At 40.9% G+C, this 144,179-nt stretch overlaps 1 pseudogene; it reads left to right on the top strand.

Annotated features, from left to right (window-relative positions):
- The first annotated feature begins 12,303 nt into the window (after window positions 1-12,303).
- Window positions 12,304-14,339, top strand: LOC148015827 (elongation factor 2 pseudogene; annotated as a pseudogene).
- Window positions 14,340-144,179: the final 129,840 nt, after the last annotated feature.

Raw genomic sequence — 144,179 nt, forward strand, 5'->3', positions numbered from 1 at the left:
CATGGAAGTGGGTATATGTGTATGCAATGAAATGGAATGCGCACGTCTCAATTCCAAGATGCAAGTCAGTAGTCCAAAAAGGAAAAAAAACCACAAACTGAAAATGATATGACACGTCAAGGCAAGGTTAGTGGAAGTATATTTGTTTGGTGTGCATGTTTTTAAGTATATTTGTTTGGTGTGCATGTTTTTTTTTTCTTTTTTGTTAATTGTGTTGTTAGGTGATTTTTTATTTTTATTTTTTATTTTTATTTATTTATTTATTTAGTATGATTAAAATGGAATAAATAAGATACATAAATATATTGTAAATTTTGATAGTGAGATGTCAGTAATCCACCATGAATAAAAACTAGACCATCAAGTTTCAACAATGTTTTTGGATTTATCTAGTATTTTTCAGCTTATTTTCGGAATTGAAAATGATTTTTCCATGAATTTAGGTATTGAATTTAGCATTTTTGTCTTAAAATAAAAGTTGGACCATTTGGCAAAGCATTTTCAGCATATGAAACATTCTATTTCTATTTTTTATTGATTTTTAATGAATTTTGTTCAATTTTCAAGGGATTTTGAAGGATTTTTAATATTTGTAATTTATCTGCAAATTATTTTTTGTATTTCAAATAGGAAAATAAACAAAAAAAAAATCAATTTGGCAAAGAAATTTACAGTTATTTTTTTATTTTTTTTATTGAAATTTTTATGATTTTTTAAGGAAGTTTTAGGTTTTTAGGTGTGTTTGCGGGGTTTTAAGCGGGTTTTGAAATTTAAAACAGGTACTCGGACTGCGTGTGAACAACTGCATGGAAACGGCTGAGCATGCACCACTTCATGGACAAGTCGATATGCGCGTCGTCGCGCCGCGTGAACACGTGTGGGCAGCTCACGAACACTCGATCACGAACCACCAACATGCGGCTGCGTGCGAACACCCTCACGAACATATGCAAGAAATGTGGCTGGTCAAGGTGGTGGCAGGACAACGAGAGCGGAAGGTACTGCGGGTTTTGCGACGAGGAACGGTGGTTCGGTGGGGTCAACGGGGGCTACGAGGGAGGGGGGTTCTGCGGGGGGTGGGAAGAGGGGCTTAGGAAGGGGAGGGGGCAAGTTGAGTGGATGGGGGCCAAAATGGGGGATGGGAGGTCAATTGTGGCAAGGGGTCCAAAGTTGGAGGGTAGGTAAATTTGGGGAAGAGGGGTGAAATTTGGTGGATGGCCAAATTTGGGGGAGGGGGCCAATTTGGGGGGTCAGGGTGTAAATTGAAGGGGGGGGTACAAAATGGGGGGGTGGGCAAGGTGGATGGGCAATGGGGAAGGAGGGGATGGTGGAGTGGGAGGAGTAGGTGGGGAAGGAGGAGGCGGGTGGTGGAGGAGGAGGGGGAGGTGTTGGAGGCGGGAGAGGAAGGAGGCGATGGAAGGCACAGAGGGCAACGGGAAGCGCAAAAGATGGCGGGGAAGAGGGGGAGGAGGATGATGGCGGTGGGGAGGGAAGAGAGAGAAGAAGGGAATAGGAGATGGAAGAAGGTGGGGGGAGGGAAGGAAGGTTGCAGAGAGAGAGAGGGTGGGGATAGAGGGAGATAGGGAGAGGGAGAGGTAGGGGAGAGAGAAAGAGAGAAAGAAAAGAAATAAAGAGAGAGAACATGGAAAGGGGAAATGGGGGGACGCGGGTGGTTGGGGAGGGAATTGTTTTCGTGTTGTTTTGTAATAAAAAATAAAAAATTAAAGGTTAATTTTATTTAAACAAAAATCCATTAAAAGGTTGGCTCTCTCCCGTCTCGTGCGTGTGCACGGGGCAGGGGCAAAAAAAATTTGCGTCGGGGGGATTGAATGGGGACGGGACTGCAACACGAGAGTCGCAGACACCATGGGGGCGTCTCGAGATGTGTAAAACTAAAAATGCGAGCGTTCACGCGTGAAGCAAGGCACCAAGAACAAGACGAAACAAAGAAAAATGAATAGCTCGCAAACCATGCGTCGGAACGCAATGCGGTAAAAAGGAAAACGAGGCCAGAAGGGGAGGGAGAGACTACGAAAAAGTACAACAGGGTGTACGGGATCAAAGCAAGGTGTTCACATGAGAAAAAGGCAAAAAATAGACTGGAAAACCCATATGACCATTAATATCAAAGAATCCATTCGTCGAAATGAAACACGGGAAAAAAGAAAATTGTGAGAAAAGTTATGCCGAACACACCTATCATGTTAGAACACAATTTCAATGGAGATAAGACTCGTTCACATGGAAAAACCCCAAAAATCAACCTTGATACGGGAGACAGAAATTAATAGAAAAAGATTTGGTCATCGGAACAAACGACAGTAAAAATGAAAAATGTCTGGGGGAAGGGGATTGAGAGGTTTGGTACATTAAAACACATATCCAAGGGAATGAGGAGGGGTTCGCATGCGAAAAGGCAAAAATCGACCCCGAAAACACATATGGAAATTAATATCGAAAAATCCATTAGCCGAAACAAAGTAAGGGAAGAAGGAAAAATGTGCAAAAAAAATTTCTTGACAAGCCTATCTCATCAGAACAAAAGGTCGAGCAAAAGAAACCCCATTCGCATGGAAAAAAACCCAAAAATCGTTTCCAAAACGGGATTCAGAAATAAATACGAAATGATTCGTGCACTGGAAGGGAGGGCGGAAAAAGGAAAAAATATTAGGACATATAGAATCCCCACGTCTTTCACATCAAAGTTCAGTTCGGATGGGGTTAGGAGGGGTTCACATGGAAAAAACAATAAAATGGAGCTCAAAAACACAAAAAAAAATTAATAACAAAAAATTGAGAGGTTGAACCAGGGCAAAGGAAAAGGAGAAGTGTGTAGAAAGGGTGGCTAGACAAGGCTATCTAGTCAAACCTGAATTCGGAGGAGAATAGGGCAGGTTCACATGGAAAAATGTCAAAAACATACGCGAAAAAGATACAAAACCGTACAAAAATTAATTACGGACAAACCAGTTCCTACGCCTAGGAGAGGACATATCCAAAGGGAGGCGTAGGAGAGGACTGGTATGTCAGATCACTGTTCCGAAGTGATAAGGGCACGTTCGCATGAAAATACATCCAATTGGGCAGGAAAAGCTTAAAAAATTAATAATGCAAAAATGGTAAACTGGAACAGGGGGATGCAAAAAGGAAAAGTGTGTCAGTCGAGGGGACGAACGTGGCTATAAGGTTGGACCAGGAGTGTGGTAAACGTAGGGGATGTTCTCATAAAAAATGGAAAAAAGTGGCGCAATAAAAGCAACCACAAGGGAAACGGCCTCGACGATAGGGGAGACCAGGGTGGGTGGGTAAGGAAGGGATCCTGTCAAGGTAGAACTAGTACGGGGTAGACTCCATGATTGGGTAATGACATATGCAAGGGGTATGCACATCAGACGCGTAGGGACATGTCCCAACACTTAAGACCTTACCGATTAGAATAGATTGATCGACACAGTCACGAACTTGTCAACCGATTGGACGTTGGCATCCCCACACTTAAGACATAACATACACTAGCAAACAGAAAAAGTAGGGTTAGGAATACTTGGCCCATTTTGTAGATGGTTGAAGGGAACCACCGTTGTTGATGCAGAAAGATTGAAGCCATCGTCAGGTAGTAAGAGGAACTAGGGCACACCACAGAACATGTCCAACATGGCATGGAACATGCAACAACACCCAAGGAGGTAGTTTTGTCGATAAAGTCCGTCGAGTCAAGTATCGATAACGAAGAATAGAACTCTCAGCTCATAGGCACTCGAGAGGATGATAGAATAGTCACTCACCCCATGACACACATCGCTCAATAAATAAGCATGAAATCCCATAACTCACGCTCGGTTTAGAATTGAATAGGGGAAAACTCATTTGGAGGGAGTATGCCAATGTCCGCAATTGATGGTGCATTCATGCGTTCCACCCATCTGGCATAGGTGCCAATATGAAGGCTAGGGAGCCTTGTAGCGTAGTGCACAGAACAAGGCGACATGTCATGTGTTGATGGTAGCCTCGTCCCGTGTGTGCATAGGGAAATAAAAATGTACCTAACTCCAATGGTCGTAACGACCCTCAATCTCACCTCTCGGAATTGATTGAGGAGAAACACCAGTCATACTCAACCCTGTAATATCCCCCGTGCTCCCCCCCGTGCCTTCCCCCATAAGAACCCCCCCCTTAATGAAAAATATACATATTATTAGTGCAAACTTTTTTTATCCCTCTCTCTCTCCCCGCCGACAGCACGTCAAGGAGAGAGAGAGGGAGTGAAGTGGAAGTCATAGGGGGGCATGCAGCCACCCAGGTGGGAGGGGTGGCAGCCATGCCACCCTCCTCCCCCTCCTATAAAAGAGAGGCTCCCCCTCCTCCCTCGATGGTATAGTGCCCCCCCTGGATGTCCACAAGTAGGTGTCCCCCCCCCCCCTCTCGTTCGTCAGGCGGCAACAGCGCCCCCCTGGGGCTTCCATCAGAGATCCTCTCCCCTCCCCCCCCCCCCCCCCCCCTTGTGTTCAGTGAAGGAAGAAGAGGGAGAGAGAAGAAGAAGAAGAAGAAGAAGAAGAAGAAGAAGAAGAAGAAGAAGAAGAAGAAGAGAAGAAGAGAGAAGAAGACAAGGAGAGGGAGAGAGGGAAGGAGAAGAAGAGAAAAAGAAGAAGAAGAGGAAGAAGAGAGAGAGAGAGAAGAAGAGAAGGAGAGGGAGAGAGAGAAGAAGAAGAAGAAGTGAAGAAGAGGGAGAGAGAGAGTAGGAGAAGGAGAAGAAGAGAAGAAGAAGAAGAAGAGGGAGAGAGAGAGAGTAGGAGAAGGAGAGAAGAAAAGAAGAAGAAGGGGGAGAGAGAGAGAGAAGGAGAAGAGAAGAAGGAGAAGAAGAGAGAGAGAGAGAGGAGAAGAAGAAGAAGAAGAAGAAGAAGAGGGAGAGAGAGAAGGGGAAGAAGAGGGAGAGAGGAGAAGAAGAAAAAGAAGAGAGGGAAGGAGAAGAAGAGAAAGAAGAGAGGGAGAGAAGAAGAAGAAGGAGAGGGAGAGAGAGAGAGGAGAAGAAAAAGAAGAAGAAGAAGAAGAAGAAGAAGAAGAGAGAGAGAGAGAAGGAGAAGAAGAGGGAGAAGAAGAAGAAGAAGAAGAAGAAGAAGAAGAAGAAGAAGAGGAAGGGAGAGAAAGAAGGAGAAGAAGAGAGAGAGAGAAGGAGAAGAAGAAGAAGAAGAAGAAGAGAGGGAAGGAGAAGAAGAGAAAAAGAGGAAGAAGAGGAAGAAGAGAGGGAGAGAAGAAGAAGGAGGAGAGGGAGAGAGAGAGAGGAGAAGAAGAAGAAGAAGAAGAAGAGGGAGAGAGAGAAGGAGAAGAAGAGGGAGAGATGAGAAGAAGAAGAAGAAGAAGAGGGAGAGAGAGAAGAAGAAGAAGAAGAAGAAGAAGAGGAAGGGCGAGAAAGAAGGAGAAGAAGAGAGAGAGAGAAGGAGAAGAAGAAGAAGAAGAAGAAGAAGAAGAAGGGAGAGAAAGAAGGAGAAGAAGAGGGAGAGAGAAGGAGAAGAAGAAGGAGAAGAAGATGGAGAGAGAGGAGAAGAAGAAGAGAGAGAATGAGAGAGAAAAAGAAGGTTCTAGAACCTTCTAAGGTCTCCCCCTCGTTAAGCCTTGTTCCTACTCATCCTTCCCACTCACTTAAACTGCGAGAACATTGCCACTATTCCCTTCAAATTGAGGGCTGCCGAATTCCTAACAAAGCTATGGAGTTCCTTGCAAGGTTTGCACTTTGAGGAAGGAGGACGAGAGCTCGTCCGATGCGATCGAAGTACGAGAGTGGGAGCTGCAAAAGGGGAAAAGAAGCAGACCGAATCAAGTGGAACTGTTAATGTCTCAACACTTGCGGATCAAAATCAAGTTTTTCTAAGACCCGATATTTATGGTAAATTATAAGCTCGTAAATCTAGTTTAAATGCATTAGAACTTGGGACGGAAAAATTCTATTGTTCTTCCAGGAAGGGGAGACTTATATACTAGGGTAAGGACGTCCTAGTGGACTCAATGCACAACAACATTTAGGAGTTAGATAGGTAAATTGTCTAGGGAAAATTTCCTATGAAGACCTAGTCGGTGCTAAGGTCGTTGGAAAGGGTGGATCACCAGTCCATAACTCGAAAAGCACGAGTTGAATTGGCATTCGACTATGTAGATTCTCGTTCCTTACAAGCAAAGACGAACTTAGGGAAAACCCCAATTCCCAAGGTATCGGATCTTGCGGGTTGCAATCGACCTAAGGAAGAATGCTGAGGGTATTCAGGAAAGGAACTTCACCTTAACAGGAATGTTGAACAAACCACCAAACTTGTCTATGTTTGAAACAATAGGGCAATGTTAGCCTTGATCAAATCAGGGTCAAGGGGAAGACCACTTAGATCATTTAAAGGATCTAGAAGGATTTCTACCTTAGAAAAGGTTGTAAATTCCTTGAGCAAGTATTTTGATACATCCAAGTTAAATTCTGGTTGTGCATGCAATGGGATTGCGATGCCTTGAAGCAAGTGGTTGTGCATTCAACTGTCTGTTAATGTGGATTTGGATGTTAATCCAAGTGGGGTGTGATTGATGATTTCATGGCTGGGTCCGTGATGATTGATTGCCATGGGAACAAAAAGGATGTTTTCCTAGTTAAAGGATGTTAGGCTGGTTGTTTCAAAAAGGATACTTAAGGATTGGCTGTGGTTTTGGATGAATATCCAAGTGATTATATTTTCATGGCGGGAACTGTAAGGATAAATTGCCATGGGAACGAAAGGAATGTTTTCCCTAGTAAATGTTATTAGGCTGGTTGCTTCAGATGTGGATGATTTCCTAAAGGGATAATGCTAGCTACCTCCACGAACCGCCAAACCCTAACCAAGGGGGTTATGAATCTGCGCCGTGAATGTGGACCGAACCCGCAGCGAGAGGTTTCTACGTGGAAATTACTTGGCATAGGAGGACGCTTGGGTGCCAGGGGGGCTCTAGCCGTAAATCCCAATGCCTTCGGACCCTACACAAGTGTCCTATGTGACTCGAGATGGGATCTCGAGGCCTTGATACTAGTTACAAGGCAGAATCTTGGTATGATAAACCTTCAGGTTTTTATTGCCGAGAGACGGAAGGATTTTTCTGCGGAGGCAGAAAGGGACACTTAATTCTCTTGTATGGGCGGGAGACAAACATTAATCTGAAGATAAGTTAAGGAAGTGTTTGATCTTGTTATCTTGTCTTCATGTCTGTGCCCTAAATTACGTAAAGGAACCTGTGATTAACAAGTTAATTAAGGAAGCTGCTTTTATGTGTCAAACATAATGTGGTAGGTAATTAGATAACTAAAACAACCCCCGAGGGAAGCGTGGTGGATATGACCAATGGGTCTATCCTACGGAAGGGTGGTCTCGGTTAGCTGAGAGCTTTCCTCAAAGGAATGTTAACGAGAAATGTTAGGAAAAGTCAGACAATGACCTTAGACAATGTTGGTTAGAATCCTGATTCATACCATTTTAGGGGACCAGAATGGGACTATGCCCTGCGGGCAGAGAGGTCGAGCGATGCATCCCTCTCATGTCCCATTCTCTTTGAACCAAGTGCGGTATGAGTCTGATTTGGTCCAGTTGTATCCACGCAAAGTGGAGCGGCTGTTGACCGACGCTAGAAGGCTGTTAGGTGAATCCGATTGCTAGGAACCCGAACTTCAGGTCAATCCTAGTGGAAATGGCTGGACACTTGCACTCGGGGTAGACTCAAGAAGACCTAGATTGCAAACCCTATGACATTTCTTGCAAGTGCTAGGCGAAGCTTTCTAGACCCTCTTCCCGATGGGCTGCTAAGACGTGTTCCGCCATTTGAGGGGCAGGCACATTACACAACCCACCCTCTGTCTCACACTCTATTGAAAGATATAGGAGGGCAACCCATTCCTGAAACCCCTTGATGTAATCCTCACATTCACTTGTGCAGAGGTTGTATGCCTTGTGCACATTTGATGGTGCAACAATGCATCTTGCCTTGTGCCGGCATACAGTGCAAGAAGGAAGGCCATGGAGCCTTATGGTGCAGTGCACATGAACATATCGTGCATTGTGCATTGAGAGGCCCAAACTGTGCATGCAACACTCCATTCACACATCTCGTCTCTCATTTGATTTGAAGGGACAGACTGGTCACTCACCCCACCCTCTATCTCACACTCTTTTGATAGATACAGAGGGAAGCCCATACTCACGTCCCCAGAATAGACTCTTAAGCTGTAGAAACTATTATTAGAAGGAATAAGATAAAGAATAGACTCCCAAAGTGAAGTGATACTATTACTTATATTTTTGGGCACAAAACTTTAGTCTTTCTACAAATCCATAACAATGAGCACATAAAAGTCACTTGCACGTGTAGGAAAATTTATGGAGATCAAAACTTTGAGTCTACATATGATTTGCAACCTCTTCAATGAAAAACATTTGTACATACACAATATACCAATAGATGTAGCAATCCCTCGATTTTAAGCTAAAGAAGAGTTTCATATAATTAAAAAATTTTGAGAAATTTGGATATTTTTATACTTTACCTTGAATCTAAAGCAAATTCCAACCTAAAATATATAAATATAATATCATTTATAATAAAAATAATGATAGTCAATTTTGGATCACTAATTAAATGAGAACAACATTCATTAATACACCATAAAAAGTAAGGAACCACCACAAAAAGGTGTTATGGTGCAACCATTAAGTAGTTTAGCACTCCAAGAGAGTGATATGGCAACACTTAATGGTATTGTAGTATTTGATAGTAATGTTGGCAATAAAAACATATGGGAGACACTAAGAAAAGATGGAGAAATGATAAGGGGGATATTCAAAGACAAGGGTCTACAAGCACCTGAGAGTGGTAGGGCCCTTAAGGGTTAGTACATTTCAATGCTAAGTACCATTTTTTAGTATTTACAAATTAGGTAAATAGCTTGATGGCCACTTGAGAGTACTATTAAACACTCATAGAAAAAGGGTACTAAACCATCATTTCCATGTCTACAGTACTAGGAGTTGAGCTAATCCGTTCAAAACAATACTTCTATCTAGCAAAAACTATTAGTGACATCCTAACAAATAGTACTCATATCGAATTGCACTTTGAACCAATGGCCACTTAATAATGGCTTGATATGAAACTTTTGTGATACCACTTCACGATGTTCAAATACTTCAAAGTGTCAATAAAGAGTTCATATTTTTAAAAAAATTAGTGATTTGTCCATATGAAAGTGGTAATTGATCCCTACAAAGAGGTGACAAATAAGTAGAATAATATGAGATAGAAATTGCAAATGGTGCCAAGCCACTTTGTAAGTGAACTTGGAAGTAATGAACAATGAATTGCTAGGAAGAGCTAAATGTTCACTAGAAAAATGTGATAAATGACTTACGAGAGGTGATAAATCACTCCTAAATGAAAAGAAACTCCTTACAAGTGGTTTGCCACCACTTTGATCATCACTTGGAAGCATTAAATTACCACATCTAACTTGTAATCTGCCAATTGTCTATGGTTGCTTATTGGTGGAAGCTAGGTGGAAGTAGAAAAAGTAGAAGTGCTATGCACGAACAAGTGATCTACCTCCACAAATAATGAGTGGGCATGAGCAAGAGATCTCTAGCCACATGAGTTTAGCTAGAAAATATTTATAAGTGGTCTATATTGGTTAATGGTAGAGCTCTTAGAAGGAGGCAAACCACTTGGGAACAATAGTGCATTGCCTGTGAATGGTAGGTCTCTAGTTTGAAGTGGTAGGGGACCACTTTCAAAATGGTAGCATACCACATGTAATTGGTAAAGACACTAGTATGATGGGCATAAATATTTTTAAAGTAGTAATAGACCACTTGAAAGTGGTGATTAACCTTTTGGAATGGTAGTAGGCCACTTAAAAGTGGCATGTACTACTTTTAAGTATTAGTATACCGATTGTAAGATGTAGTTGACCACTTGGGAATGGTAGCACACCACCAATGGGTGGTAATAGTACTCTAATTCTAAGTTTTAGGGTACCACCTATGAATGATAGTGTACCACCTGTAAGTGTTATGGGTTCACTTGCAAGCTATAGGGCACCACTTTGAAAATATGGATACCACTTATAAATGTTAAGAGACTATTTGTAAGTGGTAAGGGACTACTTTGAGATGGTTGTGAAGGAAAAATTTACTAGTATATACTACACAGTGGTATTGGACCTTTAGTAAGTGGTAGTAGATCACTTGAAAGTTTTATACATCACTTTTGAGTGTGGGTTGGCATACCACTTGTAAATGGCAATGTCCCGCTTATAAGGGGTAGCATTCAAATTGCAAATTGTAAAGGGGACCACTTAAAAGTGGTAATGCACCATGTATAAGTCATAATAGTATACCTTTTGCAATGGAAGTGCATTACTTGTAAGTGGTAGCACATGGCAGTTAGTACTCATAAGTGATTATAAGTAAAGGCATAAAACCTATTATTGGTGGTGCCTCACTTGTTAGTGATGGTGTATCACTTATAATTGGTTGTACACCTCCTGTTAGTGGTAATGTGATAGTATACCAATAAAATGAAAAATTGGTTCTAAGACATAGAAAACTAGTTTATAAAATGAAATATTGGTTCAAAGATAGAAAAAAATTGTAGCGCACGACTTGTAATCAACTCTAATAAAATGAAAAAGTGGATCAAACAAAAAGAAAAGCAACATATAAGCGTACGAATAAATTACTTTAGAAGATGCAAGAATTGAAAGTTGAATGAAATGAAGAGGGTTGAGAAAGTTTACCTTTAGTAATTAGTGACTCACTAATCTACTAAACTCACCTCCCAAGAAACAAGTGTAGCATTTTGTGTAAAGTAGTCTACAAATCTAAAGTTTAAGATTACTTTTAGAGTAAATTGGGTGAATGCTTGCTTTCTTTAACCAAATAAAGTGTCAAAATCATACTCAAATCATGATAATATTGCCATTGGTATTGGCCAACAACTATTGACTTTTTTTTAGCACAATTGCACCATATGGTAAATAACAAATACATATTTGAAGAAGGATTTTCTTGCATTAAATTCAAGTTAAATTCGCATTAACTTTTTTAGCTCATGTATGTTCTCTTGAATCAACAAGAAGTAAGATTTGCAAGATCATTCTTGACATGCAAGAACTATATCTCTTGTGCTTTGGAGATTGTATCATAGAAATTTATAACAAGTAGTGAAAGTGTAAAAACAATTTAGATGTTTGAGTAAAATATTAGATTTAGATGCATTGTTTTGGATCATTTTGATTAATGTATTAAAAACAAAAGAACAATTGAATAATTATAAAAAAAGTTAGTAGTATGATGTTAGCAAAAGATAACTTGTTACCATATCATACCTTTAAAAAATTCAAGAACATGCTTTAACGTATAGATGAATATGTTAACTTTAAATCATGGTTTATTAAACTAAATACTATTTTTAAGATACGTAAGTAATTGAATAGAGATGGAAATCTGTTTTTAAAATGATTTACATGTAGCTCTATTCTATTTCAATATTCTTGGTCAATGTGTCCAAAACAAAACAACACTATGTAAATATACTATCTTTAAGATAGATGAGTAACAATCTAAAACAAGAAATATGTTATAAGAATGGATTACATATGACTATAACTTTTTTCAATGTTATCAATCATTATATAAAAAATGAAACACTCAATAAATAGTAATCAAAAGACTTAGGGAATATGTTAGTTGCATATGCCTTTAATTTATTCTATTATTTTTAGTGGTCCTCACCTTAGAATATGTAGCAACATACATCATACATAATACAGTTTCTAAAATTAGCAATACTTGATTTATTAGCTATTGGAAATATGTTACCAAATAGTGTTTCAAATTTGATTTGAATGTTAAAATTTCTAACAACATAGAACATATCTAATAGAGGTTCTAAAATTAATTGCTCAATATAAATCAATTTTTGAAATATGTTAGCTAATACCTTTTCAAAGCCTATTTACAAAATTTGCATATCTAGCGAGAGAGAGAGAGAGAGAGAGAGAGAGAGAGAGAGAGAGAGAGAGAGAGAGAGAGAGAGAGAGAGAGAGAGAGAGAGAGAGAGAGAGAGAGAGAGAGAGAGAGAGAGAGAGAGAGAGAGAGAGAGAGAGAGAGAGGGAGAGAGAGGGAGAGAGAGGGAGAGAGAGGGAGAGAGAGGGAGAGAGAGAGAGAGGGAGAGAGAGAGAGAGAGAGAGAGCAAATTTCACAACTTAGTAATAATGAAAAGCATGTAGATGCTTATCCTATTAGAGCCATGAAGTTTTTTGTGGCACCTGTCGCACATGTTCTAGTACAATGCAAGGCTACATTTGATGTTCCTAAATTGGTGAAAGGGTTGAAATGTATGGCCAAGTTTGATGCCATGGTTGTCTATACCATTGAAGAGTCTAGTGAACATATTATTGCAAGGGGGGCTGGGGAGTTGCACTTGGAAATATGTTTGAAAGACTTGCGAGAGGATTTGATGGGTGGTGCTGAAATTGTTGTTTCTGATCCTATAATTTCTTTTAGAGAAATTGTTTTGTAGAAGCCCAATCACATTGTAATAAGCAAGTCTCCAAATAAACACAACAGACTTTATTTTGAAGCAAGACCTTTAGAAGAGGTTCTGCTTGAGGCCATAGATGAAGGGAGGATTGGGGACCAAGGGATGACCTCAAAGTTCATAGCAAGATATTAGTTGAGGAGTTTGGTTGCAACAAAGATTTAACAAATAAGATACAATGCTTGTATATGGTTGTTGACATGTGTAAGGGAGTCCACTTTCTGAATTAGATCAAAGATTCTATGGTTGCATCATTTCAATGGGATACAAAGGAGGATGCTCTTGCAAAAGAAAAGATGAGGGGGATAGCTTTTGAAATCTATAATGTACTATTTTATGCTGATGTTATTCATAGAGCTGGTGGTCAAATTATTCCTACCATGTCCGGTCAGCAAATTTCACAATTTACTAATGAAAAGTAGGTTGATGCTCATCCTATCAAAACCGTGAAGTTTTCTATGTTACTTTTTGTACATGTTGCAGCGCTTTGCAAGGTTGCACCTAATCTTCCTAAACTAGTGGAAGGACTGAAATGTCTGGCCACATCTAATCCCATGGTTGTTTTGTACCATTGAAGAGTCTGGTCAACATAGTATTGTAGGAGCTTGGGGGTTGCACTTGGAGATATGTTTGACACACTTGCAAGAGGATTTCATGGGGAGTGGCAAAGTCTTTGTTTTTTATCATGTAGTTTCTTTTAGAGAATCTATTTTGAAGAAGTCCAATCATGATGTAATGAGAAAGTCCCCAAATAAACACAATAGAATTTATTTTGAAGTAAGACCTTTAGAAGAGGGTGTGCTTGAGGCCATAAATGAATGGAGGATTGGACCAATGGATAACTCCAAAGTTTGCAACAGGATATTAGCTAAGGCATTTGGTTAGGGCAGAAGAAAATTTTTATTGATTGTGTGCCTAATGTTGTTGTCCAAGATATGCATGTGGCTGCAATGATTGGGAAAACCCTAGGTGATGCAAATGATAGCAAGCAGCCTGCTCCAAATTGTGAAAAATATGGCGATTATCTATGGCAATAGACTCCTACAATCTTACTCAAGGTGATGATAATGAGTGGGGAAAGATATAGTTGTAGGCCTTCAGTTGGCTAGCAAACAAGTTGGGCAATCTTACTGAAGGTTGCGAGTTTTCTCATCCAACAAGGGTTGTATTTTGAGTCAGATTCAATGGGATATTTGGTGATCCAAAATAAGGACTAGGAGCTTGCACATCTTGACTTTGAACAACCTACATAGACCAATGTATATTTCGCAAATTGATGTACACATAGGAGCCTATGCATCACAAGATTGATGATGGTGTTTGATAAGTGCCTTTGAGTTATCACATTGTGGGGAAAGCACTTATGCTTGTTTGAACTACAAATCCTTTAGCTTAGCAGTAGCTTTGAATGAGGCCACCATGCTCAAGGTCTATTTTTTGTAGTCCGATTAGCTCTTGCAAAAAAAAAACATTAATTGATTGTGCCTGATGTTGGTGTCCAAGATGTGCATGTTGCTACTTATGTTGCAGGTCCTGATGATAGAGCTTGGGATGATGGAGATGCTACCTATGATGATGATGCTAATGGTGCAAAGGCAGGCTAGCAATGATCGAGCAGGCCCTAGATGATCCCAATGATAGCAAGCAACATGCTCCAGATCTTGAAAATGATGGTGATTATGTTGTGGGCACCAGGCTCCTATAATCTTACTCAAGGTGGTGATGATGATAATGATGATGAGTAGGGAAAGATATAGCTCTCTGATAAGACAAAGGACAATATTCCATTGATCGAAGTATGTGATGTAGTGTTGCACGGTGATGCTATTCATAGAGGTGATCATTTGATTATCTAGGCAATGCAAATGATAGTAGGCAGCCTCTCTATCACTCTTTAAACAATGGCACTGCTCCCTCTCTATCACTCTCTCTTGCTTACTACAATCTCTCACTACTCCCTCTCTATCACTCTCTCTTGCTTACTACAATCTCTCACTACTCCCTCTCTCTCATCTTTCTCCTTTTCCCCCTTATTTGAAACCCTCACTTTAAAGCATTGGCAACAAAGGGGAAAATTTTACCTTCAACAAAGGCTAAGTTACCATGACAACACAAGCATGAATTAACTTCAATTAGGCTTTCATAAGATAGCCAAAACAATGTACATATAAGAGAGTGTAAAGGCATGATGTAATGCATGACATAATAGCGAAAAAGAAATGGTTTACAATAAGCATTGAGCTTGCAAGTGAGCTACATGGTACTCTAGTACAATACCTTTTAACTGATGAATCTCTAGAGGCATTGAATGTCCCCATTGTTCAACAATGCCTATATGGCATCGAAGATGTTGCTTATTATCTGAGGTACATATCTAATCTAGCAAATGGCTAATGAGTTGGCAACAAAAAGGAAGATGCCCAAACATTATTGGATCTAAGTCATTTTATAAGGGCATCTAAAACATCATTAGAAATTTGCATGGCCTTTTTAGAATGACTTAAAGGTTTTCAAAGTCTACTCTTGAGCATATATCTACCATCTACAAGTTCCACATCTACATTGTTGCATTATAATGCTTTAAATTTCAAAGGCCCCTTGTGAGCATATATCTATCATTTGCAAGTCCCACATCCAGCAGCTTCATTTTAATTAGATCTTTATTTTGAAGATTAACATTCGTAATCCAATTGTTAGTATGTATGGAAAATTATGAGGGCAATGCACGTTGATACCAATAAAAAGGGCTTATTGCAAATGTATTTGTCAATAATACCCTTGTGACTCTATATGGCAATAGGTAAACATTGTTGGAAGTAGAAAATGTTTTTAATGGCATATCCCAACTCAAGACTGTGTTATGGAATGCAATACTAATAGCATAGTTAGAGTAGAGATGATGGACTTCAAGTATGTCTGCTACAAAGATTGAAAGGGTTCTCCATTGTAGTCTCAGTGTTTAGATCCATTAGAGGTCGTAGAGGCTGCACTAATGCTATTTGATTGAATAGATTGTGGATCAGGGTGATTTGCATTCAAGAATCTTTGGACAATTCCAACTATCACATTAGTGGGAAATCTTGCTGAAAATTGTGAGTTTTCTGATCTAGCAAGGGTTGTACTTTGATGCAAATTTAGTGGGACATTTGGTGATCCAAAAGAAGGACTGGCAGCTTGCACAACTTGTTGGCTGTGAATAGCCTACATAGACTGTTCTATCTTTCACAAATTGGTGTATACACAAGAGACTATACATCACAAGATTGATAATGATGTTTGATAAGCGCTTTGAAGGCTTGAGAGTGTGGGTAAAGCTCTTTTGCTTCTCTTAACTACGAAGCCTTTAGCTCAGTAGCAACTTAAACAAGAGAAGGTCACTCGTTTCTTGATAGTAACTTGTTTTAGAGTTATACTGGATTCAATACAAGTACATTGGGCAACTACTCTTATATCTAGATGACAAAGTCAGGTAGGTCACCCTCCTTGAAGCAACAATATGGGGAGACTGGTCTCTTTGAATAGTTTCAGCAGTTTACAGACTATGAACATGTCGCAAGATACATTATAAATGCGACCTTTGATTTGAATTAGATTGAGGATTTGCAATCAATAGAAGGGATGTCCATAGATAAAGCATTAGATGTTGATGTCATGAATCAAAATTTTGTTCTAAAGATCAAGGTTTGTAATCCACTTGTCACTATGTATGAAAAATTGTCAGACCAGTACACAAAAAGGGCTTATTTTAAATGCATTTGCTAGCAGTATCCTTGTGACTCTTTATGGCACTAGGCAAGAATTGTTGGAAATAGAAAATGTTTTTGATGGTGTATCCCAAGTCAAAAGTTTGTTATGGAATGCAATGCTCACAACATATTTAGAGTAGGGACAAGGGACAATGAATATTGATATCTTGTAACTAACGAGGTTTGCAACTGCAAGTGGCTACAACATTGTATGTGACTATAAGATATGTAACCCTAATGTAGTTGTGCAATGATCATGGATCTATGAAGCTTTCCCAAGGTCACACACACACACACACACACACACACACACACACACACACACACACACACACACACACACACACACACACACACACACACACACACACACACACACACACACACACACACACACACACACACACACACACACACACACACACACACACACACACACACACACACACACACACACACACACACACACACACACACACACACACACACACACACACACACACACACACACACACACACACACACACACACACACACACACACACACACACACACACACACACACACACACACACACACACACACACACACACACACACACACACACACACACACACATAACGAGAGAGAGAGAGAGAGAGAGAGAGAGAGAGAGAGAGAGAGAGAGAGAGAGAGAGATTGCATACCTCTAGTCAGGGAAGTGAAGTGCCTCCAATACATACAAGCATGTGCATATCTCTTTAAATATTATTATTGGTTAAAAGTAAGATCCCCTTTTTCCTATATTAAGGTATCACATACTCAAAAAAGAGAATCATAGCTCTTAGCTCAAAAAGTGGACCACTCAACATAAGAGAAAGAATCACTCAACTGGACTAAACTATAGGTAATTTTTTTGGAGTCAACCACCACCTTGCCACTGCACCATTCTATAAGGATATGCCTTAAAAGGGAAATGCTAATAAAACGAATAGATGTTGCTAGTTCTTGCAAGGCCTCATTTTTGTCCTTCTAGTTCTGCTTGTGAGCCTTATCATTCTCTATCTGATGATTGAGTCTTTCTCTTTGTATTTCTAGCAGCTTTTGTCTCTAACAAGCAACCCATCATTTGCCTTGTGGTTTCCTCTAGGTCCCATCCTAATGTTGCTCAGTTTGGTTTGTGATGCTCATGGCCACCTATCATGGAATCGTCCATGGTAGGCTCATCTTCTATGTCATGCTATTGCTCCTTCGGGTTCTTCTGTTGTCACATTGGGGGCATTCCCCACATTTTTTTGCTTCTCATATCATTTGTTTGGGACTAATCATGCAAAGACATGCTAATCCCAATGCAAGGCATCCCAAATGGAAGAATAATCAAGTACAAGTAAACATGACACATGCCTTACATAAAGAAGATGAGAACAATGTAGCACAATATTATGATCAAACTAAAAAGAAGCTTGCAAAGGCAAACCCATCTAGTATCACATCCAATCATCCAACACAGAGACCAAATACCAAAATATAGTGCCCAAGTAGAGAATTGCGAATGTTGCCTACACAACAGCATGCACAATAGAAGCAATAAAATCATCGCACTGCAATGGAAGCCATCTTTGCATGCTCTATCAGCTAAATAGAATGATTACACAGTTCATGAATATCAACCCTCTCTCAATCCCATAGTGAAAGTGAGAAGAAACATCAGCCTTCAATCTATAATGGATATTGCAAATTTAGCGTAGCAAGGCTACTGTGCATGGTAGCCCACAGTGGGGATGTGCTTTTCAGTCGAAGCACATGGTAGTAGAAACTTCAAAATTAGCCATTTGTAGCTATTGTAGGGTGGATTTTGAGTTGCTGTAGACATTGAAGGCATAATGTAGACATGTTAGTTATATTCCCTTTACTTTGCAATTTATGCAGGAAAAATTTAAAGTCCATACTATGGCATTAAGACAAACTTAAATCTAATCATGCTTAAGGGCAATGAGTTAGAGTAGGACATCCAAACAAAAGGGATGCAAAGATTGACAAAAAAAGATAGATATTGAACACCAAAAAACAAAATCAAACATTTGCTACAAGTACATCTCAAAATATATTGATAAACAAATCTATGAAGCTTTGCATCAACGAGTGTCCTCATTGGTTTTGCACGAACTGTGTAAGCTTATTCTTAGTAGTCTAATAGGAATGTCAAAATATTTCCTCCTCATAGAAACATCTACCTAAAATTTATCGCAAGGGTGAAGTAAGACATGATAAATGCTTTCTTCTCTCCACATTCAATCCAAAAAGTGAAGTTCAAATAATTTGTCTCATAGCCATCATTAATACTTATGGCTTCTACTACAAATTTAGGTAGTTACTCACATTGATGCAATGCTTCAAATCAATCATTGCACACACTTCACTTAAGATGATGATTGGTATAGATATGTTGCTTGAGGCAATGGTTGGAGAGAGAGAGAGAGAGAGAGAGAGAGAGAGAGAGAGAGAGAGAGAGAGAGAGAGAGAGAGAGAGAGAGAGAGAGAGAGAGAGAGAGAGAGAGAGAGGCTTGGCTTGAAGTTGCCACAAAACGTCAATTTTCACACCAATCAGATTGTGGTGTATGAGTCGCCATGCTCCAATCAATTGATACATCCAGTCTAATTATCTGCAAGCACATGCATAGATTTTGGACCAATAAACGATTCTTCTCCCCTTATTCACTCTAAAAAGTGAAATTGAATTTAATTTTCCTCCTAGTCTTGGCTATTAGTGATGGATGCTGCTAATAGTTGTAGTTACTGGCATTGATGCAATGCTTCAATCAAATCATCACACACATTTGACTTTGGATGACAATCAATATTACAAATATGTTGATCGAGGGAATGGTTGGAGAGAGAGAGAGAGAGAGAGAGAGAGAGAGAGAGAGAGAGAGAGAGAGAGAGAGAGAGAGAGAGAGAGAGAGAGAGAGAGAGAGAGAGAGAGAGAGAGAGAGAGAGAGAGAGAGAGAGTTGCCTTGGCTTGGAGTTGTTGTTATGTGAATGTGTGCATCGATTAGCTTGTGATGAATGAACCACCATACTCCATCAACTGATACCTATAGCTCGATGACCTGCAAGCACATGCATAGGATTTGATGGACCAAGAAATGAAGCATGTCAAGAGGGACAAAGAAATAGAAATGCCAATTGCAATGAAGTTGTTATTTAGTGTAGCATTCAATAGAGGTGAGTGAGGAGCTGAGACTAGAGAATGGGTGAAATAGAACGTTGAAAATCACTCCAAAATTGGGAAGTCTATGAAGTGGGCCTTATGCCTTTAACCCAATTAGAAATGGTTTCACGATGGGAAAACCCATTGAAAGGGTTTCTTATTGCAGGCATGGGGTATAAGGGTATGGGCTTTGTATTTATACCATGGCATTGTAGCTAGAAACACCTATATAGGGAGTAGTAGTGACTCTGATCTCTACTTAGTTTCCATTCTATGTGTGATTCCCTATACTTAGTGGTGAACCCTCACATGTGTGGTGTCATGAGGGTGTAGTCCTAAGATGTGCCTCAATGTTGTATCTTTCGATATCATGAATATAAAGATTCCTTATTGATATATCTTGTGTACTATTCCATTGTGCCTTTTGTGCCTCATGACATGTTATGACTTGAAGTCTTGTGAAGGTCTGTAACACTTGGTATCAGAGAAACTCTAGCGTGGAGCATACCAGCTCGAGAGGGGAGCATGCTCATGGATATGGAGGAGATCCTACCATAACGCTTTGTGCAATACAACACGATGTCCCTAACATGACATGATGTGACATGCCATGACACGACGTGACATGATATGGCATGACGCTCCACGTCGGGATGCCTCCCGGGCATGTTACTTGTTGCTAAAAATTGAAAGAGAACCTGATGTGCCAATAAAGTTGAGAGGGATCCGTGGCGTGATAGGGAGATGCGACATACCATTCAGAAATGTCTTGGAGAGAGCCAAGTCTGTGGGAGGACACTTTCTTTGTGAAGAGAAAGACAAGCTATGTCAGCTCAAAATCACATACAAGAAGAAAGAGATGCAGCTGAAACTAATCAAGCAGACGAAGAAGACCATCAAAGTGCTAAGGAAGACCCAACAAGGAACATAAATGTTGCATAATCTTGAAGAGAGGGCTGAAAGACTGAATGGAGACCTAGAGGAGGTTGACTACCAGTTGATCATGGTGCAAGAGAGAGCCAAGCTATGGCAAACAAAGATGGCTCGAGACCTCGACACGGAGTTGCAATAGAAAATCACGCTGAGGTGAGACTAGGAGACTACCTTTGGATCTGAAGGAGCCAAAGAGAGGGCCAAACCATACTTGAAGCAGATGCGAGCTGAAAGAGTCCAAGAGTTGAAGAATGGAGTGAAGCCAACCAAAGAAGAAACAAGGGGCTAAGAAAAGAAAAAATGGGTGAAAGAAGAAGAAGAATTATGGTTAAATGGAGATGAAGATGAGGACCATGGAGAGGATAAGCTCAACCCAAATCTTGGAACACCTCGTCCCCAATAAGAAGGAGCCGACGGCTACTACCCTAAAGACTACTACCAAGGAGGCTACCCTGAAGACCAATACCTCTACAACGAACACCCTCTTGAGGAAGATGGATACTGCTACCCTGAAGATGTACCCATTGACTACCACCTAGAAGGAGAATACCTCAACATCGACTATCCCTATCTTGGATATTGCCAACCTAAAGAAGTTCCAAAAAATGAAGAAATGATGGAATATTATGTGAAGGGAGAAGGATGAAGAATGGATGTGGAGTCAAAGGTAGAAAATATTATGATGGAATTAGGATACAGAAAAGAAGATGAAGCTAGGTGGACATGTTAGAAAGATGAACCATTGCACCCATAGGTTGTAGCATAGATAAAAGAAGAACCAGTGTTAGAAGAAGAGAAAGGGGAGGATGAGCTTGGTCCTAATCTTGGAACACCTCCACCCATTGAGATTGAGGGTGAGGCCAAGTTGACGCCCTCTTGTAAGGCATGGTATGCCTTTGATAAAGAGGAAGATGACAAAGTGGATGAGGAGATAGAGTTAGAGGATGAGAATGGAAGGGCGAAAGCACCCAGGGCAGGGCATCCGCTACATGGAGCCAACACTTCTACCTTAGATAATAATGTAGGTGAAGGAAAAGAAAGAAGAAAAGGGGGAGGATGAGCTCAGCCCAAATCTTGGAACAACTTTACCCCAACAACCCAAAGAAGAAAGCGTAGGGCAAGGAGGCACTCAACTTGGATCTTGGAATACCCCGACCCCGACCTTGACAACCCCAACCCCAACAACCAACCAAACCTTCAAAGTTCCATGATGATAGACTAGGCAAGGAGTTAAAGTAGAGAATCATGCAAATATGGGATGTGATAGAATAAGATGATAGGAAAGTAGAAGAAAAAGACTTATTAGACGGAGCCATGGAGAAGATCAAAGAAAAGATGAGACAAGAAAAGAGATAGAAGAGCAAGTAGCATTAGCTAGGAAGAAGCTAGAAGAAGAAGAAAAGATGGAGCAAGATGTGTGAAAACAAGTAGAAGAGAACAAGAAGAAGAAAGTTAGGAAAATGAGTGAGTAAGTAAAAGGAGGTGGAGGAAGCAAGTTAGAAGAACGAGCATGGAGAGCTAGAAAGCCAAATGAAGAAGCTAGAACTAGGAGAGCAAGAAAAGATAGATCAAGGCAGGAAGGCCAAAGAAGAAAAGATTGAAGACAAGAAGGAAGAAGAAGAGCAAAAGATAGAGAATGAGAATGAGACGAAGCAGAAGGTGAAACCAAACACCAAGAAATGGAGGCACGTCGCTAGAGCCAAGGTGAGAGATGAGAATGAAGATGCCTCCAAAACCCCCCAAGCTAAACTTGTGGCTAAGGACAAAGCAAACCAAGCTTTTGAACCAAGGCCACATCCCATCCGAGCTAACTTAGATCAAAGTAGGAACCCAATGCACTTCAGTAATGGAGTTGTTGGCTACACCTTTGAGCCCGAAGAGGAAAACCCTTCCAAGCTTGGACATAATGAGTCAGAGGACAAGCCTCAAACAAGGGAGAGCATGAGGGAGTGCTCACAATATGGTCCAATCAAGGTAACTTAGTGCCATGGAAGGGAACCTTGCTAGTTGAGTCTTGGAGAACTCTCCAACTCACTCTTAAGGTGAATGTCTTTGGATTGTGGAACTCATTGGGACTATACTCAATGCTGGTAAAGATTGTGATCTCAGTATGCATGCCGCAAGCAGTGCAAGGAGTTGTCATCCCGATCCTATGGATTTGTGACACACCGAGCACCACACATATGGGCATCATCCCAAGAGCTTCAAAGATACCTCTATTTCTACAAATCGAAATTCGATCTAAGTGTGACGACTAAGTGTCTATTTTCCTATAGGAACTTCCACTCCAAATGAGCCTAGGAAGAGCCAGAGAGGTGCCATGCACCAAGACCACACCTTTTGTGCGAGAAGACAAGCTGAACCAACTTATTTGTCTAAGTTCAAGGCAAGTAAGCAAGTTGGGAAGGAGGCTAAGGAAAACAACCTAGGTTCTTGACTTGGCGATGAGGGCAAAGCATCTTGGTAAATGAACCAAGAGACCCAAGTTCCCAAGGCCCAAAGCGACGGCACAAAGAAAGGGAGGAATAGCGTAAGGAGCAATGCAATGGACTGCCTTCCTTAAGGTGTGACATAACATTGCGACAACCGCGCCACCATGCCTTGCCTCCAATAGCGTGATAACTTGGGATTGTGCCTAAAAAGCTTGGCATGTAAAACCATAAGCGCCAAGCCACCTCAACTTAGGACTATGAAGCCTCCACTCCTCAAATGTAATTGAGTCGAGGGTGGATTGGAATGCAAAAGAATAAAGGAACTAAGTCTAGATAGGTAGACCCTAGCCAGTTTGATAGAATAAGCTGTGTTAAGATCCCCAAGGCGTAGTGCAGCAGACATTGACCAACTTGATAGAAAAGGCTGTGTTAGGACCTCGCTAAGGAGTTCGGTAGTCATCACTGACCAGCTTGATATCATAAGCTATGTTAAGTTCTCGGAATGAGTCAAGAAACCACCCTTAGATTGCTGAGGACAACAATCCATTAAGCGGGGGTGAGTGTAAAGGTATGGGCTTTGTAACTATACCATGGCATTAGAGCCAAAAACATATATATAGGGAGTAGTAGTGACTTTGAGCTTTGCTTGGTTTCCACTCTATGTGTGATTTCCTATACTTAGTGTGTGGCGTCACGAGGGTATAGTCTTGAGATGTGCCTCAATGTTGTATCTTTGAATATCACGAATACAAAGATTCCTTGTTGATATATATTGTGTATCATTCTGCTGTGTCTTTTTGTGCCTCATGACAAGTTATGACTTGAAGTCTTGTGAAGGTCCGTAAGAGGGGAGGTTTTTCGATATTCTTAAAAAAACCACCCAAAACCCCCCTCGAAACTCCATTGTGAGAATTGCTCCTATATGTGTGACTTCGACAAGGAAAGTTTTTCCCTACTTTACACGTGTTTGCACTGGATGATGCATTGGAGGGTCCATGTGGGGAGGGCTCAGGGCAGCCTAGAGAACGATGGAGGAGAGAAAAGGACTGAATTAAAAATGCTGGAGTCAAAATGATAGGCGCTAGAGAGGGGATCCATATGATCAAGACAATAGTGGGGCCAGGATAGAAGGAACTTTAGAGGAGAGAAGAAACACAGCCAGGACAATAGCAGAGAATGATGGAGGAGAGAAGGATAGCAGGGCCTATGAATAACGGCAGGAGGCAATGGAGTGCAAGTTGAAGAAGGTCTTAGTCTGTCACTGTTACTGTGCAACTGCACTAGGCGGGAGTGGCCGAGCTGGTTCTGCTCGCTGCAGGTTTAGCAATATTACAGTGTTACTTTCCGCTTGCCTCTCCCTCCCAAAAACCATTAAAACCATGGGCAGTTAACAGACAAGCATGTGCGGAGGACGGTGAGTGGCTTTTGCCCTACCTGGGGGACAGGTTCCAGAGCTTGTGGAACTAGAGGGCACCTGCTCTAGGAATTAGCAACTGGCAGCGGGAAAGGCCTCGGCTTGCCGCAGCTCATAACATCAAAGGATGGACGACTATGAAGCATTATGTAGCTCTCCAATTGAGGCCTGGATTCGAGGAGGGTGGACAACTCAGAGAAGAATAGAATGGAGAGGGAGCTACAGGCTTGGATTTTTGTGAATCGCGGGCAGTGCCACCATATAACTGAGGGATGGCGGGCTACATAAGCCTTTCCTGAGGGGCTGCTTTGCGGCCATATGCGTTATCAAGAGAAGGGCCAAGCAGTGCTTTCTGTTACCCGGGCTGTTGCCATAAAAGAAGAGTGATCGGGCCTGTTGTATGCAAGCTTTGGGTACTCTAGTGTTTAGTGGTGCCGCCTGACGACCATACCGATCTTGGTTGCTACCCTTGTTGATCAGTGACATGAAGAAGGACATTTGTTTCAAGATTAGGCAAGTGGCAAGAGGCTACGTCCACCTCCACTTATTTCGAAAGGAAGGTCGGCTGTTTTCAAAGCAGTGAGCCTCGAGGGACTGGGGGTGGTTGTTCAGCCGGTGTGTGCTTGCCTGTGGCTGAAACGGTAATGAATGCTAGCCATATGCTGCTACGAGAGAATAACGAGGAGCTTATTGTTTGGACAGCAGGGTCGCTGTGCTGAGTAAAGGGCTGCAAGCATGCAAGCTCTTTGAAGCAATAATTGGAGCCTTTCTGGAAGGGGACTAGTGAAAAATTCCAGGCCACCTATTAAGGAGGAAGCCATGAGTGATCAGCAGCTATTGCAAACAAGGCAAAAGCATTTTTGAACTACAAATACTAACATTTCTGCTTTTCCTTTGCAGCAGCTAGCTGAACAGTATTTTTTAACGAGCCTTGTCTGACATATCTGAAACAAACACTGGTTTTTTGGAGACATCCAGGATTTGGGTCAATGTATATCCTTGAAGTCTTAGAGAGTTCAGATAGGTTTTCTACAGCTAAAATAATCAATCAAATATGGAAATGGACTATCTCATTTAGTCTCAACTGGGATAGAGGTTTGACAAGCCGCTTTAGCGGAAAGCATTATGAGATATCCTTGGCTTCCAATGTATGGTATGAGATTGAAATTATTAGAGGCCGCTCTCCAATTTCATGTACCACCAGTTTATTGAATCTTTCCCAATGATCTACAGCACAGGAGGACCCCCCAGTGTCCTTACGATGCTCCATTACCTTCTCAACCTCTCCTTCCTCCACATCTCCCCTCTCAATATCCTATTCCACCCCCCATCCCCACCCCCTATCCCAGGATTGGATGTTGCAAAGCTTGATTATGTTTGTGGAGACACAAAAAGAGAACACGCCTCTAAATCATGCGAGGAAGATCATAAGATATTTCTCGCACATGTGTTCAATAATAGGTTTCAATTCTAGATGCCTGCTTTCTAACGGAGTGCATGTGTTGATCACTCTTAAAATCTTTGTCATCATCATTTGTTTGCCTTTTGCAGGGATCATTGTGACATGCCATTCAAAAAGTACAGGCATGACAAGTGTTTACCTTGGATGCTTAAATTTGTAAACCATGCAGTGTATAAACCTCTTCTCGAGAACAGGTCAAAGTTCAAACCCTAGAAGCAGATTCATCTTGTGCTTATTTGACATAGGAAAATGTATTTTTGGAGTGACATGTGAGTTTGAAGGGGTCCAATGAAGGGTAAGGTTATTCATAAACATGCCATTTTTATAATTTTAAATTTAGAAATGCACTTTTCAATGATTTAAAAAATCATTTAGAACAAAAAGGGCCTTCCAAGTTCCAATCCGGCACATAGAAGGAGGAGTTGAACTCCAAGTCAACACTAGATACGTGGCAAAGAGGTCCCGGTACATCAAATCCACCAAGCTTACACACTGACACTCCAAGACTAGTTGGAGTACACACACACACACTCTCTCTCTCTCTCTTTCATGTGCCATGCCTGTGTGGAAGCGCCATGTCTTTGTCCCTCTCCAAAGTGTTGCACCCGTTTGAGCTCTCTCTCTCTCTCTCTCTCTCTCTCTCTCATGCTCTCCTGTACTGCTGCACTCTATTGTGCTTGCATTCCTGGGTTTTGCACGAAAATTCTTGGATTTCCTGGAGAACTTGTCCTTGCTAATAGATTTATTGTGTTGTGAGTAGAAATGGGCACCGGCTTGTTTAGGTGAATCATGTGGGCGGTTGTTGGAGTCACAAGGAGTTATCAAGCAGTTCATGGGTTGCATATGGTCTTCCAGAGATGAAGAGGTTAACAGGGCAGGGAGCAGGCTGCATAGCGCATTATCTGCATTTAAGCTAGCAGATGGGGATCGGTTTCTGTTTGTTTGGCCAACTATTGTGTTGGTGATTTGTTAGTAATTCTCTACTATATGCCTTGCATCCTTCATCGGTGGAATTACTTTCATCCTGATACTAAATCCTAATGCTGGGGTCAAAGCGTAATGAGATACAAGAATGTGTCTATAAGGGCCATTGCTATGGAGGTCTGCATGGGAGAAAGGTGTTTGCTGTGGATTTGGCATCTTCAATTATAACTGCTGCATGCACTTATCGAGGACCTCAAAAAATCAAATGGACATGTTCTTTTATTCATGTAAATAATCTAGGATTACTTGCATTACCGGGCTGCCTTACTTTCAAAGATGGGAACTTCTATGACAAGCTTTGGAAGCAAGGGAATAGAGCACACTCTGGTTCCTTTTATTATGCTAATGGTGCTGGTTTCCAGGGCTACTCACGTGATCATCAAATCCATGGCAAGGTAAACCCTTGAGCTGCTTATCTTGGTGGTTAGGAATATCAACCATTTTTTACTGCCTACCTTGAGCTGCTTATCTTTGTGGTTTGTTCTTTAAGGCCATTCTAGGCACCTTTGGTTGATGTGCATACCAAAGTGTTGCATTTTATGATAGTTATTCAAGCTATGACAGATCCATTTGGAGACTACCTGATTTAGAAGCTTTGGTGCTTCTCTAATACTCGTATTGGAAGGTACATGTTTCTGTCATTGCTCAAATTTGAAAATAGGTGCTAGATAACTCTGATTAGCTCACTTCTCGAGTTGATCTCCTTATTTTTGTCGGATATTCCTTTGAAGTGAAAGCCTATCGTTTGTTCGATTCTCAGACAAACAAGGCGATTGTTAGAAGAGATGTCATTTTTTATGAGAGGGATATCGTGCAATCCTCTGCACCGGATTCCGATTCTATTCCTCTTTCCACATCATCGGAAATCGCTCCTGACATTCCTGTAGATTCTTCATCTCCTAGGCTCCCTCCGCGAGACTCGTTACCTCGCTGATACCAACAGACCATGCGGGATTTGGAGATCCTACCACTGGATTCCACTCCGGAGGGACCTAGAAGATCTGCCCAGTTTGCTTCTCAAGCTTCATTTGCATCGTTGTTTACAGCCGATGGAGATCCTACCACCGGATTCCATTTTGGAGGGACCTAGAAGATCTGCCCGGTTTGCTTCTCAGGCTTCATTTGCATCGTTGTTTACAGCCAATTACATAGTGCATTTTGAGCCGGATACATGGCAGGAGGCAACTGAAGTGATATAACTGCTGAATATACAATGCTCATGCAACAAAGACACACTATGCAGTGAATGAATATTGAACCTCGAACTCTTGTATCTCAAGGATTAGGGCAGGGATAATGAGTTGGAGAGTGTGTCGTACTTCGAATGGATTGCGAATCGTAGCAAGGCAGTCTCTGGATGTCGAACACCAGCAAATGCAGCAGTGAGATGCTGAATCTGATGCAGACAGCAATGAGGGGAGAGAGAGAGACTAAAAACGCAAGCAAGACAACCTACAGGAGAGAAAGACTAAAAACGCAGGTAGAACAGCTTGCAAAAGGTGGGTGACAGTTGGAGGAGAGAGAAAACTGCCAAACGGAGGCTAGAGATGATATGGCAGGCAGTACGGTAGCAGGCCTATGCAAGAATAGCAGTTGCCTAGCTGGGATCAGCTCCAAACTGCGAGAAGAGGGTTGGAAATCAAGCGCCAACTGATGTAGATAGCAATGGATAGCTTCGGCTGAGATGTCCTCTTCGAACGGGTTGTGGGCAGTAAGCTAAAATACATGAAATCCGCAAAAATGAGATTGTAGACTAAATGGAGGGTAGCATATGTATTTATAGAAAGTTTGGGCCCTCCTAAGTGGGTTTGTGCTGTTGGGAGGTGGTTTGAGATGGTTACTTCATTTTTTGTTATTGTAGGAGTTCGAAGTGTCACTGATGAGGAGGAATTCAAGGTGTCATTGATGAAGAGGCAGTAATCATTACTGAATGAACAAGGTTAAGTATAAACAAAGTACTAATAAAAAATGGTTGAGTACCTATTGTTGTAATCTGGTTTCCACTTTAGAGCATCAGGTAGGCATACTCTTTCACAGAAAACCTCTTCTTTGCTATGGTTGGGATTTGATATGAGATGGGTACTTCATTTTTTGTTGCTGTAGAAATTCCAGGTGTCACTGATGAAGAGGTAGTAGGAATTCCAAGTGTCACTGATGAAGAAACAACAGTCACTGTTGAATGATAGTCAATAGATTGATTAAAAGTTGGGATTCTGGGAACTAGTGCTCTAGACTTTAAGCAATTCTTTTGTGCTTTGATTGTTGATTGACATAAATAAGAGGGCTTAACATGGATGCGTCCACAATGGGAGGCTTGATACCCAGTCTTGTTCAAAAGATTATTGGTGCAGAGCAAGTTGGCAACGATAGGAAATCTCTCAACCAGACATCTTTTGCACTCATAACGTAGTTTCATGGACAACATTGGGAGAGTTGATGCTGTCGACCATGGAAAAAAACTCTTGGATAAGAATGAAACCACACCACATGGAGATGGTTAGGGACAGCTACGAGGCAAGCTGATAAAAACACACAAGATGGTTAGGGACAACTACAAGAGAAGCTCACAACACAAGATGGTAGGGACAACCATAGGAAAAGTATTAGCTCAAATTTGAAATTGCCTCATTCAAATAGAGATCAATCTAGGAGGACTTCTTTAATTGGTGGAAAAGGAGAATTACAAGCGTTCAATCAGATATCAATCCAAAAAGACTTCTTTGATTGGTGGGAATGGAGGATTACAGGCTGGAATGTGATGTTCAAGAAGTTTAAAAAGTATTGATTTTATTTTAGTTATTACTATTATTTGGGCAGCAAATGTTGGAAATTGATAGGGTGTTGTTTCATTCATGTGTAGGTGAATCTTTAATGGAGGATGAGTGCAGCTCAAGAGGCGAGATAGGGGATGCTAGATAGTAGAAAGAAAGAGGACCAGAAGTGGCATAGGTATGCAAGAAAGAGATTTCAGAGATATGTGTAGTTGTCTACTCAAATAGAAGTGTGGTCCAGCTCCCTTTATTGATTTTCAAAATAGTCTCTTTCTTAGAGCATGGGGCTCTCATTCTTTAATTGCCCTCTACCCTACTCTTTCTTATTTATCGAAAGTGGCTTGGTATAAATGTCCCACGTCTTATAGAATCACCTATGTGATACCAAGTTAGTCATAATGAGTCAACGATTTAGGATCCAATAAAAGTATCCAAGTTAACATGCTTTAAGATTAGTGTTTATGTTCCAAGTTTATCCTAGAATAAAAGAAAGCTCAATTTTAATGCAAGTTTCTAACTCTTTTACTAAGTCTCGTATATATATGTTGTATATCTTGAATACTTATCACAAAATGATACATAAAATCTAATAGTATATTTAGCAAAAATTGATACATGAATCTAATCATCTATTGAATGCTTACATGAATGCAACAACACAGTATTAGAACATAATGCAATAAAAATATGGTTAATTTGAGTATAATATTGTATATTCTACTAGTGAGAGTGCTCATGAAGAACCTTACTATCCAACCAATCAAAATACTTACTACAAAATTTTCTAGCTGAGATTTTAAAATGTCAACTGGTTTTGAAAGGCCTTGAATGTTTTTTCTTAGTTTTTAAATGGAAAAGAAATATGGATGCCATTTTTATAAATGCTAAACTTAAAAACAAGAAATGTATCCAAAATACGACCAAAATTATGTTAATTAATTAAAAAATATAAAATATAGGTAAAATATCACTTTATGTACCAAATACATCTCTTCTTGAATAGAATTTCTTGTCTTGAGCATAACCAAGGAGTACAAAGCATTGGAAAGTTTTCTATATTTCATTCATGCTTAGAAATAAGGCATGATTAAAAATAGCAATAAAGCTTGATCATAAATGTAGCATATTATTCAAGGTAATCTTAGTATACCTCATACTTTCTCCATAAATGTGATGAGTTTTGCCTCCATTTTTTCAAAGTTGTACAGCATCATTAAATGCAAACTCCTCAAGTGGTAGACCCTTAATGTGTATGCTCATCAATGCATCAACATTTTTTGTGTTATGTGAATATTTGATTATAAATGGTCGGGCAAACATTTTTTTTCATCAACTACTTCTAAGTAATCATAGGAACTATTCGATAGTTGCTAAGTATATGTATTCCCTCCTAACAAAAGAGATATGAAAGCAACATGAGCTCAAATGGATGCCAATGTTCTTTTGGTAAAAAAAAGATGTGAGCTCCCTGCCGTTGTGTGCATTGCGCTCTACCCTTGCCATCGTATAAGATCTCCCTTTCACCTAGTGCCTTGTGGCGCATTGTTTCCTTCGCCTTCCCCCCCATCTAGTTCCTCGTGCCACACTGTTTCCTCCGCCTTTTCTCTTGCCTTCTGCTCTGCCTTTTGCCCTACCTTCTGCCCTGCCTTCTGCCTCGCCTTTTGCTTCGCTACTCTCCCCCTATGGAGTGCTACTCCCTAGTGTTGCCACCCCCAATGCTGCCTCCACCTCACCCACCCTTGCACACTAGCTCTCCCCTGCCTGATTCCCCTCACCTTGTTTGCTTTTCTGTTGTCCTACGCCAGCTTTCTCCCCACCCTGATTCCTTGTCTCTTTCGTCTTGTGGCCCTGACCTTGTCCCGCCAAGACCAACACCCATGCTGTGCCCGTTGTGAGCCAGCTTTCAGTGGTGTCCAACACCTCCCCCACCATCTGAAAAAAACATTTGCCCTCTCCTCGCCATGTAGCAACTTCCCCTCCCTTCCCCTCTGGTAGCACAGTAGCGTGATTGGTAGGTTCTTAGCATGGACACGCAATGGAAACCTCTGGTCACGGACACTGGTGCATTTTGTGAGTGCTCCCAGTCAAACACCTTGTGTATTGTCCTCTCTGAGGAACATCTCTTAGTCGTCTGTGCCACAAAGCTGGAGCTGAAAGAAACAATGATCCTTGGTCAGGTCGTAGGACACTCCCCATCTAGGGCCTAGCTTCGAGATTGGCTTCACTCCACGTTGCGTATTGGCACAACGCAGATCGTGGAGGCAATTCTCATGGGTTAAGGGATTTTCATGGTTCGACTCACCTCTACAAACCCAGCTCCTGAGCTAGTGGATAGCTCACCCTATACTTCCATGAATGGGGTCATTTACATGGTCCCTTGGTATAGTGGCTTCATAGTGGAGGCACTCCCACTCCATAACAGGTTTCTTAAGACATTCGATCACCTTACTCTTCCTTGGACTGGTGGTAGAGTATCGTCAGATATAAAGAATATACCAAAGTTTTTGGAGATTGAGGCAAGTGGACAATCTTTCAGGCAGTAGGTTGTTGTGATTGGGTAGCCAAGGCAGTGCCTGTGTTGCCATGACTTTGGGCATTAGGTAGTAGATTGCATGCGCTTCGGAGCTAAGGCAGCTTCGTCGATAGGCCTGTAGGTGGATACTGACATTTTTACATGGGTCTAGAGATGACAGAGAGGGAGACAACAAGGGGGCCACATCTAGGCCCCTTAGACATAGCCACGACAGTAGGGAGTAGGAGGGTGAGCGTTGGTTCCCTGGCGGCAGAGCACCCAACAGTCCCCCTTGCTTGTCCCACTTGGTAGACCATAGGCCTCCACATCCACCACCCATGAAGGCGTCACATGCTACCTCTCTCGAGATCCCATAGCCCCCACACCCACCTGCCTCTCCCCACGACTCCCCCCACAACCCTAGCCCAAAGCCCCCCTCTCTAGAGCCATCGTCTCCCCTCCCCCCCCCCTCCCCCAACACTTGCCTTGTACCTTAGACCACCCCATCATCCCTCGATCTTCCTCCTCCTCGCTATCTCCCTCGCCGATCAGCCCTCTTGATTCCTATCCAGTACAAGTGACTCCCGCCCCTCAGTTCATCCCTCCCCTTCCCACAAGAGGTGAGGAGTCCCATTTACCGACATCCTCTACTCACTAGTAGCCTAGCTCGCTCCCTCCCCTCCTCATATAGCCATCCCCACATAGCCATTAGCTCATCTGTCGTCCCTGCCATGCCCGTCACACATTCCCAAGATAGGTGCAATTGCTATCATAGGAGTTCTTTCGCAATGGTCTACGGTCCTATATGACACTTGTGGAGCATGGAGAGTTTCCACTATCTTTGGAGGTGGGGATCTTCGTAATAAGCAAGTCAAGGAGTGGCAAGGTTCATTTACTAGCACCACTGGATGGACCAAACTATGCTTTCTTCCTTCAACCTCACACAGGATATTGGATGATGACATAGATAGAGGAGGAGGTGAAGAGTCAGACGGTAGACCACATCTTCCAGTGGATGGGAGGAAGAGGACTAGCACTCTTTTCCTAGTAGTGGCCAGGTTGCATGATGGACATTAACTAGTGGGTTGGTGCTGAGCTCCCACATCTGAGCATCATATTTCGAGCCCCTTCACAGTGGAGAGCATTGATGGATGTGATCGAGTGGCCCTTGGCATAGGTGGCCCGTTTCTACCAATGTATAGAGCCATGCATGTCAGTCTGGTTGATAGATGCCCTGGTGGTACCACTTGGAGCATCTATCACCCCCATGGTCCCCGAGGGCCACCATGGGGGATTGGAGTTCATGATCTAGGCGATTGGGTGAAGTTCTGCTGGAGCGGTTGGACATGTTTTATGTGGGAGAGTGGGGATGCTCTCGTGGAGGCCAGGTAGGGTAGTTGGCCGGCATCACTTTGTCTGCGGTTCTCTTGACACTTGATGTGGGATGCTCTCGTGGAGGCCAGGTAGGGCAGTTGGCCGACATCACTTTGTCTGCGGTTCTCTTGACACTTGATGTGGGAGAGTGGGGATGCTCTCACGGAGGCCAGGTAGGGCAGTTGGCTAGCATCACTTTGTCTTGTTTGGTTCTCCTAACACTTGATGCCCCAACTTTAGTCCTAGACACACGATCCTGTTAGATCTTTGACTCGGTCTACAGGAGGAAGGATGTGAAGAGGCAGATTGAGCAGCTCTGGACTAGAGAGTGGGACAGGAGGGATCGGATGACAGAGGAGGTTGTAGAGGTCCTAGCCGAGTTGAGCAGAATTTGCCATAGGAGGCAACCCTACAGGCTAGGCAGTAGAGCTAGGAGGAGGAGAGAGCACTCCGGCGAGACCTAGCAGCCACGCAGAGACTACTTTAGGAGGCACCAGGGGATCCCACTCCACACAGGAGGTGCGCACACGCGTAGCCCTTGTTGGCCTCGAGGATAGGTGCTCGGTGTTTTACTTCCACACCTTAGCAGCCTTTTGGGCGTGGAAGGGGGATACGATGTGCATGGAATTTTTCCAGTTGCATTAGCCCCGTACCTCAAGAGAGTAGATACGCAGTCTCTCGGATAAGTATGGGAGGATTCGCTCTAGCCTAGATGAGGTGATGAAGATTGCCATTGACTACTGCACAAAAGATAGCCTTAGCTAGATGACAACACTATAGACAACAAGTTTGGGACCACATCCCATCCCTCATCACACAGAGGAGATGGGATGCTCCCTCCTAGACCCCTTCACAAAGAAGGAATTAGAGGAGTCTTTCCATGCATAGGATGGGCAAAAATGCTGTCTTTCTCAGGCCTTCTCCTTCACTACCTACTGGGAGGTGGTGAAGGACTCCCTACTGTTGGCCTTTCAGGATATTTTCATCTTAGGATGGATGCCAGGGAGTCTATTAGTAGGTCTTGTCAGTTTCCTCCCCAAAGGGGGAAATTGGTTGGAGCTATCCCAGTGGAGAGATTGATCACCTTGTTGTCAGCGGCGTATAAGGCACTGGCCAAGATGATTGATAGGCGACTCTGCCTCATGTGTCTAGACATCATTCATGACACAGAAGTTTTGTCTAGGATAGGAGCATCCTAGATAATGCCTTCACCTTCTTTGAGGTGACTACGTAGGCCCAACACAATGGTCAGGGATTGGCTGCACTTCTCTTGGACTTCGAGAAAGCCTATGACAGGGTTGATTGGGACTTCTTAGAGGGCACCATGGTGAGGTTGGGCTTCCCCCAGGCATGGATCCGCGGGGTCTCTACACTTTATAGATCAACTACCAACATGGTTCTCATAGGTGGTAGGAAGGGGGAGGAGTTTCGGTTGGAGAAATCGGTTTGACAGGGCTATCCTGTGGCCTCATATCTATTCCTACTCTTTGTAGAGGTGATGTCTTACTTCCTAGGTCACGTGTGAGCGGGCTATGTGGCCTTTGACTTCCTGTGAGAGAGGAGACGGAGCTGTTAGATTCAGAGTATGCAGATGATAACACACTTTGTATAGAGGACGATGAGCTGATGTTGGAGAGAGTGAGACTAGCTTTGGAGGTGTTTTACATTGCAACGGGAGCGAAAATCAACTGGCAAAATTCAATTGGTTTCCTTACGGACCCAGAATTTAGCACGGAGTAGGGTGTCCACTTGGGATTCAAATGGGTTTTGAGCAGAGGGCAGACCATCCGATACCTAGGGTTCCAGGTGGGACTCAACATCACTCCTGCCCAGCAATTTCTTCTAGTCCTCGACTCTATCAGGTGGAAGTTGACATGCTAGAGTACTACCCGCCTCTCCTTAGCGGGCCAAGCCTTGGTGATCAACCAGGTCCTCCTAGTGACGGCTTGGTACATTGCCTCATATTAGTGCTTTCCCTCATCTTGTGTGGTTCAGCTTCGTCACCTACTAGTGCGGAATTTCCTCTAGGCCAGTCGGGTTACACGATTCCAAGGATTCTCGGGCCAAGGTGGCATGGGCAACCATTATTCAACATCGGTTTGAGGGAGGGCTTGGGATCATAGACCTATAGTTCTAGAGCCTGGTCCTTTTGCGCAAGCTAGTAGTACATGGGCTCACACTAGGAGGGCAGACCTGGAAGGTCCTACTGTAGGAGGGTCTCTAGGAGTGCCGACCGAGGGTTGGTGGTGACTCGAGGCCGTCCTTGAGATGGATCTTCACGACCGCCCAGATCATGCCCCCCAGATCTTCATTCCTTCGCAGCCTACTTCGTGTGTGGTAGGGTCTCCGGAAGGCCCTAATTCAAAGTCCCCTAGGTTACCAGGAGGAGATAGACCAACAGTTGGTGATTTGGAACCCCTAGGTCAAAGATCTGGATGGGATATAGATTGGCGAGTGTCCTCACATCCAATGGGCTGGTTGGGAGGCCAGCCCTGCTCATACCATTAGGACATGGCGGGAGGTGTACATGATGGTGTACCAGGAGGTGTTGCAATAGGCATTAGGTTGTCAGAGAGGAGTTGAGCTGAGGAGAAGGGAGATTGATGCAATGATTCCTCAGGAGTGGATTGACCCACCAATATGAGAGCTAGTAGAGCTTGATGAGGTATGGGCTGCTGGATTTTCACCAACATGTATCCCCTTACAGGTAGAGTGGGCGGCACCCCCTACGAGACTTTCTTCATCGTGTAGGAGGGGGGGCGTTTGGTCCTTGATAGAGGGTAGTAGGATGAGTAGATCTTTGTCCTTCCTTGGAGGAGGAGGATTCATGTGGTTGGCTAGAACTTCAGGGGAAGACTTGGTGTCTAGACCCTTATGTGTTCTGGGAGGAGTTTTGGGAGTGGTGACTCTGGATATAGAAGAGCATGCCACTTGATGAGTGGGAGTGGGATCTTGGAGAGGTTATGGCTGGCCACTGCAGTTGTTAAGAAGCCACCGAGGTTCTTGAAGTATATAGCTAGGATTGGCAGACATGTACTGATGCAGGAAGACATGGATTGGGCGCCTTTGTGTAGCAATACTAGACATAGCACAACATCACAGATGCCTTCTGTCGGACTTTCTGGCGCCGCCTATGGGACAGTTGGAGGCCGAGGAGGATATCATATTTCTTATGGATTTTGGCATATGGATGTCTGGCAATGGGGAGTTGGATAGCCCAGATGTAGCAGGATGGAGGGTGTAAATGCTGCACACATTAGCTTTTGGAAACTCCAAGGCACTGCCTTTGGTCGTGCGAGGCGGCACAACTTGTGTGGAGAGGAGCATGCCACATTCTCTGCCGTATGTCACCGAGCCTTGGATGCATCTCGTGGGGAGCTTTCTGCTGGTAGGTAGTCAACCAAGGCCGTTACCTTTTGTATGAGGTCGAGATGTATGACACGATTTTCATCATTGAGGTTGGGTCTTGCGTAGTGGCAAGCTTGGAGGCTCTACCCAACTGCCAGGTACTGGAGCCCACAGTAGACCGCTCTGAGGTATGGGAGATCGTAGGGAGTCTTACTGGATGGCACATCTGGAAGGTGTGCTGCCAAGAGGTTTTTGGTGGGGTGAGCCTTTCAGTATAAGCGACTTTGGCAGAGCTCTGGACCTCCATTATCTACTCCCTCTGCGGCTGGTGGAACCAAGTACAGGGTGAGTCTCAAGCTTGTCAGGAGCTCCATTTTCACTTCCTGCGCACTTGGGGAGGCCAGTACTTGTTCTTCATGATGTAGGTAGGCAGCTGCAGATGGCGATACAACCCCCCCCCCCCCCCCCCAAAGGCTTCTTGTCCCCATCCCCCCTAGACCGCCTTGAGAGGCTTGTATACATGATGTATTTGTGACTTCGCATCAGCTCCAGCTAGTCTGTTGAGCATGAACACTCCATTGTAATAAGTTTTTTGGGTAATATAATCAGCCACATTTTACTTGCAAAAAAAAAAACATGAGCTCAAACACCTTTGATTTGTCATATAAGAGTTTGAATCATAGAAGTATACTTTCCATAAGTATGAGCACACTCATATATATACTTAAAGCACAATGACAAAAGAGTGAGATAGCCCAACCCCTACCATAGGCCCTTAATCTAAGTTTTCTAGATTTGCTTGCCAACTTTCATGGAACAAGTCCTATCTTTGAGACGATTACACCTTTCTCTACATTGGATGTAGAAGATTTTGCACTTTAAGGATCTAGGAAGCATGGAAAGTAAGTGCTAGACAATTCATATATCACAAGCTCATGAAGCAAAGTAAAACATATGAACTCATGTAGGATGAGAGCATACAATGCATATTCTCAATGCAAGTATGTGAGGGTAAGGAAACCTAAAACATAGAATTAAAGTAGTAGGGCATCCCTATTAAGAGCCAATTTTGATAAGTAGTCACAATGGACATAGGATATAGAAAACTAAATAGATTTGGGTGAGAATTTAACTTGTTTCACACATGGGTTTATCGTCATTATTGACACACTCCAAACATGCAAGCCAACTAACTCACCAAATCGAATGTTGCATATACTTGCACAAAAGCCTATTGGATCCATTCAAACATTTAAGTTTATCTTCCCCATACAAGAAATTTGCCCTTATGAAAACCATGTAGAAAGCAAGGTCCACAAAGCCATCAAAGTAACTTTCCTAAATTCACATTGCTTAGGCGGGAACATTTCAAGGTTCATATAAATATAAATTACACGAGCATTAAAACAAAAGCTTCCCCTATTTTGATACAAGCCATTATGTAAACTTCTTAGAGTTTCTAAGTATGATTTCATATTATTGATGATTGTATGGTACTTGGGAGCTAAGTCAAGATCCAAGGAATGGGAGGCTGCAACACCCTACCGCTACGTTGGGTTCAGACTTCCCTATGCAAATGAACATCAAGACTTGAGTGTTGTGTTGATGTATTAAAAAACTCCGAGTAAAAGTCTCAAGACTTGAGTGCTTATTGTTGATGTATTAAAGAACTCCAAGTAAAAGCCTCAAGCCTAATGTAATGTTGGCAGTTGCAACCTACCAAGTTCCAACCACTCCAATGACTAGTCTCAATTCTCCACAAGTGACACCACTGTAGTCTGGTACTAGCCTCAGGAGTCGCCTCTCTAGTGTTCTGCATGGACTTTGGACTCTAGACTCCTAGAGTTGTGTGGGTGACGAATGTTAGACACTATTGGACCAGTGGACACTAGACAATGGGACACTTCCAAGGTCTAGACTCCAGACCGGTGTGGTTACTACCAAGTTCCACTTGGGAATTGATGAAAGGTCTATGGGTGCTCGACTCTTGAGAATCGACGCTGGATAGGGTGTAGCATGGCGGACTAGCCTCTAGATGTCGTGGGCAACTAGCACTTGAGCCTTGAGGAGCCGACACTTCTCATGAGCATTGAGTCGTCACTCGACATTGCTACTGTTGGCTGGAGGTTGGCATTGTTGCAGGCTGGAGCTTGGCACTATTGGCTGGAGGTTGGAACTCGGTATTCTTGTAGGCTGCCATGTTGGTTCTTGGACACTGGCCACTAGTACGACGACGCCTTACAGGAAAGCTTCAAAGTAGGATAGCAACCAGTTGCACGGCTATTGCATTGAGGCTAATGTAACGTGTTGAGTCATAGTGACACATCGTTACACGTTCATAGCTTGTTGCCCACTCAGTCCAATGCAGTAGCTCCTGTCATGCTCAATGCTTTGCTCATCGTCCATTAAGCAATGCGCATTGCATAATGGTTGGCTCAAGAAACTTATTGCATACGATTGGGATAATCTAGATTCGGATGATGGATATTGGGGTCCAACTTCAAAAGTCAAATATCTTATAAGTCATATATATCATGTATACCATATGGCATAATATATGTATCCATTGTGCAATGTGTATTATACATATATATCTCACCTATATATACTTATATGAAATTTTTTCTCAAAGGTACATGCTAGAGTTGGCCCTTTTTCTAAGGGTATCTAAGAGTGAAGACCTTTTAAAAAAGGAATGACCCAAATTCTCACAGGGTTGAAAATAACCTTAGAATTTTTTTTAAAGCTTAACATTTTCTTTAAAGATCTTAAATGGACATCAGAATTCCCCACCCTTTGGTCTTCATCGTCAATGTCATCCTCGTAGTCATCATCATCATCATATTCATCCCCAAAGAAATTAGCCACAAATCACGTTACAAAAGAGTGATCCAAATCATACAAAGCTCATCAAAGCTTGTGGGCATCAATGAAAAGAGCAGTGAGGGGGGGATTGTCCCATAGACCACAAGCTATATAAGCCTTAGAAGCTTAGATGATTGAGATTTCTTTTCTTGCATTTTCACTCTTAGAGATTGAGAGGGAGAGATAGTAAAAAGACAAGGAGAGAGAGAGAGAGAGAGAGAGAGAGAGAGAGAGAGAGAGAGAGAGAGAGAGAGAGAGAGAGAGAGAGAGAGAGAGAGAGAGAGAGAGAGAGAGAGAGAGAGAGAAAATATAGAGGGAGAGAGTGAATAAGTGTGATAAGATATAGAAAAGGAGAGTGAGTGGAAAACCGAGGGTTGTGTGTTTGGATTGTGCTTGTGGTTCGAAAGCTTTCCTTGCACCAAATCCCCTTGCCACATCTCAGAATTTGCCTCCTCCAGGTCAATCCATCAATTTATCCATCTTCTCCACAAAAACCCTGTATGCCTTCTATAAATTGCTACTAAGCCTACTCTAAAGCCAAAATTCCTCTTTCTTAAACATGCCAGATTTATACTTCTTTCAAGCTTTCCCATTTTAATAAAAACTCACCATATTTTCTCACATCACCACTAAACCTATTTTTCTTAATTCAATCTATACTCTTTGAACTTGTTCTCATACCTCAATGAACCTTGGTTTAAGACTACAAATCCCATGAAGGTCGAAAAAGAAGGAAGCAAGAAATGTACCAACAAGATGGCCCCAAAGTGGAGAAATGTTGGAGCTAGACAAGAGGTGGCATGCGCAAGCAAGGTCCCCATTATGCGATCCCAAGTCCAAGTTGTTTCTTCATAATTTAAAGAAAACTTCCTAAAAATAAATTTAAACAAAAAATGATGATAATCTAGATTGCATTTACTAGACAATTTGAGATTCTAGTGGACACCCTAGACATAGAGTAGAAGGACAATAAATTATACATCTAGGAGAGAAATTTAAATAGGAATTACCCTCTTATGATAGTAGCTAGTCCTTGCTTAAAAAAGTTAAATAATTACATGTTTTTCTCACTAGTGATAAAATGATACTGATGTAAGGGATTTGTCACCAGAAATTTTAACTTAGCTATTTCATTAGAAAATGTATTAGCCCAATTTATAAGAGATTTACTTAATAATTTATTTCATTAAAGAAAAAAATAAAAATAATTTAGCTGACCACTTTGGAATAAACCTTTGATGGTTGAATAGATGCACCGTTTTTGCCTAAAACAAGATAATAGGAGACCCAAAATCATGACTTAAACCAATGGAACTTATGTTTGTAAGCCTAGGGCTTAGATGGTACCCATGCATAATTATATTTTGGTCATATTACTTGTTATATTAAAATTATGTTTGTATTTTTTGTGGATCCTAAGGGATAATATATTTCTTATTGCATTAAAAGAATTATTTGTACTATTTGTGGAAGCTTACCCCTTGCGAGCTTGTGTGCATCTCATGGAAGGCCCCGATGTGCTAGTGCTGAGGATTGACTTGATGGATTTATTTTGGCCTTTTGACTAGGTCCAATATGGACTGAAACAATTATCAGAATAAAAATAAAGACAATAAGATTTAGATAAATATTTATTTTTTCATGACGATTATTTTTCTTGTATTCGTGTTCGTGCCTAATTTATGTCATGAAAAAACATTGTTTAACAGGTTAATTAATGAAGCTATTTTTTATATGTTAACCTAAATCATGTTAGAATAATTAGATAACTAAAAATACTCCTATAAGAAAGTAGGTGGTTAGATCCTCAATAGATTGTTTCAATGGCAGGGTGGTCTTGATTAGCCAAAAGTCTTGCATAAAAGCTTGGACCTTAGAATAGGACAACTAGGCAAGGTCCACCGTTGATTGTCCTAGTGTATCATGCTAGATCCTAACCAATGTTTGTCTAGGGGGTTGGAGTTGAGACTATGCCTTATGGATAGAGGGATCAATGTGCATCACTCCCCATCATTTCTCACTTACTTTGAACCAAGTGTGGTAATGGTTTTCTTTGGCTTGAGGGATGATAGCAATGTAGTCATGTCACAAGCTAATGCTAGATGACTAATAGGAGACTATAGTATTTAAATTAGATCCATGTTTTCATGTGTTGGTTCTTATGGAGTTGAGAGGGAGCTTCCCTTATGAGGTAGACCCAAGTAGTTCAAGGTTAAATTAGATCCCCGTTTTCAAGTTGGTACTTATGGGATTACTTCCCTTGTGCATTAGACTCAAGTAGTTTGAATGTTTGGTTATTCTAAGGAGTTTCGGACTACAATTACTGTGATTACTTCTTAATGGACTACAAAAAGCACGTGCTATCGAGATTCGTTAGGTAGGCACATTATACCTAGTATCAGAGTGAAGAAAAATTTATGTATTTATCTAGATATTATTTGTAACTTACTAAAATTTGATAAGAGTAAATTAAGAAGAAGTTTTTTGTACCATTTATGCTTAATGAACTTGGATGAGAGTAATGAAGCTTGGTAGAGATTCTTAGTATTTTGGGCTATGCTTATGTCAACCATGCACTCTTCAAAATTTGACAAGAGAGATAAAATTTACTTGAATTTTTAATCAATACACAAGTATGATTTAATTAAATGCATTATTATACACCAATTATTGTTAAAAATTTCTTGTTTTTTGATTGTTCACATTGCCTTCAAAATGTTATCTATGTCTATCCCTAGGTTATGATAATATTTTGTGATGAATTAGTGTATTTTTATGATATATTGTTAATTTCTAGTATTAATAAGTCGACATTCAGTGAATATGAGCATTATCATATACCCAAGAAATCAATAAAGCTATTGCTATTTGATTATTCTTAGTCAAAATGTGTCCTAAAATTGCATAATAATTGACAGGATTAATTTACAAGAATTAAATTGGTAAAAATTACCTTGAAATTTGCAAGAAACCTAAGTTTATTTTTGTTAATATTAAACCCTATTTGATGGATATAATGTACATGCTACAATTGCAAATCATGGTTTATTATTGTTCAAGTTATAATATTAGTGCAATGAAAAAGAACTTGCTTTCAAAGGACTATTTGGACACTACATTTAAAAAAAATAAAGGATAGAATACTTGTAGTTATTGGTTGATTTGATTGTGGTTTACAAAGTAACTATTGATAAAAGACATCCATATAGATGGTATGGGATTTCGAGAGCGAAGATGACTATCACCAAGTATCGTGCTAGCTCTCCCATTAGAGCGATGCCATCGTGGGTGCTTGAACCAACCTCATTAATAAGAGGTCTCTCTACCATGGTGTTTGACTTTTGAAGGCACATAATGACTAGCAAGGCTCTAGCAAAACCCCTATAAGGACTAGAGAGGAGCCATCACATTCTGAGCCCATATGCATTCTAGAAGATTCCCATCCTACTAGTCGGGGAATTAATGGTGGCAACCTAAGCTAATAGGTAGGTTCTTGGCTCAGTTGATTGGAAAATTTTGTTTGGATTTAGAGAAAGATTGTATATCTTGGAGTGGACAAACCTATGGCCATCAATGGAATAAATTGTATTCACTTGCTTTTAATAAAGACTTATATCGAAAAGATTGTTTGCTATAGTTCCCATATATGTGCACTAACGTAGTCATGTATTGTGCGACAAAAGTGGTTGTAAGCCACTTAAAGTGGTTCCAGACATATTTGACTATATTTGAAACAAATGTACATATGATATCAAAATTTGATTACACTTTACCAATATCTTTAGAAATAAAAGGTTTGTAGCATCATCTCACTTGAGAGCTTTGGCTTCACACCACTTTTCCACATAATTTGTAGAGACTAGAATCTATTTGTTTTACTTCCTTTTGGTTGGAGGGTCAATTAGTCCCACAAAACCAACGCTCCATTTCTTAAACATCTTTAGGGGGAGGATCAGTTATAGTGGCATGGCACTATATTTGGTGGGCTTTCCCATTTGTTGATTTATATGCATCACAACACTTATAGTAATCATAAGCATCTTTATGGAGGGTTGGCTACTAGATCTTTATGGAGGGTTGGCTACTAGTATCCTACAAGTAGAGCTTTCTTGGCTATGGCTTCTCTCGCAAAGTGTCCACCACATGGCTTATCATGGCAAGATTTTAGGATGATTCTAATTTCTTCTCTTGTAACACATTTTCGCAACACAGTATCTTTGTCTTTCTTATGCAGTGCGCCACCTAGCAAGGTGTACCAGGTTGATTCCAATAAAAGCTTCTTCTTCTCTATGCTAGAGATGCCACAAGAGGGTGCTATTATGTGGCCAAAAGGTTGTCAATGTCCACATACCATGGGGTTACAAATTCCACTAGAAATAGGGAAGTATTGGGAAGATCTAGATCATCCCCCTCACCTTTTTCACTCTGAGTGATTTGTGATAGATGATTAGCTAGGACATGGGAACGTTCAAGTTTTGTGACCATTTCAAAATAAATGTATTGGAATGGAAGGAACCACCTCATCATTCTGCCTTTCACATTTGCCTTATTCATCAAGAGAAGGATAGAGCATCATGGTCCACATAGAACTTGAAATGCATTGATAGAAAGTAATGTCAAAACTTATTTAAGGAAAACACCATTGCCAAGCACTCAAGCTTTGTCATTGTATAGTTCCTCTCCTTATCAGTGATTTTTCAGTGTGCATAATAAATTGGCTAGACTAGCTTTGAGAAACCTTTTTGGTAGAGAACTGTACCTAGTCCTTCAACTGATGCATTAGTGTGCACATGAAACTCCTTCCTCCTATCAGGACGTTGCAAGATGTGTGCTTTGATTAGGCACTAATTCAGGGTATTGAGAGCTTCTTCACAAATTTTGTCCAAATGAACATTGTATCTTTCTCGAGGAGCTTATGCAAGGGGGCTACCTTAGTTGCAAAATATACAATGAACTGCTTATAGTGACATGCATGGCCAATAAATCATCTAAGTTGTTTAAGATTCGTTGGTATTATTAGAGCTACAATCTTCTCAATCTTTGTTGGCTCTATTTTTATTCCTTGTGCACAGATGATGTGGCCCAATAGAACTCTCGAGAAGACTCTAAAGATACATTTATCAGGGTTGAGGGAGATCCCATACTCTTGACATTGATCAAAGCACCACTCCAAGTGTCTCCAATGCTTATAGAGGAAACTAAAGACACATAAATAATCTAGATTTATCTCAATAAAATAATGCATGTGGTTTTGGAATGCATCCATCATCACTTTTTTGAAGGTGGTTGGGAGCATTGCAAAGTTCAAATGGCATCATTCTATAAGTGTAGGTATCCCATTCTATTGTGAAGGTTGTCTTGAACTAGTCTTCTTCTACGATTTGTACTTGATTGTATCCACTGAATCCATCTAGTAGAGAATGTAGATCATGTCCTACCACTATGCCTAACAGTTGGTCAATGAAAAGAGGATAGAAAAATGATCTTTCTTCCTTTTAGAATTTAGCTTATGGAAATCCATACATATCCACATTTTTCCATTCTTTTTAGGTACAAGCACAATGGGTGAAACCTATTTACTATTGGCCACTGGATAGATAAACTTAGCTTGTAAGAGCTTTAGTAACTCCATCTTGACTAGGGTTGAGTAATTCAGATCCATTTTTCATTGAAATTGCCTTACTTGCTTATAACATCTAGCTCCAAATCAATGCGATGCTGACACACAGTGGGTTCAATCCCTTTTAGTTCCTTATAAGACCATACAAACACATCCAAGTTCTCCTTTAGCAGATCACAAAGGACCTTTAGGTTCTCGTTAGGCAAACTACTATCCACCTTCAAATGACATTCACTGCCTTCTACATTAATATAGGCTAACTGCTTTTCACCTTCCACTTCTTGGATAAAGGTCACACAAACAAGTTTTGGGTATAGATTTGACTCCACGAGAGTAGCATCCTCTCTTGATGATCCACTAGAGCTAGCTTTTTTTTCTTAGGCTTAACTCTTTAGATCCTTCTTGATGCTCAAATGGTATGAGGTTTATTTCTGATTTGGGTTGCGAGATACTCACTTCTTGACTTGAGGATGCATCCAAGAAGGTCACATAATAAGGGCCCATTTGATTGCTCTTCCATTGTGACAATGGAATTTGTTGTTAGGGTGCATCATCATCATCCTCCCTTGGATAGGGTGGATAAGTGTGACAATGTCCACTGGTAAAGAAAATCTTCTTTTGCTTGATCCCTTTTTTATACATCTTTTGCATGCTTCATGGACCATTGATCAACCTAAAGGGTTCCATCATCATTCCATCAAACAACATGGGATCTTCAACTTCTGAGGTCTCTAGTAGTACTTCTTAATTTGTATCCTCTTCTGATTGGACATATTCTTCCTCTTCACAATCAAAATCTTAATCTTCACTTTCATCATCTTCCTTTTCTAATTTTGTCTTTTGCTACTGTAGGGGCTCTATAATGAGGAACATGCTCTCTTTTACCTCTTTTGCTTCTAACTCTAGCTTTGTTGTGGTCATATAACAAGAAGAACATACATGCATGCCCCTATCTCATTGTCAGAATTAATTTCAAAAGTCGTTTCTATTTCGTATTCACCCATCAACAACTTTACTCCTTTTGGGAGGCTTATAGTGCCTAGTGTTGGGACTATGCCTTAGGTTTCTTTGGAAAGATTTTATTGTCGACATCTTCTTTAGCTAATGTTCCATCTATAGATTCATTGGAAGAGTCACGTGAGACTACTATGGAGGTGGATTCATGTCCTCTCAATGAATCATTGAGCTTTAGCACCACTTTCTTGGGTCTCCTACCTAGGGTTAGGGTTCCTTTGAAGCATTCAATTCTTGCTTATGCTCGAAACAACCATGTCATTCTTAGCAATAGGGGGTAAGATGTCCCAAAAGAGTTTGGCTTTATCACTAACTATGTTAGCCAATAATCTCATCCAACAACAACTATGGTTTGAACAAAAGGAAGGATGCCTAAGAGCTTGATTCTAATTTGATCCATCAATCTAATGAGATAGTGAGTCAGCTGCATGCCTTGTAGACCCAAATCTTTCATTGTCACATCCACCATGATGTTCATTGAAAAGCCTTTCTCTATCAAGGCACTTGTGATGAAGCATTCTTCTATCCATATGCTAGTCTTTGGAGTGCCAAGTTCTAAGAAGGCATTGGCCATGTCTATTTCTCTCACAAGCTTTGGGACCTTATTGGTTTTGATAGAAATTATAGGGTGGGGAATCCTTACGCCATGTCTTTACATCATAATGCTTTTGAATCTCTTTCTGTGGGAGACAACATTAGTACTTGTCGGGATATCAAATAAGGGTGGAATGTATCTAGGCCTTTCACCAAGTCATACTCTTTTATGGGATCGATTGGCTTCTTCTACCACATTAGGGCCAAAAATGCTTCAAAAACGGCACTTGTAAGAAAGTGATTAAGTTACTAATTAGTTGAGGTTTAGGAAGAATAAAACCTCTAAATTTGGTTGTCCAGATGTGATTAATGAGAGAATATTTGGTTCATTGAAGAGGTTAGCCATTAATTGCCCTCATCTTTTAATCCAGGTCAGGGTTACCTTTTCGGCCATTTTTGTCTTGGAACTCGAGAGATTTTATATTTTTGATATTTTTGTACGAAATTTGCATTTGTTTGCTCCCGCGTTTTCTTTCTACACACTATTCTCTTTTGCCATTCTTTTTGTTGCACTTGCTTCCTATCACTTTGAGATTCTTGATCGGTTCATTTGCTAAAATGTCTAGCAATACCTCTTCAAATAACACAGGCGCAAGCACACGTAAATACAAGCTAACTGTTCAGCTAGATCTGATTTACATATCTTGGAGAAGTATAGATCATCAAGTATTGATAGATGAGATCGAAGCCAACAGGTTGTGAACACAAGGAATGAAGCATATAGATTTGTGGGTGGACGGAAATATTTATCCCAGGGATCCTTCTACAGGCAAACCACCTCCTTTTTTCAATGTCCATGACTATATAAGATATGTTGGAGAAGGTTACAATGGGATGCTTGGCTATTGTATGAGGTTATACTCTGCATCTTACACATATATAGCTCAAATGCACGAAATGAAAAAAGCACTAGTAACTACACAAACAAATATTTTAGAGTTGACAAGTCAGATTGATGTTTTGAGAAATGTAAACAAGTCATTGCAGGATAAGCTAACACGCTTGAGAGAAACTCCAGTAGGATTTAGAGAGAGGAAGAGACCATTAAAAAATATAACCAACTTGTGTGAGAGAGCAAAGAAAAGGAGACTAAATCTTACAAAGAAATATGTCTCTAACATATTAGGTATCAATATCTGAGAGAATGAGGAAATAATCGAACTTTTGAAGGTAACCATGAATAAGAAAGATATTTTGAGGATTTTTAAGTCACCCGAAAATACAGATTTGAGAGGTCCAACTCTCAAAGAGTTAGTGAAGGACTTAAAAGGCATGGTGAAAGCAAATGAAATTGTAGAGACATGTGATACTGTGGGTATAAGTCGAAAAGGTTATCGTGCTATCTCTGGATTATGGTTTAAAAATCTTAAATGCAATAGGGTAACTATATTTGGATTGCCCCGAGCCCTTGCAGTTTCGACTGCAAGAATTGCCATGAATCGCAAGATTCCACATGTTTTTGGAGATTACATTCACATCGAAAGGACTATGTCCTATGAAAAACAAAAAAAAAATGTAATTTTTAATTACAATGTGTTTAACAATATATGGGTTGATCTAAAAAAGGTGCAAATTGCAATGGTTCACATGTATAAAATCACAGTAGAAGAAAGTTATGGTGTTCTAAAGTTTGCCTTGAAGTTGGATGAAGCACAGATTCAAAAGGGACAGAAGATGGAAAGAATTAGCATTTACCTCATGAACATGGCATTGGACCATAGCAATGGTGAGGGCCAAGCTCCATTGCATAAGATCCAATCCGAGATGGAGATTTGGTGGATTGGTGCAGGCCAGGTACCAATTGAAAATCATCAAACGTTGAAATGGTTGTTCAACCATACAGGTATTCCAAATATCATTAAGTCTCAAAGTGAAGGCGAAATGTAGGTAGTTGATGGGGTTGGTAATTTTAATGTGGAATGGCATATGAGTGCTAATTTAAAAACTATCAAATGTATGCTTGGAATATGTAATGGTGCAAATGCAAAATATCCTTGCATTTATTGCATGGAAAGTACTGGATCCAAAGATTGGAGTAGTTTGCGACCAGTAAGAAGAGCCCCAAATAGAGACTCTATAGATTTGAGTAAATTTAAAAACATAGAAGACATCTGGGATCCCATTCTTTCAATCTCTCTTAAGAATGTTCATATTTGTACTTTGCATGCAGAGATTAGAATAATCGATAAGCTTCTCAGGTTGCATCTTGACTACGCATATTCCATTAATCCATTATCTTTATCAAATGAGTGTATTGATAAATGCGAGGCATTACTATCGAAAATGGGATTTCATGGGGGGCCAAGTTCACTTGAGAAAGGATCCAATACTTTCAGGAAAAACAAGAGATATCTTGGCCGATGTCTCTATGGGAGGCTCAAAAGCTAGACGATTCTTAGGAAACCATTCAGGAAAGCAGGTGAATGCGGCTTGGGAAGTGTTGGAGAGAGCTATGTGAGATCACAATAAATGTTGCAAGCACACCGAGGCTTGCGTTTCTTGGAATGGAGGTCTAGATACACCTTGATGTTTTTCTGAAACTCCTCAGGCAACATAAGAAAACATATACATATGCGGAAGAGTTCAAAAGATCAATCACAAATCTTGTTTAGGCGATAAAAGAGGCATGGGAAGAAAAAGATATCACTTTTTATCTAGTAAAGTAACAATTATTTAATATGGGTTTATTTTGACAGGTTTTTAAATTGGTATAAAATTAGTGTTACTTTGTATTGCAGCATATTCTTCATATTCATGGGCCTTACTTTGTGGAGGAGCATGGCCCCTTAGCAACTTATAGTAACCAAGGCATGGAAAAATCCCACTATTAAGCACGCACAAGTTATTTTCAAAGCACAAGGCATGGGGGAGGAGTTACAAAAAGCAATGCTTTGGAGTAGCTATTCAATTGGTTTTTTCGACGACAACTTCAAAGAATGCAGATAAAAGACGGCAATGACACATGAGCAGTCACACTTTTATATATAAGAAAGAATATATACAAAGCTAGCTTTCCAAAACTCTCACATTCTCTTCCTCCTCAGGAATCTTTCCTCTATAACATAGAAATTTTCTTCTCTTGTAGCTAGCTATAGATTTTACATCAGTTCGGTTTGCAACCAAGGCATAGGATGTGAATGCCAAAAAGTATCCTGCTCTAGAAGCAGAGTAACTTGGACCGTAGCCAAAAATCCTAATTGCTGCAGTCTTTTTCAAAAACATTACTTTGTGGGCATTATATTGTAATCATGAGAAACCTAGAACCCTTGTAAGAGCTTTAATACAAAGTATGGGCCATGTTGCATCCTCTGAGAAACTACTATGAAGTACTAAAAAGGAATCAGGGTCAATCCTGGCCAAGTAGTGGCCGAGTGCAATGTCTTTCAATGTACTACCACCACCTCTCGATCCTTTGCCACGTCCCAAGAGGTTATCTGAATCAGCAATCTCCAACTGCAAATAAAACCCATACTGAATGAGCGTGAAACTCAAACCTATCAATGTGTAAAAGCAAATTCAAAATTATCTTACCACTTGGTTTTCATCGTACTCCAATTTAACTGGATTCCATAAATTTATTGATGATGATATCTCATTGGTGTTAATCGATTCTTTAACTTATTCAGACTCCTCTCTTCCAAAATTGGAAATCCCAAGTTGGCTTTGAATGCGATCGAAGTCCTCATTAGTAATACTCAACTCTTTCTCAGCTTCTTTTGCCTTTTCAAAACAAAGAGAGAGGGCCTCACCAGGATCAATAAACTTTTCAAAATAAAGAGTGGGGAAGAAACAGAATGCACAGGCTCATCACATGTTGAAGCCCTTGAGCCTTTTGAAAGCCTTCTCCTTTTCCTAGTTCCTGGCAAAACCTTGGAGCCTAGAAAATCTGTAGGTTCAGACATGTTTCCAACTTTTGCTTGATACGGCGCGATGAGACTCAAACGCTAGACACGGATGTTCGTACTCATGCCGTATTGGTAATGCAAACCAGAACAACTCAAAGCAAAGGGCCGTAACCGAAACGACGCGATAAGGTAGAACCAGAATCAGTGATCACACACCCTTGCGCAGTATCGGGTTAGGAGCCACGCCGAAGGAAGACTCTTAAGAATAGGTAAGCCTGAAATGACGCAAACAGGCAAAAGCGCAAAAGAGGAACACTCACTCTCGCGCCGTATCGGGAGAAGAAAGAGAGGTCCACAAAGAAAGCGAAAAAAACCGTACAAATGAGGAACACCCCCTTATGTAGGGCGTGCAATAATGCCACTGACACTAGCCGTTGGGCTTCGACACATGGCACTAGCCGTTGGCCGACACGTGGCTGATAAACACGTGGACCGATTGTTAGTCGACACGTGGCATATGGACGTTAGGCGGACACGTGGCACAATCAATGCGAGACATGTGTCTGACACGTGGCATGGTTGACGAGGGTACATAAGGGATTATTTTGCTTACGTGCACACTTTACATTTCTCGAGCTCTCACACCTTGCTTGCCGATACGGAGTGATCCCAGTGTTGCGTCTACTGCGTAATTGTCCTTTTGCGTCGTATCGATTCCCGTCCTCGATTTAGAGTGAGTGTGCATTTGCCTCTTTCCCGATTTCCTCATTTTGGTGGTCTTCCCTCGGTGGCCCGATATGGAGCGAGGGCATCCTTCGGTGGTCTTCGCAATATCCATCTTGTGTCATATCGGGCTTCTCTATCTCGCTGTCCTCGTCTCTGATACGGCGCGAACGTGACCATCCGTCTTGTTCGTTTGTTCCTTCTCACGTCGTATCGTGCCTGCTGCGTTCTTGTCAGATTTTTGAGAAAATTCCTATATCATTTTTGTCTTTTTGGCTCTTTTATTTTCTCCTTTGTATGGCAAGGACAAAGCAAACTGTAAGAAAAGTGTATGTGGATAGGAAGGACAGTGGGGGTAGAAGGAAGTTACAATTTGATGAATTTGAGGAGGAACCCTCTTCAAATATTGCTGAGGCTGGGCCATCAGAGGCCCAGAGCATTTTGCCACAGAGATCCCCCCTACACCAGGTGTTGGCCTAGCATTTTCCATGGAGTTAAAGCATTTCAGTAAAGAGAATGTTTCTTCTCCTGAAGTTGAAGAAGCAAAGGGTGAGACTTACCCTGTGAAGGATTCATCCCCTCCAATTGCACCTGAGTCTACATCTGCTGAAGCCAGTGAGCCTCCCAAGCCACAAAAAAGAAAGAGGAAGTCCCAGTTCTTCTACATGCAGAGGTGTTTCAGTGAGATTAGAAAAGCCCAGAGAGCTACAGAGCACGTGATTCCAAAGGCTGCTTTCATAAGAGTTGTTAAAGAGATCTCTGACAGATTGTCTAGAGTGGCAACTATCTTTAGTCTAAATAAGAAGTGGCAACTCTCAGCAATTCTTGCTCTACAAGAGGCTGCAAAAGATTTTGTTATTGATTTCATGAACGATGCTTACATTGCTGCTGCGCATGCTCATAGAATTACCCTTATGAATAAAGATTTCGGCATGATCAACAGAATATGGTATAGGTTCGATAAAGTGTCGAGGCCCTTGCCTTCCAACGATCAAAAAGCCCTTGAAATCCTTAACATTCCCTCGAAATTGTCCGGGGAAAAAGCTAAAGGTTGAGTATGTAACTCACCTTTACTCTATAAGGGGTGCCACCCAGCATGAGTCTATCTTGAGTGAAAAAATTTAGGAGGTATTGGAAATTGAAGATGAAGTTTACAAGAGGAAAGCTGCATCACTTGCTCCTGTCAACAACGAGAGGATGGGTAAAGTGTATGGGCAAATAGTTGTGAATGTTTCTGCGGAACCTGAGGAGGATTACCTTAGTATATCTCCCGAGGACAAGCCCATGTTAGAGAAAAGGGATGTCCACCTATCTAACTCCATTGTTTTTTGTTGCATAAGGTAAGGCTTATAGGTTCAAGTATATTTTATATGTAATTTGTATTGATTTTGATCGATTCAAATAGCTTTTTCTATTGATTGCAGGGCATTCGTCTCCTCTCTCACTCTCGATATCCGTAGAGCCATATATGTTGTTGATCCACTTCTCTTAGTGGAACTATTTGCAAGATCTGGGTCTAATATTGCACCATTCTTTCGTACTTTTGATAGTGTGACAAATTACCACATCTTTTTCCCTTATGTAGAAAGGTATTTTTCTTTTCTATACAGGAAAATTTATACTCATTTGCTTTCATCCTTCTGCTCACCTCTATTTTGAATTTACAGAGGGCATTGGAGTCTTATCTATATTAACTGTCTTACTAGAGAATTTATCTTTATGAACTCTCTCAGCGGTGTTCATGACCAAACACAAATGTATGTTGAAAGAAAATTACTTGCTTTGATTATATTTACAAAACATATTTTGAACTTACAAAGCTTCCTTTTGCAGTGCTGGTAGATAGGTTTCTACATTTTTGGATACTACATACGAGGATCTTGCTGATCCTCAAAAGCCTTATACGTTTCTTCTACAAGAAGTTCCATTGCAAAGTGATGTGCATTCTTGTGGATGGAGAGTTATATCAAATATTTGCAGAACAGTGGATTCAAAGTTGTTACAAATAGAAGGAGTGAATGTAAGTTAATTTCATTTGATTTTTGTGTAACCCTTATCATGATGTCTTTTCACTAACTTATAACATTTATTCTTACAGTGTAGAGACTATCTTGATTCGTATGTTTGGTGGATAAGGGAGAGATGCATTGAGCTGATTTTGGACAAGGCAATCACACCATATGATCCTAACTCCCCTCTTCCTCCCAAAACTTCAATGGCCAAGGGCACAAGCAAGGGAAATGGCAAGGGAAAGGGTAAAGGCAATGGTAAGGGCAATGGCAATGGCAATGGCAATGGCAATGGCAATGGCAATGGCAAGGGCAAGGGCAAGGGCAAGGGCAATGGCAATGGCAATGGCAATGGTAATGGTAAGTTAGCCACCACAAAGACCACTGCTGCAGAGTCTAAAAAAAAAGGAATGCCAATGCTTTCTCCTTTGAAATTTGATCCATCCCCTCTTAAACCCCAAGAAAAGAGAGTACCTGTAAAGGTCGAATTCTTTCAACAATCAAAGAAAGGCCCTGTGAGAAAAAACATCTTTGAAGAAATCGATAAAGAAGCCACAAAGCCAAAATAATAAGCCATTCAATACTTGTTGACGGAAAGATATATGCAATGATGAATCGGTTGTTAGTACTTGCCTAAATGGAAAAGAATTACATACGTTATTCAACTAATAACTTACAATGTGTTTGTTCGGGAACATGTTCGTTTGGAGGCAAGTGCATATCCTTGGCCATGTAAACATGTTGCACCTTGACAAACCACCCTTTGGGCATAATTTTGAAGGCAATGATACGCCCCTTCTAGTGATGTTTTATATCATCTTGTTTTCTTCTTTTCACCTTATGAGAGTCCTTGCAAGATGGCAGCATGGTAACCCAATCGTTTACAGTAAAGGTTTTGGGCTCCCAATTTCCATCTGCTCCCTGGCTATAGACTGTGCAAGAGTGTATTAAACGAGAAGGGCGCCTAGAGGAAGCCATGAAAAGAATGAAAGCGCAGAGAAAGAAGCTCAAAGAGGGGTGAATGAACTAAAAAGTAGCGCCAAGAACACAAATGAGTATGTATTGGGTGCCAATACATACTCTATCACATCTCTATCTCTTCTTTTTGGCACCCAATACATACTCTATCACATCTCTATCACGTATTTTGTCAGATTTGTGAGTAAATAACGTCTTTGGGACTCCAAAACATGTCAGACTTTAGGGATTTTGGCTAAAAAAGAAGAGAGAATCACGAAATGGACTCCACTATCTCTAAAAAAGAGGAGACAAGAATACCATATTCTTGCACACGTGGCAAACTCTCTTTGGCCTATTTCTTAATCTCGTGATTAACAAAAGTGCATTTTTGGAAGTGTTTTTGGCCCTAATGAGTTGGGGAATGGGCTAGATAAGTTACTCATGAATATATGTGTGCATCACATGGGTTTTAAATAATGTATTTTTATATATTTTTTACATATAGAAGAGTGTAATATAAAGGGATTATTTATAGATTTCATAGAAAAGGGTTATGTTTTATTTAGGAAAAATTCATAGATAAGGATATTTATAAATAGGCCTTGAACACACATGATGTAGAGGATATACATATAGTAACTTCCATGAGGGAATGGGGCAATGTCCACTTTGATTTTTACTCATTCTTCAATTAATGGTTGCATCACCACATTTTCTATTACTGGAGGTACATCCACCTCCATCTCTTGGATCCTCGATCCTTCATTCTAGATTGTCTATATATCCTATTGTGGCATTGGAGTGCTCCATATTATACTATCTTGTAGTATATTTCTCTATGGCTCTATTGGGAGCTTGAATTTGACAACTTTTTAGATGGAGCACTCTCTTTTGAAATTATAGTTTCTCTTTTCTTGGTTTGCTTAATTGCTACTACTTCAAATTCTACAAAGTTGGAGTAGGTTCTAGAGGACTGGGACAATATTTAGGAGTGTGGTCTTCTCCTTTGCATTGACTACAAAGGGACTTGTAATACATAGATCTTCTAAGGTTTGAATAGTTTGGGAAGATACGACACTTCTCTCCGCATATGTAACATTTGAACTTGGATCTTTGTCTACCACTTAACTATCTTTCTTTGTAACTTTGGGAGGGGAATCTACTTGGACTAAAATTAGGATCAAACTCTTTGGAATTTGGACCAATATCTTGGGATATCATCTTAGATTCCAATAGATTAAACCTTACTTCCTTATCTTTCTTTCTTCTGTGTGATTCTGTCTCATGCAATAAGAATAGAAGCCTCTATGGATGGTTGGATTTTTGGTGCGTTTAGTAGCTAAATGTCCCACTTGATGGCACTTTCCACACCAAGTATTTGATCACATGACATATCTTTCTGCTGTTGTAGTATTTGATAGACTAGTAATATTCAATTTTAGTGTATGCAACTATTTTGTGATTATATCCATCAATTCCTTCTTGATATTTCCAATTGAGTCGGATAATTAGTCCTTCAAATTTTCTCCTCTTGGAGCATTTGCACCAAGATTTTGGAAAGTCTCTATAATCATAACATTGATTGGTTGGGTTGATGCACCAGGGCCTCTATTTTGATTCTTACTCAGAGCTCCTATTGTTTGGACTATTGGTTGTTGATTCTAGTTTGTAGGATTTCACTACTATTGATGATTTGCCATTGGGGGAACTATTTGAGGCCACTATTGTTGTAGTTGGACCATCATTTAAGGCATTGCTTATGTCCATTGTGGATTCACTATACTATACTATGGCACTATTGGCATCTATGTGTAGGGATAGGGGATAGTCTCTAGCATTGCATTTGTTGAATACACGATTTCTAGAATTGGAGGAGGTAATACTTCTCTTCCTAAGGTCATAGATAATCTTACTTCAATTTCATCATACAGTCTTGCACCTTCCATTGCAACTTACAAATTAACTGGTCTTCTCAATTTCACAAACTTGTAAACTTTTGGTTGTAGGCCTCTAAGGAAGACTCTCTTTTGGATGTCTTTATCCAAGTTATGGTTGTTCCATCTCTTTAGTATGGATTCCATTCTAGAGACATATACTTCTACTCGTCTTTTAGAGAACTAGCTCAAATCCTTAAACTCCTCTTGCAATCCCCTCTTCGAAACTTTTACACTCAAATTTGGTAAGAAAAGCCACCTTCAATTCATTCCATGTACCAAATGTTCCTACTGCTTGTCTTTCCTACCATTAAAATACTGCCTCTTTGAAAGTGTAGGGAATATCACCAACCAATGCTCTGGGGTTCTATTGTTGTTGGCCACACAAGCTACCATGAACTTGGTTACATGAAGATTGAGATCTTCATTGTATTCTCTCTTGAAAATTGGTAATTGAACTGCATTTTTTGGCCTATCATCAATATTTCTAGGATGGATTTAGCTAGGAAAAGACCTTGATTCACCATTGGGACTTCTACAAAGAGTGTCACAAGGGCATCAAAGGAGGCTTCTCCTTCTAGCTCATTCTCAGTTTTGAGTTTTGCATTCTGTCTTCTCATGTATATGTGGATTTGTTCTAGTGCTTGTCTCTTTATCATGTCATTCATTAAGGAGTTGGCTCTACCCAAATTTTTAGTGCTCCATAGAAGGAAAAAATAGGGGCTTTAGTTTTTGGAAGACTCTCTTGCCATCATTTCTTTCACTTCCTTCTTTTCACAGTCTTTGAATTCTATTTGTATGCCATTGTAGAGGGAAAAATCCCTATTTTGAAGGTATCAAAATTCATTCTTCTAAGAATTGCCATAGTGCCATTGTTTTGGTAGTACCAACTTTGAAGGGTTTCAATGGCATAGGCTATGAAGAACACTCTGTCTACTACCTTATAGTGGGTTTCCAATTGGATAAAGAGAAGGTTGCTAGTATACAAGACGTTTTACATGTCTTGTTGCTGTGTATCCATAACAAGTACCAGTTCTTTTCCTTCTTATTCTTATGGACCTCCACTGACCATGACTCTTAGGGCTTCTTGAAAGGTGGAGTCCTTGAGTGGAATCTTGTGAGAAGAAGCAAGAGCTATGGTGGAAGAAGCAAGAGCAAGAGAGGCAAGATGTAGAAACTCTAACAATTATAATGTGACCTTATTCAAGTGTCATTGAAAGAATAAAAAATAAAGTGACATTGATGGGCATTGTTACCTATACTGTGTACAGGTATGCGGATACTATTAGTGTAATTAATACATGGGGGGCCCGGTACATACGCCTTTATCCCCAACAACCTCCCATTTAAAGAAAAATGTACCCTTAGTGAGGAGAGAATAAGAAAAAAGTGACAAATTACAAGTGTACATAATGTATAATAGAATGAGAAAAAAATGTCATCTCATCCAACATCCATTAACATCCTAAGAAAGGCAAAACGCTCTATTGAGAGAGTTTTATTGAGCACATTTGTAGGACTTTGATCAATTGAAATCTTGACAAGCTCAATAGACTTGTCCTCAATAACCTCTCTAATAAAGTTGTATCTTACCTCAATGTGCTTTGTCTTTGCATGGAAGACCAAATTCTTAGCCAACTAAATTGCACTCTTAGAATCCGAATATAATGTAGAGACCACATGGAGCCCCAAGAGGAACATCAAGGAAAATGAAATTCTCTTGCAAGAAAATCTATCTTGTAACATCAACAAGCTTTTATTTCATTCTTTTGATCATCAAAACAAAGAAAACAACAATTCTTCACGCAGCATCATAGTAGATATCTCCCACGACTTTATCTTTAACAAACTTGATCATGTTTTTCATATTATTCATTAATAGACAAAGAGAACACAACTTTTGATGGAAAGAAAATCACATAGTATTCATCTTCATTGTCTTCATAGTCTTCTCCCTCATAGAAAGATACAATGTTTCACATAGAATCGACTATCTCTTGCACATGATCTCTCTCACAATAGTATGCTCTCAATACTACATCATATCCTCACTACAATCACTCAATAATCACTCACAATAATCCTTCTTAGGTCTTGGATACACCTCCCAAAAGGTATGTCAGATATGAAGGGGCACCAGAGACTTCATAGTGTCTTGTGAGATCTGTCTTCTGTCACTGTCCTTCTGTAACCTTCTGTGAATCTTCATCACTTCAATTAGCTTGAATAGAGATTCCATTCATCCTTTTCCTAAGACAAAAACACTTCCCAAAACATCCATACATCTATCATAACACTCAACAGAAACAAACAGAACAAACCACAGAACAACAGAGCAATAGGACTACAGAGCTACAGAAGCACAGAAGCTACAGAACTTTACAGAAGATCGACAAAACCCATAAAAATCATAAAAACCAAAACAAAACCAATTCAATCTCTCATAAACCTTTTAACACATCCTCAATCATCTCTCAAAACATCCATTCAACCATCTCTACTACCAAAACAGAACCAAAACAGAACAAAACAGAAGAAAATCAGACCTTACAGAACCATACAGAGAGAATTACAGAACTCTTCAGAACAACATATTTTATCAAAAACCAACATAAACCCTTTCAAACATACTCAAACCACTCCAAACACTTCAAAACATCTTCAAACTCAAACAATCAACCACAAAAAACAACCATTCAACAACAAAAACAACAAAAAATCAGCCCAAAAACCAATCATTTCCACACTCAACATATCCCCACACTTAATAAGGAAGCGTCCTCGCGACCTAAGAAAATGGAAGAATAAAAGCTCTATGATCTGCTAAAATGAGTCTTCAATTCAGTATAAATCACCCACTTTGATTACAACCCCAATATATCAGCTTCATAACCTGGATCTGAAACACATATGAAAGGAAAACCAATAACACAAAAAAAAAACCACTCCAATATTATAAACTCAAACTATTAAAGGATATAAGAGTTTTGCATCCAAATCTGCACTGCAACCATGTGATAACCAACTGCATCAATCTTCACAGCTTCATCTTCATTAGCTCCACACAATTGAAAAAAACATCACCCAATACAAAAAATACCCATATACAAATATAGTCTGAATGGCATGGATCCCCAAAAATTGGAGAGGAAAAAGAAAATTTCCATTAATAAAGAAGGAATGATACAATGAGGAAAAAGCTCCATTGCTAAGTAGGATGAAGGTATTTCTTCTTAAATTGCATACTAAGCTTTAAACGCTCCAAAGCTTTACTCTCATCAACAAAATGCTGAGGCACATTCTGGAGGAATTGTAAGCAACACATCCTTTCCAGTAAGATGAGGAACCTGGTAGGGAAGGCCTGTGCAAAGTAGTACAGAACATCCATCTGAGCAACAGTCACATCTACATTTGGATTGATGAGCAATTGAGGGATACTCTTTCGAGTATTCAGCTTTGACTGCTGCTGATGCATGAAAGCAAGATACCAACAAAAATGAGCTGCAAGGCGAACAGTGGTATCCTCAGAAGTACCATGCACTTTGGCAAAATGAAGGTAAGAGTTCAAACATGCTGCAGATGTATCCCAAGACCCTGGAATGAAAGGCCAGTTAAATACCGGTCCTATCACACAATCATGTAGCGTCCATTGTCTTCGATGGAGTATGTCATTGTCATATCCTGGAGTATCCAGCACTGATTGGGGAAGAAGATTGATATAATCAAATGAAGGGGGCAATGGAATGAGAGGAGAACATTGTAAAGGAGGATAAGATAAATCATAAAAGGAAGGCAAATGAAGGGATAAGGAAGATGGCAAAGATGGAGAATTCAACAAAAAGGTACGAAGGGAATCCATGGAGAAAATAGAAGGAATAGGAGGAACAAAAGGTGGAGGGTCAGAAGGGGTAGGTGATGATGTAGGATCAGCAATAAAAGGACATGTAGTAAAAACAGGGATATGAGAAATCCAGAAGGGGTAAAAGATAAAAGTGGAATGGTATCAGGACTTGAGAAAATAAGAGAAATAAAAAAAGGGAAATGATACGCCATAAGAGAATAAGAAAGGAGATCACTAGGATCCAAAGGATAGATAGAACAACGGAAATTAAGGTCATGGAAAAAGGAATTAGTAAATAACGGATGATCAGCAATAAAGCCCAACAACTGAGATTGTAATGGCTGGATATCAGATTTATGGAAAACACTCCGAAGACGATGAGCTTCCAAAGCATCAGCCTCCAAAGGTGGATGCCAAGCATGTCCCTTACACCAAGACGTCTGCTCATGATAATACTTCAAACTATCTGCTAGCAGGAGCTCAACTGAGTGCACATACATGACTGCCTGTAAGATGACATCCCCCACATAAACATTCAAGTCCTCTTCATCAGGAATTTGCAGATGTCCGACAAGATACATGAAAGATAATAACTGAACCTCATGGGAAACCAACTCATCCACAAATCTATCAAAAACTGCTCTCAAGAGACCCGCGGACCAAAGATTTGACCACCCATCCTCTGGAGGTTCCAAATCCACATTGCTTAAGGAGATGTACAAGGCAAACCTCTGCTGATTATATTTGATCCAAAAGGACGGAGGAGGTGACACCAATTCAGTATAGCGGGTAAAATCTTCCTGCACACAGTTCATCCTCTGCTGAAGGCATTCCACTTTAGCGGAGAACCCATCACATAATTTAGCTTTATGGTGCAACTGATCAAGCTCTCCTTGGGAAGATATGACTGAAGAGACAATAGGAGTTGGAGGAGGAACAGAAAGAACAGCCACTTTTTGGTTAAGTTCGTCAATAACTTTCTATTGGGACTCTACAATGTCCTGAGAGTGCTGCAACTGACCTTCACTAGTGCCAAGTTTACTAGCCAAAGTGACCATTTCCTCAAGGGCAGAATTTTTCTCAAGCTGTCTCAAGGATGCATTCTCCTCTTCCAACTTAGCAACCTTAGATTCTAACTCTTGGATAGTTGCCTTCTGGGAATCCATTAAGGATGTAGCAGTAGTCATTTGAGTATTAATATCACCAAGTGTAGCCCTTTCTGCAGACAAATCCTCCAGTGCCTTAGTCAACTGACTAGTGAAGGAATCCACCTTGTCTTGTAAGGAAGTATAAACACTGGTATACATTGTCTGAAGACAAGAGGTAAGGGAGGTTTCTAGAGTGGATTGGACGTTTGAAACTAGCTGTGAAAGCATAGGTCCAGATAATATAGTATGTAAGAATGAAGGCATCTGCTGATCAATTTGTCCTTCCTTTTGGGCTGAAAATAAATTAGGACAGGAGAGGAAAGAAGGAAGGACACTACCAGACACAGCAGGAACAGGTGCGGGTACAGGGGAAGCAAGTACAAGAGGGCTAGAAGGACCCTTTGTACGAAGGCGTTTCTTGCGAGAAAATATAACAGGGGACTCCTCATCTTCTGAATTTGGTTGCATAGGTGGAGGGGAAGGGACTGATGGTGGAGGTTGCGGCTATAAAGGAACAAAATCAGGCACTGGCACACCACCAGGAGGAGGTGCAAAAGTGATAATGCGCTGTAAGAAAGCACCATAGGAAACAGGGTCCCTTCCGTACACGCTGGAAATGTTGATCCATCTTGGAGAGTAAAAAGCTTGCCCAATTGAATCTAGCACCCTCTAGGATCTTCACAGAAGCTGTGAACAGTTCCTTGGAAAGATACTTAGAAGTTGACTTACTCGTCATAAATCAGTCCTGGAGGAACTGACATAACTGCTTTCATACTGGAGAAGAGATAGGAGCAATAGAGACCCCTGAACTGTTAATAAGTTGATTGAGAAGCAAGGGGGTAGAAGTTTCCTTCTTCAAGAGGGTAACTATCTCTTCAGCAGTAAGTAACTAGTTACCGCTGGGCACAAAGGAAGCAGAAAGGGGCAAGCACAGCGCTTCATGGATATTAGCTATAGATAAGCAAAAGGTACAGTTATAAACCAGGCCAGACTGGTCTTTATAAGAAGCCAAGAAGGAGTAACAAAGCTTCTCATCTACCAACGGCAATGTGAGGGCAACAAATGGTTTGAGGCCTGCACGTCGGATGCAATCTGCCTCTAGAAGGAGAGAATAATCATGGACTACGAGGGGAACATGTTGTACCACAATCAGAGGGGAAGAAGATGATGATGATGCCATTCAGACTATAGCAAAAACCACACTCACAAACCAGGAATCAAAGAGAAAACCTGCAAAACCCACAAACAAAACCACCACTGAGACCATTGACAGGAGAAAGATTTAGGACAAGACTGATTGGACTAAACCACCCCAAGCAAACCACATCCTACCGAAAATTTGACATGACCTACACACATATGTGACCGCAAGCTTGGTGCATATGCAGTACAAACATGCACCCAAAACCCCGTAATCAAGCACACAAAATAAAACAAAAGTGTCACACATACCGTAACCCAGACACTGACCATACTCCAAACAGAATCACAGACTTGGACTAGTAAAATAGACATGAACAAATATGACCGATATCTTTGACCAAGAAAACCCAATCCCCGTAAACGTTCAGGGTCCTACAGTGCCGTGAAGTGGATGGGTGAAACTAACGACTCATTTTGTTTAAATAATCAATTAAGCATAGTTTATTATTAATGTTTAATCTGTTAATGCATGGTGAGTCGGAAACGTAACCCAGCCCCTCTCAGACTTGACACGACTTTACTTGATTGGGTCTCTACTAATGCAGTTCATTGTTATAATTACATGATCTGTGGCACTTGAGTGCATGCATGCGTGACTTCGGGGGGTTCATTTTATTACAAGTGAAAGGTGTCTGTAACGCGTGTGCATGTGCATTTGTGAATGGGTTTTAATTTACAAAAATTAAGTGGGTTATGGTGCAAAGGTGCTCATGCAATAGCGGGCTCCTTTTACAATTAACGTTCAGGTTCGTTTTATTATAATGTTATGAAGTGCAGTCTGTTAATTTTTTATATGTGCAACGGTCAATTGATTTTAATTACAATTTAAATGTGTGTTATGGTGCAATGTGAGAGAGGGAAAAAGAGAAAAAACCTGGCAATGTGTGGATCTGCCTGCAAAGTCTTAGACGATGGCCTCAAAAAGGGAGAGACACAATCCACCGATAATCCACAAAACTGACAAAAGGCCACAAAAGGCCGACTAAGACTAGTCGTCCTGTCGTACAGGAAAACGGAAAAACAACTAACACATTGACCAAAAAGAAATAGTAAAACAAATGCGACGTGTGACGAAAAAGAAAAAAAATGGAGATGTTGGGGGTTTGGATTGATTGGGATTTAAGATTATGATTATTTGGTTTTGTGGGTTGTTTTTGTTTTTTTTTTTTAAAGTTTAGTTTGGTTTGGTTGTATTATTTTTTTAAAAAAAAAAGTGATGTGGACATGAAATTTCAGCAACCAATCATGAGCATCAAATGTAAAGAAGGTGATCGGATTTAATTCATTTTTTTCAGCTCATTTGTGGGATTAAAAATGATTTTTTCATTGAATTTTTTTAAAAAAAATTTAGGGTTTTGGCTCCAATTAATACTTTTGCCAATTAAGGAAAGCATTTTCAATGAGAAAATATTGGCAAAATGTACTAAAGAATTTGTAGATTTTTTAGAAATTTTTCTGACATTATTTTGGCATTTTTATGAAAATTTAAGGATTTTTTTTCATTTTTTTCATGGTTTTGGAGAGAAGTTCAATTTTCAAAAATTTTGGTAATTTTTTTAAATATTTTAATTTGGAAAAATATATCAATTGGTTGCAGAAATATTGGGAATTTTATAAGGAATTTTTTCTGTAATTTTTATTTGTAATTAATTTTTAAGGAATTTTTGAATTTTTAAATGTGTTTTTAGGGGGTTTCGGGATTTTAAATTAAAAGGGCAGTACCCGACTGCGTGTGAACAACTGATAAGGACTGCGTGTGAATGGCTGGTTGCAGCACACCACCGCACGGACAAGGTGGAACGCGTGTCCTCGTGTGTCAATGGCCGGTAAAAGACGCTCCCGCACGAACAACGCACGCGAACAACCACACGCACGCACACCCTGCGTGTGACAGGGGGCCTAGAAGGGGGTGCGGGGGTTTTTCTTGTTTGTGAAATGAAGGGGGCAGGTTCTACACTTCGGGACGGGGGGGGGGGGGGGAGTTGGGAGTAGTGGTCGGAATGGGAGCTTATGGGGGTGATTTGTATGTGGGTGTGTGACTGGGGGGGGGGGGGGGGGGGGGGGTTGTGTGGGTTTGGGTGAATGGAAGCTTGGAGGGGGGTAATGTGTGTGCTAGTGTGGGAATGGGGGAAGGTGTGAATGGGGGGCCAAAAAAGGGGGGGTTTGTTGAAAGGTGGATGGCGGCAACGGGGGTGTGGGGGGAGGGAAGAGGTGGGGGTGGATTGCAGGGCCAAGAGGTGGCGGGCTGCAACGCCAGCAGGCGGTGATCGGAAGTCAGGGTGGCAGCCGAAGATCAAAGAGGAGGGCGGGCGTTGATCGCTGGGCCGCGCGAAGCCGGATTGTGGGCTGGCGTAGATTGTGGGGCCGTGGGACCCAGGCGGGGGGCGACGAAGCCCAGGCGGCGGCGACTCCAGGTGGCAGCGGGCGGCGCTGTGCCAGGCGACGGCCACTCCAACGGGGCGGGCAGAGAAGGAGCCAGGCAGCAGATGTGGCGGGCGCAGTTGCTGGCGAGCGGGGTGGCCAAAACGGGCGGGGCGACGAGCAGGGGAGAGGGGAGGGAGGAGAAGGAGGTGGTGAAAGGGAGGAGGTGGGGTGGAGGAGAAGAAGAGGAAGGGAAGGAGGGGAGAGAGAGAGGGGGTTACGGGGAGAGAGAAAGAAGAAGAAGAAGGAGAGAGAGAGAAAGAAAGAGAGAGAGGAGGGAAGGAGAGAGGAGAGGTAACGGCCGCGGGAGGGGGAGGGGATATAATTAAATTTTCTAAAATAATAATAAATAAAATTTTGTGTGAAAATAATAAATAAATTAAGTAAAGAAAGGCGTGTCCTCGTCCCGCGTGCGTGTGCGGGGTGGGGTAACAAAATTTACCGTTGCGGGATCGGAATGGCGCCAGGACGTCGGCACGGGGTACGTGTACGCGATCGGGGCGTGTGGAGATGCGTAAAATCGAAAATGGGTGCGTTCACGCACGGGATAAGTCACGCAAGACACGTCAAAACAAGGAAAAATTAATATCTCCCAATCCGGGCATCGAAACGAAACGGCATAAAAACAAAAAGTGTGTAAGACGGTAGGGGGAAGACAGGGAAAAAGTGCAACGGGGGTTCCGGGGGGAAGACAAAACGTTCACATGCAAAAAATGCAAAAAACGAGTCCAAAAATGCAAACGAAAATTAATATCGAAAGATCCGTGCATCGAAACGAAGTGCAAGAAAAAGAAAAAATGTGCAGAAGAACATGCCTGACAACTCTATCTTGACAAAACACCGTTCCGACTGATATAAGATGCATTCACATGGAAAAAACTCAAAAAACAGACCCGAAAAGGGATTCGAAAATTAATACGGAACGATCCCTGCACCAGAACGAAGTGCAGGAAAAAGGAAAAATGTGCAGAAGAACGTGCCCGACAACCCTATCTCAACAAAACACCGTTTCGACTGATATAAGACGCGTTCACATGGAAAACTGTCTAATTTGCACAAAATCCGTCAAAAATTAATAACGCAAAAATCGTGCATTGGAATAGGGGTGGGTAAAAAGGAAAATTGGACATTTCGAAGGGACGAACAGGGCTATAAGTTTAGATTGGAATTGGGGGGAACGTAGAGTGCATTCACATGGAAACACAACAAAATAAGGGAAAAAGAGAAATGGAGGAGGAACAGCCCCAAGGGAGGGGTGACAGGAGACGGGTGGGTAGGGAACGGACCCTAGGAGGGTAACGGAAAGTCATGGCGTACATGCATGATCCAAGTGAGGCATATGTAGGGCGGTATGCAAGGTAGACGCACAGGGATGCGTCCCCACACTTAAAACCTTAACGGATAGGATTGGCTGAGCAACAAGGACCTAATACCACACAACAGACCAACCACTAATGTCGCCACACTTAAAATATGAACATCACTAACAACACAAGGTGTAGGGTTAGAAAAACTTGGCCCATGTTGTCGAGAATCAAGGTTGATTGTCGATGGCACGTCCACTGTCGTTATCGGCTGCTGCAGGAGGTACCAAGGTATCTTCACAGCACACGTCCTTCGTGGCAGGGACCACACAGTAGCACCCAGGGAGGTAGCTGGTGGATGAATCGCGTCGAGTCAGTGTTGCTGACGAAGGAGAGTCACTCAGCTTACAGCACTCAGATGGGATGAGAGAACAATCACTCGCCCCATTACGAACATCACTCGATAAATAATGATTGAAACCCATATCGCACACCCGGTTTAGGAAGCGACAAAGGAATGGTGCAGACCCGTCTGGCATAGGTGCAAGAAGGAAGGCAAGGGAGCCTTACAGTGCAGTGTACAGAACATGGTGATGTGTCCTGTGATGATGGCAGAGACCCACCCCATGGGTGCATAGGGAAAAGAGAACATACATTGCACCAAAGATCGTAACGTCCCTCAATCCTCACCTCTCGGTAATTGATTGAAGAAACTCCAGTCACACTCAGCCCACCCTCTGTCTCACACTCTGTTGAAAGATACAGGAGGGCAGCCATGTCCTGAAACCCATTGATGTAATCCTCACGGTCACTTGTGCAAAGGTTATATGCCTTGTGCACATTTGATGGTGCAACTGTGCATCCCACCCAGTGCTGGCATACGGTGCGAGAAGGAAGGCCAGGGAGTCGTGCTTTGTGCATTGAGAAGCCCATCCCGTGCATGCAACACGTCATTTACACTTCTCACCTCTCATTTGATTTGAAGGAAAAAAACTGGTCACTCGCTCCACCCGCTGTCTCATACTCTGTTGATAGATACAGAGGGCAAACCATACTCACTTCCCCATCCGGTTAGGATGAAAGCTCCCGTCACTCGATTGTTTATCGATGAAGATTGCGTCGTCAGTTGTTGAAGAGGCGTACCTAGGGAGGTAGCCATCAGATCGAACGTGGTGTTAGATAGGACATGGTGTCTGCTAGAGGACTGTCAAACGCTCTGCAAAAAGGCACAGGACATAGCGCACCAAGGGAGGCAGCCTCGGAACTGGATCCTGGGAATGTCAACTGATGAATCCACTTTCTAGATTGCTGGGTGTTGCCACCTTTTCCACAGCCAGCTTCTCACCCAAGGGTGTTAACCACCTTTTCTTGGAACGAGGCCTGCTATGACAGGGAATTTCGTTCTTTTCTCCCATAACAGTTTTGTTTTTCTTTTTTTTTCGTTTGTTCTTGTTTTTGTTGTTGTTTTTTTTTTCTCCTATTCCCGAGGGTGTCTCCACCTTTTCTCGAAGAATAGGTCAGCATGACAGGGACCGCAGTCCTTTTCTCCTATGACCGATATGTATATTTTTTTTCTTTTTTTCGAATTAAGCAAGGGAATGGTAGAAGTACCATTTGTCAGAACCAACCTCGCCACTGCCGCTGGTGGAAAATAGAGGATAAGAGATCAGGGCTGGAAGGTGGGGCCGAGGGGATAGAGGGTTGCGTCCACCTCATCAGGAGTGGCTGAAGAACGGTTATCAGAAGTAGTATCATAAGAGTGACAGTGTCACGCCAATGGGGGAAAGGATTAGGTGACCGTGATTGTCAAGATCCCCAAGGAGGGAAGTACTTCTTCAGGCGATATCCATTGATCAGGAAGGGATCATCAGAGGCATCAACGGTCTGCACTTGGACAGAGCCATTAGAGTTGACATCAAGTACCTTATATGGGCCCATCCACCGCTATTGGAGCTTGCCAGGAAACTTGCCAAATTGTGAATCATAGGCTAGGACCAAATCACCTTTCTTGAACTCCTTGTGCTTGATGAAGCTATCATGGTAAGCCTTACATCGAGCTTGCGTGGCTTCCATGCACTGTAGAGCCATCCTGCGAGTTTCGTCCAAACATTCCAAGTGCAGGAGACGATGTTACAGTGACTCACTATCTCCCAAGCATTCTTTAACTACCACTCACAAAGAGGACAATTCCAGTTCAACAAGGAAAATAGCTTCTGAACCATACACCAGCTGGAAGGGTGTCTGTCCTGTTGCTGCTTTATGGGAGGTTCTGTACGCCCAGAGGGCCTCTGTAAGTCGATCATCCCAATCACGACGATGTGCGGCAATTGTTCTTGTCAGGATTGAGTAGAGGATGCGATTGGTGACTTCGACTTGGCCATTGGCTCTGGGATAATAAGGAGTGGACTTGCGATGGCGGATCTTATACAGCTCTATCAACTCTTCCATGACTTTATTAATGAAATGAGTGCCTCTGTCACTTACCAACTCTAAGGTACTGCCAAAACGGGTGATGATATTCTCATACATGAACAGGGCCACGCTGTTACCATCGTCCCGCTTTAGAGCTTTAGCTTCACACCACTTTGTGACATAATCCGTACATACCAGGATGTATCTATTTTGTTTTCTTCTGGTGGGAGGATCGATTGGGCCGACGAAGTCAATGCCCCACTTCTCGAACGGCTTCAAAGGAAGGATAGGTTGCAGTGGCATAGCGCTGGTCTTGGTGGGTTTCCCCATCCTCTGGCAGGCATCACATCGCTTGCAGTAATCATAGGCATCCTTATGAATGGTCAGCCACCAGTATCATGCTAACAGAGCTTTCCTAGCTGTAGCTTCTCCTGCAAAATGGCCTCCACACGGCTCGTCATGGCAAGCCTTCAAAACAATCCCAATCTCATCTCCTGCAACACATCTTCTGAGCACTTCATCTTTTCCTTTCTTGTATAGTGCACCACGTAACTAGGTGTAGGGGGCTGATTCTAACATAAGCTTCTTCCTTTCCCGACTAGAAATACCAAGAGGGTACTGTTGATTTGCTAGCAGATTGGCAATGTCTGCATACCAGGGGTTTACAGTTTCTACCAGGAATAGGGAAGCATCAGGGAGGTCTAGATCATCCTGCTCCTCGTCTGCAGTCTGTGGGATACGCAACAGATGATCAGCCAGAACATGGGAACGACCAGGTTTGGTAATTACCTCAAAGTCGAACTCTTGGAATAGAAGAGCCATCTCATCATTCGTCCTTTCACGTCTGCTTTGTTCATCAGGAAGGACAAGGCCTTGTGATCCACATAAAATTTAAAGTGGGTAGATAGTAGGTAGTGGCGAAACTTCTCTAGGGCAAACACCATTGCCAAGCACTCTAGCTCTGTCATTGTATAGTTCCGTTCCCTATCAGTGACTTTTTGGCTTGCATAATATATCGTTTGATCTAATTTAGAAGGGCCTTTTTGACATAGGACAGCACCTAGCCCTTCAACTGATGCATTAGTGTGTACATGAAACTCCTTCGTCCAATCAGGAGGTTGCAGCATGGGTGCCTCAATCAGACACTGCTTCAAAGTGTTGAAGGCTTTGTCACATTCTTCCGTCCAAATAAACTCTGCATCTTTCCTCAGAATCTTGTGCAAGGAGGTTGCCTTTGTTGCAAAGTGGGCTATAAACCTTCTGTAGTAACCCACATGGCCTAGGAATCCCCTCAACTGTTTGAGGTTGGTGGGTGCTATCAGAGCTGCGATCTTCTCGATCTTTGCAGGGTCTGTTGATATCCCTTGTGCAGAGATAATGTGGTCCAACAGAACTCCAGAAGAGACCCCAAAGATGCATTTGTCGGGGTTGAGGGAGATCCCATACTCACGGCATCGGTCAAAGCATTGTTCCAAATGTCCCCAATGTTCACGGATCAAACTATAGACACAGAAGTCATCCAAATATACCTCAATAAAGTTGTGCAGATGATTTTGGAATGCGGCCATCATGACTCTCTGGAAAGTAGCAGTGGCATTGCAGAGTCCAAACGGCATCACTCGGTAAGCGTAGGTCCCCCATTCTGTGGTGAAGGTTATTTTGGACTGATCTTCTTCTGCTATATGCACTTGGTTGTATCTTGAATCCATCCATAAGGGAATAAAGCTCATGTCCTGCCAACTGTGTTCAACAGTTGGTCTGTGAAAGGGATAGGAAAGTGATCCTTCTTGGTCTTGGAATTCAACTTGTAGAAATTCACGCATATACGAAGCTTGCTATTCTTCTTGGGTACCACCACGATGGGTGAGACCCATTCACTATTTGCCACTGGATAGATGAATTCAGCTTTCAGAAGCTTCAGCAGCTCTACTTTCACCAATGTGGAATAATTCGGGTTCATTCACCTCTGTTGTTGCTATACTAGCTTGGCATCAGGCTCCAAATCAATATGATGCTAACATATTGTGGGATCAATCCCCTTTAGGTCTTTGTAGGACCATGCAAACACGTCCAAATTCTCTTTCAACAAGTTGTACAAGGTTGACAACTCCTCTTCCGGTAGGCTGCTACCCACCTTCAAATGGCGTTCAGTGCCATCTGCATCCACAAAGGTTAATTGCCTTTCACCTTCTACTTCACAGATGAAGGTCCCACAGACTGCTTCTGGGTACAGATCCGACTCCTTCAAGGGGGTGGTGTCCTCTTCTGATGTCCCACTAGACCCAACGTCTTCTTGCAGTAAGGACTTAGGTTGCTCCTTGAAATGGTGAAATGGGATCAGGCTGTCCCGGTTTTGGTTTGAATGTTAATTACCTTAGAGCTTGAGGACTCCTCTTCAGAGGATGCATCCAGGAATGTTACAAAACAGGGGCTCTCGAAATTCTGTTGTGGCCTTGGGACTGGTACTTGTTGACAAGGAGCATCATCATCATCCTTTCTTGACAAGTGTGGATGGGTGCGACAAGAACCAGTGATAAAAGACGGCTTATTTTGCTTGATCCACTTCTTATATAGGCTTTGCCTATGGAAAGATCCATTTACCAATCCAAAGGGTACCATTGCCATTCCGTCCCACAGCATGGAGTCTTTTGCTTCTGAAGCTTCTGGAACTCCCTCCTCATCTATGCCTTCTGTGGGTGGAGTGGTTTCGTTTGTCTCATTTTCAAAGTCTCCTTCTTCAGATTCATCATCATCCTCTTTAGACTCCGGATCTGACTCTGTAGGCGCTCTATAGGAGAAGAACAAGTCCTCTGCTTCACCTTCTGCCTCTGTCCCTAGCTCTACTATGGCCATGTAACAGGGAGAGCAACATATCCATGCTTCTATCTCATTGTCAGAAGTGATTTCGGAAATCGTTCCTAGTTCAAGCAGGAAGTATTCACCCATTGATAATGGCTTTGTATCTTTTGGGAGTTGGCTTACAATGCCCACTGTTAAGGAACGTGCCTCTATTTTCTTGGGGAAGGATCTGTTTGACAGCATCTTCTTCTGCTGATGTTCCATCTGTAGCCTCATTGGGGGAGTCAGAAGATAATTCCAAGGAGGTGGATCCATGTCCTTTTTGAGCACCATATAGTTTCAGCACCACTTTATTGGGTCCTCTACCCAAGGTCAAGGTTCCTTTTAACCAATCCGTCCTTGCTCTGGCTTCAAAAAGCCATGGCCTGCCCAGTAACAGGGGTTAAGATGTACCATAAGAGTTTGGCTTCACCAACCAGATAGGTTAGCCAATAATCTTTTCCAGCCACTGTAGTCTTTACATATGGGAGAATGCCCAAAGGCTTGATTCTGCTCTAATCCGCCAATCTGATGAGCCATTGAGTTGGTTGCACACCTTGTAGGCCTAGATCCTTCATTATCACATCCGTCATAATGTTCACTGATGAGCCACCATCAATCAAAGCATTTGCAATAAAGCAGCCTTCTACCCATACGCGAGTCTCTGGGGTACCACGATCTAGGAAGGCGTTAGCCACATCCACTTCTTTTACAGGCTCTGGAGCTTTGTTGGACTTTGTTGCTGTTGAGGGACCAATCCTTAATCCATGTCCTCTTGTCAGTATACTTTTGAACCTTTTTCGGCAACTGGGAGACAACATCAACAATTGTCGGAATGAGAGGTTTGGTTTGAAGGTATCTAGATCTCTGACCAGATCATATTCCTTAAAAGGATCCACTGGCTTCTCCAACTGGTTAGGGAATGGGGCAACACCCATTTTCATTTTCTTTTTTTCTTCCAATAGGGGCATCATGGGGACTTCTTCTGTCACTTGTGGCACTTCCTCCTCTTCTATCTCCTGAACCTTTGGTCCTATCTCTAGAACTGTCTCTGTGACTCTCTATGGCACTGTAGTGCTCTGTACGGCACTGTCAGGCTCTGTTCTGTTTTGTTCTTCTGTTGGAAGATTGAACTTCACTGTTCTGGCAGGAGGATTATTTTCTTTCTGGACAAGTGGTTCCTTCTTCTTTGCACGCGTGATGGCAGCAACTTTCAATTCCACTAAATTGGAGGTAGGCTCTTGGGCCTTGACCGGACTATTAGTAGCACTGTTTTTCACTGGGGATGGGCTTGGACAGTCTTTTGTAGTGTGGCCTTCTCCTTTGCATCGACTACATAAGGGCTTATAATCCACTGACCTTCTGGGATTTGGACAATTTGATGAAATGTGTTATCTCAATCCAAAAGTGTTGTGATAAGTCTACCTAGCTAAGTATACTGTGTGGACTGTCTCCTAAATTGCTCTATTCATGTGTTCAATAATACCATTCTGGGGAGGGTGTAAGGGGTGGTCAACTGATGCTTAACATCCCTCTTATCACAAAATCACTCAAAGCTTTTGAGATATACTCACCCACATATCTGACCTTGGGCATTTGAGCCTATGCCCAGACTGGTTCTCAACAAGTGGGGCCACATGCATCCAAATGAACAAGATCCAAAGGCTCACCCATGCGCTTCATGCTAGACTTCCTATTGTACTATGTGTTTGCCAGCCATATAAACAATGATCACAATACTCAAAATATCTAAGGGTAAAAGATATTGTAAACTAGTAAGCATTTTTAATTTTTTCAAAGATGTGTACCCAAGATGACGATGCCAAATAGATACACATGGAATTGTAGCCATTGCCAAAATATGGTCAACTAACTAAACTTAGCACCATGTGCAATAACAAGATTCTCACAAGTAAACTTCCATGAGAAATCACCAAAAGAGACAAAATAACATGCATCATTCAAGGTGCCATTAGAGATGAGGCTCTTCATGAGAGCTGGTACATGACATACATAATGAAAAGTGAACATGCTACCCAAACTACAACTTGACATTATCGATACCAACTATCTCGAATGCTAGGTCATTATCCAAATGGATAGATCTAATCATATTGTGATAGGAGGGAAACCACTCTCTGTGAGGGGTCACATGAAAGGAAGCCCCTAAATGTATCAACCAAAACTGAGTATATCCTGATAAAGCATCAATTAGCTGTGATGCATACAAGGAAGAGACTGTCAATATGAGATCATCAAACACATCAGGCTGCACCATATTAATCTCTTGAATCTTCACTATATTTGGTAGGCACAATGCTATAGTCATGATTCTTCTCCTGCACTTTCTCTTTACCCTTTTCCTTGCATGTGTCTTTGTACATTTCATAGCATTGTGACCAAATATGACATGCTTTCCCATAATAAAATCAGAAGTAAGACTACACTTATGACCACAAGACTTACTGCGAGATTGTCCATGTGTCCTAGACTGAGACCTTTGAGAGTCTCTACTATAGCCATGATTGTCCTATCGATCCCTCATAGTCAATGAATGTGACATATGGGAAGCATCCACATTCTTTTTATTCATCTCTTTTGTCAAGAGGACACTCTCAACATCTTATAATTTCAGTCCTTTGAAGTGTTAGCATATAGAGAGGTATATAGAAAGTGTTCCATGACTCAAGTAGTGTACTAAGCAGAAATAAAGGATGCAAAGTTAATTGAACTCAATCTCATGTGAAGCTAAATGCTTGATGATTAAGTGAAACTCATTCAAATGTGTAGATATAGAAGTCCCTTCCTTCATGCAAAGGTCCATCAATTGTTTTAGCCAATACATTTGAGATGCACGACTTTGATTATCATAAAGATTCTTAATCTATGTCCAAAGCTAATATGTAGTCTGATTTGTTAGTAGGTTTACAACATTGTAGCACATTGTAGTGAACCTACTTAGAGAGTGATAAAATAATTGTGGATGCATAGCTCATCCAATTTATCCCAATCCTTGGCATCAATGTTTTCGGGTTTGGCATCCTCATTTTTTAATGGTATAACTTACAATTTGTGCACTAAAACCTACAATATTTGTATCTTCCAATAGTTGCAGTTGGTCCCATCTAGTTTATCAATATTGAAAATAACATTGTCATGAGAGCCAAGTGCACATAAGGGAAAAAAAAAGGTGTAATGTCCTACAAATTAGCCCCAAAACCAATGCCAAATCAAATTGTAAATAAGAAATACTACCAAGGTAATGAGTTATCCACTAATTACAATCAAGGAACTGTCAAGTACAAGTGATTGTCCTCATAAACAATACATAGATCAGAAATGATAGGTTATTGTAATAAACTACAGCAATAGGTCAACAACCCAATGTGAGCAATCAAGATGAAAAAGCCAAGAACAACCGACACTGAAAACTATCACAATTGCAATGTGTCAGAGTAACCATACATGCAATATGCATAGATGTCATGCATATGAGAGGTCTCAATGGTAAATGAAGAGAACTACCAAATGCATAACCCAATGATTAAAGCAGCTTAATACATAATCCAAAAACATATAAACACCAGTGACAACACCCGGATAGGCATAAGTACCATGTCCAAGTCAAGAGATCAAATTAGCCCACGATAGGGTAACTACATTCAATATATACAAAGAGAGCATGTACATGTCACAATGAGTCCCATTGTCTCATTGTAATACACTCAAGCTCAACAGCAAATATCAAGTGGTATATGTAACATCCAAGTGTCAATGTAGTAGCTCTCACTAGAACAAAGGTCGAATGCTAGACATGCATAAGAAACTCAACACATCATGTGTATGGCATCTAGACATCCAATATCCATATGATAGACATCCAAAAGCATGGGAGCCAAGTAGTTTAGAAAGCTCTTAATTTGGGATCTAAGTAGTATTTGTAATCATTAATGATAGCCAATGTCAATAAAACCTAGCTCTAATCTTAGCATGAGCACAAATTTAGCATGTAACATTAATGGTATATACCAATGTAGCATCCAAAGTACTCGAGAAGCATCCAATGGCAATAGCATATAAGATCACTAATAGAATAGGGTGTTGCCTTGTTATTTTAGCAATGAGGGGACCTTTGCAAATTGATCCAAATGAGCTCAATGTGGCCTACAAAGCATCTCCAAGCAATAATCAAAGATCGACTTGTGTCCTAGCATCAAATGAGCATCAGTAGAGCAATATGGGAGCCTTAATATTTGAATAAAATTTATTTCAAGGAGTCGCTACAACTACTTGATGTGATTACAACCTCAAAAATGTGCCATAAATGATATCCCTTCTCTCCATGGCATACTATGGCAAAATGAAAACGACCTAGAACCTAGCCCCACGTCATCCTCTTTCACTCCCCCCTTTCATCATGAGATAATAGACTGCCCCCATCTACTATAGAATCATAGCTAACATGCGATATAAAATTAATCTTTTTTTTTCTCGATTTCTCCCCCACTAATACTCTCCCACTATCACTTTCATATGAGCACAACTATAAATGCCCTTCCAACCCGAGTGTGTCTATTTCCTACACACACCTTCATCTTTCCTCCTTCTATATCCTTACCTTCATTACAAATCTATCCCTCCTAGAAATTCTATACATTCCATAGTATTTTAATTATATCCTCCTAGCCACATACATTCCATAGTACTAGCAAGGATGAATTTGAGTGAAGTGATTATGGCATTTTGGTCTAACATACACTTTGAAGTAGACCTTGAAATATGTGAGAGTATAATCCAAAATATCAATATGATATATTGTATCTCATGACAAGCCTTTGATGCATATGAAAAGTTTGTATTTTGAGACTAACTTTAAACTATGCAAAATATATGGTGCATTTAGCAAATCTAATGGATTGAACAAAAGACTTATATAATGTGAAATCTTGGCCTGATGTGACACCCATGTTGTGAGACTTAACATATACCCTAGTAACATGTGAAAAAAAGAGCCAAAGATAGCAGAGTCTTATTTTGAGAGAGAGAGAGAGAGAGAGAGAGAGAGAGAGAGAGAGAGAGAGAGAGAGAGAGAGAGAGAGAGAGAGAGAGAGAGAGAGAGAGAGAGAGAGAGAGAGAGAGAGAGAGAGAGAGAGAGAGAGAGAGAGAGAGAGGATTTACAATTTGACCATCCTATAATAATAAAGATTGGATTTTCATGGAAAATTGGTAGAGAAAGTTGTAAAACATGTTTATGGGATAAGGGTAACTTAAAGTTACAACATAGCCTTTCTCCATCTTATATGTCTATGTTTACTCACTAGTCTCTTGAAAGTCTAGTAAAAGATCCCAAACAAATATATATCAATGGACTTGGACTTGCTGGTGAACTAAAGGAACCATGTTCTAGTTAATGAGTCCTTAAGGAGGTATTGAAATTGGAGGAGAGAGAAACTATGACAAGGAGAGAGAAAGCCATCCAAATGTATTGAGCAACTAATAGGTCATTATCACATTCATTTGTCTTTGCAAGTAATTGAACTACCATTAAAAATGATGCCATGCTTTCAATTGGGTTGTGTCTTGGGTAGGCCATGTAGTTTACTTGCATGTTCAGCTTGTAAGTGTGAGCTACTGCACTTAATCCCCCCCCCCCCCCCCCCCCACACACACACACACATAAAGAAGTTTTTTGTATTTTCTAATCTTGGAAAATGGGTCATTTTTCCTTCTTTTTCCCTATGGTGTTCAATATCATGAGCTTCTACTCGGGACGCATCACATATCTCTAGGTCAAAAGCTAGGGGTAAGGGGCTACCAACAAAGGGTCTATGTAAACGCCCCAAACAATGTAGTATGCTTAACAATTATGATATTCGCTTATTTTTGAGATTTAATATAAAAGAGAATGAACACTTAAAGCTGAAAATTAAAATTACTCACAAAATTACAGCCATGAAAATGTAAAAGTAATGGAGACAAGATTGAGGGTTGAAGATGGGCAACACCCCCCCTGAAGGAATATATTTCTGCTCAACCCAAGTCCCTTAGGGAAGAGCTCAGTTACAATCAACCTGAGAGTGAGAAGAAGTAATTCTCACTCTCACAAGATCATGCAAAGATGTACAAACACACATGCATTATCTATTATGCAATGATAAGAACTGATTTCTTTACAATATGAGAGAAGAAAAAGGGGAAAACAGCCTTCTCCATCGTTGAACAGTAGTACATGGATAGGGCTTGCTTCTTGTTGCTAAAATGGAAGAAAGAGCTTGAAAAGGAGGTGTTGTAATGAATTTACAGGCTTGCTGTCCTGTAAAACAACAGTGATAGAAGAGGGAATATGGAGGAATTTGATAATGGAGAAGTGGGGGATGATGATGGGGATGGATGGGGCCAGTTTTTGGCTATCTGTGGGTGTTGTACATGAGTTTACAGCAAAGAAAAATGATGTTGAATGAAGAAAAACGAGCTATTATTTATAGGAGAGGGAAGAGCTAGTACAAAAGGGGAAAGTGGAGTAGCACAAGACAAGTATCCAGCCACATGTCATGAGATGTGACAAGTGGTGGGACACTTGGAAACTTATGTGACAAGTGTCTTGACACTTGTCTCTTCTCTATGGCCTTCCTTTTTGGGTTGAATACTATCAAGAATAGAAACAACCAAATTTAGTAAGCACAGTCAGAGTACAGAACTTGCTATTTTTAGAATGACATCCCTATTTTTTAGGACTAGCATTTTTAGGCTAATTCGAGGCTCCTAAAATTTAGGGATCTCCTAAAATTTAGGGAGCCCCCAATATGGGTGTCATATGAAAGCTTTTTCTGTGTACATCGCAAAAACGGTATCAAAATCTTCATGTGACTTTCTTATGCAAAGAAATGTGCATTTCAAGCTTTCCGCACACACATGCACATTATACAAGCATTTTATGATCATGCCATCTTGTTGATTGTAACTGTCTGTTTTGGTGGATCTAGCTCACACTTCAAGGCATCAATCTTTTCTGTGTGCGAGTCTAACCCTGATATGCATGAGTTTTGGTCACAGGTGCCCAATCGGGCCATATAGGTGGAAGTGTGAACTATCTTTTCTCTAACGCACCGCGTGGGTCCACCATAACCTGTGACCACTCATTAGTGGCCAACTCCAATGCACTTTTCTTTATATCTAATTAGTGCAAAGGAAATAAATTTAATAAATCATTATATAGACAAATTAATGAAAAATGATACAAATTCTGTTTCTATAGAGTTGTGACAGCCCTCTCGATTTTATTCAGCTGTCCTCAGTTGAAAAGCTTCTTGATAAGAACTCAAGAATATTTGGGTAATCCTTCATGAATTTTCCATCTACCCACTGTGCATCTGTTGTGGGTAGATTCTTGAATTTTAGTAAGAATTTTCGTGTCACAGGGCCACTTCTCGTGGTTCGATCCTTGTGAAAAAAAATCTTTTCAGGTTCCAAGAGTTGCTCTGTTTCTTCAACTTCTGGGGGATCTTCAGTAATGGGTTCCTTTGGTTCTAGTCCTATGTAAGGTTTTAGCAAACTTACATGAAAAGCATTGTGTATTTTCCAATGAGCAGGAAGCTCAAGTCGATAAGAAACTTCATTTATTTTCTCAATCACTTTCAAGGGTCCAAAGTATCTACTGGAGAGCTTTGGAAAAGATGAATTTTGACCGGAACCTTGTTTGAGCCTGCTTTTATCAAACTTTAGCAAGTCATATTGACCTTTTTCAAAAGCCAAAGGTCTTCTTCGTTTATCTGCTTGCTTCTTTTGTCGCTCTTGGGCAACTTTGATAGTGGCTCGAACTTGATCCATTGCTGTTTTTAAATCTGAAGCAAACTCATCAGCAGCAAAAATCTTATCTTTAGTGCGAATAATTGGAGGAGGAATCACTTTACCCTGTACTATTTCATTTGGAGCTTTCCCTGTGGATGAATGCACTGTATTGTTGTAAGCAAACTCCAATAATGGAAGATATTTCTCCCATTGTGACTTATGTTCACTAACATAAGCTTTTAGCATATCCAAAAGAGTGAGATTCACCACCTCTGTTTGGCCGTCAGTTTGAGGATGAAAAACTGAGGAGAACTTTAAAGTGGTTCCTAAATTCTCAAATAAAGCACGCCAAAAGTTACTTGTGAATTTGGAGTCTCTATCTAAAATGATCTAAGAAGGCATACCATGTAATCTGAAGATATGTTGAATGAAAAGTCTTGCAGCTTGTGCGGATTTCAATGTTTTATGACATGGAATAAAATGTGATTGTTTGCTGAATCTATCAATTATGACCCGAATCATATCATGACCTTGAGGTGTTCTTGGAATACCTGAGATGAAATCCATTGTGATAGATTGCCATGGATCTTTGGGCACTGGAAGAGGTTGCAACAATCCTGGAATCTTCTACCTATCATACTTGGATTTTTTGCATACCAGACAAGCCTCAATGAAGCTATGTGTATCACTTCGTAATGTTGGCCAATAAAAGTAGCGCTCAATTGCACTTACAGTGGCTACCCTCCCTCTATGCCCTGCATAAGGGGGTTCATGACTTTCTTTAAGCACCTTTTGTCGAACAGGAAGAGTGACACAAAGGCGATTGTTCATGAGAAGGTAACCGTCTTTGATGGAATAATTTGGATGAGAACCTCCTTGCTGTAAATTTGACCAAATTGCTGCAAAATCAGTATCTTCATCATAAGTATTCTTCATCGTTTGAAAATCTTCATTGTGAGCCACTGTAATAGTTGCAATGCGAGGCACTCTAGAAAGTGCATCAGCAACTACATTTTGTTTCCCTGGAGTGTACATAATTTGAAAATGAAACATAGACAAGAAATTTTCCCATCTTTTATGTTTCTCCTGCAAATGCTTTTGAGTCTTGAAATACTTCAAGCTTTGATGATCAGTTTTAATAAGGAATTCATTGCCTAAAAGATAATGTTTCCATATCTTTAAAGCATGAACCACTGCTAAGAGCTCCTTTTCATAAATGTCATACCTTTTCTCCACATCATTTAGACGGCGGCTTTCAAAGGCTACGACATGGCCTTCTTGATTTAGCACTGCACCAATACAATCACCGCAAGCATCTGCTTCCACCACAAATGGTTTTACCAGATCTGGAATGATAAGAACAGGTCCAGAAGTAAGAGCTGTTTTCAGCCTTGTGAAGGCTGCCTTCTCTTTTTCCTTCCATTGGAAAGAGATCTTCTTCTTTGTAAGGTCATGAAGTGGAGAAGCCATATGTGCAAAATGCTTGATGAAGCGGCGGTAATAAGAACATAAGCCAAGAAACGATCGCACCTCATGTACATCATGAAGATGAGGCCATTCTTGGATTATTCTGATCTTTTCAGGATCCATCTGAATCCCTTCAGAAGAGATGACATGCCCAAGGTAATTTATTTTATGCATGAAAAATTCACTCTTTTTACCATTTACCAAGAGTTGATTTTGTTGTAGTAATTGTAGAACAATTTCCAAGTGTTGATGATGCTCCTCTTCATTCTTGCTAAAGACAAGAATATCATCAAAGAAAGTACCGACATATTGTCGATGCTCTCTAAAGATGCACTCCATCATTCGATTAAAGGTGGCTGGTGCATTGGTTAATCCAAAAGGAACCACCAAGAGTTCATAAAGACCGTATGAAGTGCGGAAAGTAGTTTTGTGTACATCTTGTGGTATTACCCTAATTTGATGATAACCACTCTTTAGATCAATGCGGCTGAAAACCTTTGAGCCTCCTAGACGATCCAAAATATCGTCAATTCTGGGAATAGGAAACCGATTCTTCACAGTGATTTTGTTGAGGGCTCGATAATCAATGCACATCCTGAATGTGCCATCTTTCTTTTGAACAAGAAGAACCGGTGAACAAAATGGTGAGCTACTTGGCCTAATTAGCCCACGGTTGAGTAGGTCTTCGACTTGCTTTCTGATTTCTTCTTGTTGAGGACGGCTCACATGGTATGGTGCTATATTAGGAGGATAACTTCCTGGGATAATATCAATATGATGGTCTTTTGGCCTTTCTGGGGGAAGCTAATAAGGAAGATCTTCCAAAAAACAATCTTTATACTTTTCCAAGAGCTGAAGTCGCTCTTGGTTTTCAACATTCATATTATCTTTTACATCAGTGACATAAAGCAAACAACATTGAACACAATCCTTAATTGCTCTAGAGACTTGCATATGGCTTACCATAGGTATGGTGTCTCCAGAAACTCCAGCTTGGATCTCGTACTTCTTGCCTTTGTTGGTGAGTTTTACCTTCTTTTTGTGAGAGAAGATGGTTGAATCTACTCTATGATTCCAAGGCATGCCAAGAATCACATCGTAACCATCAAGGTCTCCGATACAGAAGGTATCTTCGTCACTGTAGCCTTGAATTTGAAACTTGAGCTTGCCAATATAGGGTATCACAGTCTTCACTGTGTCACCTTCATCAGCATTTAAAGCTTGGCGAACTTCTACTGGAGTGTCCATCTCTTCATTCTTTAATCCAAAAATGATATTTTCATTTGCCCCAAGATCTTTCAAGAATAGTGCTTGCTTACCTTGCAACTGTCCCCAAGCTTTTAATAATTTGCGTGTCTCTGGAGTGTGAGTTATGTTTGCAACTACATCACTGGTAGCATTGATTTTCATTGGCGACTCAGGCTTGTTGTCAGAAACCTTGCTTTGTCCCTTGTTTGGACATTGCTTCGCTATGTGGCCTGTTTGTCCACATTTAAAGCACTTCCCTTCTTTCATGAAGCGTTGCTTTTCTTCTTTGGAAAGTTGCTTTGCTTGTGGGTATAGATTGGAGCGAAATTGAGGAGCATTAGGAGGTGCATAGGGCTTCATCTTCTTTTGATTTGATGGCTGCTTTTGCCGCTGTTTTTGTCCTTCATTTTGGGCTGAATACTCCTCATCATCAGCTGCTCTCTTCTTATCATTCTTTTGTAATGATTTGTTGCCATTGTGCTCCATTTCCCATGTCTCAGCATGGTCAATGAGTTCCCTGAGACTAGAACAATGATAATGATTAAGAGCAGTACGAAGTTTAAAATGCAAACCTCCTTGAAACTTCCTAAGCTTTTCCGAACTGTTGATCTTCTTGAAATGTTGGACCTTCAAAAGTAGCTCCCAAAATCTCTTGGTATAATCACCAAGTGACTCATTTTTCCTTTGCCAAAGCCGATCCCATTCCATTTTTACATCTCTTTTGAAATGAACAGGAAGAAATTGGCTTTGTATCATGTGAACAAAGGACCGCCATGATTTTGGGGCAGCATGATCATATTCCAACCCCGTCCACCAAGTATGGGCTAAGTCCGTTAAATGTAAAGATGCAAACTTAATCTTTTCTATTTCTTTATACTTGTCACGACCATACAAAATTTGAAATTGAGGAATAAACTTCAGAAGAAGATCAGGATTTCGGGAACCATCATACATACTGAACTTGATCTTCTTTTCAAGTTGAGATAGTGACTTAGTCTTCTTCTTCTTCTTATGCCTTTGTCCATGCTCGGATCTTGAGGTTGAAGATGATGAAGTGCTTGATGGGGATGAAGATGGAGACGAGGGTGAAGAATGTCAACGCCTTTGACGATGATGAGGTCTTCCACGAGAAGGGTGTGACTCTTCGACACTAGAAGAGGATCCATCAGAGTAGGCGCCAGATGACTTTGAAGAAGAGGATGAGCTTCAACGCGATCTCTTTCTTTGTCTTGAAGTAGAATGGGACTGTCTCTTAGAAGTAGTTGGACTTCTTGATCGGCTTCTTTCATTGGTATGGCTTTGTCTCCTTGAAGTAGATGGGCTTCTTTCCTTGAATTCTTTGGGATTCTCAACTTTTTCTAGTTTGAGAAGTTGCTCACAAATTTGTTGATTCTCCTCTCTAAGACTTTGAATGGCTTGAAGGATAGTACTCGATTGATCCATTGAGTCTCTTAAGAAAAAATAAATATGCTCAAGCACTCAATGCAAGGGCTAAAAACAAACAAACTTATAATTGTAAGAACTACCAGTGTTGGGGTGAGGACCGAACCTGGCTCTGATACCATTGTAAACGCCCCGAACAAGGTAGTATGCTTAACAATTATGATATTCGCTTGTTTTCGAGATTTAATATAAAAGAGAATGAACACTTAAAGCTAAAAATTAAAATTACTCACAAAATTACAGCCATGAAAATGTAAAAGTAATGGAGACAAGATTGAGGGTTGAAGATGGGCAACACCCCCCTGAAGGAATGTATTTCTGCTCAACCCAAGTCCCTTAGGGAAGAGCTCAGTTACAATCAACCTGAGAGTGAGAAGAAGTAATTCTCACTCTCACAAGATCATGCAAAGATGTACAAACACACATGCATTATCTATTATGCAATGATAAGAATTGATTTCTTTACAGTATGAGAGAAGAAAAAGGGGAAAACAGCCTTCTCCATCGTTGAACAGTAGTACATGGATAGGGCTTGCTTCTTGTTGCTAAAATGGAAGAAAGAGCTTGAAAAGGAGGTGATGTAATGAATTTACAGGCTTGTTGTCCTGTAAAACAGCAGTGATAGAAGAGGGAATATGGAGGAATTTGATAATGGAGAAGTGGGGGATGATGATGGGGATGGATGGGGCTAGTTTCTGGCTATCTTTGGGTGCTGTACATGAGTTTACAGCAAATAAAAATGATGTTGAATGAAGAAAAACGAGCTATTATTTATAGGAGAGGGAAGAGCTAGTACAAAAGGGAAAGGTGGAGTAGCACAAGACAAGTGTCGAGCCACATGTCATGAGATGTGACAAGTGGTGGGACACTTGGAAACTTGTGTGACAAGTGTCTTGACACTTGTCTCTTCTCTATGGCCTTCCTTTTTGGGTTGAATACTATCAAGAATAGAAACAACCAAATTTAGTAAGCACAGTCAGAGTACAGAAATTGCTATTTTTAGAATGACATCTCTATTTTTTAGGACTATCATTTTTAGGCTAATTTGAGGCTCCTAAAATTTAGGGACCTCCTAAAATTTAGGGAGCCCCCAATATGGGTGTCATATGAAAGCTTTTTCTGTGTACATCGCAAAAACGGTATCAGAATCTTCATGTGACTTTCTTATGCAAAGAAATGTGCATTTCAAGCTTTCCACCCACACATGCACATTATACAAGCATTTCATGATCATGCCATCTTGTTGATTGTAATTGTCTGTTCTGGTGGATCTAGCCCACACTTCAAGGCATCAATCTTTTCTATGTGCGAGTCTAACCCTGATATGCGTGAGTTTTGGTCACAGGCGCCCAATCGGGCCATATAGGTGGAAGTGTGAACTATCTTTTCTCTAACGCACCGCGTGGGTCCACCATAACCTGTGACCACTCATCAGTGGCCAACTCCAATGCACTTTTCTTTATATCTAATTAGTGCAAAGGAAATAAATTTAATAAATCATTATATAGACAAATTAATGAAAAAGGATACAAATTCTATTTCTATAGAGTTGTGACAGTCTATTGCAATACTCATGATATTTTTGTAACTCAAAATGTGGAAATTATAGCAAGAATTTGTTTAGAACCTCTCTCTCTCTCTCTCTCTCTCTCTCTCTCTCTCTCTCTCTCTCTCTCTCTCTCTCTCTCTCTCTCTCTCTTTGTCTATCTCATTTCAAGCTATGGTGTGAATAGAGGTTGAGTTATGAGCTCCATGATACATTTGAACTGTATCATATGTTTTTACATAACAATACAATCATGATATGGGCCCTCCTTGGCATTGCTATGTTAGGATCTAAGCCATGACCCTTCCATCTGCCACTACTATCTTGTCACACACTACCATGGATTTCCTCAAACTCAAAATCCGTTTCTCCCATATGTTTGAAAAAAATAGAGATGTAGCTAGAGCCATACACTCCCCTAAGAGACCTCTTATTGCTAACCAAGAATTCCTAATTCAACAAGTGGTGGATGTTGAAGAAGATCCCGCTCTTGACCGAGACAAAGATATCTAGATGCAGAAAGCTCAAGGAAGACTATCATTACAAGTCCTACTACAAAGCTAAGCCTCTAGAATCGTTTCTTCTCCAAGTTAGTGGTGCTCTTCAACACTAAAGAGGGTTTATCAAAAGCCTCATTCAACTCCTTCACATTGTTTATATGCTCATATTTTTGTATTAGGTCGATCTATTATGTGGGTTTGACTGCATTTAGAGTGACATGAACTTGCATCAATTAATGAAGGATTTGATCATGTTGGTGTCATCTTTCCTCTTACAATTATTAAAAGAACATCATCACAAATATTAAGAATTGTAGTATATCTAAGGGTATCTAATTAGTAGGAATTAACTAAGGAGAGGATAAGAGGCTGAGGAGAGTGTGCAGGTTCAGTCCCAACATCTAGATTTGACAATCCATTAGAGAAACCATGAATGTTAGCAATCATCAAGCTGCTTGTTTTGCTACTACATGATCACAATAATAAGAAATGTGATACAAGAACAAGCAAGGGTTTTTTAGTTAGATGGATAGTCCTAAAGGATTATAAATATGTAGAAAAAACTCCATGGTACTGCCACATATCTAAAAATATGTCTCTGAAAGGATGTAAAGGAATTCTCATCTATCTTTTCTAAGAGCATCTGAAGATCAGCTAATCCATAGAGCTTGACCTGGGCCATAAAATGGCTATCTAAAGGTCATAATGGAGCAACATAAGAATAAAAATTGAGGTGTCATTGGCATGTATGAAGTCATGGATGGATATAACTTAATCTTGATGGGAGTCTAAGGTAATGTTGGGCTATTGCAATGAAAAACTTTTTGAGATGCAAATTCTATTTTGATGTCGAATTGGACACTTTGGGTTGCTACTTTTCCTCTATGACTCAAGGCTTGGGACAATAGGCCTGTCCAAAAACATGTTTGAGACAGGGAAGGTCTACTTTAAAGATGTATTTTTATTTGGGATTGAAGTTTGCTTAAGAATGTTCATTAATTATGCATCTATGCATAAAGCTAGTGATGGCATGCTTGATGGCACCTTATGGTGGGGAGATATCACAAGTGAATGTTGAAGTATAAGGGAAACCAAACCTAATGAATGTGCCTAGAAGTACACAAATTTGATTAGGATTTTTCCAATGTGTCTTGTAAAGATCATGATTTTTTAAATGAGATTATAGCCTAGTGGTTTGAGGCTGATTATCCACCTTCCCTCGAAATAGTATGCTAGTTTCATTATGCACTAGATGTGCCCATCTTAACACCAAAGGAGTCATGGCCTAGTGATAATTAAAGCTCAGCCTCTATGCTATTGATGAGGGCTCAAACCCTATCAAGTATAAATATATTTTTTAATAATAATAATATTATCCTATAGTGATTAGTGATTGAGTGCAGATAAAATCTTGGATAGGGGAGATCCTCTACCCAAAAATATCCACAACCTGATAAAAGTTGACTAAATAAAATCCCCACAAGTCATCCCCAATGGATACTTCCATTTTTGTAGATAATGGGCATCCATTGTGGTGTGTAATTGGCATGAGTGTGGGTTGAGTATTGTTAGTGCATAAATTCAAACCCAGAGTTCCACTTTCCTAGTGTCACATGTTGATTTACATCTAAAGGCCAAATTTGAAAGTCTTCATATTGAATTAATATTTTTAACACATATGCATTGAAAAATCTCTCTTTCCCCCCTCTTTCTCTCTCTCTCTCTCTGTGTGTGTGTGTGTGTGTGTGTGTGTGTGTGTGTGTGTGTGTGTGTGTGTGTGTGTGTGTGTGTGTGTGTGTGTGTGTGTGTGTGTGTGTGTGTGTGTGTGTGTGTGTGTGTGTGTGTGTGTGTGTGTGTGTGTGTGTGTGTGTGTGTGTGTGTGTGTGTGTGTGTGTGTAGAGGCGAGCTCAAGCTCAACTGCCAATACCCACAAACTGCTTATTGTTCAAGTGTTTCTAGCGAGCACAAATGGTTGTCTCTCACCTAGCCGATGCACCTTCGATCCTATGAGTGTAGTGAGCTTACCTTGATGCTTGATGGAGTAGCCTCCTCCCTCAAGCCCTCCGATAGCTCCATGATTCGGGAGGCAAGCTCAAGCATCTTCAATCCTCGAGTCCTTACTCCATCCTCCATAGCTGCGCATGTGAGAAGAGAAGAAGAGAAGAAGAGAAGAAGAGAGGAGAAGATGGAGAGCTTCTCCACCACGATCCCTCACCCTCACTCAGTCACTCACTCCCTCACACTCTCACATACTCTCTCTCAAGCACAAGCACAAGAAATTAAGAAGAAGAGAAGAAGATGAGTCCACTTTACCACACACCAAAGGATGAGCTTCTCCTTCACTTTTTGGATTTATATACAAGCCCTAAAACTTTTGGGCACCCATCGTCTTTTTACATGACTGGGCCTCTTGCCAAGGTCCTCTTTTTCTGTTCCCTTCTATTCCACCCTATCCCTTCACCTATGCTTGTATAGATTTTAGAATTTCCACAGGAGGGATCCTGGCTCTCTTTTACAAAAATTTCAGGGGCACTTTGCATTTAAACATGTGCCTTTCGCCTTTTGCACTTGCCTTGGATTTCTAGGGGTTGTCCTTATAGTTCTTCACCATTTCTTCCGTTGTGTTCACATTTCTAGATTTTTATTGTATTTTATCGTGCCTTCTTTTTCTTTGCCTTGCAGTGGGGTTAACCTTACCCCCCTCTTAGATAAGTGCTAGTCCCATGGCATTGGCAAGGTACTGATTGATGAGGGCTTAGGGGTTGGATGGGTGGTTGTGGCAATTTGCAAATCAAACTTTTGTAGTAAGACCTAGGACTCTTGCTTTCGCATGCTAGAAGCTAACTATTCTGGTTAGGGTTACTAAGAAGAAATTGATGGGACTTGGATGTTGTTATAGGTCACCTGGGGAATTATAATAGGGGAAGCAGAGTAAGAGCTGTTATAAGTGCCATTGGCGTAGGACTGTAGTGAGAATTGGCAACTTACATTTGTCAGATTGGTGATTACTTGTCAATGATATGTTGATATTTTGCTACTGCTCCTTTTTTTTAAGAAGAAAGGTCATTTGTCATTATGGGCTCAATAGTCAAGCCTTCTTCCCATGGCGATCACTTTCTTTACCACGTTGGTTGATAGCACTCTGCTTAGGGCCATTGGGTATTAGAAACGGAAATCAAAGGGCTAGTGGTGGTTTTCCCACTACTCCCACACCGATAGCTCTATGTTCCAGTTTATGGGTAAGTAGTCTTTCTTTGGTGGGATAGGAGGCTCTAGGATTGCAGGCGGTTGCACTTTTACTCTTTTGTGTGCTTGTTCAAGCATTCTAGATCTTTTCTTTTTAGCCTCGACTTTTCTTTCTGCTGTGATATCTTGTTGTTGAGGGGGTTCTAGCTACGACGAGGGAGGTGGTGGGACCAACTCCTCATCTCATTGCGCCCCATCATGGCTCGATCTTGCTTCTGCTTCTCATGGTTGTTCCTCTTGGAGTCCTAATGCATTCACTTCCTGTGGTGTCAAGCCCGCTTTTAGCAGATTTTCTCATTGGTCTTGCTAAGTCAGCAAACTGTCTCGTGTTGCTTGGACTCCCTTGCCTTATCACTCTTGTGAGCTATTTTGAGATTCCTTTTAAGTGTATCAATTGTCTCCTCTCCTCTTTAGCAAGTGTGATGTCCAATATTGTGTTGAGGAAGCTACATTGTTGGACCTCTAGACTTGCCTCGAGCAGGGTCTACCCTACTTTCTGCTAGTATTCTGCTTCCTTCCACAAGGGCCAAAAAGGCTCGCCAGGTCTTTCACTTTCTTCTCACTCTTGACCTCCCATTCCTTTGCCTTCTTTTTCATTTCTTCCAAGCCTTCACTTTGCCTTTGTGACAGGGCCACTATGGTCGGCTCTTGCCCCTTCCATTTTTGTGCCATTTCTTCTTTCTCCTTTATTAGGCACTCGATCTCTCTTTCCAATCTCCCTTGTTCTCCTATCTCCCATTGCTCTATACTCCACTTCTTCCCTCTCTCTTTAACGTTCCTCTTTTTCTTATGCTCTCTCTGCATCTAATCGATGAGCTCTTCCATGTCTTTATGCAGCCTTCTCATTCGCATTTTGAGCTCTGCTTGTTGTAGGCTCAGGAGCTTATACTCCCTTTGCATTCCTACTAGCTCCTGGTTCTCTTATTCTGGTCTTTCTCGCCAGTATGCTTCTTTACCTTCCTTGGCCTTGAGATCTACTTTTAGCTCCTTGATTTTTTTTTGTATGGCCACTTGGCGTGTCTTTTCTAGTTGGAAAACAACTGACATTTCTCGTTTAGCTTCTAGCTTTGCCACCACGTCTTTCTTCTCCTCCTTTGCTCTTTGTAATTGAGCGTAAAGCTCCTTGACGTGCTCGTCACGATCAGTGGGATGTGGCCCTAGAGTGATGGTAACCTCGACTCTTGGTCGTTTGGGCCCCTCCTAGGATTTGGCATCCGCAGCTGCCAATCTTTCCATTCCTGTCATTGGGGTCCTTGCACTAGAGTCAGGTGTTGGGGTATGTGCTTTGTCTACTAAGAAATGCACCCATGCCATGAGGTTGCTGTCATCAACTATGGTTGGGGTGTCTTGTGTTGCTACAATGGTTGGGGTGGCTAGCAATATAGTGGGTGGGAGATCGGGTGGAATGTAGCCTTGCCTTTTCCTTCTGGAACGGGCGGAGGCAAGTCTAATGGCACTTGACCACTAGTCCCTGGCCCGTTTCTTGCCTTGGTGGGCTCATTGCTGCCAATTCCTCGTGTCTGTATTGCTACTCAATGGACATGTGCACAGCTCGTGCCAAGTCCTCTTCTTCCTTCCTCCTCAACTCTTCGTCTTTTTCTTTTGCCTTTCTTCTCCTTTCCTCCTCTGCCCTTTTTGATTCTTCTACTATTCTCTATAGTTTAGCCTTCTCTTTGTTTCTTCTCTCTTGTTCGGCTTTCTTGGACTCTCTTTGTGCTTTTAGTAGCTCTAAATTCTCCTTCTTTATCATTCTTTCTTTAGTTTCCCTTTGCTGCTTTTGGGGAGTCTTTTTCCTTGGTCTTTGGGGCTTCCTTTGTGTTGACTGGGTTTGTTCTTCCTCACTATTGTTTCAGTTCTTTCACTTGACGACGTTCTTGGCCTCTCTTGTCTTGTCTTGGTGCATCTTTTGGCCCTCTCCTTCTCCATCCTTTCTTCTTCTAGTTGTTGTTCTCTTCTCATCCTTGGAGACTGCAGTGGCTTCTAGGGCTTGGTGGTACATCTTGCTCTTGAGAGGGTGACCTATCCGGCATCTCCCCCATGTTCTCATGTTCTTCCACATCCCCGATGGCATCTTTAATTAAAGCCGTGAGTACCCCCTGAAGTAGACGAACGAGGCCTTCGATGCATGGGTTTTGCATTCCTTTTCTATGGTTGATGTTGGGGATTCTCCTCCTGCCTGCTTTTGCTAATAGTGCCTTAGCTGAGGCTTGGATTGTCTTTCGTATGTATGAGTTCAAGTTCACTTCATCTAGGGCCCTGGCTACCACACTTTCCAATAGGGGGATAGTGATTCTATGCATTACCGTGTTATATCATAGGCTAGAGAAGAGGGTATGTGCTAGCTTGGGTTGTGTTTTTATCTTCCTATCCAGCACATCTTCCAAGTTGATGCCATCATTGGTGTGTACCTTGTCCTTATCCATTTGCAGCATGGAGTATACATCTCTTTTAGGCCTTCTTTCAGGCTTGTGGACCAATCTTAAGGATCGTTCGATTAGGTCCAGGTGGCTAAGCCTCACTTCCATCTCCTTAATCTCTCCTCCTTGTCTTATCTTCATTTTTTCAACATCCCTCTTGGCATCATAAGTCCTTAGGAAATTCGAGCACTTTTGGTGGTCGATCTCTTGTTGGAACTTCTCTATATATCTGACCAGGTTGCATTGATCCACAACCTACTTTGTTGCTAGTCCTGTAATAAAGCATAAGTCACCTTAGTCTAGAGTAGGCTAGGGTTAAGTATAAAAGATGGAGATGTAACTTGTGAGGGATCTTTTTGCCATTTCAAGCAATACATGCTTTGAGGTTCCTTCCTCACACCAACTAAGAGGGTGCATGCTCTTAGCCACCAAGATATGGGGTACATACCATGTCCCACCTTGACATGAGGTGAGTATTCATGTTGTAGCTTACATCTATGATTCTCAATCTTCCATGGCAATACTATTTCATGCCTAGCTACCTTGGTTATGGCTTCCTTGCAAACATGGTATATTTATTGTATTTCTTTGCAAGCATGGTGTAATTCATAAATTTCCAGTTATTTGACTTGCTATGAGAACTAGTATATTACATTGGTATCAGAGCATGGACTTTGATCCATGGGAAGAGTCATTTTCTTGGAGAATTTAGTCACAGGGACATGAACCAGTTAATTGGAGTACGAAGATGTGGTCATAGGGTTTGGTATAGTTCACTAGTCAGATTTCTTTGCAATAAGTCGAGACTAATTTTGGAGGTTTCTTGAAGAAGATCTTGAGGAAGATGGAGGTTCTTGGCTGAAATAGCAGGATGTGGTCAAATGGAGATCCATTTTGAAGGTTCTTGACTTTAACTGGAGTCTAAATTGGGGATTTAGGAGTTAAACCTTGGATTACTTTTTGGAACAAGTTTCTTTCCTCTTTCTCAAGCTTTCTCTTTAAGCTGCCATATGGAGGAAATTACTCCTCTCTCTCTCCCATTGTTTCTGTCATCTATGGAACTTATATAGGATCAAAGTAGGCATCCTAAGCTTGAGATTAAACACCTATGTGCTTGGATTTAGTGAATTATCCATCACATGGTTGAAGAGGCATGCTGATAGCAGTTTGCGCCAATTTTCCAGCACTTGAAATTGCCATTTCATCAAATGTTTGAAGAATTGGGGGCTACAAGCTCTTCCACAAGGTTACTTGGATCACAAAGGTGATGTACAAGGCATCAATGGCATTCTTCCTTCTCTTCCCTTCAAGATTGAAGCTCTCTTCAAACCCTAGCCATGGCTGAAAATGTACAGCATGAGAAATCCTTCAATTTCTTGAAGATTTGGCCTCTTCTTGACTTCTTCTAGCTTCCTAATAGCAAGGGCAAATATCTACATCAAGCATTGGAATGACATTGAAAATTTCTTGCAAGATTGAAGCATTCTTTTCTCTTGAATTGGGGCAAAACAGGGTAGCCACTTGATTTTCAGAAATTTTGATCTTTGAAGATTGCTATCATGGGGGCTTTTGGTTCTTGATGCATCCTAAAGCTTCTATGCATGGGATTATATCAAGAATTCATGGTCTTGCATCAATATTGCAAGAATAGGACTTCTTCTTGGCATTGCAAGTGTATGGGCAGCATATGCAAGCTTATGTGCTACAATGGAAGAGTTCTCCATCAATGATTGAAGTATTCTACCCTTTTGGATGCTCATTATTGATTCCCTTTCAAATTTCCTGTCACATTTAGGCTACAAGGATCACTTCTATCAAGCTTTTAGATATTGGAGCTTTCTTGAAGAGAAATTTGAGTCTATGAGCTATATATTCATTATGGGGATTGTAATTTGAGGATATTCTCAAGCGGAAGTTCAAGAATTTCAAGTCTCATACAGGTATTGGAGCTTCCATAATTATCTACTTCAACAATACAAGAGGTATTTCTTAATTTTACTCTTAATCCCTTTAAAATCCAATCACTTAAGCCATCCATTTATTGAAAAGGGATAATTAAAAGTAATCTCATTTAAGAATTACCATTTAATTGCATATAGACCTAGCTTAGGGCTGAATGATGCCATGCTGAATTCTTTTCATCTTTGTAATATTTCAACACAATAAAAGTTAGTTGGTTATTTTGAAAGTCAGTTAGTCAATTAATAAGTTAGTAAGATTACTAACTAAGGTAAAAACTAACTAACATTAATAGCTAACAATTTATATTTAATTAAAATATATTTTAAAAATCGAGAGTCATAAATTTGACATTTTTCTCGAATTGACAAGGACCGTAGCCACCCTTCACGGAAGTTATAATGTGATCGAGACTTATGAGCCATATTAATCACTAGTATTAATGTGTATAATTTGGATGGTCCAAAAATATTAGATTTTGGGAAAACTAGCATATTTTAGATATTATCCTAAAAAGATAGAATTGGATGTCATTTAAAAGAAAAGAAAAGTGACATTTTAGTTAGTTTTGGAGATTTTATAAAAAGAAAAAAAAAGATAAAGAGAGTGATTGGCGAAATCGCATGCACCACAATCGCAGTCTATAGGCAGTAGACATCACTTCGAACATGGAGAGAAAGAATGAGTGATCTAAAAGATACCCAATCAAGTGTCTTGAGGTTTTACCCCCCTTTTAGAGCCAATGGAATCATCAGATTTATGAGTTAAGCATCAGATCATTGAGTTTTCCAAGAGTCCCTCCACCAAGAACTCTTATTCTTAACCTTATCCCCTCTTCTCTAATTCATTATAAATATGAGGCGTGGGGAGGCATAAGGAAGCATAAGGATACCTCGAGAGGCTGCAAGAGAGAGGTAGAGAGAAGGATACCCCTCCAAGAGATTGAGAGAGAGAGAGAGAGAGAGAGAGAGAGAGAGAGAGAGAGAGAGAGAGAGAGAGAGAGAGAGAGAGAGAGAAGAGTTACCCTGAGAGGCTGCAAGGGAGAGAGTTAGCTCAATTCTCTCTATCTCGATCCTTGACTTAGCCATCTTCTCTTATGCTCTCCCATCTTCAATCTATTCCACCTTTTTAATCTCTTAAGTCTACTTGCGGATGATGGCCTCCAAGCAAAGAATGTCGCATGCAGATGGCAATCCTACAACCAGCAAGTAGACTTAATCTCTTAAGTCTACTTGTGGATGATGGCCTCCAAGCAAAGAATGTCATATGTGGATGGCAATCCTACAACCAGCAACAAAGCTTCGGGTGAAGGCATCACTATCAATCCAACTGCGGTTCTGGTCATAAGTAATGTATTTCTAAATTGATGATGCTTGCTTTTATTCTCGCATGAGATACATTAGGCTCCATACTATGATGTACGAGAATAGGTCATGGGAAGGGATAGGCCTCTTCTCACATATTTGAAAGATGGAGTTTACAAAGTGCATGTATTAAGGGAAGTTAATTGCACTTAGTTGCATATGACTTATTCATTGATAGAGCAATCGGTCAGGGGTTATGAATAGCATAATCGTAAAAAGAATGACATTAAGAATTGTGCATGCACGTATCAAGTAGATTTTGCATCGAATCACTCTTTGATCCCAAGGGGGAGAGTGAATATGCGATGGAATTATTATCGTGTCTATTCTTGTATTGTTTGGAAAAATTACAATTAGTTTTGTTGGATGATTGAACAACACCCTTTTTTTTTACAATCAACTAATTATTGCATTGTGATTTGGATAAATATTCCAAGTGATTGTGTTTGATGGTAAAAGCATGGAAATGATCAATAATGACAAGTAGCCATGGGAAATAAAGAAATGTTTCACTAGAAGATAATATTAGGCTGATTGCCTTAATCGTGCTTGATTTTTAATTGGATTAATTAAGGAAGGATATTTTGCACGGGTGGATCATCTCCAAGATCGCACTGCAGACTACCCTGAGAGGCCTTGAGAGGGCACTACTTGATTCATGGGCCGAAGGTCGAGTGGTGAAAAGGCCAACCACAGAAAGTGTGTTTTGCTCCTAGGTCACTTGGGGTCAGTGGAGCTCTGGACACCCCTTGTTGAGTCCAGAACGGAGTTGTAGATTGCCGTGAGGCCAACGTCTAAGAGCTCTGGACACCCCTTGCCGAGAACGGAGTTGGAGACTGTTGTGAGCCCAACGTCTAGGGGGTTGGAAGATCCTATTGTAGATAAATGATGGAAATTTTGGTGCCATGTGATTTGGACTGGCTACTTCTGTTGGACAGAAGGGATACATAATTCTCCTGTATGGGCAGGAGACAAGGATTAACTTGAAGATAAGTTAAGGAACTTGTTTGACAAAAGGACTGCTTGTTTTGTTTGTGTTTGTGCTGTAAATTACGCGAAGGAACCATGTGCCCTAAAAGGTTTAATTAATGAAGCTGATTTTAAAAGTCTCACGTAAATGTGGTAGGACCTAATTATAAAACTAAAGCTATCAAGGGAAGCGGGTGGATGGAATCCCCGATGGGTCCATCCTACGGTAGGGTGGTCCTATAGAACTGCGAGGCTTCTCACAAGGATTTATCACCGTTTGACTTTAGGTATTGTTAAGTTAGAACCCGATTCATGCCGTTTTAGGGGGATCAGAATGGGACTATGTCCTACGGGTAGAGAGGTTGAGCGGCGCATCCCTCTCATTTTCCATTCTCTTTGAACCAAGTGTGGTATGGATCTGCTTTGGATTGGGTATCTTTGCATAAAGTAGGATGTCCAAAACCCGACACTAGAATACTGTTTGGAGACCTTGGCCATGGGAACCAAGATTTTAGGTCGATCCTAGTGTTGAGATATCGAGCTCCACTTGTGATATGCCAGGGTGACCGTTAAGCATTTATGTCACCGACTTGTTAGGTGTAGATGTGGTTTGTACACCGCCCATGAATAATAGCTAGATGACAGCTATCCTTATCTACTCTAGTTCGTGGCTCAGTTAGTATGCCACCTTAGTTAGTTGAGTTTGGTTTGAGACCCATATATAGGATTCTTCTATTTCTCTGTACTAGAGTTCTTTTTGGCTTACACAACTAAGAAGAGGAAAACTGTTTTCAGCCTCCATCTTTGTGTGTAATCCCCCATTGTGTAAGCGAGAAAGCTACAAGTGAGACTCCTTCCTTCTCTCCCACAATCTTGATATGGTATCAGAGCCTGGTTCGTGGTAAGGAGCTCAAGAAAGCAAACCAAGTTCGTGGTGTTCTGGTAAGAGGACCAGTGTTGCTTTCATTTTTTGAGTTTGGGAGCAAGTCTCTGCAGGTAGCACAGCCGAAAAGTGCAAGAGTGCATTGTCTCAGATTGAGAGACCCTTCGCGGTGTAGCAAGAGGGCAGTATATGCTGCAGGAAAGGTTTTTAGTCCTTGGTTGCCCTGTTTTTTTGATTCGAGGCCATTTCGGTGCCTGTTTTGGAGGCAGAAGTTTTCCGCACGCACTCAGGAAAAGGCCCTATTTTTTGCTGTGTGACCACTGTTCTACAGGTCAGTGAAAAGTTACTATAGAAATTACATCGTATGCTTGTGTGCAGAGACATTGGGAGTTACAGAATCATCCTTGTTGCTTGTTGATGCAAAATCGTCACTAGGAAGTGACTGTGTGGTCAAATACCACTTTCGTCAATTTTGCAGATTTTCCGTTGTGAGGCTGAAACTGTGTTTTTTGCGGTGACAGAATTTTTTGCACTGTTCTGTAATGGCGTCTGATTCTCTTTCATAGATTGTCACTGAAAAGCTTGACAAGAACAACTTCCAAGCATGGAAGTTTAGAATGGCGAATTTCCTTATGGAAAAAGGATATTGGGAATTCATTGTAGGAAATGAAGAAGAACCAATTCTTCCTGATGTTCCCAATCAATAGAAAATGCATGCATTTAAAGGATGGCATGAGAGAGCGAGGAAAGTTATGTACTGGCTGTCTATCAACATTTCAGACTCTATGATTGTGCATATTCAGGATGCAAGTACGCCAAAGGAGGCATGGGATACTTTTGTCAAAAATGTATAGCACAAATACGCAAGCCAGGAAAATGCAGCTCAAGCAAGAGTTGCACAATGTGCAAAGAGAAAGTATGAGCATCTGGAGCCCCAAGAGAGACACCAAGGAAAAAGGAATTCTCTTGCAAGAAAATCTATCTTGTAACATCAACAAGCTTTTATTTCATTCTTTTGATCATCAAAACAAAGAAAACAACAATTCTTCACGCAGCATCATAGTAGATATCTCCCACGGATTTGATAGAATCAACCATATTCTCCAACATCTTCACAAAATCCATCAATAGAACAAAGAACACAAAGGAATACACCATCTTTGAATAGAAATCAATCACATATTATTCATCTTCAATATCTTCATAGTTCTCTTTCTCAATCTCTCATACACAGTTACACTGTTTTGATATATTTGGCTATCTCAGACTCTCTCTCTCTCTCTCCATCAATAATACATTATATCCTCACTACAATACTCAATAATCACTCACAATAACCCTCATTAGGTCGTGGATACACGTCCCAAAAGGTATGTCAGATGTGAAGGGGCACCAGAGACTTCATAGTGTCCTGTGAAATATGTCTTCTATCACTGTCTTCTGTAACCTTCTGTGAATCTTCATCAGCTACTTCTTCACTTCTTTTGACTTGAATAGAGCTTCCATTCATCCTTTTCCTAAGACAATAACACTTCCCAAAACATCCATACATCCATCATAACACTCAACAGAAACAAACAGAACAGACCACAGAACAATAGAGCAACAGGACTACGGAGCTAAAGAACTTTACAGAAGATCAGTAAAACCCATAAAAACAAAAAAAAAACCAATTCAATCTCTCATAAACCTTTTAACACATCCTCAATCATCTCTCAAAACATCCATTCAACCATCTCTAGAACCAAAACAAAACAAAACAAAAGAAAATCAGGCCTTACAAAACCATACAGAGAGAATTACAGAACTCTTCAGAACAACATATTTCATAAAAAACCAACATAAATCCTTTCAAACATACTCAAACCACTCCAAACACTTCAAAACATCTTCAAACTCAAACAATCAACCACAAAAAACAACCATTCAGCAACAAAAACAACAAAAAATCAGCCCAAAAACCAATCATTTCCACACTCAACATATCCCCACACTTAATAAGGAAGCATCCTCGTGACCTAAGAAAATGGAAGAATGAAAGTTCTATGATCTGCTAAAAAGAATCTTCAATTCAGCATAAATCACCCACTTTGATCACGACCCCAACATATCAGCTTCATAACCTGGATCTGAAACACATATGAAAGGAAAACCAATAACACAAAAAAAAACCATTCCAATATTATAAAACCAAAATAACTCAAATTATTAAAGGATATAAGAGTTCTGAATCCAAATCTGCAACTGCGACCATGCGATAACCAACTGCATGAATCTTCATAGCTTCATCTTCATCAGCTCCACACAATTGAGAAAAACGTCACCCAATACAAAAAATACCCATATACAAGTATAGTCTGAATGGCATGGATCCCCAAAAATTGGAGAGCAAAAAGAAATTTTCTATTAATAAAGGAGGAATGATACAATGAGGAAAAAGCTCCATTGCTAAGTAGGATGAAGGTATTTCTTCTTAAACTACATACTAAGCTTTAAATGCTCCAAAGCTTTACTCTCATCAACAAAATGTTGAGGCACATTCTGGAGGAACTGTAAGCAACACATCCTTTCCAGTAAGATGAGGAACCTGGTAGGGAAGGCTTGTGCAAAGTAGTACAGAACATCCATCTGAGCAATAGTCACATCTACATTTGGATTAATGAGCAACTGAGGGATACTCTTTCGAGTATTCAACTTTGACTATTGATGCATGAAAGCAAGATACCAACAAAAATGAGCTGCAAGGTGAACACTGGTATCCTTAGAAGTAACATGCACTTTGGCAAAGTCAAGGTAAGAGTTCGAACATACTGCAGATGTATCCCAAGACCCTGGAATGAGAGGCCAGTTAAATACCGGTCCTGTCACACAATCATGTAGCATTCATTGTCTTTGACGGAGTATGTCACTGTCATATCTTGGAGTATCCAGCACTGACTAGGGAGGAAGATTGATATAATTAGATGAAGGGGGCAATGGAATAAGAGGAGAACATTGTAAAGGAGGATAAGATAAATCATAAAAGGAAGGCAAATGAAGGGATAAGGAAGATGGCAAAGATGGAGAATTCAACAAAAAGGTACGAAGGGAATCCACTGAGAAAACATTAGGAATAGGAGGAACAGAAGGTGGAGGTTTAGAAGGGGTAGGTGATGATGTAGGATCAACAATAAAAGGACAGATAGTAAAAATAGTGATATGAGGAAATCTAGAAGGGGTAAAAGATAAAAGCGGAATGGTATCAAGACTTGAGGAAAGAAGGGAAATATAAAAAGGAAAACAATACGCCATAAGAGAATAAGAAAGGAGATCACCAGGATCCAAAGGATAGATAGAACAACGGAAATTAAGGTCATCGAAAAAGGAATCAGTAAATAACGGATGATCAGCAATAAAGCTCAACAATTGAGATTGTAATGGCAAGATATCAAATTTATGGAAAGAACTCCGAAGACGACGAGGTTCCAAAGCATCAGCCTCCAAAGGTGGATGCCAAGCATGTCCCTTACACCAAGACGTCTGCTCATGATAATACTTCAAACTATCTGTTAGCAGGAGCTCAACTGAGTGCACATACATGACTGCCTATAAGATGACATCCCCCACATAAACATTCAAGTCCTCTTCATCAGGAATTTGCAGATGTCCGACAAGATACATGAAAGATAATAACTGAATCTCATGGGAAACCAACTCATCCACAAATCTATCAAAGACTGCTCTCAAGAGACCCGCAGACCGAATATTTGACCACCCATCCTCTAGAGGTTCCAAATCCACATTGCTTAAGGAGATGTACAGGGCAAACCTCTGCTGATTATATTTGATCCAAAAGGATGGAGGAGGTGATACCAATTTAGTATAGCGGGTAAAATCTTCCTGCACACAGTTCATCCTCTGCTGAAGGCGTTCCACTTTAGCAGAGAACCCATCACATAATTTAGCTTTATGGTATAACTGATCAAGCTCTCATTTGGAAGATATGACTAAAGAGACAATAGGAGTTGGAGGAGGAACATAAAGAACAGCCACTTTTTGGTTAAGTTCTTCAATAACTTTCTGTTGGGACTCTACAATTGCCTGAGAGTGCTGCAACTGACCTTCACTAGTACCAAGTTTACTAGCCAAAGTGACCATTTCCTCAAGGGCAGAATTTTTCTCAAGCTGCAAGGATGCATTCTCCTCTTCCACCTTAGCAACCTTAGATTCTAACTCTTGGATAGTTGCCTTCTTGGAATCCATTAAGGATGTGGCAGCAGTCATTTGAGTATGAATATCACAGAGTGTAGCCCTTTTTGCAGACAAATCCTCCAGTGCCTTAGTCAACTGACTAGTCAAGGAATCCACCTTGTCTTGCAAGGAAGTATAAACACTGGTATACATTGTCTGAAGACAAGAGGTAAGGGAGGTTTCCAGAGTGGACTGGACATTTGAAACTAGCTGTGAAAGCATAGGTCCAGATAATATAGTATGTAAGGATGAAGACATCTGGCTGATCAATTTTTCCTTCCTTTTGGGCTAAAAATAAATTAGTACAAGAGAGGAAAGAAGGAAGGGCACCACCAGACAGAGCAGGAACAGGTGCGGGTACAGGGGAAGCAAGTACAAGAGGGCTAGAAAGACCCTTTGTACGAAGGCGTTTCTTGCGACAAAATATAACAGGGGACTCCTCATCTTTTGAATTTGGTTGCATGGGTGGAGGGGAAGGGGCTGATGGTGGAGGCTGCGGCGGTAAAGGAACAGAATCAGGCACTGGCACACCACCAGGAGGAGGTGCAAAAGTGATAATGTGCTGTAAGAAAGCACTATAGGAAATATTAATTATCTGACCCTTCCGTACACGCTGGAAATGTTGATCCATCTTGGATAGTAAGAATCTTGCCCAGTTGAGCTTAACACCCTCTAGGATCTTCACAGAAGCTCTGAACAATTCCTTGGAAAGATACTTAGAAGCTGACTTACTCGTCATAAATCAGTCATGGAGGAACTGACATAATTGCTTCCATACTGGAGAAGAGATAGGAGCAATAGAGAACCCTGAACTGTTAATAAGTTGATTGAGAAGCAAGGGGGTAGAAGTTTCCTTCTTCAGGAGCGTAACTATCTCTTCAGCAGTAAGTAATTGGTTATCGCTGGGCACAAAGGAAGCAGAAAGGGGCAAGCACAGCGCTTCATGGATATTAGCTATAGATAAGCAGAAGGTACGGTTATAAACCAGACCAGACTGGTTTTTATAAGAAGCCAAGAAGGAGTAACAAAGCTTCTCATCTACCGACGGCAATGTAAGGGCAACAAATGGTCTGAGGCCTGCATGTTGGATGCAATCCGCCTCTAGAAGGAGAGAATAATCATGGATTGCGAGGGGAACATGCTGTACCACAATCGGAGGGGGAGAAGAAGAAGATGATGCCATTCAGACTATAGCAAAAACCACACTCAATCAATTAAGCATAGTTCATTATTAATGTTTTATCCGTTAATGCATGGTGAGTCGGAAACGAAGCCCAGCCCCTCTCAGACTTGACACGACTTTACTTGACTGGGTCTTTACTAATGCAGTTCATTGTTATAATTACATGATTTGTGGCACTTGAGTGCATGCATGCGTGACTTTGGGGGGTTATTACAAGTTAAAGGTGTCTGTAACGCGTGTGCGTGTGCATTGGTGAATGGGTTTTAATTTACAAAAATTAAGTGGGTTATGGTGCAAAGGTGCTCGTGCAACAGTGGGGTTCCTTTTACAATTAACGTACGGGTTCATTTTATTACAATGTTATGAAGTGCAGTCTGTTAATTTTGTGTATGTGCAATGGTCAATTGATTTTAACTACAAAATGTGTGTTATGGTGCAACGTGAGAGAGGGAAAAAGAGAAAAGACATGGCAATGTGTGGGTTTGTCTGCAAAGTTTGAGACGACGGCCTCGAAAAGGAAGAGATGCAATCCACTAATAATCCACAAAACTGACAAAGGGCCGACTAAGACTAGTCATCCTATCGTGCAGGAAAACGGAAAAACAACTAACACATTGACCAAAAAGAAATAATAAAACAAATGCGATGTGTGACCAAAAAAAAAATGGAGATGTTGGGAGTTTGGATTGATTGGGATTTAAGATTATGATTGTTTGGTTTTGTGGGTTGTTTTTGTTTTTTTTTTTAAATTTGGTTTGGTTATATTGTTTGTTTGTTTGTTTTTTTTAAAAAAGTGTGTTTTGATGTGTTTGTTTATTTGTTTTTTTTTTATAGTGATGAAGACATGAAATTTCAGCAATCATGAGCATCAACTGTAAAGAAGGTGATCGGATTTAATTCATTTTTTCAGCTCATTTGTGGGATTAAAAATGATTTTTTCATTGAATTTTTTTAAAATTAGGTTTTTGGCTCCAATTAATAATTTTGCCAATTAAGAAAAGCATTTTCAATTAGAAAATATTGGCAAAATGTACAAAAGAATTTCTAGACTTTTCAAAAAAAAAAAACTGACATTATTTTGGCATTTTTATAAATTTTTAAGGAATTTTTCATTTTTTACATGTTTTTGAAAAGAATTTCAATTTGCGATTTTTTTTCTGTAAATGTTTTTTTTTATATTTTAGTTTGGAAAAATATGTCAATTGTTTGCAAAAATATTGGGAATTTTTTAGGAATTTTTTTGTATTTTTTTTAAAATTTTGAATTGATTTTTAAGTAATTTTGAAAAATTTAAATGTGTTTTTAGGGTTTTTTGGGATTTTAAATTAAAAGGGCAGTACCCAGCTGCGTGTAAACAACTGATAAGGACTGCGTGTGATGGCTGGCTATAGCACACCATCGCACAGACAAGGCGAAAGCGTGTCCTCGCGCGTGAACGGTCGGTAAAACCCGGCCCTGGCGGAGGGGGGAGGGGGGAGAGAAGGAAGGGAGAAGGAAGAGGAGGAGGGGAGAAGCAGAAGGAAGGGAGTGATGGAGGGAGGAGGAAGGAGAGAGAAGGAGGAGGGAGGGAGGATGAAGGAGAAGAAGGGAGCGGGAATTAGAAGGAGGGGAGAGAGAGGGAGGGGGTTACGGGGAGAGAGAAAAAGACAAGAAGAAGAAGAAGAAGAAGAAGAAGAGAGAGAGAAGAGGGAAGGGGGGGAGGCGGTTTCAACGGACGCGGGAGGGGGGTAAAATGGAATTTTGTGTTTGTTTTTAAAAAAAATTTAAAGGTTTTGTTTGTTGGAAAAATAATAAAGATGGTGTTAGTGTGTTAAAATAATAAAGAAATGAATTAAAAGAAAGGTGTGCCCCCCGGTCCCGTGCGTGTTCGCGGGATGGGGTAAAAAAATTTGCAATGGTGGGATGGGAATGGCATTGGGATGGCGGCACGGGGGCGTGTACGCGATCGAGCGTGGCAAGACGCGTGAAACCACAAATGCGGGCGGTCACGCACGAGACGAGTCTCGCGTAATACGTGAAAATAAAGAAAAATTAATATCTCACAATCTGATCGTCGAAACGAAATAGCGTAAAAACAACAAATATACCAGACAACAGGGGGAAGATAGGGGAAAAGGTCAACCTGGGTTCTGGGGGAAATAAAGGGCGTGCACATGTAAAAAACACGAAAAACGGCCCCGAAAACACATACGGGGATTAATTTCGAGAAATCCGCTCACCGGAATGTAGGATGGAAAGAAGGAAAAATGTGCAAAAGAATGCGCCCAACAACCCTATCACGTCATAACACAGTTTCGACCGTGAGAGGACGCGTTCACATGGGAAAAACATAAAAATGACACACGCAAATACAATTGGAAATTAATAACAAAAGATCGGTTCACCGAAACAGAGGGCAAAAAAAATGACAACTATGCGGGGGACAGAGTTTCTTAAGTCTGTCATGTTAAAATGCAATTCCGATAGGGTTAGGGGGTGTTCACATGCAAAAAACACCAAAAAGACACTCAAAAACACTTTTAAAAATTAATAATTAAAAATCCAGAAGTTGAAATAGGGGGGAGAAAAAAGGAAAAATGTAGGAAACTCGCGGTGGACATGGCTGTCAAGTCAAATTGGAATTCCGATGCAAACAAGGCAGGTTCACATGGAAAAATATCAAAAAGACGCATGAAAAGGTCCCGAGAAACCGCAAAAATTAATATTGGACAAACCGTGCATCGAAATGACATGGAGTAAAAAGGAAAAATGTCAAGGGGAAAGGGGTTGGTAGGGTTCTGATGTCAGATCACCGTTCCGAAGCAAGAAATGCGCGTTCACAGGGAAAACCGTCTAATGTACGTAAAATCCGTCAAAATTTAATAACTCAAAAATCATGCATCAGAACAGGCATAGGTAAAAAGGAAAAGTGGTCTGTTCAAAGGGAGGAACAAGGCTGTAAGGGCAGATGGGGATTCCGCTGAACGTAGGGTGCCTTCACATGAAAAAACATCAAAATAGGGGAGAAAGAGAAATGAATGAGGAACAGCCCCAAGGGAGGCGTGACAGGGGACGGTTGGGTGGGAAAGGGACCTAGGAGGGTAAAAGAAAGTCATGGCGTACATGCATGAGCAAAGTCAGGCATATGCAATGTACACGCGCAGGGATGCGTCCCCACACTTAAAACCTTAACAGATAGGGTTGACCGAGCAACAGGGACCTAATATCACTGACAACAAAAAGTGTAGGGTTAGAAAAACTTGGCCCATGTTGTCGAGAATCAAGGTTGATTGTCGATGGCATGTCCACTGTCGTTGTCGGCTCTGTAGGAGGTACCAAGGTATCTTCACAGCACACATCCTTCGTGGCAGGGACCACGCGGCAGCACCCAAGGAGGTAGCTGGTGGATGAATCTCGTCGGGTCGGTGTCGCTGACGAAGGAGAGTTACTCAGCTTACAACACTCAGATGGGATGAGAGAACAGTCACTCGCCCCATTACAGACATCACTCGATGAATAATGATTGAACCCCATATCTCACACTCGGTGTAGGAATTAACAAAGGAATGGTACAAAGGAGTACGCCAAGGTACACAATTGATGGTGCATTCGTGCGTCCAACCCGTCTGGCATAGGTGCAAGGAGGAAGGCAAGGGAGCCTTACAGTGCAGTGTACAGAACATGGTGACGTGTCCTGTGTTGACGGTAGAGACCCACCCCGTGGGTGCATAGGGAAAAGAGAACATACTTGACTCCAAAGGTCGTAACATCCCTCAAACCTTACCTCTCGGTAATTGATTGAAGAAACTCCAGTCACACTCAACCTACCCTCTGTCTCACGCTCTGTTGAAAGATACAGAAGGCAGCCATGTCTTGAAACCTGTTGATGTAATCCTCACAGTCGCTTGTGCAAAGGTTGTATGCCGTGTGCGCATTTGAGGGTGCAACTGTGCATCCCACCTTGTGCCGGCATACAATGCAAGAAGGAAGGCCAGGGAGCCTTATGGTGCAGTGCACAGAAACAGATCATGCTTTGTGCATTGAGAGGCCCATCCCGTGCGTGCAACACTTCATTCACACTTCTCACCTCTCATTTGATTTGAAAGGAAAAGACTGGTCACTCACCCCACCCTTTGTCTCACGCTCGGTTTGATAGTTACAGAGGGAAGCCATACTCACTTCCCCATCTGGTTAGGATGAAAGCTCACGTCACTCGATTGTTTGTCGATGAAGATCACGTCGTCAGTTGTTGAAGAGGCGTACCCAGGGAGGTAGCCATCGGATCGAACGTGGGGTTAGATAGGAACATGGCGTCTGCTAGAGGACTGTCAAACGCTCTGCAGAAAGGCACAGGACACATCGTACCAAGAAAGGCAGCTTCGGAACTGGATCCTGGGGATGTCAATTGATGAATCCACTTTCTGGACTACTGGGTGTTGCCACCTTTTCCACAGCCAGCTTCCCGCCCAAGGGTGTTAACCACCTTTTCTTGGAACGAGGCCTGCTATGACAGGGAATTTTGTCCTTTTCTCCCATAACAGTTTTTTTTCCTTTTTTTCTTTTCTTTGTTTTTTTTTAATTTTCTTTTTTTTCTTGTTTTGTTGTTTTTTTTTCTTTTTCTCCTATTCTCGAGGGTGTCTCCACCTTTTCTCGAAGAATAGATCGGCATGACAGGGACCGAAGTTCTTTTCTCCCATGACCGATATGTATATTTTTTTCCTTTTTTTTTTCGAATTAAGCAAGGGAATGGTAGAAATACCATTTGTCAGAACCAACCTCGCCACTGCCTGGTGAAAAATAGAGGATAAGAGATCAAGGTTGGAAGGTGGGGCTGAGGGGATAGAGGGTTGCGTCCACCTCATCGGGAGTGGTTGAAGAACGGCTATCAGAAGTAGCATCATAAGAGTTACAGTGCCACGCCAACAGGGGAAAGGATCAGGTGACCATGATTGTCAAGATCCCCAAGGAGGGAAGTACTTCTTCAAGCAATATCCATTGATTAGGAAGGGATCATTAGAGGCATCAACGGTCTGCACTTGGACATAGCCATTAGGATTGACAGCAAGTACCTTATATGGGCCCATCCACCGCTGTTGAAGCTTTCCAGGAAACTTGCCAAATCGTGAATCATAGGCTAGGACCAAATTACCTTCTCTGAACTTCTTGTGCTTGATGAAACTGTCATGGTAGGCCTTGCGTCGAGCTTGCGTGGCTTCCATGCACTGTAGAGCCATCTTGCGAGTTTCGTCCAAACATTCCAAGTGCAGGAGACGGCATTGCAGTGAATCATCATCCCCTAAATGCTCTTTGATAGCCACTCGCAAAGAGGGCAATTCCAGTTCAACAAGGAAAACAACTTTTGTACCATACACCAGCTGAAAAGGGGTCTGTCTTGTTGTTGCTTTATGGGAGGTTCGGTACGCCCAGAGGGCCTATGTAAGTCGATCATCCCAATCACGACAATGTGCAGCTATCGTTCTTGTCAGAATCGAGCAGAGGATGCGATTGGTGACTTCAACTTGGCCATTGGCCCTGGGGTAATAAGGAGTGGACTTGCGATGGCAGATCTTATACAGCTCTGTTAACTCTTCCATGACTTTATTAATGAAATGAAAGCCTCTGTCACTTACCAGCTTGAGGGGACTGCCAAAACGGGTGATGATATTCTCGTACATGAACAGGGCCACGTTGTTACCATCGTCCCGCTTTAGGGCTTTAGCTTCACACCACTTTGTGACATAATCCGTACATACCAAGATGTATCTGTTCTGTTTCCTTCTAGTGGGAGGATCGATTGGGCCGAGAAGTCGATGCCCCACTTCTCAAACGACTTCAAAGGAAGTATAGGTTGTAGTGGCATAGCGCTGGTCTTGGTGGGTTTTCCCATCCTCTAATAGGCATCACATTGCTTACAGTAGTCATAGGCATCCTTATGAATGGTCGGCTACCAGTAACCTGCTAGCAGAGCCTTCCTGGCTGTAGCTTCTCCTTCAAAGTGGCCTCCACATGGCTCGTCATGGCAAGCCTTCAAAAAAATCCCAATCTCATCTCCTACAACACATCTTCCGAGCACTTCATCTTTGCCTTTCTTGTACAGTGCACCGCCTAACAGGGTGTAGGGGGCTGATTCTAACATAAGCTTCTTCCTTTCCCGACTAGAAATGCCAGGAGGGTACTGTTGGGTTGCCAACAGATTGGCAATGTCTGCATACTAGGGGGTTACAGTTTCTACCAGAAATAGGGAAGCATCAGGGAGGTCTGGATTATCCTGCTCCTCATCTGCAGTCTGTGGGATATGCGACAGATGATCAACTAGAACATGGGAATGACCAGGTTTGGTAATTACCTCAAAGTCGAAATCCTAGAATAGAAGGAGCCATCTCATCGTTCGTCCTTTCATGTCTGCTTTGTTCATAAGAAAGGACAGGGCCTCATGATCCACATAAAATTTAAAGTGAGTAGACAGTAGGTAGTGGCGAAACTTCTCTAGGGCAAACACCATTGCCAAGCACTCCATCTCTGTCACTGTATAGTTCCGCTCTCTATCAGTGACTTTTCGGCTTGCGTAATAGATCGGTTGATCTAATTTTGAGGGGCCCTTTTGACATAGGACAGCACCTAGCCCTTCAACTGATGCATCAGTGTGTACATGAAACTCCAATCAGGAGGTTGCAGAATGGGTGCCTCAATCAGACACTGCTTCAGAGTGTTGAAGGCTTTGTCACATTCTTCCGTCCAAATAAACTGTGCATCTTTCCTCAGAAGCTTGTGCAAGGAGGTTGCCTTTGTTGCACAATGGGCTATGAACCTTATGTAGTAACCCACATGGCCTAGGAATCCCCTCAAACTGTTTGAGGTTGGTGGGTGCTGTCAAAGCTGCGATCTTCTCGATCTTTGCAAGGTCTGTTGATATCCCTTGTGCAGAGACAATGTGGCCCAACAGAACTCTAGAAGAGACCCCAAAGATGCATTTTTCGGGGTTGAGGGAGATCCCATACTCCTGTCATCAGTCAAAGCATTGTTCCAAATGTCCCCAGTGTTCACAGATTAAACTGTAGACACAGAAGTCATCCAAATATACCTCAATAAAGTCGTGCAGATGATTTTGGAATGTGGCCATCATGACTCATTGGAAGGTAGCAGGGGCATTGCAAAGTCCAAACGGCATCAATCGGTAAGCGTAGGTCCCCCATTCTGTGGTGAAGGTTGTTTTGGACTGATCTTCTTCTTCTATCTGCACTTGGTTGTATCCACTGAATCCATCCAAAAGGGAATAAAGCTCATGTCCTGCCACTGTGTCCAACAGTTTGTCTGTGAAAGGGATAGGAAAGTGATCCTTCTTCGTCTTGGAATTCAACTTGCAGAAATCCACCCATATATGAAGCTTGCCATTCTTCTTGGGTACAATCATGATGGGTGAGACCCATTCATTATTTGCCACTGGATAGATGAACTCGACTTCCAAAAGCTTCAGCAGCTCTACTTTCACCAATGTGGAATAATTCGGGTTCATTCACCTATGTCATTGCCGTACTAGCTTGGCATCAGGCTCCAAATCAATATGATGCTGACATATTGTGGGATCAATCTCCTTTAGGTCTTTGTAAGACCATGCAAACACTTCCAAATTCTCTTTCAACAAGTTGTACAAGGTTGACAACTCCTCTTCTGGTAGGTTACTACCCACCTTCAAATGGCATTCAGTGCCATCTGCATCCACAAAGGTTAACTACCTTTCACCTTCTACTTCACGAATGAAGGTCCCACGGACTACTTCTAGGTACATATTCGACTCCTTCAAGGGGATGGTGTCCTCTTCTGATGTCCCACTAGACCCAACGTCTTCTTGCAGTAAGAACTTAGGTTGCCCCTTGAAATGGTGAAATGGGATCAGCGCTGTCTCGGTTTTGGTTTGAATGTTAATTACCTTAGAGCTTGAGGACTTCTCTTCAGAGGATGCATCCAGGAATGTTACAAAACAGGGGCTCTCGGAATTCTGTTGTGACCTTGGGACTGGTACTTGTTGACAAGGAGCATCATCATCATCCTTTCTTGACAAGTGTGGATGGGTGCGACAAGAACCAGTGATAAAAGACGGCTTATTTTGCTTGATCCACTTCTTATATAGGCTTTGCCTATGGAAAGATCCATTTACCAATCCAAAGGGTACCATTGCCATTCTGTCCCATAGCATGGAGTCTTCTGCTTCTAAAGCTTCTGGAACTCCCTCCTCATCTATGCCTTCTGTGGGTGGAGTGGTTTCTTCTGTCTTGTTTTCAAAGTCTCCTTCTTCAGATTCATCATCATCCTCTTCAGACTCGCGCTCTGCCTTTGTAGGCGCTCTATAAGAGAAGAACAGGTCCTCTGCTTTGCCTTCTGCCTCTGTCATTGGCTCTGCTATGGCCATGTAACAGGGAGAGCAGTACATCCATGCTTTTATCTCACTGTCAGAAGTGATTTCGAAGGGAGTTCCTGGTTCAGGTAGGAAGTATTCGCCCATTGACAAGGACTTTGCATCTTGAGGAAGTTGGCTTACAGTGCCCACTGTCAGGGACCGTGCCTCTATTTTCTTGGGAAGGATCTGTTTGACAGCATCTTCGTCTGATGATGTTCCATCTATAGCCTCATTGGGGGAGTTAGAAGATAATTCCAAGGAGGTGAATCCATGTCCTTTTTGAGCACCATATAGCTTCAGCACTACTTTATTGGGTCCTCTACCCAAGGTCAAGGTTCCTTTGAACCAATCCGTCCTTGCTCTGGCTTCAAAAAGCCATGATCTGCCCAGTAACAGGGGGTAGGATGTACCATAAGAGTATGGCTTCACCACCACCAGATAGGTTAGCCAATAACCTTTTCCAGTCACTGTAGTCTTCACATATGGGAGAATGCACAAAGGCTTGATTCTGCTCTGATCCGCCAGTCTGATGAGCCATTGGGTTGGTTGCACACCTTGTAGGCCTAGATCCTTCATTGTCACATCCATCATAATGTTCACTGATGAGCCACCATCAATCAGTGCATTTGCAATAAAGCACCCTTCTATCCACACACCAGTCTCTGGGGTACCCGGATCTAGGAAGGCGTTAGCCACATCCACTTCTTTTATAGGCTCTAGAGCTTTGTTGGAATTTGTTGTTGTTGAGGGAGCAATCCTTAATCCACGTCTTCTTGTCAATATACTTTTGAGCCTTTTTCGAAAACTGGGAGACAACATCAACAATTGTCGGAATGTGAGGTTTGGTTTAAAGGTATCTAGATTTCTGACCAGATCGTATTCCTTAATATGATCCACTGGCTTCTCTAACCGGTTAGGGAATGGGGCAACACCCATTTTCATTTTCCTTTTTTCTTCCAACAGGGGCATCATGGGGACTTTTTCTGCCACTTGTGGCACTTCCTCCTCTTCTATCTCTTGGACCTCTGGTCCTGTCTTTGGAACTGTCTCTGTGACTCTTTGTGGCACTGTAGTGCTCTGTATGACACTGTCAGGCTCTGTTCTATTTTGTTCTTCTGTTGGAAGATTGAACTTCACTGTTCTGGCAGGAAGATTATTTTCTTTTTGGACATGTGGTTCCTTCTTCTTTGCATGCGTGATGGCAGCAACTTTCAATTCCACTAAATTGGAGGTAGGCTCTTGGGCCTTGGCTGGACTATCAGTAGCACTGTTTTTCACTGGGGCTGGGCTTGGACAGTCTTTTGCAGTGTGGCCTTCTCCTTTGCATCAATTTCATAAGGGCTTGTAATCCACTAACCTTCTGGGATTTGGAGAATTTGGTGAAATGTGTCCCTTTTCTCCGCATCTGTAACACTCCACTTCTGATCTCTGACCACCGCCAGACTGTCTTCCTTTGCAACTTTAGGATGGAAATCTTTTGGGTCCGAAATTAGGATCAAACTCCCTAGGCTTTGGTCCAATATCCTGTGCTGTCATTTTGGATTCCAGCAAGTTGAATCTTGCGTCTTCTTCCTTCCTTCTCCTATCATGCATCTCCTTCAGAGAGCAAATATCCTCTGTATGGTTATTCCGCAAACAGTAGGAACAGAAGGCTCTAGGAATGGTTGGTTTTCGTGTACATTCAATGGCTAAATGGCCTACTTGATGACACTTACCACACCAAGTATTTGACTGCATCACATCTCTTCCTGCTCCTGCAACATTGGATATGCCAGTGGTATTCACTTTCAACATTTGTAGTTGCTTTGTAATCACATCCATCAACTCCTTTTCGATATTTGCAACTGAGTTGGATAAATAATCCTTCAATCTTTCTCCTCCTGAGGCATTGGTAGTAGGGTTTTGAGGAATCTCTATAATCACTACATAAATAGGTTGGGCTGGTGCAGAGGGGTCTCTGTTCTAATTCTGATTCAGAGCTCCTGTTTGAACTGTTGGTTGTTGGCTCCAGTTGGTAGGGTTCCATTGTTGCTGCTGATTTGGCATTGGGGGAATTTTTGGGAATCATTGTTGTTGTGGTTGAACCATCATTTGAGGCATTGATTGTGGCCACTGTGGATTTGGTGCACTGTATTGTGATACTGGGGGCATCTGTTGGTAAGGGTAGGGGACAGTCCCAAGGATTGCATTTGGTGGGTATATCATTCCTGGCATTAGAGGAGGTAGGACTCCTCTTCCTGGATTCATCGCCAATCAAGCTTCCACTTCATTGTACAGTCTTGCACCTTCTGTTGCAGCTTGCAGTGTGGCTGGTCTTTGCAGCTCCACAAACTTATGAACTTCTGGTTGTAATCCTTTGAGAAACACTCCCTTCTGAATGCCATCATCTAAATTATGGTTGGTCCATATCTTCAGGATGGATTCCATTCGTGAGACATAAGCTTCTACTCTTTCTCCAGAGGACTGACTTAAATTCATGAACTCCTCTCACATCATCTCTTCAAAACCTTCACGCCTGAATTTAGTGAGAAAGCCATGTGCCAAAAGTTCTTGCTGCTTGTCTCTCATACCTCTAAAACGCCGCGCCCTTGAAAGTGGCGGGGAATATTGCCAACCAATGCTCAGGGGTTCTCGCATTGTTAGCCACACATGCTACCATAAACTCTGCTACATGAAGATCGGGGTCTTCATTGTACTCTCCCTTAAAAATTGGCAACATGACTACATTGGCTGGCCTGTCATCAATATTTCCAGGACGGATTTGGCTTGGAAGTGGACCTCCAGCACAGGAGGAGGAAGGGCTTGATGTGCCATTGGGACTTCTGTAAAGAGTTCCGCAAGGGCGTCAAAGGCGGCTTCTCCTGCTAGCACGTTCTTGGCTTTGATTTTTTATTTCTCTCTTCTCACGTACCTCTGGACTCATTCTAACGCTTGCCTCTTTATTGTGTCATTCATCAGGGGGTTGGCTCCACTATGTTGTTAGTGCTCCACAGAGGGATAACAGAAGGCTTTAGTCTCTGGAGGACTCTCTTGCCAATATTTCTTCTACTTCTTCCTTTTCAACATCTTTGAATTCCGCTTTCATGCCACTGCACAAAGGAAGGTATTCGGTTCTGAAGGTGTCAAAATGCATACGTCTAAGCATTGTGGCAATAGTGTATGTTGTAAAGAACACTCTGTCTACCAACTTCTAGTGGGTTTCCAATTGGACAAACAAAAGATTGTCAGAACACCAAGCATCCCACGTATCTTGTTGTTGAGTGTCTACGAACAAATTCCAACTCTTTTCCTTCTTGTCTTCGTGAACCTCTACAGACCAAGACTCCTGAAGCTTCTTCACAATCTCCCACTTGATGATGTCTGGAAACTTCTCAACGAATGCCAAATCTTCCATGGATGGTCATTCTCTCTATTTTTGCTCTTCAATTTGTTCCCAAATAGTTTGCCACCAAGATGCAAGTTTCTGTTGCTTTAACAGGAAGAGGAAACAATCCACCACATAGAGCATGCATCATGATGGTGATGTGTTTCCGCCATTGTGGGATGAACTTCTTGTTGAAAGTGGATTTGATTATGAGAAATTCCAACTCTTCACTGGAAGAAGGAACTTTACAAACATCCATTGAATTCTCCTCTTCTTGGCAATGCCATTTCCTTCATTTTCAACCTCTTTTGGTGCTTGTTGATGGCAAGTTTCCCCGGCTGCGCACCAAAAACATGGAGCCCCAAGAGAGACACCAAGGAAAAAGGAATTCTCTTGCAAGAAAATCTATATTATAACATTAACAAGCTTTTATTTCATTCTTTTGATCACAAAACAAAGAAAACAACAATTCTTCACGCAGCATCATAGTAGATATCTCCCACGGATTTGATAGAATCAACCATATTCTCCAACATCTTCACAAAATCCATCAATAGAACAAAGAACACAAAGGAATACACCATCTTTGAATGGAAATCAATCACATATTATACTTCTTCAATATCTTCATAGTTCTCTTTCTCAATCTCTCATACACAGTTACACTGTTTTGATAGATTTGACTATCTCTGACTCTCTCTCTCTCTCTCCATCAATAATACATCATATCATTACTACAATACTCAATAAACACTCACAATAACCCTCATTAGTTCGTGGATACACCTCCCAAAAGGTATGTCAGATGTGAAGGGGCACCAGAGACTTCATAGGTCCTGTGAAATCTGTCTTCTGTCACTGTCTTCTATAACCTTCTGTGAATCTTCATCAGCTACTTCTTCACTTATTTTGACTTGAATAGAGCTTCCATTCATCCTTTTCCTAAGACAAGAACACTTCCCAAAACATCCATACATCCATCATAACACTCAACAGAAACAAACAGAACAGACCACAGAACAATAGAGCAACAGGACTACGGAGCTATAGAACTTTACAGAAGATCAACAGAAGATCAGTAGAACCCATAAAAACCAAAACAAAACCAATTCAATCTCTCATAAACCTTTTAACACATCCTCAATTATCTCTCAAAACATCCATTCAACCATCTCTAGAACCAAAACAAAACAAAACAAAACAAAATCAGGCCTTACAGAACCATACAGAGAGAATTACAAAACTCTTCAGAACAACATATTTCATCAAAAACCAACATAAATCCTTTCAAACATACTCAAACCACTCCAAACACTTCAAAACATCTTCAAACTCAAACAATCAACCACCAAAAACAACCATTCAGCAACAAAAACAACAAAAAATCATCCCAAAAACCAATCATTTCCACACTCAACAGCATCAATGACTACCACATGAAGGTGAAGAAGATTGCAGGTGCACTTGCTTCCGTTGGGTCACTAGTGGAAGATGATGATTTAGTTTCTGTGACCTTAAATGGTCTAGGAAAGGATTATGCACAATTCCGAATATCCATTTCTGTCCGTGAAAGATTTCCTGATTTTGAGGAGTTGATTGCTCTTCTAATTTCTGAGGAGCAGAGAAATGGTGGTGCATCTTTTTTAGGAGGAACTTCAAAAGAAGCTGCCTTCTACTCAAATGCTAAAAGAGGTAGAGGCAGAGGTAGAGGAGGCCGATCTGGAGGCCGTGGTAGAAATCAGAATATGTAGCAAACTCAAGAAAACCAATCCTATGGAGGACATGGTAACTCTAGAGGCAGGGGGAGCCAAAGAGGTTGTGGTGGATGGCAAAGAGGCCAAAATGCAAACAACAATGTTGAATGCTACTACTGTGGTAAAATGGGTCATATGGCTAAAGACTGCTATAAAAAGCAGAATGATATCATGAATGAAAAATTGCAACAAGGGAATTATGCATCTTCTAGTAGACAGGGTGATGACAGAAATGAGCATTTGTTTATGGTGCAGCACATGACAAATTCTGTGACTAGTGTGGAAGAAAGCAACAATGTGTGGTATGTTGACTCAGGTGCATCAAACCACATGACAGGTCATGCAGAATGGATGCAGGATGCAACGAAAATGGAAAAACCAGGATTTGTGGAGACTGGTGATGATACTACACATCCTATTGTGCAGATTGGAAAAATTCATTTGTCTATGCAGGATGGGAAAAAGAAATACCTGTCGGATGTATTTCATGTCCCGAATATCACCAAGAACCTGGTTTCTATTGGTTAAATGGTTGAGCAGGGCTTGCAGGTTAGATTTAATCCTCATGGATGCTTTGTTGAGGATATGAAAAATAATGGTCGCTTGATAGCAAAAGGAAAGAAGAAGGGCAGAATGTTTACGTTGGATGCAGACATGCCTGAATTGAGTACAGCAATGTTTGCATATGGGACTGGTGTAGTTGCAGATATTGATATCTGGCATAAATGCATTGGTCATGTTAATGTACAACGACTTAAATCAATGCAAGCCCAAAATATTGTTGCAGGATTGCCTAAATTCAAGGTTGCAGAAATGCATAAGGTATGTGAAGCCTGTCAATTTGGAAAAAAGGTAAGGAAACCATTTCCTAGACATGTTCAAGAGAGTAAGAAGCCATTGGAATTAATCCTCTCTGATATGTGGACTACTAAAGCTGCATCTATTGGAGGCTGTCATTATTTTGTCACTTTTATTGACGACTATAGCAGAAAAGTTTGGGTGTATTTTATGAAAAAGAAAAGTGAAGTTTTTGGGCATTTCAAAACTCTTAAAGCTATGGTTGAAAAAGAAACAGGCCTGCAAATAAAATGCCTAAGGTCAGATGGAGGAGGAGAGTACCTCTCAAATGAGTTTGCAAGGTTCCTGCAGGAGCATGGCATAAAGTAGCAATATTCATGTAGTCATACCCCACAGCAAAATGGAATTGCAGAAAGAAAAAACTGGCATATTGGAGACGTATCTCGTGCCATGCTCAATGAAAAAGACCTGCCAGATTTTTACTGGGCTGAAGCAGTTGCCACAGCAGTCTACATAATGAACAGGACTCCCACTGCAGCAATACATGGCATGACTCCAGAGGAGATGTATACTGGTAGGAAACCAGATATTTTTCATTTGAAAATTTTTGGTTGCATTGCCTATGTTCATGTGCTAGATGAGTTGAGATCCAAGTTGGATCCAAAAGCTGAGAAGTGCATCTATATTGGTTACTCTCTGCAGCAAAAAGAGTATAGATGCTATAATCCTTCTACTCGTAAGTTTACAGTGAGCAGAGATGTTGTTTTTTATGAGATGAGTAGCTGGTATAAACCAGTAAATGTGATTGATAATGTAGATGCACAAAATTGTAATGCTGCACAGAATTCACAGCAGCAGTCATAAGATATTAGTGGACCTGGAGCGTCCTCTAGCAATGGTTCACATTCTTCGCCATGGACAGGCAGATTGAGATTAGAAGAATCTCCTCAAAACAATGCAGATAGTGGTATGCAGGTTTCACGAAAAGGAAAAGAGAAGGTAGATCAACCCATGGTTGATGTGAATGCAAGTCACTCTTATGTGGATGGTGAATCCAGTGGCTCAGAACAGAGCATTGATGATGAATTGGGTATTCCTTATATTGTTACACCTGGAGTAAGGAAGACCAGGGATGTTTTGAGAGTACCTGAGAGTGAACCTACTTTGCGTAGGTCTACCAGAGCTAGGTATCCTGTGGATAGGCTGAAATATGATGGATTTATAGCCATTCACTATGCCTATATGGTCAAAGTGATACAAGAACCAGAACCCACTTCTTTTGAGCAAGCCATTGGAAAAGAAAAATGGGAGAAATCCATGGATGAAGAAATGGATGCCTTGGAACCAAATGCTACATGGGAATTGGTACCTTTGCCTAAAGATAAGAATGCAATTGGTTGTAAGTGGGTTTATAAGGTGAAACACAATGTAGATGGTTCTGTGAATAGATACAAGGCAAGATTAGTAGTCAAGGGGTATGCACAAACATATGGCATTGATTATGAAGAAACATTCAGTCTGGTTGCAAGGATGGCAATCGTAAGAGCAGTCATTGCTATGGCTGCATCAAAGGGATGGTCTTTACATCAAATGGATGTAAAGAATGCCTTCTTGCATGGTGATTTGCAAGAAGAGGTCTATATGGAGTAGTCACCAGGTTATGTGCATGTTGTTCATCCTGAGTTTGTTTGCAGGTTGAAGAAAGCCTTGTATGGCTTTAAGCAAGCACCTAGAGCATGGCCTGACAAGATAGGACAGTATCTTGTCACTATTGGCTTTCAAATTTTCAAGGCAGATTTCTCACTTTATGTGAGAAAAACAGAGAAAGGTATTATGTTACTTGTCATTTATGTTGATGATTTGATTATGACAAGTGACAGTGATGAAGATATCCTTCATGTGAAAATGCTATTGAAGCAGAAGTTTGAGATGAAGGATTTGGGAGAGTTGCGTTATTTCTTGGGCATTGAGGTGATTAGATCACCAAGTGGGATATGGCTCTTATAGAGGCAGTATGGATTGGACATGCTGTCCAAATATGGGATGATAAGCTGTAAGGCTATTTCAGTTCCTTTGGAGTAGAATGTGAAGCTAAGCGTAGATGTAGGTGAGCTTGTGGAAGACCCTACTATGTATAGACGCATAGTAGGAAGTTTGATTTATATGACTATTACCAGGCCAGATTTGAGCTATGCTGTTGGATTGGTAAGTCAGTTTATGCAGGCTCCAAGGAAACCATATTTGGATGCGGCTAGATGCATACTCAGGTATGTGAAGTCCACATTGCAGTATGGACTATTTTATGAGACTGGGGTTCAGATACAGTTCCATGGATACACTAATGCTGATTGGGCTGGTAGTATTTCTGATAGATGATCTACCAGTGGATATGTGTTCTCTTTTGGGAGTGTTGCAGTCTCTTGGAGCAGCAAGAAACAGCCTACGGTTGCCTTGTCGAGCACAGAGGCTGAGTACAGGGGTGCAGCAATGGCTGCATGTGAGGTAGCTTGGTTGCATAAGCTACTTTATGATATGCATCAGCCTCCTACAGATGGGCCAATTGTCATTTATTGTGACAACATGAGCAGTATACACTTGGCAAATAACCCAGTCTATCATGCTAGAACAAAGCACATTGAGGTGCATTATCACTATGTGCGGGACATGGTTTTACTAGGTCTTATTGATCTAGTTTATGTTAGCACAGAGGATCAGGTAGCTAACATATTCATGAAGGCATTGGGCATAGAGAAGTTGCGCAAGTTCAGAGACCTGCTTGGTGTGCAGGAATTGGGATTGAGCTCGAGGGGGAGTGTTGAGATATCGAGCTCCACTCGTGATATGCCAGGGTGACCATTGTGCATTTATGTCATCGACTTGTTAGCTGTAGATGCGGTTGGTACACCGCCCATGAATAATAACTAAATAATAGCTATCCTTATCTACTCTAGTTCGTGGCTCAGTTAGTATGCCACCTTAGTTAGTTGAGTTTGGTTTGAGACCCATATATAGGGTTCTTCTATTTCTCTGTACTAGAGTTCTTTTTGACTTACACAACTAAGAAGAGGAAAACTGTTTTCAGCCTCCACCTTTGTCTGTATTCCCCCATTGTGTAAGTGAGAAAGCTACAAGTGAGACTCCTTCCTTCTCTCCCACAATCTTGACACCTAGTGGGTTCTCGACCACGGACAATTTGTTGCAAGGTGGACTCGGGAAACCCTAGGCAACAAACCCCATGACATCCCATGGGAGTGTTTGGCGACGTCACTTAGACTTGTAATGGATTGCTAAAAGTGTGCCTGGACAGCCGATAGGTGGGCACATTACAATCTTACCCAATAAAAATTAGTATATCCAATTGTTACTAATTCCTTCCATTTATTGAAAAATTTGTGCTAATCCTAACCCTGAATTGCTTGATGTGATTGAATGCAATATGGCTGAAAGTAAAAATAAATCGGTAAGTGGAATAGAATTGTAAAGCAGTGAGTCACTGATGTAAGTATTCCTTGCCCATATCCATTTCATTTAAGTCCTATTCCATCTCAATTCTTGCATATCATGAATTGGCAAAATTTTGATTCGGCCATGCACATCATGCTTGATTGATAGAATGCTAGCTTTGCCATGTATATTCTGACTGAGGAAAAAGGTCAAAGCCGGAGAGATAGCAAGACAATAGAGAGGTGACCCTCCCTTGCTATTTAAGACTCCGTAGGGATGCACAACCTAGCCCGGAAGGAACTTTGCACACCTTTTGGAGTTTTAGAGCCCATTTAGGTGCTCATTCTGCCATTTTATCCCTCACCATAGGTGGTGGACCACGGAAGACCACTTGGGAAAGAGTAGATGAAGAATGGAAGACTAGTGGTACCAAACAGAGCAGTTTGTGCCATCCTCGAACAGATATGCAGGTCTTTCCAACAGGTACCTATCAGTTGTGCAGGTGTTTCCTGGATACCTACAGGTTTCTTACATCCCATCATGGGTCTATTAATTTCTTTGGGGGTATACAAGTAATACATGACTCATTTCAGAGTGAAACTGGGCTTCTATAGGGTGTTAACAGGTTGCAAGAATTCACTGGATAGGTACACAGTTTCTATTACAGAAAATATTATCATGATCTGATTTTGGATCCTAATAGCTTGATTTGAAGATGGGATGTTAAGATTTCATTTGAATCAAAAAGTTTAGTAATCAGACATCGGGAGAAAAAGTTATGACCAATTTTTTGACAAGGGGTCTAGTGGACTGCACCTAGACAAAGGCTAACAGGGATGCACTGTTTGAGTTCATTTTACCCATATGCCCTATTGCAAGCTGAAATCTTGCTAAATTTGGAGTATCATTGATATATAAGATTCTTTTGGATCAATCAACCATTGTCTTTGGTGCAATACTAAGCAAGCTATTGATAGTTTTCTTTCCCACAGTCATTTTGACATCACCTATCCTTAATGGCCAAACACAAGAGAAATCAAGTCATGGAGACCATTCAAGAAGATATCAGAGAATACATCAACGATCAAAACAAAACTAATGAAGCCCTCAATCATGAAAAACAAGATGATGATGTAAGCATTGGTAATGCTCATACTGCACGGTTGGGTAATGATGGAAATCCCTTGTTTCACGAACCTTTAAAAGATCACATGCTTTCAAGAGAGATGCTTATGCTGAACATTGGGATGCACGATCAATATGAGCAACTTTCCAAATCCTTGGGGAAGATTGAGAATACATCCAACAAAGTGGATGAAGGACTGGTCAAGTTCATGAAAAGTGGATTAGAGGATGTACTAGCAGCTATCAAGGATCTGAAAGCTCAAACCACATCTTTTACACCAAATGAACCCACTATTCATATTGAAAATACTTTAGCCCAGCCCTCCAATATGAAAGGAAAGGGGATTGATCAGCCTATTATGTCAACCTTCGAGAAAGGAGAGCTATCCACATTGAGGAATACTCATTACCAGCCACCAATATCATCAAAGCACCATGCTCGTCCTCAATTCAATCCAAGATAATTCCACAAGCAAGGTAGGTGCTTCTATTGTGGCTATTCCTAATCTTCTTGCACATGCTGGTGAGATAAAGGAACGCGTACTGCCACAATCAATCAAGGTTTTGAAACCTTTACCTTGATAGTCCAATGGTGTCTGAATCACCGAAAACGGGTGATTCGGGCATTTCTTGTGAAGGGCGGCATGGACTATTGCCCTCTCAAAATCTACTTCCATGGTCGGGTCTTCTTCATCGCACATTTCCCTGTTGGCAACATAGGCTATTCTTCCTCTGCCTTGGGTGGCGGCTCCTTGGCCATGGGTGGTTCCTTGGAAAGGTCATTGACGTTGTCCTCCACCAATTTTGGGACATTGCCTTTTGAAATGATTGGGCTCATTGCAATGGAAGCAATGAAGATTGTGGCCATTACCATGGGTAGGAACAAAGTCATTGACATTGTTGGTCCTCGCTTTCTTCCTTTGTCCCCGGTTTTGACCTTGAACTCTCTTTGCTTGGGACCTATATACTCCTTTGTTCTGATCATTATAAGACCAAGTCTTGTTACTTCTTGGCCTGGCCTGCACTTCCTGAATTATGGGGGTAGCTCGAATTAGTGCATCCTGAAGGTCTGTTGGGCCCATTGATTCGAGGCGGGTATTCACAGGTGGATTTAATCTAGCACAAATCTTTGACACCTGTTGTGTCATATCCATTTGTGGCGCATACTTCAGAAGAGAGACGAACTTTGAGTAGTATGCGTCAAGAGTCAGACCCAGCTGTTTCATCTCATAGAGCTCATTCATTTTCTGTGTGCGATACACAGGTGGTAAGTATCTTTCCTGCACAGCTTTTTTCAGGTTTTCCCAAGTAACAGACCCTTCCGTGATTTCTTGATCTCTGCACCATTGCTTCCACCAAAGTCTGGCTTCCCCGGTGAGCTTAAGCTTGCGAGCATTGCCTAGTTGGCGGGTGCAGTACCGGCCGCTTCAAAGTAATCTTCCATGGACTCTATCCAAATCTCAGCATCAGCTTGGACAGTCCTTCCTTTCTCGGCAAATTCTAGCAGCTTGATCTGCTTGAGAAGAAACTTCTTCTATTGAATCACGGCCGTACTTGGTGTAGGGTTTGGACTAGGAACCTGTACCTAGGGTTGTGCCTAAGTAAAGGATTCTTAATGTTAACAACTCGCTAATCGTTACTATTGTATTTCATACCCAATTCAGCTTCCAACTAAGAAACCTAACCACTTAACTTTTTATCAATACTCATAGACAAGACAATCATTGATAAAAAGAAGTCTTATTTCATTCATACGGGCATAGCCCTTTTGGAGTACAATATTTCTTGGGATGGTAGAGCAAGATGTTACATTAATTCAGGCAGAATAGGGTTGTGTTACATTCAGCTATGGGAACTGGGTAATAGTATGGATTTGGGTCATGGATCTTCAGGAATTGATAAGTCATCGGAAGATTAGGGTATCCTTTCCTTTGGTACCCATTCTTCTCGTAGCGTCCCAACACCTTGATCCTATCGGCGGGGATTATGCGGGTCACTTCCTCGTACACATACGTGTTCAGCTTGACCTTCTGACCTTTGACATGTAAGGTTGCGTTTACGTGAGCCTCAACAAAGATGAACATCTTCACGATCTTTAGGTCCTCCAACCACTTGATTCTCTTTAGGTTGGTTCGAAGGTACGCAAACCGGTGGGCAGCTATGTAATAGATTCCTGAATCACCCGTCCATCTTCATTCCACGCACAGAGGCGATGGATTGTAAATGCGGTCTAGGATGTTCATCATATCGATCCTTCATCGATAATTCGAGGCATGCATCGCGGTCATAAACATGACCTGGAACACCATGAACCTGTTCCATGCTTCATGACTCTACAAGACAGCATCGATTAGTAAGGAAATGTTCTTAACAGCAACATTTTCTTTACTTCTTCTTATTAAGTTTTCTTATAAAGACAGATCCTTCGTTGGTTCGCTCTGATACCAACTGTAGCGTGTCCACTTGTTCCCTTTCAAGACACATCTTAGCAGTCCATCGGAAAGAGAGTCTAGAAAGCTCCGCCCGGCACTCCCATGGAATGTTACGGGGTTTGCAATCTAGGACTTTTCGAGTCTGCCACGTAGCGAAAGTATTCTAGCTGTTCCCACTTAGGACCGACCTAAATCAAGGTTTTCCCTAATGGTCACTTTCCTAAATGGCAGCTAGCGTCGAACCCCAGGCGAACTACTTTACGTAGAAACGCTATGGATAAAGCGGATTCCTGCTGCACTTGGTTCAAGGAGAATGGAAAATGAGAGGGATGCAAGGCTCGACCTCTCTGCCCACATAAGGCATAGTCCCATTCCGTTCCCCTAAAACAATATAAATCAGGATTCTAGTAACGTAAACTCTAGGTTAGCGCCCTTGCTATTCATTTCCTTTGAGAAGAGCTCCTTGCTATCCATTTCGATTACGAAAAGTTTCTGGACAACCGGGACCACCCATCCGTAGGACGGACCCATGGCCACATCCACCACATTTTCCTCAGGGTTGCTTTAGTTGTCTAATTACCTACCACATTTAGTTGGACATGCATAAAACAGCTTCCTTAATTAGCCAGTTAGTTCCTTCACGTAACCTTAGCACTTGACATAGAAAAACAATGTCAAACCGGTTCCTTTTCAACAGGTTATCTTATTATCTTTGGAATACATCCATATAATCTAGCTGGTAGCCTAATCCATAATCCGCCCGAAGGCTATCCAGCAATCCACAAGGATTACTAATCCAAGATTCCTCCCATAGACTAGTATGTAGGCCTCGAGATCCAATCCCGAGTCGCGTTGGCCTCTTGTGCAGGGTCGGGAAGGCAAGGGATTTACGGCCAGACCCCCCCCGGCACCCAAGCGTCCTCCTACTCCAGCTAGCGCCCAATGGAGAGACCTCTGGCGGCGGGTTCGGTCCACGTTCCAAGCGCAGCTAACAACCCCCTTGGTTAGGGTTAGGCAGACAATCGGGGATAGCTGATGCTACCTCTCCCTTCAGGCCTTCCACCTGAAGCATTAATTAACTTTCCATCTTTTAGTTCTTTGAGCAAACAATGCAAACAGTGCTCCTAAACTGATACAAGCACAATCAATCCAGTGGTCATTTATTTGGCCAACTGCTAAGGAGTGAATCCATATCTCCCAATGCATCCAACATTCGATCTGGGATCAATTGCGACTTGGCAAGATCCCCAAGGGTTTGTTTATTCACCCTTTTGTCCTTGGGTTAGGGCCATACCCTGTTAACCCAACTTAACCAACACCTTAGGTTTCATAAATTAACAGTAAATCCTGGCGACCATGTCACTCTAACTTGATTCAACCTTTTCTTACCAAGCAATACATAACTTCCCTTATCTTGGCAAATTTCCCTAAGAAAGGTGATGTAAGCAGGATGACTACTCATCCTCTTGCAAGTTAGACTTGCGTAGAACGTGCCAACCTCATTCCAAGGAATGGTAAATCTATCTTGTGATTAAACCACAATGCCATGCGATGTTGCAACTTGTTGCAAAAGTGTCACATCTATCTCATGGGATCATTTCACCCATTGAACATCGTTTCCTGGTCAAGGATTGTTGTTTAGACAATATGCAGGGTTTAGGGTGTCTTCTTACCCAACCCAACCCTAGTTGTACTAGGCCGACAACGTTCACTCCTAGGGGTTCCAAACTCAAACCGAGTTTTAACATTAAGTCAGTTGATCCTTAGGATAGAGACCCTAGATCGTTATTTGCATGAGCATCCAATTGACCCAAACATTCCGTGAATGTGGGTAGGACCTTTGGGTTTGAGGGTTTCGACTTGGCAACAAGTGCGAAACTAGGCCGAATCCTTAACGTGCTAAACCCTAGTTAGCACTTGGGGTATTTATCGTATCGATTGAACCATGCCTATATGAATCCCTTGCGGGTTGGGTGATTTAGATAATTTGATCTACTTGTCTTGCGACAAGGACGAGCCTTTCCTAGAGATGATAAACTTGATCTAAAGGAGAAAAATAGTTGCAAAATGTCAAAATACCTGTAAACATGCGATTCATTGCTTCTACGTACTACTAGATTCACAACACCCCTATCTTTTCTTGCTAAAAGTCAAAACGCATGATAATTTGCAGAATAACTTTCATAGGACCTACTAGGACTTACATCAAAGAATCATGCCTACAACCTTTTTGTCTAGGCATTTGAGTTTCATGCTTTGATAAGCTATGCAATCCTTTCTAAATGCCACTTGATGAATTGAAATTTACGCACGACAAGTGTGCAACATGCAACCCTTTCCTAACTACAACGTAGTTAATGAAGTTCATGCAAAGTGAATATAGTAGGACTAGTATTGGCTTATTTCATTTTGCAAGCACATGCCACATGCAAGTCCATAGAATCATTTTCGTGCTCTGCTATTTCTTTTTGGATAACATCCTAGGGGTTTTAACGACTTTTCCTCATGAATCATTACAAGAAAGATATTGCCTAAAATGCGACATACGCTTATTCCTTCCATGTCCAGTCAAAAATGTACTTAACAATTTCATCCCTTTGCCCTGAGCAATAGATGTTTAGACTCATTACTTTGGAAATGCACCAAAATAGCAACATGCAGCTAATTTCCTAAGACGGACAACTCTGGAAATGTAAACGATCCAATTTCACGATATGCACCAATCCTTATCTATCTTTCAAATAGATAATTTATCGAATGTACTTTTAACACTATTACTTGAACTAACGATAAGCGAGAAATGCATTATCCCTATGCTAGGTGAATTAGAAACATGCATAAGTGCTTTAAAGCATTTCTTTATGTGGAAAATAAATTTGTGGAACATGGGTTTGTGGATCCGCGGTGATGTCCACGTGAATGTTAGGGGAAGAACCTCCTACAGGTGTGCCTTGCGACTTCTTGGGAGCCATCGTTGAGGATTTGAACTCCGCGGATTACCCTCGCTTCCACGCATTCTCCAAACAGCCTCAAGATGTGCCTTCTCCCTCATACGCAGGAGATTCCTTCACCGAAATGTGGATCTTTAAAAACCCGGGAGCTTGTGGGATTGGGGCTTATGAGAAGGCTTGTGGGAATGGAGCTTTACGAGCCCGGTTTTAAAACTGGGAAGGCACGCAGGAACAAGGCCCAAAGGCCTTATCCTTTAGAAGCTTCTTAGAGAAGCTTCTAAGAAGATTCTGATCTTCTCAAAAAACGTGGGATTAAGGTAATGGTTGAGGGGAGGGAATATTATCGACAACAACAGGTGGGGGTTTATGATGGAACGATGGCGGCCTAACGGACTAGGCGGGGCAATGGCTCCATTGGCAGCCTGGCGGCACGTTCGTGGTGGTAGTGGCGTTCTCCCAGCATCTCGGCGGCATTCATCAACACGACAGCCTATCCTCCTTCCTCATATCCCCCACTAAGGGGTGTTTATATAGGCTTAAGGGGGGGGGGGGGGGGGGGGAGGGGGGGGAGGGGGAGGGAAGCCACCATGTGGCTGGTGCATGGCTCTCCCCCCATACACCAACTTCACCTCATCACCTCCTTCTCCCACTCCCTTCCCTCCAGCCATGCATCGGTTGGGGGAATTAAAAAAAATTGCTTAATTTGCATCATTATCCATTTTGCCCCCTTCAAAAAGGGTGTTTCCCTGCGGTTTTCACGGTCTTAAACCCCGAGAAGGATTTCACAATGCGGAGGTCTAATTTTTGCACGTGCGGCGTACAGATTAAGCTGCTGATAATTACGATAAGGAAATAACCTTGCACAGGTTTTACGCGGCATGCGAGGAGTCAGGTTTAATAATATATATATATATATATATATATATATATATATATATATATATATATATATATATATATATTGAGTAGAAATATTACATATATGCAAAGAGTTGGTCACAATTTTGGTTCTTGAAGGATTTTAAGAGGGCAATGTTGGAAGTGCTTGTCTCTGCAATGGAAAAAGAAAGATTGCAAAGAAGATGGTATGGTCTTCAACCTGCTTGTGATTACTCTAACATGTTCCTTAATCTTTCTATGTACATTAAAGGAATTGATGATTTGGCCAAGTTAAACAAATATATCTTTGGTCTAGATTCAGCCCTGTCTTTGGAAGTAGATGCAATGCAGTCTAGGACAATTCATGAAGCCATTTTATATGCTAAAAGGTATGGGCAAAAATGTAGAAGAGATTTGATGGGAGTTCAGCCAAAAAGTGCAAGGTATTCATTACCTAATCAGCTTTCAAGTGTTGGAGCACATTTCAGCCAGCAAAGGGATGTTTATAGGCAAGAAGGCAAGGGAACTAGTACCTACAGTAGTAATTACAGCAAGTTGCCTACATATTCAATGGTCTATGGATCAAAACCAAGTGAAGGAAATGGTTATAGACCAATGGCTGAAGCAAAAAAAAGCTTTTCAAGGGCTGAAAATGCACAAAAGGGATCTCAAAACAGCACTTACAGCAAAGTCCTTTCAAATGAACAAATAAGAGATATGAGGGCCAAAGGGTTATGTTTCAAGTGTGGAGAAAAGTGGACACAAGACCATAGGCTAAAATGCAAATCCAAAAATAGCAAGCTTAACTTTGTCATCATCGATGAGCTAAATGAGGATGAAAGTGAAGATGGGAATGCATTTCATGTGGAAGCAAACCCTATGATTGAAGAAATGCATGACGAGGATGAAGGAAACAATGATGAATTTTATGATATTGTGGACAGTTTTCCTTTTGATCCAGATGGTTCTTTATGTGCAACTTTTCATGATGCATGGACCAGTTGTAAGGGAGAAAACACTCTTAGACTTGAGGGGCTGATCAATGGTAGAACGATTCACCTTTTGATTGATACAAGTAGCACCCATAGCTTCATTAATACCAAATCTTTGCATGTGTTGAGATTACTTCCTCAACAAATGCAATTGCCGTTGAAGATTCAGGTAGCTAATGGAGCTTATGAATCAAGTAATGAAGTATGCCTACACACTCCTATTATTCTATCTCCTTCATGTATTATGGAAGTGGACTTGATCACTTTGGAAATGGGTCCCATAGATATTATCAGTGGCTGTGATTGGTTGAAAACCACTGGAAATTTTTCTTTGAACTTGCAAAACATGTTGATGGAATTCCAATGGAATGGACAGCCTATAATATTGGAGGGCATTGGTCAAAAGCAAATGGAACTCATCTCTATGAAGAAGATACATAAAGAAATCAATGCACGATCATGCATATTCTTTTGCTTGCAAAAGTGGATGAAGAGCAGTCACCAAATAAGCCATCATCTTCGTCAAAGCAAGAGGATCCAAGAATGGAAGAGCAATTGGAGGAATATAAATATTTATTTCAGCAACCATCATCTTTGCCTCCAAAGAGAGAGGTAGATCACCCTATTGATTTGCTGCCTAACACAAAACCCATCAACAAACCTCCCTATCGCTTGTCAAAGTTTGAAAGGGAAGAGGTGGAAAGGCAACTTAAAGAGTTGCTGCAAATGGATTTATTTTAGCCAAGTCAATCTCCATTTGCCTCTTCTGTGCTCTTGGTTAAGAAGAAAGATGGATCTTTTCGCATGTGCATTGGTTAAAGGGAGCTTAAAAGTCGATGGTGAAGAATAGATACCCGATTCCTCACATTGATGACCTCTTAGATGAGCTCAAAGATGCAAAAGTCTTCACCAAGATTGATCTTTGTTCATGCTATCATCAAATTTGAATGAAGGAAGGGGATGAATATAAAACAACTTTTAGTATTGAAAGAGGGTTATATCACTTCTTGGTTATGCCATTTGGGCTTTCAAATGCACCCGATACTTTTCAACCACTCATGAATAAGATATTGTAGCCTTTCTTGTTCAAAACAGTCATTGTATTTTTTGATTATATACTCATTTATAGCAAATCCAAGGATGAGAATATAATGCATGTGTGAGAGGTCTTTGACACATTATGAAGACACACACTTTTTGCCAAAATATCAAAGTGTTCTTTAATGGAAGATGAAGTGGAATACTTGGGTCACATTGTGGGAGAGCAAGGTATTCGTGTGGATCCTAACAAGGTGAAATGTGTCAAAGAGTGGCCTACTCCTACGAATTCTACTTGAGAGGTTTCCTTGGATTATCTTCATTCTATAGGAGGTTTATAAAAAAATTATGCTCATGTGGCGGCTCCTTTGACCGACAAGTTGAAGAAAGAGGCTTTCTTTTGGGACTCCATAGCCGACAAAAGCTTCAATAAGTTGAAATCTCTATTAGTTTCAGCACCTATTCTTGTATGCCCGAATTTCTCTAAGGAATTCATTATATGTGCGGATGCTAGTGGAAGAGGAGTTGGGGCTGTTTTGTATCAATTTCATAGAGTTATAGCCTATGAAAGTCGCAAGCTTGATGACAAGGAGTGTCAACTACATGTCTATGAACAAGAGATGTTGGCAATTTTGCATGCTATCAAAAAGTGACATCGCTATAAATATGGCAGCCATTTCAAGGTGAAGAGCGATCATTGTGTGCTGAAATACTTCCTTTCTCAACCAAATTTTTCCCCTAAACAAAGGAGGTGGCTGGCTACTCTTCAAAGCTATGACTTTGAAATATCCTACATGGTTAGAAAAGATAATGTTGTGGCCGATGCTTTATCATGTATGTGGGCATGTTCTATATCTTCAATCTCAATTGTACATAAGGACTGGATTCATGACATCCAAGAAGAATACTTGCTTGATGAGCAAGCATATGATGAAGGAATTTTAGTAAGGAAAAGGAGAAGAGTATCCCAATTTCAATTAGCACAACGGTCTTTTATGATATCATGGTAGAGTCTACCTGACACTACAATCCTCTTTCAAAGACCGTATTTTGCATGAGATGCATTCTTCACTTTTAGCGGGTCATCATGGGCTGTTTTAAACATTTGACAACATCCCAAACTTATGGGAAATTCCCATATTCCCCAATATGGTGTTGCATGGTGTTGAATTTGGATTGTTCATCCCTTTCATGACAATGTTTATGATGATGATGGAGAATATCAATCGATTAAAACACTTGAAGTTTTGTTATTATTATTTTTTAAAGGTTTTATTTGACCCCTCCTCCATAAGGACTCCTTTCACATGTATTGTTAAATAATTCTTCAAGGTTTCTTGTGTTTAAGGAAAAAAGAGTACGTGAGTGATTGGAGAGTATTGTGTTTGTGACCAAATAAAATTTGACTTCAATTTCTAATTTGTTGGGAAATTACATCCCCTCCCCATTAGAGAAACTGAGATATCCTCATCTAAAATAACTAGTTGTATTGTTTATATAAATTTCCCTCTCATAAATCCAAGTGGTATCATCTTGAGGATAGTCTTGTCACCAGATGAGGTACTCTTTAGGGGAATTTGCACTATGAAGGAGTGAAACATAGTCTTTAGGGATTGTTTGAGTGAAAAAGATGTTGAGTAGCAATTGTCGTGCACTTTAGAAGGTGAAAAGCAATAGCATAGTCTACTGTGATAGAAAATCTAACTATAGTAGGATCTACATTGGCATGCAAATTTTCCTAGGCTATAAACTATGAACAAGAGCCACATGCAAAGCTGATAGGGAGTTGGACAACAAGACGTAGATGTAGACTACCCAAAGAATGGTCACCAACACACTATCTGATGTCACCAACATGCAAAAGAAGGTTGCTAGTTAGTTGGATGTATAGTGGTAGCTAGGCATCCCTATTTGTCCCAAAAATGTAGCCACATCTACCCTTAAAGGTTGAAGTACTAGGATACCTTAGTAGTAAGTGAATGAGATCAACATACGCATGGCATCAACTGTTACTCTTTTTTTGAACCTTCACTCATTGATCCCATACATGCTACTAACCTAAGTGCCAAACAATAACAAATAAATAGGTCCACATCAACTACAATGGTTGGATCTAGAAACTAGGCCAACAACTAGCCAAGATAGTTAATGTACTCTAGAGAGAAGAATCTTAGTAGAATGCATATTCTAGATCCAAACGTTTCAAAGTTTTGATTTCATATGCTTCAACTCTATTCATTGATCAACCTTGAGAAGAAGCCTTCAAATCAAATCTTGTCGATTGGCTAGAAGAACTACATTTTGATCTAACAAGAAGTCAAATACTTATTGTGCTTTAGCAAGAGCAAAACTTTTCCCATACATATCAACTAGTGTGATGGCCAAAAGAACTTATGTCTTCCAACCCCTTAGAATCAACTCATGGTGTAATTCTTGACTTGTCACACCCAAGGCTCCAAATCTATAACAAATAAGTAGCAGGGACAAATCGGTAAGATATAAGAGAAATATGAAGCTTTCAAGGTTGCCAACAAGTCTTTTATTTGAGAAGAGGGCAGAGGCACATGAGTACCCTAATAAAAAGAGGGTAGCCAATGGTAAAGTTGAGAAACAAGCCAAGAAGAAGAAACCAACATTCGACTTGATACTAGATATGGTTTGTGAGAAGCTCAATTCAGATGCGACAAAGTTGTGTAGTTTGCAAGGCTTGGGGAAAAGTGAGACATCAACTACCTTGATCTTCTTTGACCCACACGCATGAGAAAGCTTGGCTTGCCCTAAGGCTTGCTAATCTTGTTGCGCCCATCATTGGGAAATGGAGGATTTATATTTAAAGTTATATAAATGTTGATGAGTTCTACCTCATGTCACTTGATGATTGTGATGTTTGGTTGGGTGTACCTTGGTGCCATTGGGCTTGTGGAGTGGTGGACATTTGTAAACAGCATATTACCTACACCATAGGGGAAAAAGTTATGTTTTTTATGTAAAACTTAAGGGAGATCTAGTCTCTCTTGTATTGGCTTCAAAATTTTTCAATGTTATTGAAAAACACTCCTTTTGCATACTTAGTTTTTGTTAAGGATAACTACGATAATGAAAACACTTGTTTTTCACATTTTCCTCAATTTTTGAAAAGAATTTCGAACATTATAATGGAAAAATTAGATAAGAAATATTCTTGAATTCTTGACTTATGCCAATAACTACAATCTTCTCTTTAAAATAAACACAAAAAGAACAAAATTAGCACTTTCTTGGGTTGAACTCTTGACCAAATGCAAGCAATTGTACAATCGCATACATAAGTGCACACATATGACCTTAGCAATCTAAGTTCTAAAGGTCATGAACTAACTGCAAAGATTACCTAGAAGTTTGAAGATTTGTGTGCAGAGCACTAACCAACTAAGGGTGGATCTCCTAGCTTATCTTTCCAAGAACCATCCATTTGATTCATCCTTCTTTGATGCCTACCATAGATGATCTGTTTTAGGTCCCTCTGTTCCTAGCCTATTGTACTACCAACAAATGGCCCATCTCTATGATACCTATTTTTCCCTTTATAAATCCAACTCAGCAGCAGCCATCTTACCTCTCCTTTTTCAACCTCAGGGTTTTTCTCAAATTCTAATCTTTACCTATTGTTCTTTCATTGAAGATCGAGTGTTTTCCCTTCTTCGCCATGCCCTTCTCCATCTATCCATATACCTTCTACTTTTCCTGCTTATCAATTGACACCTTTCCTAACTAATTCGCTTAAATTTTCAGCCACTCCTTCTTTAGCTTATTCCTCATTTTATTATTTTGCTTACCCATCTCTTCATCCTCTTTTACTTATTCCACTTCCATCTCCTACCACTTCTATTTCTCAACCCCCTCAGTTGGTTAGTGGGTATGAAGGATTTGATGAGCAGATTCCGAGAAGAAGAGGATGGATCTCAACTCATTCTCTCACAGGACCACAGATTAATTGGCCATTAATTCCAGGGGACTCGATAACTGCTAGTCAAGCCTACCAGAATTACCTCCATTTTTCTCAACAATATTCACAATCTCTAGATCCTTTAGTGAGATTGACAGCTCATTTTGCTTGGTATCTAGCATATATGCATAGGCATTTCCATAGTGATCAAAAGGCTATTCCAAAGCTTTGTATGAATGTCAATGTGAACATTGATTCCCAATAGTTGGATGTCCTATATTTTCATGCCCTATGTCTACCTAGCAGATACCTTGTTTTGCTAGAAAGGATGTGCTACCTTCAGCTCTTTCAAAATCCTCCAAAGACATTTGTGGATGAGTCCTTCTCCATGGATCGTTTTCGTAATCACCAAGCCTTCAAAAGGGATCACCTTCATTGATGTCTTTGCAATGTAATTTGGATGATTCTTAATTATATATATCTCTCTTTTTGGAGGTGTCATTCAGATGGTTGTGTTTAGTGTTTGTGTTGTGGGTTAATCTTATGTGATAAGATTGTGGTAGTTGCGTATTTGATTTGCTTTCGAGAGATACATTTTTGGAGAATTGCAGCGGTGGTGATGCTGGTTGGATAGTTCGAGATGATGAAAAAGAAACCTCTTATATCCTTTACACATTTGTTATGACTTTTTATTGATGATCATATGTGTTAATGAATAACGAAGTTTTCCTTTAGTTGTATTCTTTCTATCAGATCAGGTGATAAGTTGGGGTTGTGGTGGAGTGATTATTGAAGACACTACAGAAGATCAAAATTGAGCTCTTTAGTGAACTTACATTCTTCTTTTCCTTAGGTCGCGAGGACGCTTCCTTTCTAACTGTGGGGATATGTTGAGAGTGGAAAAATACTGAATTTTTTTACTAATTTTTGTTGTTTTTGAGGTCTGAATGATTGATTTTTGATAGATTTCGAGTGATGTATGGTTGTTAATGGAAGTGTTTGAGAGTTTTTTGGATTATATTGATTATGTTTTGGAAGTTCATGATGATTTTTAATGGAAATATGAAGCTCTTTGATGTTCTGATAGGTTCTGTTGAGGTTCGGATTGGTTCTGATACCTTCTGTATAGCCTCTATTTTGTTATGGTTTTCTTCTGTATGAAGCATGGATTGATGATTGATGAAGGTTGAAATATTTTAAAAGCTTATTGAATAGTTTTTTATAGTTTGGAATGGTTTTAGTATGAGTTATAAGGATTTTATGTTCTCTGATAACCTTCTGTAGACCTTCTATAGAGCCTCTATCTTTGCTCTATATATGTTCTGTCTTTGCTCTGTTCCTGTTCTATTCTGTTTTGTAGATCTTCTCTAAGTGTTCTGTGGAATGTATGTGTGACTTAACTATGAAGATATTGAAGATGAATACTATGTGATTGATTTCCATTCAAAAATGGTGTATTCTTTTATGTTCCTTGTTCTATTGATGGATTCTATGAAGATGTTGAAGATTATGGTTGATTCTATCAAATCCATGGGAGATATCTACTATGATGCTGCGTGAAGAAATTGCTATTTTCTTTGTTTTGGTCATCAAAAGAATGAAATAAAAGCTTGTTGATGTTATAAGATAGATTTTCTTGCAATAAAATCCCATTTTCCTTGGTGTTCCTCTTGGGGCTCCAATAAAGCTTCAAAAGGAGACATTCCAATGCTCATATGGTAAGTATTGTTGTAACAAAACTCTGCAAGATGGTCAAATCTTTGGATTTATCATAACTTGAACACTATAACTCCAAATTGAGCACTTTATAGCTCAATAGATTCCATTTTTCAAGCACTGTCCAATGATAGGCCACACCATATGGTTTTGAGAAACTTATGGGTATGTTATCTGGGTGCCACCTTTTTAGTATTCAAAAAATGGGAATTGGGAGATTCCCAAACTCACTAATATTGTGTTATGCAAGAGTGAAGAAGGAAGAGAGAAATATGACCAAAACATCCTCTTTACCTTCAACCACCTTGATCCAAATGTTGTTTTTGCAACCAAAGACTTTGGACAAGTGGGCCTCCATCATATCACCACTATCCCTATTAATGAGGATGAAGCTTTAAGAGGTATATAATGATACCTTAGTAAATGTATAAGGGTTTGAGTCAATCAAGTATGGATTGTGACTTCTTCCATGGAGTCATCATGTGCAATGGTTGGCTAACATCTTTTTTAGATCATACCCTTGACTTTTTTGCATCGTGGGAAACAAATGCTTGGATATTTTATGATGCTCAAGTTGAAATTAATACACTCTAGTAAGATATAGAGATCATGCTTTCATTGCTTAACTTTTTAGAACTTTTTTATCATGAATAATACAATCATATTGTTGCATATGTAAAGATGTATTTGGTTTACCAATATACTTGTATGTGTGGCATGTGAGGAGAGCATGGCTCAAGAATTTAATAAGAAAGATTCAAGATACTCAAATTCATGTTGTCATGTTTCAAGATTTGGGAAGCATTATGGATATGAGATGTGGAGGGCTCTCAAGCAAGGCAAAAAGGGTCGAGGATGCTTTAGCACTAGTTGACAAATTTACTCAGAAGTATAAATCTTAATCTCTTTTCATATTTTACTTCAAGGAACATTGGACTTCTAAAATTTGGTAATTATATGTTTCTTATGTTTATGCAAATACCTATGTGAATCTATAATTTTAATTCATAATGTATTCTTATTACTATTATAGGCATATGGGTTTGTGCTACATGGATGATGCATTTGGCCAACCAGGACATAGATAGGGCCATTGAGTCCTACCATGGAATACTAAAGTCTAAATTCTTGATCAATCACAATTGAACAATCCATGGGCATTGTGTGGATTGGTTGATCTACAAATTAATAATCGCTCGTCATCCTTACTTTTAGTACATGAACACTATGAAAGAAGCGTGATTCAAACAACATTTTTCCATTCAAAATATTCTTCATTCCTCCCTTACACATGCTAAAAACATTCATGATCATTATGTGAAACTTATGGGGGAAAATCAAGAACTAGCAAAGATGAAAAGCATGAGTGATGCTAAGGTGTGATACATTGTCCTCCACAATGTTGATTGTGAGCGGGCATGCTGCAATTGCGATTGGGCTCTCAAAGAAAATCTTTGTAGGCATCAAATAAAGGTTTTAATAATGGGTGGAATGAGTTTCCATACTAAAAACAGACAAGAGAGGAGAGAAGTGGAGCATCCAAGAGCACACACACACAAAACAATGGAGACTTAAGCATACAGAGAGATAGGGAAAAAATCTTGTTCATCTTCTTTCTTCTTCTTCCACACAAAAAGAAAATCTATAACATGATAAAAGACTGATTTGAAAGTACCACAATATATGTACACGTGGTTACTAAGTGTGAACCCACTAGGAAAGAAGAGGTGGCACAATAAATGTGCCATAACTAAGGATGGACTATGTGAATGTAGTCTAGCTATAGAATCATTGGTGTATCCTCATATCAGTCACCTAACACATCAATGAGTAATATCATGCCACATTACCAAGGCACATAGTGGATGCCAGTTCATGTAGAACTCAACAACTCAACACTCCCCCTCAAGCTTAGCATGAACTCGTGAACTCCAAGCAGAGTCCTGAAGCATCGAAGCTTCTCAGCTCCCAAGGCCTTGGTAAAAATATCAGTAGCTTGTTCCTTTGTGCTAACATAAACCAAGTCAATATCACCTACCAGAACCTGCTCTTGAATGAACCGGTAATGGACCTCTATGTATTTGGACTATGCATGATACACTAGGTTCTTAGCCAATTGAATGCTACTAAGGTTATGGCAATAGATGATAACCTTGTTATCCACTTGCATCCCCAAATCACCAAATAGCTTGCATAACCAAGTTATCTCACATGCTACAATTGCAGCACCTCTATACTCTGCCTCTATACTAAACAAGGCAATTGTGCACTATTTTTTGATGCTCCAAGTAACAATAGCACTCCCAAAGGAAACATAAAACCACTAGTAGATCTTGTCTAAAACACTACTAGCCCAATTTGCATCTGTGTAACCATGCAAGTCTAATGGTACACCTACACCATAGAATAAAGCATTGTCCAATACTTAACATAGCGCAATGTGTGCCACACTACACCCAAATGTGGCTTCCATAGAAGCTGCATAAATTGACTCTCCAAACCAACTGTGTAGTTTAGGTCTGGCCTAGTGATCATCAAATAGATAAGGTTGTCCACAATCTTCTAATATACTGTGACATCCTCAATCAAGTCACCCTCATGTACACTAAGCTTAGCATTAACATCGAAAGGTACAAAAATAGACTTGCAATCAACCATACCATACTTCTTCAATATATCCAATGCATATTGTCTCTATGATAATCATATATCCTCTAGAGTCCTAATTATCTCTATGCTAAGAAATAGCACAACTCTCCCAAATCCTTCATCTCAAATTCAGCCTTGAGAACGTAATGATCAAATCATCCACATATATAGTAATGACCTCAATACATATATTAATCTCATATATGTAGAGTGAATGATGAGCATGGGCTCTACGAAATCTAATGCTGACAAGATATTCTACAACCCTGCCATGCCATGCTCTAGGTGCTTGCTTCAGCCCATACAATGCCTTACGAAGCCTACATACATAATTTGCATTATTCTCATTTATACAACAGGTGGCTACTCCACATAAATTTCTTCTTGCAACTCCCCTCGCAAGAAAGTATTCTTAACATCCATTTGATGCAAAAGCCAAGATTTTGATGTAGCCACTACTATGATATCCCTTATAGTTGCCATTTTAGCCCACTGGAGCAAAGGTCTTCTCATAATCAATACCATAAGTCTGGGCATACCCTTTGGCTACCATTCATACCTTATATCACTCAATAGATCCATCTGACTTATGATTGACCTTGTAAATCCATTTGTAGCCAATAGCTTTCTTACCTTCATGTAAGGGCACTAACTTCCATGTATCATTACCCATAAGTGCAGCCATTTCTTCATCCATAGCATGATCCCAATACTCATTACCCACCACTGTATCCTTAAAATAAGTGGATTCCACATCCTGCACAACCTTAGCCATGTATGCATAGTGATAAACTACATAGCTATCATATGCCAATCGCTGCATTGACTTTCTTACTTTGCTTGACCTTCGTGGACCTAGATCACTACCAAGTGCTTTAGCATCCTCCTGTGCCTTTTGCACACTAGGTGTTTTAATAGATAGAATCCCAAACTCTTCATTCAAGCTTTGCTCATAGCCATCTAAATTAGTATCAACATGAGAGAAACCTGATGATACATTTGTCATAATAGGTAGGTCCCCAACTTCCTCTTTACCTTTTCTTGACATTTGTGATATACTTGTTGGTATAACCTATGACCTCAATCTACCACTCTAAGGTATATCAAAAAAACCATGACCAGGAGACTCTTGTGGTCCACTCAATGTATGTGACTACTGACCTATTTTTTGTATAGACACACTCTCATGCTCATCAATCCCAAGTGCATTCTACACACTACTGTATTGACTTCTCATTTCATAAAAAACAACATTCTCGCTAACTCTAGTTCATGTGTAACAAGGTTGTAACATCAATATCCCTTTTGCATAAGAGAATATCTGATATATACACATTTTTTTTCTTTGGGATCGAATGTACTACATAACTCATCAAGAATAGTCACATAAGCAATACATCCAAATACTTTTAGATGGGATAGATTTGTCTTTCTACATGTAAACTTCTCTTCAAGTGTTATACCATGTACAACAACATCAATGGGTGTCTTGTTCATAATGTATACAATATACTTCAGTCCAATAGTAATGAGGCAAGTTTCTTTTTGACATTAATGCACAATCTACCTTTGCAATATGCCTATTTTTTTGCTCATAAACTTTGTTTTACTGTGGAGTATATCTACATATATACTACCTATGTATACCATTTTTCTATGAAAATTTAGAAAACTCATTGGAGATATATTTTCCTCCCCATCCGATCTTAGGCATTTAATATGCAACCCTATCTCCTTCTCAACCAAAGCTTTAAAGCTTTTAATGTGAATGAACACCTCATTTTTCTCACTTATAAATTAAACCCATAATTTGTGAAAATGATCATCAAACAAAGAAGAAAACATAATACTTACAACCACTCAATGTTGTAGTCTTGTAGGACTCCATACATCAGAATATATCAATTCAAGTGTCTTCTTGCATAAATTCTTTTCATGTGGAAATGTGTGCCTTGCTTGCTTTCCAAGTTGACATGTTTCACATACTTTCGGCATCCCATCAAATGTAAACTTAGGCAAGCAATCCACAATTTGTTTTGACTACATATCTTTCAGTTGTTGCACATTCACATGACCAATTCTCTTATCCCAAATTTCAATATCAACCACAACACTTAAACCTTGTGCAAACATGGTAGCATCCATTTTAGGCAGACTTACATCAAGAGTAAATAATCTACCAGCATGTTTCTCTTTTATAATCAACCTACAATCATTTTTTAGATCTTCTACATAATAGCCAAGCACATGTTCGAAAGTGACATCTAAGGCATAAAAAAGAGTGACCATCTTAAAAGTCTTTTATTCCCGATCTCATTTGGAGCTTTCTTTGTCAAGTAGCCTAGGACATGATTATATTTGTCTTGATTGTGAAAGGGACAAATTCGATGAAGAATCTAAAAGCTTTGATGGCTTTAATCATCGCCAATATTTCCTTGGTAAGAAGGATAATTTTGCTATGTGCTAGAGAAAATACCTGAAGCATATCTGCAGGGGTATAGGGTTGAAGATTCTTCTTTGCATAAACATGCTCCCCACCCTGAATCTAAAGCATCAGTATACAAAAACAACGAAAGACCAATTGGCAGTAGTAAAGGAGGAAGATGCTTAATGATATTTTTAATATTTTGTATTGCCAGTGTATGGATAGATTGCCAATGGAAATTGTCTTTGCGGAGAAAAGAATAGAGATCCTTGGAATAAGGAGTTAAAGAATTAATCCAATTTAAGTAACCCAAAAACTATTAAAGTTGCTTAAGATGTCTATGCATATCAAGGATTTTTCTAAGCACATGATCCTGCAATTTAATTTGTCCTTGATTAATTTCTATGCCTAAAATTTCCATTGAGGTTTGAAACATTATGGATTTGGTTGGTGACAAAACCATTCCTGCATCTTCAATGGCCTTTGCAAACTGGGATAGATGTTCCAAATGATCTTGAATTGTTTTTGAGAACACAAGTATATCATCAATATAAGTTAACCAAAAAGAAAACTTGCCAAATATGGAATATGTCCATTCCTGAAATTTAGTGGGAGCTATTTTGATCCCAAAAGATAGTACGATCCACTAATAGTGTCCTTGTGGCACACAGAAGGCTATTTTGTAGCGGTCTTTGGCCTTAATTGGAAATTGCCAATAACTAGATTTCAAATCAAGTTTATTAAATATAATTTCCTTCTTTAATCTTTTCAATAGCAAGTCCTTGAGAGGGATTGGATGACCATGTCCAATCAGATACTTGTTTAATGGTTTATAATTAATAACCATTCTCTTTTTACCTCTCTTCTGCTCTGAGTGTTTGTTGACATAGAACGCCTAACAAGCCCATGGAGAGTTTGTCAACTCAATCAATCCTTTCTCTAGAAGAGTTTTTATCTCCTCTTTGCACAGTTCCAAATCTTCATCCTTCATTCCCGAATGGGCTGCTTTGGTCGGGATAGCAGTAGGTTGGATTGGAAGGGAGATAGCATATTCATCTCTCTTTTCTATGTAAACTAGAGGATCATCATGTATGAAAGATTTGAGATGATCTTGGATCCTTTGAATTTCCTTGTCATATTTTTGCATTTCATGTTTGATTCATTGAGTTCTAGCAGCATCCTTAGATGGAGCAGTTGCTTCAGAGATGGAGTAGATGGTTCTGCCAATCTTTGGCAAAAGAGGGAGGTCCACATTCTTTCCTTTGTATGAAACAGTGAAGTGGTCGGATGAAAATGTATATGGTGCTAAGTGCTATAGAATATCTATACCGATGAGAAGATCATATCTCAATTGTCTTATCAACTATATTTCTATAGGAACTTTGATAGCACCAAGTTGAAGGTATGCCTGTGTGACATGAATGACTGTAATTTTCTTATTGTTAGATAACTCCACTATAATTGGAGTAGTAGCCTTTATACAACTCTTTGGGAAGAGTTCAAATGGAGCAATAGTCAAACTGGATTCCTATATCCGGTAGAGCATCAACATACAGTGAAAACTGAGGCATATTTTTTAGTTGTACACAAACCATTGGTATAGGACCGCCAATGTCGAGAGCATTGACTTTGTGAGTTCTGGGTTGAGCTATCCTGATTTGATTCACAGGAGTTACTGGGATGTTTGTGGAGGAGGAATTTAACTCCTGAAGAATAGCAATGGTGCCTTGGGCTAATTCCTTTTGACTTGTCAAGAGTCTTCTATATATTTTGCATAATGAATGTAACTCTTGTTGCATTAAAATAAAAGCATTTACCATGTCATCACTTGCATGTTGTGTTCCTAATGTCACTGAGTAGAGTGATTGTAATAGCTCTAAAGCAATCCTTTCTTTATGGAGCTTTTCGAAATTATGCGGCACAAACATATTTGCTTGACCCTTAGTCTCTGGGGCTAGTGTGCCAGGCTTCGGTAGATCATAAGGGTTGGAGAAGAATTCTTGTCTGATTTTATTTTTTTGCTTTTCGTTTTTTGATGATGAGGTTGTTGAAGAATCAAAATCAGATGATTCTGAAGAACTCTGCTTTACCTGTTTCCCTTTTGATTTTCTTGATAAATCATTTTGGAAATAAGAAGTAGAAGCAAAAGCCACAAACTTATCTCTTTTTCCTGGAGAATGTACCTCATGAGCATTTACTAGTTGAAAATGAGCAGGATGAATGGTATCATTTTGGGAGGTTTCGCTCAACCGCCAAGACCCACGGACCACTTATTGTTTCAAGCATTCCAAGCCGAGCACTAATGGCTACCTCTCACATAGCCAACACACCATTCATATCTACGAGTGTAGTGAACTTACCTCCATGCCATTCGAGTTACCTTCTCTCCCGCACACTCCGGTAGCTCCACGATCCAAGTGCAAGCTTCAAGCAAGCTCCATCCTCAAGCTCCACGCTCCAAGCTCCATCACCACGAGCAAGAGAAGAGAAGAGAAGGGAAGAGAGGAGAAGATGGAGAGCTTCTCCACCCCACGGTTCCTCACCCTCACACACTCACTCACTCCCTCACACTCTCACACTCCCTCTCTCAAGCACAAGCTCAAGCAAGCAAGAACAAGAGGAAGAAGAAGAAGAGGAGAGCTACTTTTTGCCACACACAAGAATGAGCTTCTCATTCACTTTTCAACTTTATATACAACACCCTAAATCCCTTTTGGGCGGTCATCCCTTTTTCCCCTTTTTTACATGGCCGACCGTGGCCTAGGCCCTTTTCCCATTATCCCTCTATCTTCCTAGCTTCCTTTCCACCGCCCGTCTACATTTACAAATTGCACGGGTGAGAGCCCAGCGCTCCTTGAATTAAACCATGATGCGCTTGCGCTCTTTCGCAAAAGTTTTGACTTGCGCTTTTCCTTATGCGCCTTTGTCTTCCGTTTCTCTTTGCCTTAGCCTTTGTCTTTGTCTTCTGTTTTAGCTTTCCGGATCTTCCACCGCCTGGCACTCTTCTACAAGATTTTAGGGTGCGCCTTTGTATTTTAAAATGCACCTTTCCCCTTTTGCATTTGCCTTGGGCTTTTTAAGGTTGCCCCTGCACTTTTGGCCTTTTCTTTTCTTCTTTCTTTTGTCAGGCTACCTTTTTTCCGCCTTTGCCCTGCGTCTTTTTTATTTCCTTTTGCTTTCTTCATGTTGGGATTAACATTACCCCCCTCCTAGATGAGTGTGAGTCCCATGGCACTCTTCATCGAAGGTAGCATGCAGAGCTTGCACTGAAGACGTGGGTGGAAGAGACTGTTATGGTTTGCCTTGGGGGAGTTCTGATGTTGGTGCGGATGAAGGTCGTTGGTGGCACTGTGCTGTTCCGATTGGCTGGTGATATGATTGTTGTAGGTGGTGATAGGACTATTGTTTGTTGGGAATGGCCACTCATAGCTGGCACGTGGGTTGGTGTTTGTGGGATGCTCATGGTGGATTTTGCTCGTGATGATTCTCTGGTGGTTTGCATGATGAAGTAAAGGACAAGAGGTCAGAGTGGATGTTGATGTAGAGCTGACGACGCGTTCGTTGGAGTCTTTAATACCTGCAATTGGAAAACCTTGCATGTGGTCTCTCCCTAAGGGGTGGGGCTAGTCTTTGTATTGTGCACAAGACAGATTTTGATTAGTTTGGGAGACAGGCCAAACTCGAAGCAAGCCTGGAGTATTGTCCTGCACTTGAGGACCCAAACTGTGTGTATACTTTGGTGCAGATATTATGTGAGTGCCCGTGCATACTTAGATATTACGTAGGTAGAAGATCGCGGGATGGTTTCTCATAACAACTGTAGATGAAGCAAAGTGGTCAATGATGGAAAGAAGTACACATGAAGGTGGGTGCAACATCCTGTGCATTGTGATTGCACGACGTAGCAGGATAGAACACAAGGATAGTGTACTAGCCTTAGGTGGGAGATATTGGGCATGTGTGATGAGGATGGTGTACTGTTCACGGCCCTTCGTGTGGTGCGTGCCCCAATTGATTGCCATGGTTTTAAGGCATAGTGTAAGAGGGAATGGTGAGAATGGGTCACGATGACAGGTCTAACCATAAGCGAGATAGGCTCCCTAGGTATGTCCTGCCCTTGAGGTGCCCTGAACGATTGTAGGGGGTGCTAGGAGGCTAGGGGACTAGTGGCGGAGCCAGCCGACCAAGGGCATTGGACGCACCTAATTTGAGGGTCCCCAGGTGCGGTGCTGTGATCGTGGGTGTTTTTTATTGTTTTGTTATTTTGTTTTCTTCTCTTTTCTTTTCTTTCTGTCCCCCCTTTTTTTTTTTGCCACAGTACAACCTTTGCAATATGCAGAGGCTATGAGTCTTTCAATGGGTCAGGACATGTCAAGCCTCGGAGGCTCAGGAAATGGATATGACCGTGATGATTTTACCCTAGCCTCGTTGTTAGGGGAGCCATTGTTGCGATATTGGTGCGATTGCGGTGACACCCGTTGTGAGCTCACTGTAGAGCTTGGCCCAACAAGAGAGTGTAGCCCATGACTATGCTTTGGTTCGTGCGATGTGGACACTTGCAAGGCTGATTTTTCACGTT

Source organism: Lygodium microphyllum, chromosome 23 (assembly GCF_053477565.2).
Source record: "Lygodium microphyllum isolate KBCC chromosome 23, Lygodium_microphyllum_v1.1.10, whole genome shotgun sequence".
NCBI classification, from domain to species: domain Eukaryota; kingdom Viridiplantae; phylum Streptophyta; class Polypodiopsida; order Schizaeales; family Lygodiaceae; genus Lygodium; species Lygodium microphyllum.